Here is a 144179-nt window from a genome sequence, read left to right as displayed (position 1 = left end):
AATAACAACACCAGCCTACAAGCCACGGCAATGGGGGGGGGGGGGGTCTGCTGATGGAGACTCAGTGTTCAGGGTAACAGAGCATGAGGTGAGGCGGACCTTTAAAAAAGTGAATATCAGGAAGGCAGCAGGACCGGACGGCATCCCCGGCCGCGTCCTAAAAGTCTGTGCCGACCAACTGGCCCCGGTATTCACTGACATCTTCAACCTGTCCTTAGAACAGGCTGTCATCCCCACCTGTCTGAAGAAGTCCACCATCATCCCTGTACCCAAAAAATCTACGCCCGCTTGCCTCAACGACTACCGCCCTGTAGCCCTCACCTCCATAGCCATGAAGTGCTTTGAGAAGCTAGTGAAGGGCTACATCTGTTCCTCCCTCCCCATCAACCTGGACCCCCTGCAATTTGCATACCGCCCTAACAGATCCACGGAGGATGCCATAGCCCATGTGCTGCACACAGCAGCATCACACCTGGACAAGAGGCAGGGGAACTATGTGAGAATGCTGTTCATTGACTACAGCTCAGCATTCAATACCATAGTCCCCTCCAAACTCATAGCCAAGCTCAGGGACCTGGGCTTGAACTATGACCTCTGCCAGTGGGTCTTGGACTTCCTGACGGGCAGACCCCAGGTGGTAAGAGCAGGCAACTGCACCTCCTCATCCATCACGCTCAACATAGGGGCCCCCCAGGGCTGTGTTCTGAGCCCCCTCCTCTACTCCCTGTACACACATGACTGCGTGGCACAGCGGAACAACAACACAATCATCAAATTTGCTGATGACACAGTAGTGGTGGGCCTGATCTCTGCCAACGACGAGAGGGCCTACCTGGAAGAGGTAGAGAATCTGTCACAGTGGTGTCAGGAGAACTGCCTCTCCCTGAACGTCAGCAAAACAAAAGAGATGATTGTGGACTTCAGGAGGTCGGGGGTCAAGGACTACAGCCCCCTCAGCATCGACGGGGCACCGGTTGAGAGAGTGAACAGTTTCAAGTACCTCAGAGCCCACATATCCGAGGACTTGACATGGACCACACACATTGACAGTGTTGTGAAGAAGGCACGACAACGCCTCTACTTCCTCAGGCGCCTAAGGAAGTTCCAAGTCAGTCAGAAGATCCTTAGGAACTTCTACTCATGTACAATCGAGAGCATCCTGACTGGCAACATCACCTCCTGGTTTGGGAATAGCACTGCACAAGACCGTAGCAGACTACAAAGAGTGACACGTTCAGCCGAACGCACAATTGGAGGGGGGCTTCCCACCCTCCAGAACATTTACAACAAGCGGTGCAGGGGGAAGGCTAAGAGAATCATCAAGGACTCCAGCCACCCGAACAACTGCCTCTTTGAACTGCTGCGGTCAGGCAAGCGATACCGGAGTCTTAAGGCGAGCACAGAAAGACTCAGAAGGAGCTTCTATCCCCAGGCCATCAGGCTGCTCAACGAACAATAAACACTATGCAGCAACCATCAAATGCACACAGCACACACATCCACACGCACACACTCACTTTAAACGGGCAACTCACTGCAGCACCCACTTTACACACTTTAGAACACCTAAACACACTTTACACTTTATATTTATTGGTAAAGGATTTGCACTACAACTCGCACACCTTACTGTAAATTGTACCTAAATTGTACCTCATCCCATTTCTGCTCTGCACTATATAGTATTGTATATTAGTACATTGCATAGTATATTGTATATTGTATGGTAACTCAGTTACTTCTATTCTGCATCGAACATTGTACATATGTCTATAATGAACACTGTGACCTCTATTTTCACTTCTATTTTACATGCTATACTATTTTTATTTTTATTTCATACTATCTTGTCTAACAGTCTCTGGAGCGAAACAGTAAGAAGCATTTTGTATAAAAGTATTCTGTACTTCTGTATGACAACTATTAAAGAAACTTGAACTATACCTATACCATACTATACATTACCTAACCATACATACCATACTATACCTTGCCATACCTAACCATACCTAATCATACCTAACCATACCTAACCATACTATACCTTACCATACCTATGCATACTATACCTGTACTACCTGTACCTCCCCTCCCCCATGCTGCTATGATCCCTGAATTTCCCCAAGGGGATCAATAAAGGAATAGCTTATCTTATCTTATCTTATACCATACCTAACCATACCTTGATCATACCTTACCATACCCAACCATACTATACCTTACCATATCTAAGCATACTATACCATACCTAACCAGACTATACGGCATATGGCTCGCTGATAACAAACTATCATTACACATGGGCAAAACAGAGTCCATTATCTTCGGTTCAAATAACAAACTCAGCAAGACCGACGGCTTCTCAGTTACAGTGGGTGACAATATTGTCACAAGGAAAGACGAAATTACCTACCTGGGTTCCATCCTAGAGGCAAATCTTTCCTGTGACAAAATGGCATCCAATGTAATAAAAAAAAGTCAACCAACGAACTAGATTCTTGTACCGGATCTCCTCTCTGGTAAACAAGAATACCCTGAAGACTCTGGCAGGAGCACTCATTCAAGGGTACTATGACTATGCGTGCACCTCATGGTACCAAAGCACCTCAAAGGCGCTTAAAACAAAATTACAAACATCACAAAACAAACTGGTCAGACTACTACTTGACCTGAACCCCAGAACCCACCTCACCCCTGCCCACTTTGACAACCTAGGATGGCTTAGAGTAGACGACAGAGTACAGCAACTTGCAATGGGCCTGGTCTTCAAGATACACTATACGACCGGGGTGCCCATGTACATGTCAAAATACTTCCCAAAGGTCAGTGAATACCACAACCACTACACCAGAGGAAGCTCAACAAATCATGTTAAACCCAGATTCGGCTCAAACAAGGGACTAAACACGTTTCGCAATTATGCCACAACAATGTGGAACGCCCTACCCAAAGCTGTAAAGGAATGTGAATCCCTGCCCACATTCAAAACCGCTCTTAAAGAGCACCTAAATGCCCAAAACCCCCACCACCTCCTAATAGACAGTCTCCTCCCCACCGCATGTATATATTCCCTCCCCGCCGTATGTAAATTTCCCTCCCACCCACCCACCCCCTCCTAATGTACAGTCCCCTCCCCATCATATGTATATACTCTGTCAGGATCTAGGGGTAACAGTACTGTATATTTGAATACCGCTTATGTCACAAATGTATCAGTACTAAATACCTATATGTCCCTATGCCATAAATGTCATGTATGTTGTGTATGTCATAAATGTCTATATGAAATGAAAATGGGGGACCCTGATGGAAACAAGACAAACGTCTTTCTCAGGTCTGCATCCCCTTAACAATTGTATGTATTGAGCCGTACTGTATTGTACCCATTCTGCAATCTGTTAAGTTTTCATTCATTCATTCATTCATACCTAACCATACCTAAGCATACTATACCATACCTAACCATACCTAACCATACTATACAATACCTAAGCATACTATGCCATACCTAACCATACCTTACCATACCTTACCATACCTAACCATACCTTACCATACCTTACCATACGTAACCATACCCAACCATACTATACCTTACCATACCCAAGCATACTATACCAACCCTAACCATACTATACTATACCATACCTAACCATTCCTAACCATATCCCCTTCACTGCCTACCTTACCATACCATACCTTACCCACACACACACCCTTGCTGCCAACAGCATACCCCCCACACACAGTGTACCGTCCCCCCTCCTCTATGCAGCACCTGGGGGGCAGCGTGCAGTTTGAGGTCAGGAGTCTGGAGGCTGTTTGCCTTCCTGTGTGACATTCTGCCTCTGCACTGAGGTGGAACATTCTGGATTATAAAAACACCAGCATACAGGTAGAGACAGCTCTCTGACACACACAGACACACACATACACACACACATACACAGACACACACACACACACACACACACACACACACAGACACACACAGACACGCACACACATACACACACGCATACAGACACACACAGACACACACACAGACACACACACACACAGACACACACACACACATACACACACACACACACACACACACACACACACACACACACACACACAAATACAGACACACACACAAATACAGACACACACACACACACACACACACACACACACACACACACACACACACATGCACGCACACACACACACACACACACACACACACACACACACACACACACACACAGACTCAGCCATGCAGGCTCAAGCAGCACCTGAACACACAGACCAGACAACCACCTGCTTCCATGATGTCAGGTCATTACAATCAGGATGAGAGACAGAGCCTGGTGTAACATCTTTATATAATAACATATTTAACAGGAACATTATTATTATTATTATTATTATTATTATTATTATTATTATTATTATTATTATTATTATTATTATTATTATTATTATTATTATTATTATCATATAGGGACAAGGTTTCCTAAACCAAGCCTGAGAGACGTGTAGTCAGGTGTTACATTTCTCCCAACAGCAATTTCATTTCAAACCTTTATTTAAGCATTACATCACACGCAGGAGTGGTTTGTGACCAATAAACCATGCCTAGGGGTGGTTGTTAGGCCCGAGGCGCAGCCGAGGGTCGTTAGACCCCCCTAGGCATGGTTTATTGGTCACAAATCACGACTGCACGTGGTGTAAAGCTTTTATACAACTGCCAGATTCATCCAACCTTATTTCTATACAATAAACACACATTAATCGAAGATTTATTGAAAAAACCATCCGCCAGAAAAAGTAGTTCCCACAACTCCATGTGGAAGCAGCTTGAAGTGCATCCAACCAAACTAACACATCCAACTGTGTATTATTGGAATGATTGAGAGAAGTTGCCTCATGTGGAAGCAGCTTGAAGTGCATCCAACCAACTAACACATCCAACTGTGTATTATTGGAATGATTGATTGAAAATTTTATTACCAGATGCAGAATGGGTACAATACAGTACGGCTCAATACACACAATTGTTAAGGGAATGCATAGGAAAAAAACGTTTTCTTCGCCCTATTTTTTTATTTATTTCTTTTAGCCTAAACTTAACCAGTTGGAAACCAGGGGTACAGTAATAAAATTAGCAATCAACCAATCAATCAATTCAATAGACCATGCTCACTTAAAACAGCGCTGCTTCTCTCTCAGTCTGACTCCCCCGCTGTTGCAGACAGGAGTGTGTGTGTGTGTGTGTGTGCGTGTGTGTGTGTGTGTGTGTGTCACAGTGTGTGTGTGCGTGTGTGTGTGTATGTGTGTGTGTGTGTGTGTGTGTGTGTGTGTGTGTGTATGTGTGTGTGTGTGTTTGTGGGTACGCCAGCGTCGGACAGTGAGAGAGAACGCTGCAGTCAGTAGCAAGAAGGAAGTAGAAATTTAAATCAATCAATTAATCTATCAATCAAACCGCGATTTTTCTTTTGTTCTAGATTGCCTCAAGACCCATCAATTACATCATCCAACATTGTTTAAAGGGCTAACACATTCCCCTTGACAGAATCGCTTCATATTTAGTCGTTTAGTCGCCATTAACATATCCATTTGTAAATATTATTGGCCACCTTCTTGTGATCCGGCGGAGTGATGTGATGTGGGTCGGTTGTGGGCGGGTCCTGGGCCAGCAGCGTGGATTGTTGCCAATAAAGACGTGTAAAATGACTGTTTCAGCCAATCAGAATCGAGAAATTTGCATGCCGTTGTATAATTAAATTTAAAGGGCAACTGAGGTTTCCCTCATTTACAGGCACAGTCACGTTGAGTGTACATACAGAAATGATCATAAACAAAGCATATAATATCACACAGCATATAGAATCATAACAATGAGACAACAAGACGAGACAAAGCGCAAGGATAACAAATCAATTAAAACACGTACAACTTGATTGACAACTTGATTGGCTGAATGTTTTAAACTCTGCAACAGAGGGGTGAATCTCAAGCTTTGAGGACTGTTGGAGTTCATTCCATGAGCTAGAGGGGCATCATAGCAAAATGCAGATTTACCCTGTTCAGAGCAAACTCGGAGGACCTTAAGTTAAAGACCACCAGAACAGGTTTCATAGGTTCCAAAATCCCATTCCAATAATGATGTAGTATAAGGAGGTAGCTTACCAGTAAGGGCCTTAAAATGAATATATACAAGTGTCTGTTGCATCTGTCAGAGAGGGCAAACCAACCTTCTTTTAAAGGACACAGTGATGAGTGTTATTTTTGGTGGTTTATTATTGTGTAAGAAACTCCAGAATTGGAGTTCCATTTTCTTTTATCAGGATCGGAATCAGAAACCTGATAGAAAACAAATCCAATGAATGTACAAGAATGTGGCTTGGTGTCAATGGACATTACAACAGACACACATGGTACAATGACAACAGACACACATGGTACAATGACAACAGACACACAAGAGATTCGATTAAAATGTATTGTCATCATACAGCACAAGTACAGTACAACAAAAATAAGTTTGGCATCCAACCACAGTGCAAATGTGCAAAAGTGATATACAATGTACAGGTGATTAACACTTTAAGGACCAGCCACGAGTTATACGTGTTACGGTGCCATGTGTTGTGGACCAGAGCCACGAATTAACTCATGGCGAGTTGTTATTGTTTTATTCCATATTAATAGCGCTATTAACGTCCCCGATCGACTTGCAGGACCTACCCGCATATTTGATTTTTGAAACATGCAATACCGGCCAGATCTGCTTAGGGGCGCCATCGCTCCACTGCAGTATCATTGAGGGCGATTGAAAAAAAAAATTACTGTCTGTGGGCGTTTCATATGAGCCTCGATCCCAGCCGAACATACTCCATCTTTGATCCCGTTACCGAACGCAGATTTCAGCCTGGAATAATGGGATTTATGATTAGCCAATGGACATATCGATCTACCAGATTCCGATGACTAATGACGAAATGTTGCCGGCGATCACATGGGCTGACGGTAGGATACTATTCCCCCAAATTACAGCTGGATTGGACATTGTATTAGAACGCAACGTGATCGATCAGTGAAAATAGCTACTTGAACGCACACTGTATTGCTAATCAATAATAGTAATCGGCGTCCCCCGCCACCCCCATTTCATCCATAGATGCTCTGTAATAGTCCGGATGCTACGCAGTTTGTTTTATTTCATTCGTATATATACAGCAGAAATGGCGTTTGATATAACGTGACTAGCCTTTAGCCTATTATCTAGCTCCCCAGAAAAAAGACTAGGTGAAAACTGCGATAAACCTTATATTCACGGCGCTATAAAATGACAACCAACCGATGGATTTTTATTTTCTTTAAGCCATTATGAAGGCACGGTTTATGCACTCAAGTGACAATGAGAATGGACAGATAGCAATACTATAAAGTATATATATAGCTGTTAGAAAGTACATCGGTTTGTTGACAAAGCGTTGTCCTCCAGCCATATATTACACTGCAAGCCGTGGTCGTCAATGTGTTAAACAAAAGCACAGGAGAAGCAGCTTCCTGTTGAATAAAAAAAAAACAATAAAAGAAATATCAAATCACAATGTATAGAATATAAATAGTAGTGCACGGTGGTGTAGTGGTTAACACTGTCACCTCACACTTAGAAGATTCCCGCTTGGGGACCAGGTTGCCGTGTTGCCAGTTACCCAGGTGGGGTATCTCCCGGGCCTTTCTGTGTGGAGTTTGCATGTTCTCCCCGTGCTCGCAAGGATTTCCCCTCCCGATAAGATAAACCCAATGGAAAAACATGCACAACAGATCGCTAACGCTGTCTCATCCCTGATGAAGACGGACAGGAGCACTTGGATTGGTCCCTGGGCGTGGCGCACGCTGCAGCCCTTGTCTGCTCCCGGCTGCCCTTGGGGGGGAAGGACGACGGGATGGGAAATGCAGAGAACATTTCGTCAGCGACTCAGTGCATGTGTGTGTGTTCCTGTGGGTTTCCCATCGCATGTGTGTGTGTTAATCTGATGACAAAAAAAGACTTCTACTTCTACTACTTCTACATTGTGTCAGGGAAAATTAACATTTTGCTAAAACATTTGTATCTACTTTCAATATTTTAGCTGAGAGGATTAAGTGGACATTTCAACTACTACACTGTATGTTAGTGGTGTGCCTCCTTCCTAACGGTGTGACATGTCAGAGTTGTAATGACTCCCTTCGTCCAGAAGAGGGAGCCTTTGGGTTAAACCTGCCTCTCAAACCAAGCAGCAGAGCATTGCAACAGTGGAGACTCGATCCAAATCTCTCCTCCAGGCCTGTCTAGACATTACAGGGTGGTTCCTGCTTCAAAGTCTAGTGTAATGCGCTTTTTTCAGGCCTACCTAACTCAAGCGTCAGAAATCTTCAACTCGTGCAAAATGCAACTGCACTAACTAAAATTAGAAAATGTTATCATATCACACCAATTTTGTCCACCCTACATTGGCTTCCCATTCAGGCCAGATCTGACTTTAGTTTAAAGTGCTGCTCCTCACTTACAAAATTTGAAATGGGCTCGCACCGCTCTATCTATCCAATCTCATTTTGCGATACTTGCCCGCTCATGCTCTTCGTTCACAAAATGCGGGGCTTCTATCGATTCCTAGAGTTAAAAAGAAATCCGCCGGCCACAGAGCCTTTGCCTACCGCGCTCCCTACTTGTGGAATGAATTACCTGCCGTCGTCAGGGGCGCCTGCTCTGTCGAAGCTTTTAAATCCCTGCTTAAGACCCATCTTTTCTCTCTCTCCTTCAACCTACCCTGATCTCACCTGGTCAGGGATAGACCCTTTGTTTAATCTGCCTAGTTCAGTTAGGATGTCTGTTATTTGCTCCCATGTCTGCTTTTTTTTCTCTACACATATTTTTCTAACCCCTGTCCCTGTCTCTGGATATGTCGATATAGAGATTCCAGTGACCGTTCTACCTCATACTGGACATGAGCACCACTGGCCCCATGAATCAGCTTCTTACCATCTTCTGTCCGACCTACAACGTCTAAACCATGCCTAGATACTTCATTGCTGAGCTAAGTACTTCTATTCTATTCATATATATGTAACGGTTGTGACATTGTCACCTTAAACTTTGATGCCCCGAGGGAGTTTCGAACATGTGGTCTCCCACACCGCGGGCAACAACACAGACCGCTATACCAAGAAGTGAACTCACTGCTTTGCAATGTGTCTGTGTCTTTTACCACTACCTGATCTAACCCTCTCCTCTCTCAAATACCATGCAGTATCTGTCTCTAGTCCATTCAATCTCACCATTGTTACTCTCTCTATCTCCCTCCAGGTCCTCACCAACACTTTCCAGATGAGCTGGACGTGTCCTTAAGCTCCTTCGCAGAAGATGGCGTCCCCCTGTTGCTGATGGGTGACTTCAACCTGCCTGACTCGTCCCAGTGTGCCACAGTGGTCTCTCTCCTACAATCCAAATTTGTCTGAATATACCTGCATATAATGCTTCTATATATTTATTTACTTGAACTCCTTGGTTAATTGGTGTTGAGGGCCAGGTTGTTGTCGGTGCACCTCCTCCTCCCAGTAGACAGACTCATCGTTGTTTTTTATTAGGCCCACCACCGCTGTGTCGTGACGTCTGCAAACCTGATAATGGTGTTGGTGCCTTGTATAAGAGTGCAGTCGTGGGTGAGGAGGGAGTAGAGGGGGCTCACACGCAGTATATATATATACCATATATTTATCAATCTGTCTGTATATATACCTGCATATAACCATTGTTCTATATTTGTACACGCTGCTGGCCAGTATGACTTACTTACTACCAGTGTCTTTATACCTGTATCACTGTACATATTAATAATACAACTCTGTACACACATCTGATTAGCACTATTACTCATTAGTACTAATTATATATTATATATTTATACCAAGTTTAATCACATGTACATTGTATTGTATTGTATTGTATTACTATTGCACTTTACTGCTACATTTGCACTCTGGTTGGATGCCAAACTTCTTTTCGTTGTACTTGTCAACGAATATCCATATGATGACAATATTTTACATTTAATCTAATCTAATCTAAATTAATTAGTTAAAACGGACTAAAGTGTGTTTAAAACAGTCAGCCTCCTGAAGGAGAATAGGAGGATAAGAGTCTGGATGCTACAGTGAGGCTCAGCATACAACTCCTCTCTTTAAAGAATCAAATTCACAGGAGGGTTCAGAAGTTATCAATCAACCACACTCCCCTCCCCCCCAAACTTTGACATGTTGATAGCTTGCGTTACTTCCTAGTTGTATGAGGAGAGGGCAGGACAGGGGGTGTGTCTCCTATCTTGATCTCCGTCAGGGCAGCAGCACTCGGCAGTGCTTTCACTTCCGGTTTGACGATTTTGCCTTCAAAGTAAAGCGTGAGTTTGTTTCGCCGTTATTTGAGTTGGACACCATATCATAGTATTCAGAGGAACTTCGAGTTTAATCCTTCAGTGAAAAGAGACGCATAAAACAAATGAATTAAAACAATGATACATGTATGTCTTACTCAGCAGTAAGGAGGCCAGTGCATGTAGCCACCTTCAAAGCTCTATACACATCTTCAAAGCTCTATAAATATACACATATCCAAAGCTCTATAAATATACACATCTTCAAAGCTCTATAAATATACACATCTTCAAAGCTCTATAAATATACACATCTCAAAGCTCTATAAATATACACATCTCAAAGCTCTATAAATATACACACATTCAAAGCTCTATAAATATACACACCTTCAAAGCTCTATAAATATACACATCTCAAAAACCTCTATAAATATACACACCTTCAAAGCTCTATAAATATACATATCTTCAAAGCTCTATAAATATACATATCTTCAAAGCTCTATAAATATACACATATCCAAAGCTCTATAAATATACACATCTTCAAAGCTCTATAAATACTGTATACACATCTTCAAAGCTCTATAACACATCTTTAAAGCTCTATAAATATACACATCTTCAAAGCTCTTTAAAATATACACATCTCCAGAGCTCTATAAAATATACACACCTCAAAGCTCTATAAATATACACATCTTCAAAGCTCTATAACACATCTTCAAAGCTCTATAAATATACACATCTTCAGAGCTCTATAAAATATACACATCTCAAAGCTCTATAAATATACACATCTTCAAAGCTCTATAAAATATACACATCTTCAGAGCTCTATAAAATATACACATCTTCAGAGCTCTATAAAATATACACATCTTCAGAGCTCTATAAAATATACACATCGCAAAGCTCTATAAATATACACATCTTCAGAGCTCTATAAAATATACACATCTCAAAGCTCTATAAATATACACATCTTCAGAGCTCTATAAAATATACACATCTTCAGAGCTCTAAAATATACACATCTCAAAGCTCTATAAATATACACATCTCAAAGCTCTATAAATATACACATCTTCAGAGCTCTATAAAATATACACGTCTTCAAAGCTCTATAAATATACACATCTTCAAAGCTCTATAAAATATACACATCTTCAGAGCTCTATAAAATATACACATCTCAAAGCTCTATAAATATACGCATCTTCAGAGCTCTATAAAATATACACATCTTCCAAGCTCTATAAATATACACATCTTCAAAGCTCTATAAAATATACACATCTTCAGAGCTCTATAAAATATACACATCTCAAAGCTCTATAAATATACACATCTTCAGAGCTCTATAAAATATACACATCTTCAAAGCTCTATAAATATACACATCTCAAAGCTCTATAAATATACACATCTTCAGAGCTCTATAAAATATACACATCTCAAAGCTCTATAAATATACACATCTTCATCTGGACAAAGGTCACACCCCACTCCACCCACTACAATTTGGCTTCCGTGCTCATCACTCCATTGAGGCAGCTAACTGTGTTTTTATTGAAAAGGTTAAGTAAATGCTGGACAAAAAGCCAGTCTTAATTTTGTTAAGAATATAGGACAGGCATGTATAAGCATTATGCTTCAGTCTGTACCTTTTCATTCACTGCCAAATCAAAGATTGTTAAATGATTGTGCATATTGTATTGATTGATTGATTGATTGAAAAGTTTATTAACAGATTGCAGAATGGGTACAGTACAGTACAGCTCAATACATACAATTGTTAAGAGGATGCAGACCTGAGAAAGACTTTCGTCTTGTTTCCATCAGGGTCCCCCATTTTCAATTCATCATATGACACACATGACATACAGATAGACAGTACTGCTACATCTATACATTTATGACATACCAGATTTTCAAATACAGTACTGTTTGTGATACTAAAAAAATCCAGAAGAAGAGTATATACATTTGACATAGAAACTGTGCATTGGGGGAGGTTGGGTAGGTGGGGTGGGGCTGTACATTGGAGGTGGGGGGGGGGGGGGGGTTGGGTAGGGGGGGGGACACTGTACATTGGAATACTGACATACATTTGACATGGAAACTGTACATTGGAGGAGGTTGGGTAGGTGGGGTGGGGTTGGGTGGGGCTGTACATTGGAATACTGACAAAGCCATGCTTGGTCTTTATTGTACAACTGGGTTAGGACATTTGTAGGGGCCAGTTTTGAATTGCAGTCTCCCGTAGGTGTTCTTTGAGAGTGTTTTTGAAGGTGGGTAGTGATTTACATTCCTTTACAGCTTTGGGTAGGGCGTTCCACATTGTTGTGGCATAATTGCGAAACGTGTTTAGTCCCTTGTTTGAGCCGAATCTGGGTTTTACATGATTTGTGGAGCTCCCTCTGGTGTTGTGATCGTGGTATTCACTGACCTTTGGGAAGTATTTTGACATGTACATGGGTACCTTGGTCGTGTAGTGTATCTTGTAGACTAGGCCCATTGCAAGTTGCTGTACTCTGTCGTCTACTCTAAGCCATCCTAGGTTGGCAAAGTGTGCAGGGGTGAGGTGGGTTCTAGGAGTCAGGTCAAGCAGTAGTCTGACTAGTTTGTTTTGAGATGTTTGTAATTTGGTTTTTAGTGCCTTTGAGGTGCTTTGGTACCATGAGGTGCAAGCATAGTCGTAGTACCCTTGAATGAGTGCTCCTGCCAGAGTCTTCAGGGTATTCTTGTTTACCAGGGAGGAGATCCGGTACAAGAATCGAGTTCGTTGATTGACTTTTTTTATTACATTGGATGCCATTTTGTCACAGGAAAGATTAGCCTCTAGGATGGAACCCAGGTAGGTAATTTCATCTTTCCTTGTGACAATATTGTCACCCACTGTAACTGAGAAGCCGTCTGTTTTGCTGAGTTTGTTATTTGAACCGAAGAGAATGGACTCTGTTTTGCCCATGTGTAATGATAGTTTGTTGTCGGCGAGCCATATGCAGATTTTGCCTAGTTCCGAGCTGAGGGTTTTTTCAACCTGTAACTTGTTCTTGTCAGAGACCAGCAGGGCTGAGTCGTCCGCAAACAGGAACAAGTTGCAGTCACAAGCTGACGACATGTCATTTGCATAAATTAGGAACAGTAGTGGTCCTAGTATGCTTCCTTGAGGAACACCACAGTTCACTGTGAGGGGGGGGGATAGGGTACCGTTTACCTCCACCATCTGTTCTCTCCCCTCCAGGTAGGATTGTATCCAGCTCACTGATAAACTATCAAAACCAATTGCTTTTAGCTTGTCAATCAGAATGGTGTGATTGACAGTGTCGAAGGCCTTTTGTAGGTCTAGCATGACCATGCCGCAGTATTTGCCCGCGTCCACCTCTTGCTTGATGTGGTCGTTCAAATAGAGAAGGCATGTGTCAGTGGAGTGGGATGTTCTGAAGCCAGATTGGAATTCGTAGATTAGATTTTTATCCGTAAGGTACTTTTCGACCTGTTCGTATACTATTTTTTCCATGACTTTCGAGATGGATGTAAGGATAGAAACAGGGCGGTAGTTGCCTGGGTCTAATTTGCTGCCCTTTTTGTGCAGGGGTGTTACTCTCGCTATTTTGAAGTCCTTGGGGACGTGTCCCTGTTTTATGGAGAGGTTTATTATGTGTGTGATGACTGGGGTGATGGCGGCTGCTGAGTCTCTGAGGAATTTGGAGGGGATGTTGTCATGGCCAGTGGCCTTGTTCGGTTGGAGGGCGCTCAGTTTATTGAGTACCTCATCTGTAGTTACCATTTCCAGTTTGAAATCGTCTTTGTGGACGCCTAGGTTCTTGTAGTATGCTACTATGTGTTCTACCCCATACTGCCCTGAGTGGGAGGGTAGTTTGTTTACCAGTGTTGTGGCTATGTTTGTGAAGAAAGTGTTTAAGTAATTGGCTACATCCAGTTTGTGTGTGATGACTGAATAAAACGACTACTACATATGTAGGTGCTGTGTTCCTGGATCTTAGAAAGGCAACTGACACTGTCAACCATCAACCATCTTGACAATCCAGTCGGTGTGCCACAGGGATAGATACTTGGGCCATTACTGTTTCCCCTGTACATCAATGACCTGCCGGACATATGCCCTGACTTCAATGTACAGATGTACGCTGACGACACAGACATTTTTGTATATGGTAAAAAAACTGACCTGATCTCATGTAACCTCACAAATGCTTTGAACAAGGTCCAATACTGGTTGCAAAACACGTGCCTACTGCTAAATACAAAAATAACTGTATGCATGATGTTCAGCAAACGACCAGTTGGCATCACATTCACAAGGTCCAATGTTTTTCGGGGAGGGGGGATTGGAATTGGTCTCCCAGTTCAAGTATCATGTAATCTTGGACTAGAACCTATCCTTAAGAAACACATCAAAAAGGTGAAATGCATGAATAATTTAAAATTAGTTAATTTTAGACAAATCCGGCCTTTCTTAACAGTTTATGCTGCAAAAACGTATCTTCATTGCATTAAATACTGCAAGGTTCAATGTAGACTGACCACGTTTGGTCAAAACGTCCTGTCTATAAAAGGCAGCCCTCTTAGTCAATTAGTACATTTTATATCTACTGTTTTACCCTTTGAGTCAATTAGTACATTTTATATCTACTGTTTTACCCTCTTGGTCAAATAGTAGATTTATATCTATGGTCCTTCCCTCTTAGTCTATTAATAAATGTTATATCTATGGTCTTTCCCTCTTAGTCAATGTTATATCTATGGTCTTTCCCTCTTAGTCTATGTTATATCTATGGTATTTCCCTCTTAGTCTATTGATTGATTGATTGATTGATTGAAATCTTTATTAACAGATTGCAGAATGGGTACAATACAGTACAGCTCAATACACACAATTGTTAAGGGGATGCAGACCAGAGAAAGACTTTCGTCTTGTTTACATCAGGGTCCCCCATTTTCAATTCATCAGGACATATATGACATACATGACATACAGATAGTCAGTACTGCTACATCTATACATTTATGACATACCAGATTTGCAAATACAGTACTGTTTGTGATACAGAAGGAGTCAGGAAAAGGGAGTATATACATTTGAGGTAGAAACTGTACATTGGAGGAGGTTGGGTGGGGGGGGGGGTTGGGTACACTGGGATATTGACAAGCATACTGGGTAATCTACATTGGAGGTGGTTGGGGGGGGGGGGGCACACTGTATAAACAGGCAAAACTGTACATTGAGGGGGGGGGGGGGGAGACACTGTACAAACAAACAAAATTGTACATTGGACTATTGACAAAACCATACTAGGTAAATGACTGTACATTGGCAAAACTGTACATTGAGGGGGGGGGGGGGAGACACTGTACAAACAAACAAAATTGTACATTGGACTATTGACAAAACCATACTAGGTAAATTACTGTACATTGGAGGGGGTTGGGTTAGGATATTTACAGGGGCCAGTGTTGAATTGCAGTCTCCCGTAGGTGTCCCTTGAGAGAGGTTTTGAAAGTGGGTAGTGATCCACATTCCTTTACAGCTTTGGGTAGGGCGTTCCACATTGATGTGGCATAATTGCGAAACGTGTTTAGTCCCTTATTTGAGCCGAATCTGGGTTTAACATGATTTGTGGAGCTCCCTCTGGTGTTGTGATCGTGGTATTCACTGACCTTTGGGAAGTATTTTGACATGTATGGGTACCTTGGTCGTGTAGTGTATCTTGTAGACCAGGCCCATTGCAAGTTGCTGTACTCTGTCGTCTACTCTAAGCCATCCTAGGTTGTCAAAGTGGGCAGGGGTGAGGTGGGTTCTAGGAGTAAGGTCAAGCAGTAGTCTGACCAGTTTGTTTTGAGATGTTTGTAATTTTGTTTTTAGCGCCTTTGAGGTGCTTTGGTACCATGAGGTGCAAGCATAGTCGTAGTACCCCTGAATGAGTGCTCCTGCCAGAGTCCTCAGGGTATTCTTGTTTAATGCCTATCTCAAACCCTATCCATGAAGCCACATAACATGTAAAGAAATGCTTTTCAGCGTCAATGGCAACCAGATAAACAATGAAACTGTTAGCATAGAAAGGACTACTATGATTTAGACACATTTGCGTTATTGGTCAGATTTGATGTAATGTGAGGTACGGATGCAGAAGTGCCCGTTCACCTCAATGTTAAAACAGAACTATTGTAACTGAGGGGTACAATTCCCTGACTGTATTGATAAGTATGGTATTATTAAACCACTACCGCTTGTACTTTAACTTCTGGCCATCCAGTACATGATATAGATATGATGAACACTTTCCCACCTGATGAAACGAAGTCCACACAAATGTATAAATCGAATATATTTTTTTTTTTTTTTTTTTTTTTTTTTATTATTGCAAAACAAAAAATTATTAAAAGTCAGTACTCAACACACAATGCATAATGAAACTTTCAGTAAAGGTGGTTATAATATATGCAAGTACAGAAACAGGATAAAACAAAAATAGTCTATAATAACATTTTAACCGTATACAGTGTATATCCAGCGAAATTACAATTATATAAATGTTAGTATATAATATACCCCTAATACCTATTTTCTAAAACCCTACACACATATGCTCCAGCTCAAACCCCCCCCTCCCGGACCCCCTCTTGGATAGTACCTCCATTATCCCTCACTCCTAACCAGACACTACCATTATAAGCTAGCTTTTATTCTCTCCACCACTTCTAACCACATTGACATTTTGGATTCATTGAGCCCCAGAATTCTTGCTGTAGATATTTCTTGATATATCACATCGAGATATGTAAGAAACCACACTTTTCGGCACATTTTTTCCGGTTGAAACCAACGTGATGCGATCAGTTTTTTAGCTACTGTGATACCCGATAAAACCAATCTTTTTAGTTGTGGATTCACTGCAAACTCAAAAACATCATTCAATAGTAATACCGCGGGGTGTACAGGTATATTCCAAAATACGAGTATTGATAATTGTTGGGACACATCTTTCCAGAATGCCTTAACTGGTGGGCAGTCCCAATACATGTGCATAAATGTTCCTTCGTCCCCATTTGTACATTGGGAGCATTTGGAGTCTTGTATAATCCCCATTTTGCACAGCCTTATAGGAGTCAAGTATGTCCTGTGAATATAGTTCAGATTGATTTGTTGATGATCCGGGTTCCTTGATGTAAGTCGGACATTTGCCCAGGCTCCTTGCCAATCAAAGTCATATTCCAGGTCTGGTATATCCCTCCTCCAGACAGTGTCTAGTTGAAGGGTTTCATACGAGGACGTTAGTAATTGATAATAAAAACTTGATACAAAACCTCCCAATGTATCTCTTTCATAGAAAAATTTGTGGTATCTGTGGTGTTCAATTGGTACGAGTAATGGAACACCGTGAGATCTCATACAAAGTCGTAACTGTATGTAAAAAAGCCATGTGGACTCGGTGAGGTTAAACTTTATGCATATTTCGACATAACTACAGAGGCCCTTGTTATTAAAAATATCCCCTAATGAGTGTATGCCTTTCTCTTCCCATATAGGGAATCTTATAGGTCGTTTTCCCATTAAGAGTGCATTGTTATTGAATATGGGAGTGTGATTATGCCATTCTTGAGGGTTAGGATATTTCTTTTGTGTTTCCCGCCATGTTCTGATTGCATGGGTAATTATTGGGCCAAATTCTCGCTCACAATGCTTGATTGAAAGTTTAGTGTGTGCTATGTCTTTCAGTCTCTGTGGGGCTACCATGTTTTCTTCTAATTCTCTCCAAGATACCAAAGCCTGGGGGTCAAACCATATCTTCAATGGTCTTAATGTGAAGGCCTTAAAATATTGTAAAAAAATCTGGGACTGCCATGCCACCGTCTGCTTTATTTCTCTGTGCGGTGGATCTTTTTATGCGAGGTGGTTTGTTATTCCAAATAAATTTGTATGTGGAGGTTTGTAATCTTTTCCAGTAGCCCTCTGGAGGAGGTAACGGAAGCATTGAGCTGAAGAAATTGATTCTTGGTAATACATCCATCTTAACTATTGATACCCTTGCCTGTACTGAGTTTTTAAGTTTTGCCCACCTGTCCAGGTCGTCTTTGATTTTGTTCTGTATTTTTGTGTAATTGTGCTTCACCGTTTGTCTTATGGTGGGAAATATTTCCACACCCAAGCATCTGAAATGTTTGACCATGGGTATCGCACCTGGGAGGGTTGTGTCTTTTTTTGCACTGGTGTTAAGAGGAAGAAAAGCCGACTTAGGCCAATTTATTTTAAATCCCGATAAATCACCTTTAGTATATGCGGCAATGTGTTGTTGGGGTTTTGCATGAACAATATTACGTTGTCCGCATATAAACTAATTTTATGATGTGTGCCCTTGATTACTATTGGTTCTATGTGTTGGGATTGTCTTATAAATTGTGCTAAAGGTTCTAATGATAGATCGAATAGTCCGGGACTAAGAGGGCAACCCTGTCTGGCTGAGCGTGATACCGGAAAGATATCGGAGATGAATGTGCCTGTTGTAATCCTGGCCGATGGGTCCTTGTATAGTACTTTAATCATATCAATGAATCCTTTTCCTAACCCCATCCTTTCTAATACTGCCCATAGAAACGACCATTCCAACCTGTCAAATGCTTTCATAGCATCCAGGGATAGTATCGCCTTAGGTGTGGTGTCCTCTTTGTCTGCATCTAGTACGTGCAGTATTCGCCTTATGTTATCATTGATCAGGCGACCTTTTATGAAGCCTGTTTGGTCCGGATGAACTAAAGACGTCATATGCTTTTGCAATCTGATGGCTAATATCTTAGAGTACAGTTTGACATCGGTTCCGAGGAGGCTTAAAGGACGGTAACTACCGCACTCAGTGGGGTCTTTGTCTTTTTTGTGAAGAACTGAAATGAGTGCGGTATTTTGGTGTTTATGGAAGCTTCCCTCTTTGACTGAGTATAAGATCATATTTAGTAATAAGGGTCCAAATATGTCCCAGCAGGAAATGTACATTTCTGATGGGATACCGTCAATTCCCGGAGCCTTGCCGTTTTTCATTCCGGATATGGCCTTCTTGAGTTCTTCTAATGTGATCGGTACTTCTAACTGTTTAGCGTCGTCCTCCGTAAGTTTAGGGAGAGTAATTTGATTAAGATATGTGTCTAATTTGTCTTGATCAAAGGTCGTTTCTGAATTATATAAATCGGAGTAGAATTCTTTGAATGTATCGTTTATTATTTTGGGTTCTGTTACTAGAGCTTGTTGTTTCCTAATGGCAGTTATATCTGCAAATTTTGCATTAAATCTTAGTCGCATGGCTAATAGGTGACTAGGTTTAGAGCCTTGGAAGTACTGCTGTTGTCTTGTGCTGCGTATTTGCAATTCCGATTTTTGTCTGTATATTGCTTTGATCTCTGTCTTTAGAATGTTAACTTGGTTTTCTAGTCTAGTAGAGTTGTTGTATTTTAAAGAATTAAAAAGCGTTGAGTAAAGCGTTTCCATTTCAGATAGTTTTGTGTTTTGATTTTTGCGCAATATGGAGGAAAATCTATCCGAGAAATCCTTGATCATAGTCTTTACCGACATCCATAATATTCTGGGATCTTGCACCGAGTTAGCATTATCCCGTAGGAATATTGTGAGAGCTTCTTTAATTTGTGTAATGAATTCATTGTTGTTAAGCAGCATAGAATTAAAACGCCATCTTGGGGCCCGGGAAGATAGTGTACCAAATGTTGCTTTCAGGATTAAGTAGCAGTGATCTGATAGCGCATTGGGTGTCATTTCCACTTCATATTTATCAAATATTCTCGGGGATGCAAAGACGTAATCAATTCTGGATAGTATGTTGTGTCTCGACGAACGACAGGAGTACTTGCGGGTCATGGGGTTAAGTGAACGCCATAAATCAGTTACCCCTGTTGATTTCGACCAATCTTTTAATGCTTTAGATGAATTTTTTTGTTCGCTGGAAAAGGTAAGGTAAGTTTTGTCCATCCTTGGGTTCCAAATGGCATTAAAATCCGCACCTATTATATATGAGTACTCGGTATGGTTTAACATTTCTCCGGTTAGTGAAGTGAAGAAACCCACTTCGTACAAATTTGGGGCATATACCGCTGCCAATGCAATTTTCCTGTTATTGTGTATAATCCTAGCTATAGTTATGCGCCCCTCAGCATCCGACCATACCCCTTTCAATTCGATATTTAATTTGCGTCTGACGACTATGGCTACCCCTCTAGTTCTCGTAACAAAAGAAGAGTGACTAATATTATGGTATATGTTATCCGCTAACGTATTTATGTCTTCCTCTAAAATGTGCGTTTCGCTTAATAGAGCCACGTCCACATGTTCTTTTTTCATCAGTGTGAGCACGCTTTTGCGTTTGTGTTGTTTGTTTATCCCACCGGTGTTCCATACCATTATATTCAAACTAGCCATAATCTATGCATGTTTTTGTGTAGTTTTTGGTAATGTTTCTGGAGTGTGAAGCTACAATAGATGTACATCCAATTAATGAGGTCCCGTTGAGAGCTGAGCTTAAAAACATATATATATACAAATAAAAATCCCCTAATTTCCCCTCACCCAGAAAGTCGTACAGGCCTGTGTTCCAAGAACACATCCTCCGCGATTGACTTTCTCCCATAGTCCACCGGATTGCCCAAACTGAGCATTGTAATCTTAATCTACCTATGCTAATTGCCATAGGATCTAACATTTCCATTCTATTGCAATAGAATGTCGCTTTTGGTCTTGCACCTTCCCTTACTGTAATGAAGTGTTGTGATAAATGACAGAAAAAATAAAATAAAAAATAAAAAAAGAGAATAAACTTTCATCGACATATTCATTTGAACCCTCTACTAACGTGTGGAAAAAAGGAAAAAAGGAAAAGATTGTAGAGCAATATTGACACCTTAATGTGAAGAACATTGGAAAAGAACAATGTAAGTTAAAATATATTTTAAAAAATATAGAGTAATGAGAAGAAAAAATTAAATAAAATAAAAATCAATGGAAAGATATAGATAAGGAATGAGAGATAGAGTAATTATCAACGTGGAGAAGCCACTAGAATCGAATTAACAGATTAGATAAGATAGAAAAGCAGCGCCTTTTAGAGCTTCAATGTGCCTTCAATGGAGTGATTACTTAAATTGTTAGAATAACCTTGTAGTGTTCATACGTTTAAGTGTGGTTAATTTTTAAAATATTATTAAAGACTGATAGAACTTAATTTAATTTATTATCTGCTATGTGTATACACACCGGATGTTTATTGTTAGAGTTGTAGGCTTCGTTGTCGTGGTGCCTTATATTCTAGAAGGTTGTAGAGTATACTAGTGCCTAGACTATTTTATGTTCCAGAATGATCTAAGAGACCCAGGGCATTTGAGCGATAAACCCAGAATATTCCAGATAGATCTTTTTGCAGAGACCAGAGTCTGAAATTATAATGTATTATGAATCATATTATACACAGTACACATTGTTATAGACGGCTTGCATATTGTCTGCTACCTTGATGAACACAATAAAGTCATTCTAACACTGGTATACATTGAGAAAGAGGCTTATATGTTTCCGGCATTTTCGTCCTGCCTTGGGTTATTTGCTCCATTTCGATTCAGAAAATCCTCAGCTTCAATAGGTGTGTATATACCTGACCTGCGACCGTCACTGCCCAAGAATGATAACAGCGCCGGGTATGATAGCCTTGGCTTGTAACCGGCTTTGAACAGCTTTTGCATCACCTCTTTGTATGGTAGACGTCGGATGATGGCATCTTTGCTCAAATCTTCGTAGATAAATATTGGTTTACCACCATAATTCAGATTCCCACGTTGGTTGCGAGCAAATTTGATGATGTCATCCCTTGTTGTAGTCTTCCGCAGGGTGACAATGATGACTCTTGGCCCGTTGATTCTTTGCCCCCGAGAACCGATTCTGTAAACTTGGTCCACTTCTGGCACTTTGTTTGGATCGATGTTACTCAAAATCGTTGATAACACTGTTGGAAAGTTGGGATATAAATCGAATATTTTATATAGCAAAGGGTATATACAACGTTCACTTAATGACATTTATGATTTGAAATGCACTTGTAAGGCAAATGAGTATTCGTAGGTAAATCAACATTGAATGTCCAATCTCTGGTTACGCAGGGAGCAAGTATACAACCTGGTTCTTTAGGGAACTATAGCGATGGTACTTAAATGATTATAGCTGGATACACTAAAGGGGGGGGGGGGGGGGTCCCGCTGGTTGTAAGACAGTAGGGGGGGGTTAGGAGAGCCGCTGGCGGTATCCCATCTGGCCGACGATTTCTTGGGAGAATTCAGAGTGCTGAACACGGTGCCCACAGAACCTCGGTCCGCAGATGAATACAGCTGGGCCCTCTGGTGGACGGTAGCTGCCGGTCCACAACGAAGAGACGTGAGGCGACCTCACTCGGGGTAGAGCGCCGTCTCACCTGGACTCCTCTCGGGGGGGTAGTTCCAACACTCAGCAGTGTTGGCCGTTATCCATGGAATAATCAAAGCACCCAAAGCATGTAGATAATCCAAGCCGTGGAAGGCTCGCCGTCGTCCGGGTAAAGTAATCCAATGTACAGGTCCACTCGTCCTGGCCCGGAGCTCCTCGGATGCAAGCACCACACGTGGTCTGCCCAGCCTGGTTAAGACTCCAGATAACGTCAGGAACGATGGGGGTACTGCTCACTTTATAACTCTAACCGAACGATGCACCATACATAATAGACTATTATTAACTTAATAGAAATACGTCCCACTCGACGGTATAGTGCCAAACTATGACAATTCAACTATTAATCCACACGATGTCTCAATGCCTATTCTGAGGCCAAGTAGGCCTTACTGCACCACACGTGCGTCGTGGGTGAGGCTTCGCGTCTGTTACTAGGTTGGAGGGTAAAGGACTAATGGACTAAAAGAAAGTTCTACTTTACTTGCGCCATATATATATGCGCTGTGAACAAATAGTACCATTCGTATTTCGCCAGACGTATTCCTACGCGGAACCGGGCTTGTAACGACATGTTTGTCGGCACGATTGAACTTGAACCAAGGGGCATGGCTGCTGGCGCCAGGTTCTCGTCCAATGGTAGAATGAAACTATTATGGGCTGTTAGTAGACTAAAGGGATATTCAGTGCATATTGTACAAGGAATATACAGGGGATATCAAACGATATACAAATACTATTAAACATATATCCATAAATAAATATATATATTCGGTTTAATCTGATCCTTCACAACAGCCGCCCCCTAATTAGTCCCACCTAATTAGCTAAACAGAGACAGATTAACCGCACTGTCTACCACTCAAGGTCCGCTGTAAGGGTCAGTCAACTCACAAAGTCATGGGGTCATGGTCGTCATCGATAGTGTCTGGGAGTCTGGGCAGTTCTATTAGCCTCGCCACGGGTCGTGTGTAAGTTCGCCCTTGGACGAGCACTTCAGCTGCTCGGACCTTGCCATCGGCACCGGTGATCACTTTGCTTACGCGGCCAGCCGGCCACATAGCTCTGGGTAGTGACTGGTCGATAATCATGACGACTGTTCCTTCTGTCAAATTGTCTCTCTCTTTTACCCACTTCTGGCGGGTCTGTAGAGACGGTAGGTAGTGGAGTAGGAAGCTGTTCCAAAACTTGTCAGCTAGCACTTGACTGTACCTCCACATTCTTCGGCCGTTCGCTTCTTCAGGCCTGTACATTGTCTGGGGTAGCGCAGGGTCCAGCCGCCCCATTAAGAGTGTGTTGGGGGTGACTGGGTCGACATCTGCTACATCACTGGAGACGTAGCCGAGGGGCTTGGAGTTCAATACTCCCTCGATCTCCGTGAGGACTGTCATTAGGACTTCTTCCGCCACAGTCTGGGCCCCAAGCATGGCGTACAGGGCTGTCTTTATAGAACGTACTTCTCGTTCCCAGGTTCCACCGAAGTGGGGTGCGTTCGGGGGATTAAACTGGAAGTCAATCTGGGATGGAGCGAGGTGGGTCTTAAGTTCTGGGCCCATAGCTTGGAAGCTCTCTCTCAGCTCTTTTTCTCCGCCTTTGAAGTTTGTCCCGTGATCAGACAACAATGTAGACGGTTTTCCTTTCCGTGATGTGAATCTTCGGAAGGCCATAAGGAATGAGTCTGTGCTCATGGTCGGAAGGAGTTCGATATGCATCGCTCTGGTGGTCATGCATTTGAATACAATACCCCACCGCTTCTCGGTTCCTCTTCCTCTCTTTATATACAACGGGCCAAAACAGTCCATGCCTGTGGAGTGGAATGGCTTGTCGCCGAGTCGGAGGCGACAGGGAGGTATGTCAGCCATCCGGGGTATGCTGGGCTGCGCGCGCCACTTTCGGCAGTCTAGACAGGTTCGCTGGAAGCGTCGCACCGCTTCTCTTCCTTGAAGTATCCAATAGCGACGTCTGATCTCCGCGAAGACTCTCTCTGCTCCTGCGTGGTGTACATCCTCGTCGTATTTCTTTATGATCAGCTCTGTGACCTTGTGTCGGCTGTTCAAGACTATCGGGTACTTAACGTCATCCGGTAGATCGGGGGCTCTCCGCAGACGACCACCCACTCTGATGAGATTATGGGCGTCACTCTCGGGTGCCAGGTGGAGCAGTCTGCTGTCTGATGGGACGGGCTTTCCTCCCTGTAGACAGTCTAGCTCATCAGGGAACGAGTCTCTCTGGGCTCGTTGTAGTAGAAGAAGTTCTGCTTCTTCGTAGTCAGCTGCTGAAATGTCAGTGGTGGACTGAATCTCTGGGTGGTGCCACAGGAATGTCTTTAGCTGTGCACTCTGTAGGGTAATGCAGTCATCTATGTTGGGGTCTGTGGAGGCGACTGTGCTCAGTCCACAGAACATAGGTTTCTTGTTCTCAGCCTCCTCTTTACTTGCTTCCCGTGGGGTGGGCGTAGGCCACTCTTCTTCCGGGAGCTTGAGGAATTCTGGTCCGTCACTGTAGATGTTGCGACGGGTGAGGTCATCCAGGGACATTCCCCGGGTGATGACGTCAGCTGGGTTGTGTTTGGCGAGTGTTCTGTACACACTCCGTCTTGTGGTCGGTATCGCCGTCGACCTTCCCTGCTCCGTGGTCAGGGGTTTGTGTCTATAGTGGAGCGAGTCTGTTTTGAAGCGCCAGACTAGTCCTAGTGTCATTTCTTGGGCTTCTCCTGGGATTGTCGCCATCCAGGTCTCGCTGCTGGCAGCCTTGTCCGCGGGGGAGAGACTGCGCAATACGTGCGGGTCACTGCTGGCCCACTGCCTGAAATCAAAGCCGCCTTTGATCAGGGAGGCGCGTAGCTTGATTAGGAGAGCCTCGGCTTCTTCTTGAGTCGAAACGCTTTGTAAACAGTTGTCCACGTAGAAACTGTTCTTCACACTGTGTCGGACCTCTTCATCTGCTGCTGGGTCCTCTGCGACGTGTTTCTGTAGTGCAAATGTAGCACAGCACGGGCTGCATGTGGTTCCGAAGGGGAGTACTTCCCACTGGTAGATGGCTGGGTTCTCATCTCCGATCCTCTCTCTCCATAGGAACCGCAGCAGGGGCTTGTCCTCCTCCACTAGTCTCACCTGCAGGAACATCCCTTTGATATCCCCGCTGATAGCCACCTTGTCCTGGCGGAAGCGTAGTAGCACGCCTAGTAGAGAGGGGCCGAGTGTGGGGCCGGGCAAGAGCTCTTTATTCAGATTTTGGGATCCGATCTGGTAGCTGCAGTTAAACACAATGCGATCCTTGCCGTTGTGGTGGACCTTGTGGTGCGGCACGTACCATGATTCGGTCGTCTGATCGGCCTCTTTAATGTCAATCTTTGTCACGTGTCCCGCTGTGATTAGCTTCTCAATCTCAGCGCGGTACACACTCTCTTGAGCGGGGTCTTTGGCTAGGCGCCGCTCTGTGTTCAATAGATACCGCTCCGTGGCGTCTTTCTTTGCGTGAAAGGTGGGCATTCCCTCTCGCCTCAGGAGTGGAGTTGCGTATCTCATCACTCCGCCGACTGTGACTCTCTTTGTCCCTTGCTCGAGTAGGTTGATGGCGTAAATGTCTTCTTTAGAACGAATGTCTTTCTTTTCGTTCTTAAAGGGCATTGTCTCTAGTGTCCATAGCCTCTCGACATGCTGCAGGAGAGTGGTGTCTTCTTCTGTCGTTCTGGAGTGGAGGCAGCTAGTGGCTGCTGTTCGGTTGAGAGATTTAGCGAGGGGGCCTTGTAGTGTCCACCCTAGGCGGGTCTCGACTGCTGCCGGACAGCCTCGGGGTCCTGTATGGACCCGGTCAATCGGGACGATGAGGTCTGCATGGTCGGAGCCTATCAGCAGGGTCGGGGTGGCGCCGTCTATGAGCGGGATAGGTAGTTGACGCAGGTGCACATATTTATCCATCAGCTTGGCGATGGGGTAGGTGTACTGCGATAGTCCTATTTCTTGGCTGGTGAAAGCATTTGTAATCCTATACCGTCGCTCTGGCTGCCCGCTTGCTGCGATAGTGAAGGAGACATTCTCGCCCTTTATCGTCTTTAAATCTCTTCTTATTGTCCGAATCGTCATTTGGTTCTCGCTCCCCCGCAGTCCCAGCTGGGCCGCAGCGGACGCGAGCAGAAGGGTCTTCTCTGACCCGTCATCAAGGACGGCGTAAGTGTCCATGACTTTATCTTGGTAGCTCAATGTCACACGGACTACCTTTAAGAGCACTTGGGCGCCGCTGCTGCTGGCGGGGTCAATATACATGACACTTGCCTTGGTGCCGCTCGATGGTGCAGGTGCAGGCCTTCTTCTGTTACTGTCGTGTAATACATCTAGATGGGCTCCGTCGCACCGACTGCACCTTTTCTTTAGGCGGCATTCGGCTGCCATGTGACTGCGCGCACATCGGTAACAGCGCCTGTTGGACTTTATCCATTGACTCACTTCTTCTGCATTCATCTTTGTGAACAGGTCACATTGTGACAGCCAGTGTTCTTTCTCACAGTAGGGGCACACCATCTTCCACTTCTCTTTTCTCGAGGGGGTACTGTGGCTCTTACTGCTCGGTACTGACTCTGATTGGTGCATGACAGTCACCGATCTTCTTCCATCGTTTATTCTCCTGGGTCCCTCTCTGGAGCTTGGCGTGCTCCGCACGAACGTATCCAGTCGTAAGCTGCTGACTTCTCTCGCCAGGAAGTCGGCTAGATCAAGGAGGGATGGTTCGGGACCGTTAGGATCACGGTGGTCTCTCTGCCGCCTAAAACGCTCTTGTCTTGCGGGTGGCAGCTTCTCTAAAATCCTCTCGACGTTAGAGTTGGCGTATAGCTCGTGCATGCCCTTTTCCCGTTGCGCTCCCAGCATCCCTACCAGGGACTGCACTTTGATTGACAGGTCGTCTAATGAGCGATTGTCTGTTGCTGGGGGTAGGCGATCAATATGCCTTATCTCTTGGATTACGTAATCCCATATACGTCCATATCTCTGGTCCAGCGCTGCTAGAGCCGCGGTGTATGGGGTCGTAGAGGTGGCATAGGCTAGCGCTATATTGTGCGCTCGCGGTACTTTCAGGTGCTTCAGTAATATTGCATACTTGTGGCGTTCATCAGCGACATCCACCATCATTGTCTCTAAGCACATCCGGAGCTCCGTGTACTGTGCTCGATTCTCATAGGTGAAGTCTGGAAACGTCGGCGTGGCAATGTATGACGCCGTGGATGGCTGATACATCGGCGAGCGTTGGGGGAGAGACCTCCTAGGCGAGTCTCCTCTTGCGCCTCTCTGTGGGCTGGTACCGACAGGGTACCATGGCCCGCTGGTCCAGGTGCTATTCCTCGGGGCTGGTCGTGCGTCGTGCTCACCCGTGAATAGAGTCGGGGGTCTGTAGCGCAGCGCCGCGGGGGTATAGCCTGGGCTGTACTGGACCTCCTGGTCCGGTGGAGTACTGTGCTGTCGTCGGGCTTGGTTCTCCTCCTCTCCCTCTTCTTCTTCTATCAGGTCCTCTAGATCCTGTAGTCGTTTATTTAGCTTCTCCGCAGTGTATGCCGCTCCTTCCTTGTAGCTGGGTCTCGCTTGGACCGGTCTGGGAAGGGGGTCTGCGGGGGGTATAGGCTTGGTCTGTTGGTCAAGTTCAGGGTCGCTTGCTCGGTTAGGAGACGCTGCCCTTGACTGTTGTCTCGACGAGTTCCTTGAACCCCTGGCGGAGGGAGAGGGTGTTGCCTTGAGGATCAGCTGCTCCATTAGCTGCGCTTGTAACTTGTCGCGCTCGGCTTCGCGCTTGGTGAGATCTGCTTCTCTTTGGGCACCGGCAGCGGCGCGCTGGGCGTCGGCCCGGTCTCTTGCCATATTCTCTTCCGTCTGAAGGCGTCTCATCTCCAGGCGTATGCGCTCTTCTTCGCTCCGTTGCTGCGCTTGGAGTTGTTCGCGCTCGATAAGCATCTGTGCTTGGAGTCGATCGCGTTCGCCCTGAAGTCGATCGCGTTCACCCTGAAGTCGATCGCGTTCGGTAGAGGCTGTCAGGCTGACGAGGAACGCCTGTTGTAGCATCCTCTCCGCTTCGCTGGGGGAAGACGGTTGTAGAGGTGAGCCGCTCCTGGGTGAGCCGCTCGTTGGGGAGTCCTGGAGCTCTATTTCCTCGGCGCTCTCCTCCTCTTCTTCCGTGCAGAGTTCTCTCTCTGTAGGGTTGTCTTCCTCCCGGGGCTGGTCGGGGACTACTTCTTCGGTATTGGCGGGGGGTAAAGGCATGTCAGCTCCCTCCTGGTCCCCACCGTGAGCTTGGTCAGTTACATTAGAACCCACTAGGGCCTCTGTGGTCGGGGAAACCTGGTCGTTAAGGTCAGACATAATTTTACTTTCTACTTTTACCGCGTTTACCGTTTGTTGAAGGCTAGGTAGTTGACTGACAGCGTAATCCTCTAAGTACTGAGGTGGCTGTCGTCTGCGCTGCGGGCGTTCTACGTTAGGAGGACCGTTTCGTGGAGTGTTCATCATAGGCCATTTCAATATTAATAACACTATATTAATATTACACTAGTTACCATCCGGCTCGAAGGACCAATTGTAACTGAGGGGTACAATTCCCTGACTGTATTGATAAGTATGGTATTATTAAACCACTACCGCTTGTACTTTAACTTCTGGCCATCCAGTACATGATATAGATATGATGAACACTTTCCCACCTGATGAAACGAAGTCCACACAAATGTATAAATCGAATATTTTATATAGCAAAGGGTATATACAACGTTCACTTAATGACATTTATGATTTGAAATGCACTTGTAAGGCAAATGAGTATTCGTAGGTAAATCAACATTGAATGTCCAATCTCTGGTTACGCAGGGAGCAAGTATACAACCTGGTTCTTTAGGGAACTATAGCGATGGTACTTAAATGATTATAGCTGGATACACTAAAGGGGGGGGGGGGGGGGGTCCCGCTGGTTGTAAGACAGTAGGGGGGGGTTAGGAGAGCCGCTGGCGGTATCCCATCTGGCCGACGATTTCTTGGGAGAATTCAGAGTGCTGAACACGGTGCCCACAGAACCTCGGTCCGCAGATGAATACAGCTGGGCCCTCTGGTGGACGGTAGCTGCCGGTCCACAACGAAGAGACGTGAGGCGACCTCACTCGGGGTAGAGCGCCGTCTCACCTGGACTCCTCTCGGGGGGGTAGTTCCAACACTCAGCAGTGTTGGCCGTTATCCATGGAATAATCAAAGCACCCAAAGCATGTAGATAATCCAAGCCGTGGAAGGCTCGCCGTCGTCCGGGTAAAGTAATCCAATGTACAGGTCCACTCGTCCTGGCCCGGAGCTCCTCGGATGCAAGCACCACACGTGGTCTGCCCAGCCTGGTTAAGACTCCAGATAACGTCAGGAACGATGGGGGTACTGCTCACTTTATAACTCTAACCGAACGATGCACCATACATAATAGACTATTATTAACTTAATAGAAATACGTCCCACTCGACGGTATAGTGCCAAACTATGACAATTCAACTATTAATCCACACGATGTCTCAATGCCTATTCTGAGGCCAAGTAGGCCTTACTGCACCACACGTGCGTCGTGGGTGAGGCTTCGCGTCTGTTACTAGGTTGGAGGGTAAAGGACTAATGGACTAAAAGAAAGTTCTACTTTACTTGCGCCATATATATATGCGCTGTGAACAAATAGTACCATTCGTATTTCGCCAGACTTATTCCTACGCGGAACCGGGCTTGTAACGACATGTTTGTCGGCACGATTGAACTTGAACCAAGGGGCATGGCTGCTGGCGCCAGGTTCTCGTCCAATGGTAGAATGAAACTATTATGGGCTGTTAGTAGACTAAAGGGATATTCAGTGCATATTGTACAAGGAATATACAGGGGATATCAAACGATATACAAATACTATTAAACATATATCCATAAATAAATATATATATTCGGTTTAATCTGATCCTTCACAACAACTATACTATAAAAAATACACTTCTTCAATCAATATCTGAAAAAAGGCTAACCTTCGTACTGTCTTTTACTAGCATGCACTATGCTACTACTGTAGATTACTAAAGTAATCTTCCTTGCTTATATTACTACCTAGTACCTACTATACTAATCTGTCTATGTACTCAAGACTGCAGCACTCAAGTTCAACACTGTTTGGCGAACAATATTACTTAGCTGCCAGAGTTGTACCATCATTTGTAAGTCGCTTTAGCGCTCAGCTAAATTAATAAATGTAAATGTAACGTAATCTAAAAATAATAAAATAATAATAAAATAATTGTATGAAGGGACCTTTATTTTGAAAGCTGCCGACGGGAAGTCCCAGCGGTTGCTGCTGCTTGCTTGACAACAGGTGGAGTGAGAGTCCGGTGGAGAGATGATGATGTAGCGGAGCTGCACGGGACTCAGTGGCCGCTTGTATGTCACTTTCCTTCGGGGGGAATTATCGATCATTTCCACGGGATGTGTGAGAGAGAGAGAGCAGCGGGTCTGGAGGACTGAACCAGGACTGAAGTGCGCTGATGAAGAGCAGGTCTGGTTGGTGTGGATGTTCTAAGCAGCTGGTAGCTTAGCCTGCAACTCCTGGAGGAGGTCTGATCAGGATGCTCCGCTGGATCAGACAACAGCTGGTAAAAACACACTGTGCTGTTAGTTATACAGTATGTTAACTAGTACCTGCTTTGTGTAGTTTTACATTAAAACACTGTTTCTGTAGCGGCTCCTAAAGTTAGCTTTAGCTCTGCCTAGTTAGTTAGCATGTGTAGCTAACACGAAGCTAACATTAGCTGTTTACTTTACTGTGAATCACCACAACACACCAACTACTGAACCGACCACAACTACACCGATACCAGTGTTTATATGTGTCCTGTGACGTCATGTAACTACACCGATACCAGTGTTTATATGTGTCCTGTGACGTCATGTAACTACACCGATACCAGTGTTTATATGTGTCCTGTGACGTCATGTAACTACACCGATACCAGTGTTTATGTGTCCTGTGACGTCATGTAACTACACAGATACAAGTGTTTATATGTGTCCTGTGACGTCATGTAACTACACCGATACAAGTGTTTATGTGTCCTGTGACGTCATGTAACTACACCGATACCAGTGTTTATATGTGTCTAGTTACATATGTCCTGTGACGTCATGTAACTACACTGATACCAGTGTTTATATATGTCCTGTGACGTCATGTAACTACACCAATACCAGTGTTTATATATGTTATGTGACGTCATGTAACTACACCAATACCAGTGTTTATATATGTCATGTGACGTCATGTAACTACACCAATACCAGTGTTTATATATGTCCTGTGACGTCATGTAACTACACCAATACCAGTGTTTATGCATGTCCTGGGACGTCATGTAACTACACTGATACCAGTGTTTATATATGTCCTGTGACGTCATGTAACTACACCAATACCAGTGTTTATATATGTCCTGTGACGTCATGTAACTACACTGATACCAGTGTTTATATATGTCCTGTGACGTCATGTAACTACACCAATACCAGTGTTTATATATGTCCTGGGACGTCATGTAACTACACTGATACCAGTGTTTATATATGTCCTGTGACGTCATGTAACTACACCAATACCAGTGTTTATATATGTCCTGTGACGTCATGTAACTACACCAATACCAGTGTTTATATATATCATGTGACGTCATGTAACTACACCGATACCAGTGTTTATATGTCCTGTGACGTCATGTAACTACACCAATACCAGTGTTTATATATGTCATGTGACGTCATGTAACTACACCGATACCAGTGTTTATATGTCCTGTGACGTCATGTAACTACACCAATACCAGTGTTTATATGTCATGTGACGTCATGTAACTACACCGATACCAGTGTTTATATGTCATGTGTGACGTCATGTAACTACACCAATACCAGTGTTTATATATGTCATGTGACGTCATGTAACTACACCGATACCAGTGTTTATATATATATATGTCATGTGACGTCATGTAACTACACCAATACCAGTGTTTATATGTCCTGTGTGTGACGTCATGTAACTACACCGATACCAGTGTTTATATATGTCATGTGACGTCATGTAACTACACCAATACCAGTGTTTATATGTCATGTGACGTCATGTAACTACACCAATACCAGTGTTTATATATGTCATGTGACGTCATGTAACTACACCGATACCAGTGTTTATATATATGTCATGTGACGTCATGTAACTACACCAATACCAGTGTTTATATGTCCTGTGACGTCATGTAACTACACCGATACCAGTGTTTATATATGTCATGTGACGTCATGTAACCACTAGTAATGTCGTCATGAAGTTAAACAAGTTCTCAGATTCAGATGGAATTCTTACTCTCTGTTTGCTCCACATCATAAAGGAATAAAAAGCAACAATTATTCAAAATAAGACTATCGATATGATCCGATCTTTTTACGTTGCATCGATCCTATTGGACCATTGATAATTAGATCGATGGTCCCACCCCTAGTTAAAGGGCTACTTCACCAAAAAACAATGCTGATTTATTTTGCACATAATCTCACACACACATTTCTGCTCACATGCATTGAGTTTGAGACGTTATTGAGAGTAAATGAGCTCAATGAAACGATAAGGTAGCCGTCCATATAAGACAAGGTATTGGTATTCTTTCCCCATCTACTGTATATCATTTTGTGGTGCTGTAATCAACGCAACACAAGGACTCATTGTCCCCCGTCACTGGTGACCTCATTTACTCTCAATAACTGTCAAACTAAATGAATGTGTGCAAAACTGCTGAGAGTTTTTGGATGCGTGTGAGATTATGTGCAAAATAAATCAGCATTGTTTTTTTGGTGAAGTGCCCCTTTAATAAAACAACCTGGTCTGCCTCCATTCTGACTGAAACAACCTGGACTGTTCTGCCTCTGAGCTCCATTCTGACTGAAACAGCCTGGACTGTTCTGCCTCTGAGCTCCATTCTGACTGAAACAACCTGGACTGTTCTGCCTCTGAGCTCCATTCTGACTGAAACAACCTGGTCTGTTCTGCCTCTGAGCTCCATTCTGACTGAAACAGCCTGGTCTGTTCTGCCTCTGAGCTCCATTCTGACTGAAACAACCTGGTCTGTTCTGCCTCTGAGCTCCATTCTGACTGAAACAGCCTGGTCTGTTCTGCCTCTGAGCTCCATTCTGACTAAAACAACCTGGACTGTTCTGCCTCTGAGCTCCATTCTGAATGAAACAACCTGGACTGTTCTGCCTCTGAGCTCCATTCTGACTGAAACAGCCTGGACTGTTCTGCCTCTGAGCTCCATTCTGACTGAAACAGCCTGGTCTGTTCTGCCTCTGAGCTCCATTCTGACTGAAACAGAAGCTCCGTTTGGACTCAGTGTTGCAAGGGAAGATCTGTCATCCATCTGTCTCTGTGTCTGGCTACTGTTTGATAGACACCAGCGAGTGTGAGAGGCACTGACCTAGAACACCTGACGACTGACGTGTTATTTCATTGTTATTGTAGAGTTATCTAGCTGTGTGATCCTGCCTCTTCTTTCAAACCTCACCTGACGTGTTATTTCATTGTTATTCAAACCTTTATTTATTCTCCAAAAGGACAATTGAGGTCACCCTCATTTTCAATGTCGTCGAGACTTAGACATTTCAATGCATACATTTTTTATTTGATTTATTACTTGTTTTTTTTACAATATAATAATAATAACTATCTATATAGCACCTTTCACACATGGACCGCAGCCCAAAGTGCCCCACATCAAACAGCATAAAATGAACATACATAGCCTAGGCATAAAATGTGCATACAGTTGACAAAATAAAAACAATGCAAATAACCCAAATAACTGGAGAAACGTGCCGTGGCTTAGGGCCGGGGCGATATGGCCTCTAAATTATATCACAATATGTTTTGGCTCTATCACGATACACGATATGTATCGCAATATTTCCTCTAAAGCACTTATAAATGCTTGATTTAACCCTTTGATGGATACAGTCATGCCAATATGATGATTATAATAGTCCCTGCAACATGTCTGCATTAAACCATGAAGATGCTTTCAAAAATAATTAAATGAAAAGTTTAAAAAAAGAGAGTAGTCTAAGAGTAGTCTACTGACACACTAATACAGAATTTTTTTTATTAACATCTAAGACAATTTATATAAAAACTCTTGGGTGCCTAAGACGTTTGCACAGTACTGTGTTTTCTATGCACTTTAGCCAAAAATACACACACACATATATGACTACTGTGAGAAAAGAATAATAATTTGTATCATCAGCTACTATGTTATTACATCCTACTGGTAAACATAACACTGTAAAGGTGTGTGTGCATCATGTGTACTAAATATATATATATATATTAGTGCTGTCAATCGATTAAAATATTTAATCTGATTAATCGCATGATTGTCCATAGTTAACTCGCGATTAATCAAAAAAAATTTCCTTAACACTTTCCGCGCCAGACCCGATGATAGTCGGGTTAACTCGCTGAACGTTCAGCGCCAGACCCGAGTATAGTCGGGTTTTGGCAGTTTTTTCTTTTATTCGATATTTCCATTCATTATCGATCCAGGGAGCCTGGTGTTATCATAGGGAATGAGTCTGAGATCCCAAAAGTGCAATACCGGCCGTATCCTACCAGGCGGCGGTATCGAGCACCCTTTGAAACTCTGTGTCTTGGGCTGTGCGTCGATTATATTGGTCCGGGCGGACTTTTCCATGTCGGGCAAGGGGAGCGGTTGTCCTGATCGGCTTGAGGAGTGTCAAATGCTCCAGATGGATGATGTATGGCGGATTATGTTGGCGACACAATCGACACCAATACTGGGACTCGCGATCAGATAATTGGAATATTCTTTTTGGGGCACATCCTAGTTAAGGTAAGGGCTATGCCTATATGATATCAATCTTGCATTGATCAAAGCATGCCTTCATTGCGATCCGAGCGTATGTGTGTAACGCTAGTCCATAACGTATTCCGTTGGTGACGATCAAAGCATAATTTTTTTTTTCAAGTTCCAAGTAATACTCTTATCAACATGAGAGTCAACAAATGCTTCCTTTATGCAGCCATTTAACACAAAATGATGACCCTCATGCATTGCAAATTTGCATCAAATTCAAAACAGAATGATGCACAAAATAACTTAAAAGAAGATAATAATTTAAAACAATGAATAAAGTGTGCATGAAATAATAGGGACTATTAGGAACTTGTTACATTCACCCACACAAGGGCTGAGGATCCACACCCTAGCCCCCCCTCTCTCTCTCACACACACACTCTCCCAGCTCTCTTTCTCTCTTGCCCCTTCCTCATCTCTCTCACCCCCCCCCTCTCTCTCTCTATCACACACACACACACACACATACACACACACACACACACACTTTGAGTCAGAAACAAACATAGTATCAATGAGAGTATCAATAATACTCTCAATAATCAATGAGTGTGAAGTCTAGTAAAAAAAGAAAAAGAAAAAAAGAAAGAAAGTTTTTCTTTCTAAAAAGTTAATCGTGAGTTACAAAAAATAATGGCGTTAATAGAATTGTCCATTAACGTGTTAATACCGCGTTAACTTGACAGCCTTAATATATATATTTACTTTTTAATTGCATGAAACATTATGAAGTATTCTCTTATGCCGCTTTTCCACTGCATGGTAGTGGAAAAGAGAGAGAGAGAGCAAGAGATACAGCCACCCCCCCCCCCCCCCCCGCGATGTATTAGGTTTGAGTTTTGAGCGTCTTGTTTGCCGTAGTTGAAGGGACGTGACACTAGGACAGGGGTGGCCAACCCGTGGCTCGCAAGTCCTTCATTCCATAAGAACGTAGAATAAACATTTATAGATTTTTTTTTTTTATGGTCCATTTTCATGTTCTTGGTATCTGATTCTAGGGACATCTATGGATCTCAGGGAATGTATTCCCAGTGTCAGAAATATTGTGTCTGTTACTAGGCTTGAGTAAATTGTAATGAACCAAAGGAGAATATCAATTCTATATATATATTTTTTGTATCTTTGACTGTGAATAACTCCATGCTAAAATTTACCAGACCTGAAAAATCTAAGCAAATTAATAAAGGGAAGATGATTAAACAGAAGGTTTTGTAGATACAGTACTGAATTCTGCCATCCGGACGCATGCAATTTGATATCAGGCCTATAAATGACCTTATTATGGCCAAGTCTCACATCTATGGATCGGGCCAAATCTCCCCTTTCCAATGGCAGAGTTAAATCTGGATTTAGTATCACCAGGTGTGATTCACAAACTGTGAATGAAATCTACTGTACGTACAGTTACTTTTTTATAATGTAAATTTCTCCCCAATTCTTCATCAGATTGCAATGCTGTTTTGTGCTAGACGTTCACAGAAAGGTAGAGAAACTAACTGTGTTCTGTTTTTATGGCAATAACATTCAGGTTTGTGGGAGATAATCCTGAAAAATAAAAGAAATAAAAAAGTAAATCCAGAAGTCAGATGATTGACAGGGGCTGGCGTGAGCTGGGTAGTGTCGTTTTTCGGAATTCGAAAGCCCATCGAAAGCCCTGGGTCTCTTCCTTCAAAAGACTACACTCACTTTTGGCTGCGCCACTTCCTCCCGTCAATACAGTATGTGCCTGTTTCCGACTCAATGCCCTGAGATTTCTATAATCTTATATTTAACTAATAAGAGTTAAAATCATTGGCAAACAAACGTAATGCTGAAAATATACACTTTGACTGCTGTTTTGACACGGTTAGGGTCTTTACTCTTGGCTACATTTGAAAAGAAAACGCAATGCAACATTAATTCATACATTCTGTAGAGATGGACTTATGGTGTGATGTCATTTGCGGTCCAGTACCGGACCGCTCAGGCTTAAAGGTGCTCCCATGGTCGAGCGGACCGTACTCTGAGCGGCCTCCGCGGAGGTCCGCACGGACACTTTGAGCTTTCATAGTCGAGCGGACCTCCGCGGATCAATTTCCTACATGTCTCGCACCAGTTTACACAATGTTTCCCACGCTGTTCAACTTCTGTCATGTCGTCGTCATCCGGTGTCAAAATAAAGAGTATGTTATCTCCGTTTCCAATATTTAGAAATAAAACTGGCAGTTTTACACACTTCATTTAGAAAAGCCATTCAAACATCTCAAGGTCCAAATGTATATGAATTGGAATGGATGACGATTAGCGATAGTAAAACAAAATTTAGCGTCATCTACCTGCCAACGTTTTACCGGACCAATCCTACCCATTTAATCATGATCCTGCCCTACTCTCACTTGGCACGGAGCGAGTGTTCAGAGTAAATGCAGATCGGCGTCAAATTAAATGCAGGTCGATGTCAACCAAAACGCAGAGCAGCGTTTTGTGTGACACCAAGTCAGCGGCGCGGACGCGGAGTCCGCTCCGTGTACGGTCCGCTCGACTATGGGAGCACCTTAAGAGGTTAACCCTGTGAGGCCCAAATAAAAAAGACATAGCGACTTCAGAGGCCAGAGGGTGGGACCTATAAACAAATGAAGGGTGCCGTGACTGAAAAAAAGGTTGAGAAACGCTGGTATATGGTGTGGCTCTTTGTGGTACCACAGTATTTTTTGTGGCTCTTATCTGACTGGTTGGCCACCCCTGCACTAGGAAGTCAGAAGTCAACAGTCAACACGGAATTGGAACCTGGACGAGCCTGATTGCCATGAAGCGATATATAGAAACTAACAGCCAATAAATGTGAAGTTATCTTTGAACCTCGGTTGTCAAGCCTCAACAATATACCCCCCCCCCCTTTCCCCACTTCGCTGTGAGTGTTTCCAGGGTTAGCGGCTAACTTAGTTACCGCCTCTCTGGGTGTGTGTGTAGTGTGTACGTGACGTAAGTTGGGCGAGTGTGTGTGAAAATGTTTTCTGTGAGACGAGAGAGGAAAGCGCTGTGCTAAAGCAAGTCTCATCTCAGCCGCGGTGGCTTAGAAACTGAAATGACAACAACATAACATCACGATATCCACAATACATTTAAAAAGTATCGTTAATGAACTGTACCCGATATTTATTTAATATCATCATATCGCCCACCCCTACCGTGGCTCCTCCTCCCTCTCAACAGGAGCTGAAACTACTGTTTGGGGTTGAGGGAGGCTGAGCACACCGCTGTGAAGGAAGGGTGCGCTGCATTTACAACACAAGACAAAATGAGAGCAACACAGCATGCGGCACAATAATCGGCAGTGTTTCCCACAGGATTTTGTGAGACTGTGGTGGGTGAACCTCGGCTCGGACCCTCTAGGGGGGTCCGGGGGCATGCTCCCCCGTAAAAATAAATGGTACATTTTAAAGTTAAATGCATCAATCTGGTGCACTTTGAGAGCAAAATAAAGAGGCTAGATCTATGATGAACTTTGTGCTCAAAACACAAAATCGACTAGACTCGGGGTTCTCAAAATTTTCAGGCCATGACCCCCAAATAACGGTGTCAGAGAGCCGCGACCCCCACTATTGTAGGAGGTTAAAAAAAATAAAATAAAAAAGATTATAATTTCTTAAAATTATATATAAATGGAAATGTATGGTTGAAACATGCAAACGTTCAAACGCACACACACTAATAAGCATTGGAGGCTTTTTTAACTAGGGCCGGACTGGGGAAATCATTCAGGTCAGGAAATATAGTGCAAAATATAGCCCCAGTCAGGCCACTTTTTAAGCAGGGGGTCTGGGGGTCCCCCACCAGGACATTTTTTGTTACAAAGACTTCATTTCCTGCATTCTGGTGCAGGCATTTTTTTTTATTTGTACCCTTTAAATGCCAGTGTTTGTGATGGCATCACAAATTATTGTTAAAAAACAGGCTAGCATATGTATGATTAGCAACAACACTGATTTTGATGGATTTTCTGTTTTTTTGTAATGTCAGATTGAAAGAAAATTAGAGGTGGGCATAGATTAATTTTTTAATCTAGATTAATCTATCTGCAATCCTGGCATTAATCTAGAAAATGGCAAAAAAAAAAAAGTCTGCTGAAGGTCTGTGTTCTACCCAAATAATGACCAGAAGTAAGTCCTTACTTTTTCTTTCCTCCTTACGTTTCTCAGGCCAGGTGGCCCATTACACCATGAGCCCATCTCCCGTTTCCAAAATGCATTACAGACTGTTTGAAAAAGCTGTTTTGCTATGATAATTGGTAATGAAATATCAAAATAATGTTCAATAAGATGCACTTGTGTTTAATATTAATTTAATGTTTTATTCAGAAATTAACACAAATAAATAATATTACCAGTACAGAACAGTACAGTAAAGTGTGGTACGTGCAAACTGATGTTTAAAATTTTATTTAATATTACATGCCGCGGTGGGTTGGTTTCAGGTTGGAATGAATATTCAGCAAGTTGGATGGTTATATGCTATGGTTGGATGGCTGGGTATCCAGCCTGAAACCAACTTAACCGTGGTAAATTAAATAAATTAAATGACATGTACCCAAGGCGAACGAGTGAAGTTCCCAGCTGGCATCGATGAAGTGTACAGTAGTAGGTAGTTATCGTTGCTGACAGATGTCCAATGGTCCCCAGTCAGTGCTACACACGCCGCCGCGGCCAACTTCTCATCTTTCACAACTTTCTCTGTGGCGTGTTGGTCATGGATTCTCCTCATGATAGTTCGCCTCGCAGGTAGTTTGTAACACGGGTCGCCTGTTGCCGCCCGGAGAAGAAGCTCGAGTCCATCATCTTCAACCACGCTGATAGGCCGGCAATTGATTGCAATCCACTGGGCTAGGAGGTTAGTTAGCTTGGCTGATAAAGCTGTGCTGATGATGGGCTTGCCTCGGTTGCACTCAAACATTGTAGTTTGACGAACACTTTTCCCCGGTGCAGCAGTGCTTGGCCCGGCGGCACCTTCCTTGCTAACATCAATTTGATGCTTTTTGCTTAGGTGATATTTGAGACTCGTGGAACTCCTACAGTAAGTAATTTGAGCTTTGCACAAAGTGCAAATCACCTTGGTCTTGTCGAGGTTTCCATCGGGAAGCTTTTTGTAAATGAAATAGCCCTGAAGCAAACCCGGCTTCACACTGCTCACAGCGTCCTCCATTGTCATGCAGCTGATGGATTGATGTTTTGATATGGTAATTATTTTCACGCATGCCCCGCTCGGACGTGTTCACGCCCCCCCCCCCCCCCCCCCCCCCCCCCCCCCCACACACACACAGAGTAGTTCGACCAGGTATACATCAGCTAATGTCCCAGACCCAACTTTGAGAAATAGATTAACGGTGTCAATTATATTATCGCGCGATAATAGTCTCGCGTTAACGCAGCACGTTAGCGCCGTTAACGGCCCAGCTCTAAAAAAAAAATACAATCTTTTATTCAACTTCAGCCCTGATCATAACACCACATATTCATTTGATAATTCTAACCCTTTAAATGCCAGTGTGTGTGATGGTATATATTTGCAATATATGAAATGCAAAGTAGATTTTTCTGGGGGGGGATTATTACAGGCTAGCATGTGTCAATGATTAGCAACAACAGTTTTTTGTAAGGGTCCCGCCTCCACCAATCACATGCGGCTCCCTTTGTGTGTGTGTGAGAGCAAGAGAGAGAGATAGTTCTCCAACTTGTGTGAGTTGCAGTAATCTCCTGGTTGTTCCCCACCTAGGTTATCTAACTATTGCGCTGCTGCATCTAGAAACACTGGCCTGGCCTGCTTCTAAGTTCAGTGGCCTGACTGCAAGATATATATATATATTTTTTTAAATCATCTGGCGACCCCCCTGCGGCTACTACTACTACTGCCAATACTACTGATACATCCCTATTGGCAAACTTTAATTAAAAAAATATATTTTCGTTCATTATAAAACTGGCGGGACTAATTACAATGTGGTAATTAATGGGAAACACTGATAGCTTTATCTTGATTATCTTGTTTTCATGATCGTGGGATGACAACATCCTTATTGAAATTGAAACTCGATGAATTGCCCAGACCTAGTAAATGATGTCATGAGACAAACTGATCATCGCTAAAGAAACAAAACCAAATCTGTGTTGAGTTAGAAGGCTTTAAATCATTAGTCTCAACTGAATGTGAATAGTTTGCAGGTTGAGTGTGGATTTGATCACTTAGTTCTGTCAGCACATCTTAATTTATATCTAATATCCTACTGGAGTGGTTTGTTGAACCTGTGTGACTTGTGTCTGTAGTTCACTAGAGGTCTGGTCTCCTCTGAGTGATAATAGTGTCTGTAGTTCACTAGAGGTCTGCTCTCCTCTGGGTGATAATAGTGTCTGTAGTTCACTAGAGGTCTGCTCTCCTCTGGGTGATAATAGTGTTTGTAGTTCACTAGAGGTCTGTTCTCCTCTGTATGATAATAGTGTCTGTAGTTCACTAGATGTCTGTAGTTCCAGGGCTCTACGCTAACTTTTCCCCCAAGGAGCACATGTGCTCCTAAATGAAAACATTTAGGAGCACACAAAGAAATGTAGGAGCACACAAAGAAATGTAGGAGCTAGGGCAAATTTTTCAAAATCGTCCTAAATCATTAATTCGAATTAATCGAAATATCGATTAATCGCCCAGCCCTAACAGGAACCAAACAATATTTTCTTTTATGCCTTACAACAAGCGCTGCATGGGTAAGGCTAAGAGAATAATCAAAGACCCCAGCCACCCAAACAACTGCCTCTTTGAACTGTTGCGGTCAGGCAAGCGATACCGGAGTCTCATTGCAAGCACAGAGAGACTCAGAAGGAGCTTTTATCCCCAGGCCATCAGGATGCTCAATGAACAATAACAAACCATCAAATACACCCACAGCACACACATCCACACGCACACACTCACTTTAAATAAACAACACACTGTACACTGTAGCACCCACTTTAGACACTAACACACTTTATATTTATTGGTAAGGAGATTTGCAGATGAATCTCATGCACCTCATTGCACCTCACCACCAGGGTTTGAAATTAACACGGGCTTGGGGCAAAATGCCCGTGAAAATGGACAAAATGCCCTCGAAAATCAGTTAAGGGGGGCACAAAATGCCCCAGACAGTTTACTAATTATATATATATTCTGTTGAAGTTCGACATATTTAAATATCTCCGGTCATAATGTCCTGTGAGAATGATTCCCTCACAACCTGTGTTTTGCTGATGAGAATGGCGGTGCGGCAGCTTGGTGCTGGATTAGCGAGAGGCGTGCAGCTGCGGAGCCGCAGAGCTCACAGTTGTGCCCGCACAGTGCAGTACTCCAATTCAGCCATTGGCAATTCAGCCATTGGGTGGGTGGCGCTGCTGAGCGGTCCCCAGACCGGACCTGATAGCGCCGCTGGCTCTGCGGCTCTGCAGCTCTGCAGTTGCATACTATTGGGACTTTAAAAACATAGCCATTAACATTACATAGGCCTACACACATCTTGCCATAGCATTAGCAGTTTGTACAACACAACGCACGTTTTAACTATAATAGCCCGCTAGCTAATACAGTCAATGAAATGTTGCCGTAGCTACTAGCTAGCAGAGGAGGAAATGGGAGTCTGAGAGGCGGAGTGTTTAAAGACAATGATAGGCGTTTATTCAACATCCAAGAAGGCTAACATACAACTGTGTTTTACTAACTCCAACCGGGACTATTGCCGCTTTCCCACTGCATGCCATCACCTCCTAACGTTGGCGGAGCGCGTTGATAACATTGCCTGAGCTGGCGGTCCGTGACACTAAAATGTCCGTGGGGACCCGGCGCCAACCCATAGATAGTTCCAACTCACCGAATTACGTAATCCACCACAGTTGCACTCAATATTTAAATAATGTTAGTCTAAATAAATGTAGACAGATACATAATAATTTCAAGCAGAAAACAATGAGCTAACGAATTCCGTTATATTGGACATTTGTATTCATTATATCAAGCGAAGAACTGAGAAATTTGGCAGAGAGAGACGGCAACATTATCGTGGGTTTGCGTGATGACTCCACCTCCCAACGACTTGGTGCTGGTCATAATGTCCTGTGAAAATAATTCCCTCTAAGCACAATTCGATTATTTGAATTGTATTAAAATAGGCTAAAATTAAATAGCCTATGCGATGAACGAAACAATCATTACATTTGTTTCATCGTTGCTTCACCAAGCAGCCGGTCTAATAATGACATCGCTGTTGTCAGCGCGAGCTGGCTGCTGCAAGATTTACGTGAAGCATCCATCTGCAGACACACAGAGCAGCGGTGTTTTTAGGTCCGGTCTGGGGACCGCTCAGCAGCGCCCCCCACCCAACAGCTGAATTGCCAATGGCTGAATTGGAGTACTGCACCTTGCCGGCAAAGTTGGTGGGTTCTGTGTGTCTGCAGATGGATGCTTCATGTAAATCTTGCAGCAGCCAGCTCGCGCTGACAACAGCGATGTCATTATTAGACCGGCTGCTTGGTGAAGCAACGATGAAACAAATGTAATGATTGTTTCGTTCATCGCATAGGCTATTTAATTTTAGCCTATTTTAATACAATTCAAATAATCTAATTGTGTTTAGAGGGAATTATTTTCACCGGACATTATGACCGGAGAGATTAAATATGTCGGACTTCAACAGATTTTGACGGTCAAATACCGGTAATTACCGGCTAACGGAACCGCGTGCGTGTGCATACTAAGGGACAAACATCTGTGCAATAGCACATACCACCGAAATCACACATTGGCCCATGCCTACTATACGCAAAGGATATCGGTTGTCCAGCTGCTTTTGTATGTTGTAGTGTTGTCACAATAGCAACAGTTTGACTTCGATACCGATAGGAAAGGTAATGGATTATATTATTAGATGACAGAACATGGAAAATTCTTTATACAATTCTTTAATTAATTAATTAAATTAATATGTTGATGCTGTTGATGCGTAAATAATCAAAAATAATAAAATGATTCGGTTACAGCTGCTGAGCTATATACTATAGCTAATAGGGATGTCCCGATCGCCTTTTTTTGCTTCCGATCCGATCCCGATCATGTGATTTTAAATATCTATTGATCCGATCGTTTCCGATCCGATCTTTCACATTAGTAATCAATTTTGACGCATTTTTGTCAGAAACTGGCAGAGCGAGACAAGCCCATCTGTTGCCTATAGTCCGGGGCGCGAGCGCGGAGGCTTTTGTTATTACATTCACCCTGAGAAATGTGCTTCTGCTTCATATGAGAAATATTAAAAGTTTCAATATATGTTTGCACATTAGTATACATTCAGTGTTCGACTTACGTAATGGTCCATTCTGGTCTGAAACGCCGACGATAATCCTCAGTCACGTTATCCTCCAGGTGAAAAGTTAGTCTGAAAACTTCGCCTCCAGCCTGTCCTCCTTGCAAACATTGCAACTGGCTTGACTTTCTATTTTAAAATGCTTAGTTCCAAATAGGCCTGCCGCGATAAGCAATAAATCGATTAATTGCCGCGATAATTAAAATTAATGCAATGATTTTGACGGGCGCGATTAATTGCTATTTGCGCGTTTGTTTTAATGAGGCGGAACCAGTGCCCCTTGTCAGTCACTGTCCGTGTGGGGGGCCGCTGGCCTTACTACAGAGCACAGCACGGGAGCTCCGTGGGGCAGTAGCAACGCCACATATAGCTTAACTACATTTCTCAATGGTGTTGCTCCTTTTAACCAAGTAGCATTATTTATAGTGTAACGTTAGCTATTTTTAGACCCAAGTAGTTACTCGCTACTGCCCGGAGAAACTGGACTGCTAAATAAAGATGAAAGATCGAGTGTTGATTCTCATTCAATGCTAACAACATTAGCTAAATAGCTAACAAACGAAATACAACGTATAGCATAGCTACAACACAGAATAACGTTAATACAATTACATGCATCATTGTTTACAATGAACGGGTGGGGCTAGTCAAAGGACTGGACACGGGGACAAGTTAAACATGAATTCATTTATTATAGCGTAGTAGGTAGTTTCGAGTCGTGCTGCAGTGCCTACGCACCACAGCTATTCTATTATATACTGCTTTGACGCTTCCTCCTCATCGTTGATTGCCTGTAGTAGCTGCATCTAACGTTAGTAGCTAACGTTAAAACTAACCTAAAGTTAGTTGTTCACCAACAATCTCAATATTTGTTTTATCATTAGCTCAAAAACACAGAACCGGACGAGACAAGTTGGCCGCTCATAGGTGCCGCTAGGATAATAACAACAATACTTCCGGTCCGGTCGGTGGGCTTCAAAATAAAAGTCTAAAACACCGGAAAAGACGGAGCGGTGGGCTTCAAAATAAAAGTTTTGGGAAATAAATGTCTCAAAAAAAAATTCTCTAACCGGTTGCAATAATATCGCTTATCGCGATATTTTCGGGGGCAATTAATCGCCCAGCAAAATGTGTTATCGTGGCAGGCCTAGTTCCAAACCTCTGACATTAAGTCTAGCTGCTCAAGTCAGTGGATATTAACCGTGTTTCGGGAGCGACGTGTTGTACTGTTGTTGTGATGTGGAGCGTGTAGCGTGTAGCCGGTCTAAATTAAAGGCAATGTGTTTGTTGCAACGGTGTAAATTAAAGGGGAATGTGTTTGTTGTGGACAATTATTCTGCTCTGTGTGACAATAAATACATTAATGATGATATATTATATGTAATTTAAAACCAAAACTAAGGCCTCCGTATGAGTTTAAGACGTGGACATGGTCATGTTTGTTGAATAAAATGTTTCTTTTTTTGACTGCCGATTTTTATTATAATTTTTTCCCGATCCCCGATCCTCTGAAAAGCACGTGATCGACGCCGATCCCGATCACGTGATCGGATCGGGACATCCCTAATAGCTAATGTCCATCAATATCTTCCTTTTGAATGAAATATGTTCAGGAATCAGGATTGTTAGCAGAGAGAGAGAGAGACTCAGCCCCCCCTCCCTCACTATTGGATGCCTCTGAGCGTTCGCAGGGATAGCTTAGTTAAACAGCGTGACTCGCAAGAGGAATTGTCACATAGCTGTCGAATGCAGGGCTGAATAGCTAGATGTCATATGGCTAGGGATGGGTACCGAATTCGGTACTTTTTAAAGGTACTTACCGAAACACGTCTGTACTACCGAGTATCGATTCACGTGAGATACCGTTTACATTTTATTTATTTTTTTAATTCTTTACACTTCTTTATTTTTTTTAATGTTTTTAACTTTTTTCTTTTCATGTCAACGTTCACACGCACAATATACGCTTACCTAGGATTTTACTTGATTCAACAACAAAGCAGTCGGGGCAATGGCAAGCCGAAAACTGTCAAAAATGTGGTTATTTGAAGTTTGGATATATATATTTTTTTACAACTGAGGTAGGTAGATTACATTTTTAGAGACTAAAGTACAGAAAAAAGGTACCGTTGGGTACCGGTATCGATTCACAGGTACCGGTACCATATCGGTTCAAATGTGAACGGTACCCATCCCTACATATGGCGCTTTTCCACTGGATGGTACCTACTCGACTCTACTCTACTGTACTCTGCCTTTTCGGTTTTCCATTGGCAAAATGTACAGATGGTACCTGGCTGGTACTTTCTTTTGTACCAGCTCTGTCGAGGTTCCACGAGGGTAGAAGCGATACCAAAAAGTGACGTACAGACCACTGATAGAATCGTCTCTATGTTATCATTGCGCTACACAGGGGACGTCCTGCACAAACACAAACCCGCCATCTTTAAATAGCCTTGTGGCTACTAAACATTAGCAGCATTCATTATTTGTTTGCAGCAAGAACAAAGTGCAATAAACAAAAAAGGATACATTCACTGTGTATTCTGCCTCATTTAATGATGAAACAAAACCAACAGCAACACAATTTACCACCAAGAACAAAGAGTTTAGTCTCACAAAAAGATAGCACATTTTGTTAGCTTATGTGCATTATAACCATTAGCATTGCGGCTAGCGTATTTTAGCTAATAAGGCACTGGTTTCATAGCTTCATAGCTAGCTTCGATATGTGTGTGTGTGTGTCGCATTGAAGATGATGTCATGGCGTTCGTGCTATAATGACCAGCTACACTGCACTGGAAAATGAACAAAGTACCAGGTACCAAAAGCGTGTAGAGTCGAGTAGGTACTGTACTATGCAGTGGAAAAGCTGCAATGGCTTCTGAAATTGAAGGTCCGCACTGCTCTGTGTCTATTATGAAATTACAATTGCACATTGACACACCCACTATGCAAAGCTAGTACCGGTACTCACTGTACTCCTAAATAATTTTTCCGGTTCACACAAATCTGTTTTTAGGGGCAAATGCGAGTGAAATGGTCGCACTGTAGAGCCCTGAATTCACTAGAGGTCTGCTCTCCTCTGGGTGATAATAGTGTCTGTGGTTCACTAGAGGTCTGCTCTCCTCTGGGTGATAATAGTGTCTGTGGTTCACTAGAGGTCTGCTCTCCTCTGGGTGATAATAGTGTCTGTGGTTCACTAGAGGTCTGGTCTCCTCTGGGTGATAATAGTGTCTGTGGTTCACTAGAGGTCTGCTCTCCTCTGGGTGATAATAGTGTCTGTGGTTCACTAGAGGTCTGCTCTCCTCTGGGTGATAATAGTGTCTGTAGTTCACTAGAGGTCTGCTCTCCTCTGAGTGATAATAGTATTTGTAGTTCACTAGATGTCTGCTCTCCTCTGAATGATAATAGTGTCTGTAGTTCACTAGAGGTCTGCTCTCCTCTGGGTGATACTAGTGTCTGTAGTTCACTAGAGGTCTGCTCTTCTCTGGGTAATAATAGTGTATGTAGTTCACTAGAGGTCTGTTCTCCTCTGGATAATGGAATGTACATGGGATGGTAGTACCGACGAAATTCGGTTGGTACCCTTAAAAGTACAGAGTTCAGTACCTAACCCAATGGCAAGTCTAAGTAAGAAAGGGCAAAATGCGACCAGTCATCTGCTGCTCTCAGTCTTTCAGTAAAGTGAAGACAGAGTGTCTCTTTCGACATGATGCTGTCAAGTCTGTTTCAGTAAAGTGAAGACAGAGTGTCTCTTTTGACATAATGCTGGTGTGTGTGTGAGTGTTGGCTCTGTGTGTGAGTGTTGTCTGTGTGTTTTGGTGTGTGTGTGTGTGTGTGTGAGTGTTATCTGTGTTTTGGTATGTGTGAGTTAGGGGTGGACGGTATAAACGGTATAGAAAGTACACCAGTATGAATTTACGCTACGGTAAGGATTTTGACTATACCTTTTAACCAGTAGAGCAGCTCTAACGTAGCAATGACGTAACCACACAGAGGCTCCAGAACGGAGTCCTTCCTCTTCATTCACAAGTAATTAGCTATCTTCTTCAGCTCTCTCGCTGTCCTTCTCCCCATTTATCTAACCTTACAGGGATGCACACTTGTTATGTTGTTTTGTTATGGCAACAGTGAATAATTTGACATCCTGGCTGGGTTGATGCAAGGGGACACCCTTGCCCCCTTCCTCTTCGTCATAGTCCTCGACTATGTGCTCATCAATGGACGGGAGCAGGAACTTGGTCTCACACTAACTCCAAGGAGATCGAGACAACACCCCACCGTAGTCCTAACAGACATGGATTACGCGGACGACATCAGCCTGCTCTCTGACCACGTAGAGCAGGCACAGGAACTCCTGTGCAGAGTGAAGACGGAGTGCACCAAGGTTGGCCTTATAGTTGGGTCATCTGTGGCACTTCCGTGACCGCGGAGAGCGAAGGTCCGTTTCTCAATGGATTTGTCATCTAGGCAGGTTAATAAACAAATTTAGCCGGGGTGTATTTTTTAAAAAGGCGGGGGAAATTTGTGAGAGACCAAAATCCAAAATGGCTGCCGTGGAAATGAACTTTTTAATGGTTTGACCTACAATGATGCACAATACATGGTTTGAGAGCTTATTTTGGTCAAGGAATACATATTTGGTGTTTATATAATGATTTGACCTATTGTTGACCTTCAAATCATGCAAGATGGCTGCCAATGTTGAGCTCCAAAAGGGATTATTTAAAAAAAATCGCCACAGAGCCTTCATATTAGGCTCTAATGAAAGCTCTGCTCATGATGAGTTGAATAATATACAGTATTATTGTGTATTGTTGTTGAGAACAGTTGTTTCTCATTCTGTAAAAGCTGAGTCCATCCTTGCTTTAGCTTTGAGTTCAGATTCATAGTTGTTCTCTCTCTCTCTCTCGCTCTCTCTCGCTCTCGCTCTCGCTCTCTCAGGGCTTAGACCCTCCCCACCAGAGTGACACCAGGACGGTGTATGTGGCCAACAGGTTCCCTCAGCACTACATACCACAACGCTTCACCGACAACAGAATCATCTCATCCAAGGTATACAAACAGACGGATGGACAGACGGACGGACAGACAGACAGACAGACAGACAGACATGAAATGTTTTAGATTGGTCAGAAAGGTTCAATGCTTCTAAACAGCTTGGTTTTCCCCATCAATGATGATGATGATGATTGATTGAAACCTATTTTATTCTCAAAAAGGGACATCGATGCTCTCATTTGCAATACTGTCAAGATCACAAATGCAGTTCAAAACACTTAGAAAAGAGATTAAATACATTTGCGATTTAAGATATGGATTAAAAATGTAAATTAAAAACAGTTACACATTGGTTGCCAACGAGATTTATCGTTATTGGCCGCCATGCGTTGGTTGCCAATAACGAGATTTCTCGTTATTTAATCGTTATTTCACATCATTGGATTGGAATGAGTGAAAAAGTGCATCAGAGAAAAACTCCGGTCCAGGGTTTTCCCATCTCTGGCAAGCAGTGTCTGTTACCAGATTCACTGGCGAGGCTCGGAGCAGCTTTCGATTATGCGTTTCGGACTATAACGTTGGATCAATAAATGCGATCAATATTTGGAATGGCGATCAGGAATTGGATTCATCTTTTTGCAGAATATCTGATCTGAGGTAAGGAATCTATGTTACCAGTTTTGGGTTAATCAGAGTTGTTTTTCACAGCGTTTACAACGTGTGTGTGTGGCGTTAGGCGCTGAGCGCGGCACGAATAAATGATTTTTCAGCCCGCTTTTGTATCGTGCATAAGAACACAAATACTCTCGATAATCTAGCATTTATTTGAAAACTATTCATAAATCAGCCAGAAAATGACAACGTGTTTTGTGTATTCCAGTAAAGGGCGATTATCGCGGATTTCTCTGGAATTACTAGAAATCTCAAACTATACTCGTATTCAAAACTGTATAAAACGGAAATGTACTGATGAAAAAACAATACGTTTCGTACATGTTGACTGCAAGCAAGTCATTGATAAGCGACGGGTGTATTAGACACATAGCCATAATTTAAGATATAGTTTAATTGCTCGCAAATGTGCTTGTCCTCCCATTGATTAACGTGCTGGCATCCAAGCGATACATCGTCATATCCGGCTGGCAACCAATGTGTTAAGGTAGGGAGGTTTGTGATCATGTTTTTAATTAAAAACAGTTACATACTGAGGTATGGAGGTTTGTGATCATGTTTTAAATTAAAAACAGTTACACACGGAGGTAGGGAGGTTTGTGATAATTTTTTTAATTAAAAACAGTTACATACTGAGGTAGGGAGGTTTGTGATCATGTTTTAAATTAAAAACAGTTACATACTGAGGTAGGGAGGTTTGTGATCATGTTTGAAATGAAAAAACAAGACAATTCAGATCCAGTGCAGAGCTAGCTTGGTGCCTTCAGATCCAGTGCAGAGCTAGCTTGGTGCCTTCAGACCCAGTGCAGAGCTAGCTTGGTGCTAGCTTGGACCATCCCTAATATTAATCTCTCTCTCTCTCTCTCTCTCTCTCTCTCTCTCTCTCTCTCTCTCTCTCTCTCTCTCTCTCTCTCTCTCTCTCTCTCTCTCTCTCTCTCTCTCTCTCTCTCTCTCTCTCTCTCTCTCTCTCTCTCTCTCTCTCTCTCTCTCTCTCTCTCTCTCTCTCTGTTGTCTATGTTGCTCTCTCTCTGTTATCTATGTATTTTTCTCTCTCTCCCAGTACACTGTATGGAACTTTGTACCTAAGAATCTGTTTGAACAGTTCAGAAGAATCGCTAACTTCTACTTCCTGATAATCTTTCTTGTCCAGGTAACTAACACACACACACACACACACACACACACACACACACACACACACACACACACACACACACACACACACACACACACACACACACACACACACACACACACACACACACACTTGTCTGTCTGTCTGTCTGTCTGTCTGCTGTCTGCTGTCTGTATATCAAAGATGAAAAACCTCATGAGATTAGTTATGGGAATTCTGGCTCTTTTTAGAGAGCCGGTTCTTTTTTTTTGTTGCTTAAATTAATTTATTACCAAAAGATATGTACAATTATGTGTAAAATGTATGTAAAAAACATAAATTATATCAAATGTTTATAATTTATATAGTTTTATTTACATACTCAACACGAAGCAGAGTGCTTCAGTCATTTATGAGATCAACATTATCTGCAGTTTCAGGGGCGGTGCGCACGGGGGGGGGGACCAGACTGAAACAAGGTGGACTGGCACCTTTACAGTGACAACAGTAGAGAACAAGATGAAGGATGGACTGGCACCTTTGCACTCGTCTACCGGATCGGGCTGCATTTTTCACCAATCGTCCTATACACCGTTCGAAAGTTGAATTTGACGTCTTTCGATCGCCACCAATTGCATGCTTCGGGTATCGAGTTACAAGACGATATATCCGGCGAACGTCATTTGACAGGCCGCTCCGTCAAATAACCACGTCCGGTTCTGAATGGTCTAGAACTGACCAATCACCGCTGATGGCGAAAATGATTGATCACCATTGTAGCCAACGAGCGTCCGCTCCGAAAGATACCATAGACGGGCGGGTGAGAGTGGGGGACGAAGTTGACGAAGAAGTCCGTTGTTGTGACTCAAGGGTCAGAATGAATGGAAGTCGACGGCCATTTTGAATAATCACGATATATTTTTACCGGTACGCACATTACAAAAACCTTTCTCAAGCTCTCCATTTTTTTATGGATTTTTATAAAATTTTGACCTGTACTACATAAGACTTCAGGCTATGGAACTGCAGTGTTATCCACTACCTTTATGCTGGAATTTAAAAACAGGAATCTGGCTACCACTAAACAGAAATGTGAGTACACACAACCTTTACTTCAGCGTGTTCAAATCTCTGTTACTCTATTTTGTTAGCACTCAGTGATTTATCTTTTTTGCTTTAGCAACTTCAGAATGTTACCTTTCAAAAGAGACTAGGCTCATGCATGTGCTATAAGTATAAAGCTAAGCTTTGCCAAAAAAGTATGCAGTCGTCAAAAAGAAAAATGGGCCAGTTTTGGGGGTAATGCTTAAGAGGTTAAAGCCTCTAACTGATCATTAGCTTAAACTATCTGAAATCCTGGTCAGGTTTTCATGAATTGTAATTGTATATGGAAATAACCAGGGATGGCACGGTATCGGTCCGATACTGGCAAAATTCACATGATTGGATATCGTAAAAACAGGAAGTATCACGTGAACAGTATTAGCGCGACAACGACGTTAGCTAAACGTGAGTCAGCTTGTTAGCAGCGCGTCGCAATCTTGTCAGCTGTGTGGAGTTATTTTAAAGGAACACTCCAACATTTTGGGAAATTAGCTTATTTGGCATCTACCCTGGAGTTAGACAAGAAGATGCATACCTTTTTCTTCTCTGTGCATGCAGTAGGAGTAGGAAGACATTGGGAACTAGGCTAATGGAGGAACCTACTTCCAGTGACTGACGCTAAGCTAGGCTAACGGTGCGCGTCTTCCTATTCCTACTGCATGCACAGAGAAGAAAAAGGTATGTATCTTAAGACTCCAACATTTTGGGAACCCTGGAGTTAGACAAGAAGATACATACCTTTTTCTTCTCTGTGCATGCAGTAGGAGTAGGAAGACGTTGGGAACTAGGCTAATGGAGGAACCTACTTCCAATGACTGACGCTAAGCTAGGCTAACGGTGCTCGTCTTCCTACTCCTACTGCATGCACAGAGAAGAAAGGGGTATGTATCTTCTTGTCTAACTCCAGGGTAGATGGCAAATAAGCTAATTTCCCAAAATATTAGATTGTTCCTTTAAGCTCAAAGAAGAAAAAGGCAAAACAGCCGCAACAACGCAAGTATTTCTAGAGGTGGAAGCAACACTGGAAACTTCAACACCACAAACGTAATTACACACTTGGAATGCAAACGGAGTATGCCGAGTTCATACGTGCAACGACTGTCAAGAGGAAACGTTTGCATCGCTGGAAACCATTCAGAAGCACGAGAAACTCCCTGCAGACAGTAACAAAGCAAAGCTGATAACCCAGAATAATAACCACATTTAGTGTGCTGGACGACCAGCCCCTTTCTGTCCCGACAGTCCGTATTAAGTGATGTTGTGTTTCTTTTTCAAATATAGCCAAGAGTAAAGACCCTAACACTATCAAAACAGCAGTCAAAGTGTATATTTTCAGCACTACTAGTAGTGTGTCTGGTTCCAGTTATTGTTGCTTGGTTTCAGGGGCGTCGTTCTGGTATGGCAAGGTATGGCACTCGCCATACTTTGGCAATTTCTTTTCTTCTTTTTAATAATCTTTTTTTTATATATATAATTGCAATTTTTTATGTTGATTTAGAATTCGAATGTCAACATTATGAACGAAGTTTCGAACTATTCGGTACAGCCCTAGCATGTTTTGATATTGTCAATTATCTCACTTTTACTAGGTGACTTTTACTGTGACTAACTGAAATATGCCACAAAAAAAAGGGAAAATGGACATAGGGACGTTTTTTAATCAAAGGGCAGCAGAGACAAGTGATACAGGGACACAGGTAAGGTCTTACAATGGCTTAGTGATTATAACAGTGCAGTTCAGCATTCAGTAACCCATACTTTTTGTGAATGTGTTTTTGATACTACATTCTGTTTAATACACACCTCAAAACCGTACCTAAGGAAAATTGGCTCAATTGCAAGAAAAATAATTAGTGCTGTCAGGCGATTAAACAAATTAATCTAATTAATTACAGGATTTGTAATTAATTAATCTAATTAATCGCATTTTAATCGCATAACCATTTTATGCCTGATATAATCATATTTCAAATTGCATGTATCCGGATGGCAGAATTCAGTACTGTATCTACAAAACTTTCTGTTTAATCATCTTCCATCTATTAATTTGCTTTGATTTTTCAGGTCTGGTCAATTTGAGCATAGTGTTATTCACAGCCAAAGATAAAAAAAAAATTATTTATATTCTTCTTTGGTTCATTACAATTTACTCAAGCCTAGTAACAGATACAGTATTTCTGACACTGGGAATACATTCCCTGAGATCCATAGATGTCCCTAGAATCAGATACAGTACCAAGAACATGCAAATGGACCATATAAAAAAAAATCTGTAAATGTGTATTCTACGTTATTTTTTTTATTTTTTTTTGTAATACATTTTGAGTTAATTTTCATAACGCGATAATTTGCTGTGTAATTAATTAATCTAATTAACGCGATAAACTGACAGCCCTAAAAAGAATAGACAGTTATGATATTACATTCTGCATAATTCGTATGCAAAATATTGTGGTTCCCTGCTTTAGTCTGTTGACACATTTCTATACTAAAAATGCTTGTGTAGTCCTGTGTCATACCTAAATGTTATATAACTGAATTGTATAGAAACAACTCACCAAAAGTGACTATTGCACAACTGATTTGACAAAAAAATCCACGAGGGGGACACACACCCCCCCTCCCTCCTCGCCATACCTTGCCTTTTACTGAAACGACGCCACTGATTGGTTTCATCATAGGGAGGAAACTCTCTCTCTCTCTCTCTCTCTCTCTCTCTCTCTCTCTCTCTCTCTCTCTCTCTCTCTCTCTCTCTCGGTCTATGTCTCTCTGTCTGTCTCTCTCCCCCTCCATCTCTCTGTGTCTCTGTCTCTCTCTGTCTCTTTCTTTCTCTCTCTCTGTCTCTCTCTCACACCTTTCTGACCACTGTGTTTTACATTCATATCACAACAATACAGAAGGATTGTCTGATTACTATATGAATCTTCTCTCTCTCTCTCTCTAGTTGATGATAGATACTCCTACTTCTCCAGTCACCAGTGGTCTTCCTCTGTTCTTCGTCATCACTGTAACCGCCATCAAACAGGTGAGCCACACACACATCTGTCTACTTCCTGTTTGAGCAGGAAGTTACATGGTACACACTAGGGCTGACCCCTATTAATCGATTAGTCGACTAATTGGTCGAAAGGAGCCGTAGTCGACTGGCCAACCTCTTAGTCGAATATAATAATTTAAAAAAAATGTATATATATTAATATTTTTTATTTTTTATTCTTTTTTTATCATTCTTTCCAAAAGAAAAGAGGCCTAGAAGCGTGGCTAACGCTAATGGCATGCATACCAGAGGCTAACTGCCTACGAAAACAGGCACAGAGGCACTGAAAGAGGATTTCACCCATCTAATGAACACACTAGACTAGACAAATATCAAGATGTATCCATCAGTCGACTCCTTCAGACATTAAGCACCCCCCACAGCCCAAATGGAATTATAAAAAAAAAAAAAAAATAATAATAATATTTATATATATATAAATATATTTTTTTTTTAGTCGACCAATAGTCGACTAACGGCACATTTTTGCCAATCCTAGTCGACCATCCAAATCCTTAGTCGGGGACAGCCCTAGTACACACACACTCTCCTGCTATAGAAGTGTATAGACCACCGCAACACTTCCGGGATTCTGAAATCGGGGAGGAGATAGCGGGGGGAGTATATGAATGAATGTGGATGAGAGCCTTGATGTAAGTGGTTGCAGCTACGGCTGTGGGGGTGCTAAAGACATGATCGAATAGACTTTTATGCGCCTGAGTTTCCTCGGCGACCCATTCCTAATCTATCAGAACTAAATCGGCCGAGATCAAGTCCCTTTTCCAGCACCTACTGAATGATGTTTCTGAGAGGTGTGTGTCAGGGTGTGAAGTCAGGAAGTCAGGGTCCGGTCCTCTTCACCATTTATATTAACCCTTTCACTGCCACATGACAGAAGGTTAACCCTTTCAACCCCACAACCCGGTCGCCGTCGGTTGTGTGATAGTAAAGGGTTAACCTTCTGGATGTCGTGTGGCAGTGAAAGGGTTAACCTTCTGTGTATTATCGCAGTGAAAGGGTTAACCGTTTGGTAGTGCGGCAGTGAAAGGGTTAAGCTGATGACACTGTGTGACATTGGTTGTCCTCTCTCCCAGGGCTATGAGGATTGGCTGAGACATAAAGCAGACAACGAGGTGAATGGAGCTCCAGTGTTCGTGGTCCGCAGTGGAAGTCTGGTTCAAACCAGGTCCAAGAACATCAGGGTAACATACTACTATACTACTATAATACTGTTACCATAATAATAATAATAATAATAATAATAATAATAATAATAATAATTATAATAATTATAATAATAATAATAATAATAATAATAATAATAATAATAATAATAATAATAATGACTTGGATTTATATAGCGCTCTTCACTGACCCAGAGGCCTGTACGTTAATGCCAAGCAAGCAGTGCAAAAATGCTTCCGCATTCGTCACCGCACGCTAGTGCGGTAAAGCGCCCTTCTTTTCAGACAAATGCTACCGTGCGTGCACCGGCGGCGGCGTGCTCGCTCAGGTGCGTGCGTGCGCCGGCGTGCTCGCGCGAGGTGCCCGCGCATGCGACACGAGCGGAGCTCAATATATATAAGTCACCGCCCCTTATTCAGTATCTAGCAAATAGCTCAATTGGCAAGGACACATGGCTGTGGATCCTATGGCTTGTTTGCTGGCGAGTTCGAATCCCATGGAAAATATTTTTTAACGTGATTTTTTTTTAACGTGTATTCTTTCGCCGATTAAGGTTAGGCATTGTTTCGGAGTTGGTTAAGGTTAGAACGGTTAAGTTTAGGCGCTGTTAAGGAGCTGGTTAAGGTTAGAGTTTGTCAAAGAGAATGGCAATATAATTTCTAAGGTTAAGGTTAAGGTTAGGCATTGTTTCGGAGTTGGTTAAGGTTAGAACGGTTAAGTTTAGGCGTTGTTAAGGAGCTGGTTAAGGTTAGAGTTTGTCAAAGAGAATGGCAATAGACAGCCTATTTCCGCGCGACCTGGGCGCTGGGCGGCGGAAAATGAAAGGCGCATTACTGCATGCCACTACGGTAAATTTTTGCACTGCTTGCTTGGCATAAAGCTACACGCGACCCAGAGCGCTTCACAGAGTCCATTATTCGTTCATACACAGTCATACCGGTGGTGGTAAGCTACAATTGCAGCCAGAGCTGCCCTGAGGCAGACTCACGGAAGCGTGGCGAATAATCATCGCCTACGGCCCCTCCGACCACCACCAACATTCATTCACATGCATACACAATCATACGAGGCAAGTAGGTTAAGTGTCTTGCCCAAGGACACAACGGCGATGGGATGGACATGGGCTTGAGCGGGATTCGAACCACCAACCCTTCGATCATTGGATGACCCGCTCTACCCCTGAGCCAAAGCCGCCCCACTACTATACTATACCATAGAGCAGGGTAAAATACTACTATACTACTACTATAATACTGTTACCATAATAATATATACTATACCATAGAGCAGGGTAAAATACTACTATACTACTACACTAATATACTACTATAATAAGGTTACCATAATAATATATACTATACCATAGAGCAGGGTAGACTACTACTATACTACTACACTAATATACTACTAATTCCTCTAATAGTAACCGGTATTCAATTAAAAACCGGGTCTCTATTAATGACCGGGTGCGCTGTTGAGTAATTATAAGCCGGCCTCCTAATACAAGCCGGGTATATTTTGTTATTGTTGTTATATGCTGGCCTGGCTGTGCAGTAAATACCATATAATGGTATGGTGTTAATGTTTACCAAGAGAGTAAGCCTACCTCAGAATTGTATAAAACAAAGTTATTATTATTATTATTATACCAGTATTGTGATTGCACTATTTTACTTTATTTTACTTTTTTTGACCACCTGTAATTGCACTGTTTACTACCGTATTTCATACAGTACTTGGTTTCAATAAATGAACCCAGTACATTTTACTGGGTTCAAACTGACACAAAATGTTGATTTATTCATTATGATCCGTTTGAAAATTTGAATTATAGGCCTCTCTCTTATACATGCCTCCTCCTAATACAAGCCTGGTATCCGCTACAGTTGAAACAAATACAAGCCGGGGTTACTATTAGAGGAATTACGGTACTATAATACTGTTACCATAATATATAATATACCATAGAGCAGGGTAAAATACTACTATACTACTATAATACTGTTACCATAATACTATATACTATACCATATAGCATGTTAAAATACTACTATACTATTACACTAATATACTACTATACTACTACACTACTACCGGTATACTACTATAATACTGTCACAATAATAATAATATATGCTATACCATAGAGCAGGGTAAAATACTACTATACTACTACACTAATATACTACTATAATACTGTTACCATAATAATATATACTATACCATATTTAACACATTCTGTGTCACGCCTCTTCCAGGAAACGGCTATGTGATGCCACCCATTAAACCAATGTAGTCCGTCACCTTGTTTGTAGAGCTATAACTATATTCTATATTATAGCTATGGATACAATACTATAGTCATTTGACACTGGGTTTCTTCCGGTCAAGATGCAAAAAAGAAAAAGAATTCCATCCATACGTTCCCGTTTTATACTGTGGTGAATATGTTATTTCGGAATGATCCGGGCCAATTCCTGAGAGGCTGGTTATAAGCCGCAATGTGTATTATACTAAATCCATTGGGGTTTTGTCCCTACACACGTTACAATAAAAAAATCAAATGCATATGATCCGTATTATGTTCCATCATGAATGCTTGAAAGGGTGGGGGGGGGTCGTTTTTCGATGCTTTGATAATCACCAACAGAGTACGTTATGGAGTAGCGTTACACACATATGCTCGGATCGCAATGAAAACATTCTTGGATCAACGCAAGATTGATACCATATAGCCCTTACCTTGACTAGGATGTACCCCGAAAAGAATATTCCAATTATCTGATTATCTGCCATTCCAAGTATTGATGTCCATCGTTTCACCAACATAATCCAACACAGAATCCTGGGGCCCAGAAATGAGAATTCTCGTGAACGGCACTGAATGTGCTTCATTGACTGCCAGCTCTTAGCCTCATTCTATAGTAGCTACTGCCACCGCTGTAAACGATGGGAGTCGCTCACCTTGTTTGCAGGGCTATAACTATATAAATATTATAGTTATGGATGCAATACTATGGCCCATTTGACATCGAGTATCTATTGTTCAAGATGTGAAAAAGGAATATTTTTTTCCATCCATACATTCCCGTTTTATACCATGGTGAATATAAGTATGGTTTTAGAGCGGTTTAGGGTAATTCCTGGGAGGCTAGTAATAGGCCGCGACGCATATTATACTTAATCCATTGGCATTTCATCCCTATACACGCTACAATAAAAAATTCAAATGCATATGATCGGTATATTATGTTCCATCTTGAATGCATGAAAGCGGGGGGGGGTCGTTTCTGATTAATTGATTGTCAATAACGGCATTCGTTAGTACAACAGCATACACTGATGGCTATGAAAACAAAGCACAATCAAGCTGAAATTGACGTTAGATTGCTCTTACCTGTGGCCGATGAGATTCGAAAAAGAATATTCCAATTATTTGATTGCCATCTGCTAGATCGTATGTCCATTTGGGTCACGACATAAACCACCACAGCATAATGAATCGGGTAGACCCCTCAGTCCAGGCTACTCGAAAACTCCGCCCGGATGACATTCATCGACACACAGCCACATACACAGAGTCTCAAAGGGAGTGCAACATCGGCCGCATACCACCAGGCGGCGGTATTGGACTTTTGCGATATCAGACGCATTCCCTATGGTAACACAGCCTTCCTGGATGATTTATGAATGGAAATAGCGAATAAAAGAAATAACGATCAAATAACGAGTATACTCATTGTTGGCGTCCAACGATTGGCGGCCAATAACGAGTATACTCGTCGTTGGCGGGGAATGAGTTAACAACGTGTCACAGGATACAAGCCACAACTCATGTGGTAGGAACACTGGTAACCAACCAGTGCAACAAACAAGGCTATTAACAAATACACAGGAGTACAACCAGACACAATCACACTTACCTGGTGGAACACCAGTAAGGCAAAACAGGCTACTACAAGTAGCAGTGTGAATGGACACAGACAATCAATCCCACATAACAGTGGCAATGGCAAAAGGGTAACACAGTATCCAAACCACACAATAATGGTGGCAATGGCAAGAGATGCAATCCAATAGTCAATCCACTTTACAGTGGCAATGGCAAAAGGCAACCCAGCACTCCACTCAGGTCAGTGGAAATGGCAGAAAAGGCGCCCTGAGTGTGTGTAGCATCCCAGGTTTTATCCACCCGCCCCTTAAGGCATGATTGCCCTCAGCTGCCACCATCCTCGGGCAATCAGCACACTCTACAGGGAGGGACGAGCGGCACCTGAGAAGGGGGGAAACAAAAAGGGGTTTATTACCAAGGTGACACACCTCAATACAAATACAAACACAATCACTTACCTATACTAACCTGATGTTTACATGGTGTTACAAATACAATGATAATGACCAACCCATCTACGTCACAATATATATTTCCAGGTGGGAGACATTGTGTTTGTATATATTTTATATATGTTTCCAGGTGGGAGACATTGTGCGTGTGGCTAAAGATGAGACGTTTCCTGCAGACCTGGTCCTGTTGTCTTCAGACAGACCAGATGGAACCTGTCATATCACTACAGCTAGTCTGGATGGAGAGACCAATCTGAAGGTATATTGCCGTGTGTGTGTGTGCGTGTGCGTGTACGTGTACACTCAATACACACAATTGTTAACACTTTGATTGCCACGCAGTATGCCCATCCTTATACCCAGTCTGCCACCGCTGTAAGCCTATGGAGATGTTTACCTTCTTTGCAGGGCTATAACTTTTTAAATATTATAGCTATATTGACATTACTATGGCCCATTCAACATCGGGTATCTATCGTTCCGGATGTGGGAACGTTATATTTTTTCATTCATACATTGTTGTGTTAATACCGTTGAGAATATAAGTATGTTTTTAAGATTTTCTGCTGTAATTCCAAAAACGTGAGTTATAGGCCCTGAAGCATATGATAGATTATCGATTGGCGTTTCTTTCCTATACACGCTATATTAAAACATTTAAATGTATATGATCGGTATACATTATGCTTCATCATGCGTGAAGGAAAGGGGGGGGGGGGTCGTTTATAATTCCTTGATCGTCAGTAATGGCTTTATTATTATATTTTTTTTAACAATGTTTTTATTGCATTTTTTTCTTTTATACAAACATACATATATACAGACAATAACACATGACAAAAATAAAAAAGACACCCTTCAATCCCCTCCCTTCCCTAATTATAATTCAACTTGACATTCCCGCAGACATAGTACTTACTTACTCTTACTTAGGCCCATCGCTCCCAATGGAGCATAGGCCATCTACGACTTTTCTCCATCCAACACGGCTTTGGGCTGTCCTTTCTGCCTCCCCCAGGTAGTTCCTTGTCTCTTGAGCTCCGCCTCAGTGTCCCGCCTCCAGGTGTTCTTAGGCCGCCCTCTCTTCCGCTTTCCCTGGGGATTCCAAGTCAGGGCCTGTCGTATAGTACTGGTAGCCGGTTTCCTCAAAGTGTGGCCTATCCATCCCCACTTTCGTCTCAGGATCTGCTTCTCCACTGGTTCCTGTCTTCCTTTCAGCCATAGTTCCTCATTCTTGATTTTGTTTGGCCACCGGATCCCAAAGATGCGTTTCAGACAGCTGTTTATAAAGGTCTGTATCTTCTGCAATGTTATTTTCGTCATTCTCCAAGTCTCTGAACCGTAGAGAAGGACGGATTTGACATTTGAATTGAAGAGCCGCACTTTGGTTGTCATGGCGATGTCCTTGGAGGACCAGATGTTCTTCAGAATGATGAATGCTGCTCTGGCTTTGCCTACTCTGGCTGTGACGTCGCCATCTGTGCCGCCCTTCTTATCCAAGATACTGCCTAGGTAAGTGAAGGAGTTGACTTCCTGTATGGATTCATCACCTACTGTGACTGTGTTGTTGGTAGAGGTGTTGATCATCATTAGGTTGGTTTTCTTCCTGTTTATTCTCAACCCAGTCTCAAGGGATGTAGTTGCCAGCTTGGTTGTCTTGTCCTGCATCTGGTTGTAGTTGTGTGACAGGAGAGCCAGGTCATCAGCAAAGTCGAGGTCATCCAGTTGTGTCCATAGGGTCCACTGTATGCCGTTTTTATTTCCTTTTCTGGTGGTCTTCATAATCCAGTCTATGACTAGGAGGAAGAGAAAGGGCGATAGGAGGCATCCCTGACGCACACCGGTCTTGACCTCAAAACTCTCTGACAGTTGGCCTGCATGTAAAACTTTGCATGATGTTCCTTGATAGGTGTTTTGAATCAGAGTGATGATTTTCTTTGGGATACGATAATGCCTCAGCAGTTTCCACAGAGTCTCTCTATCCACACTGTCAAAGGCTTTTTCATAGTCTATGAAGTTTATGTATAATGGAGAGTTCCATTCGATGGATTGCTCTATAATGATGCGCAGGGTGGCGATCTGGTCCGTGCAAGATCTGTTGCTCCGGAAGCCTGCCTGCTGGTCTCGAAGCATGGGATCCACAGCAACACTCATTCTGTCCAGTATAATTCTGTTGAGTACTTTTCCCGGTACTGATAGAAGCATTATTCCTCTGTAGTTGTTGCAGTTGGTGAGATCTCCCTTTTTTGGTAGTTTGATGATGATTCCATCTTTCCATTCTTCTGGAATCTTTTGTTCCTCCCAGATCTTGGTGAAGAGGCTATGAAGCATATCTACTGCAGTCTTCAAGTCGGCCTTGATGGCTTCTGCTGGTATTTCATCTGGTCCTGCAGATTTTCCGTCCTTCGTTGAGATAATAGATTTTTTGATCTCTGCTTTGCTGGTTTATCACAGTTTATTGGAAGTGTTCTCTCCGCTGGTGTAATGTCCGCTGGCTCTGTCGGGGCTGGTTGGTTCAGTAGTTCTTTGAAATGTTCAGCCCATCTTCTCCGTTGCTCCTCTGTTGTTGTAAGTGGGTTTCCCTGTTTGTCTTTTACCGGTTTGTCAGTCTGTTGGAACTTGCCTGCTAACTTCCTAGTGATCATATAGAGGTCTTTCATGTTGCCTTGCCCTGCTGCTGTTTCTGCTTGTTTGGCTAAGTTGTCTATGTGATCTCTTTTATCCTTCTTAATGCTACTCTTCACCTCCTTATTGGCTTGGGTGTATTCTTCCTGTGCCTTTGCTTTTGCTGATCTTGTTTTGCTTGTGTTCAGTTTCTCTTTCATCTCCTTTCTTTCTTTCAGTTTCTGGAGTGTTTCCATTGAGACCCATTCCTTGTGCTTTGTCTTCTTCTTTCCCAATATTTCTTTGCAGGTGTCCAGCCACAACGTCTTTGTGTGCTGCCATTGAGTTTCTATGTCCACATCTGTGTCTTCATCCTGTTCCTGTAGTTGCTGGTACCTGTTGGTAAGGCTGATCTGGAATCTACTCTGTATTTCTTTGTTCCTAACAAGTCCAACGTCATATCTGGTTCTTGCACCGGTGGTTGTGGCGTACTTCTTCAGACGTAGTTTTATGATCGTCAGCACGAGATGATGGTCTGATGCCACGTCTGCCCCTCTCTTGACTCGTACATCTTGCCATGACCTCCTGAACTTTCTGTTGATGCATATGTGGTCTATTTGATTCTCCGTAACTTGATCTGGAGATCTCCATGTGGCCTTGTGGATACGTTTGTGGGGGAAGATGCTGCCTCCTATTACCAGTTGGTTAAGGGAGCACAGGTCTGCAAACCTCTCTCCATTTTCATTCATCTGCCCCAATCCATGTACGCCCATGATGTCTTCGTAGCCTGTGTTGTTGGCTCCTATCTTGGCGTTGAAATCACCCATGAGGATGGTGATATCTTTTTCTCTCCGTCCGTCCAGTACAGCCTGCAGTTGTTCATAGAAATTGTCTTTCTTCTCGTCTTCGGTGTCGTTTGTCGGCGCGTAGCACTGAATGATGGATAGTCTGATGTTGTCCTTTTTAGTGATGAACTTGGCGGTGATGATTCGTGGGTTCACCGGTTCCCAACCAATGAGAGAGCGCTCTGCCTCCGGAGCCAGCATCAGGGCCACCCCTTCCGTGTGTGGGGCGCCTTCTTCTGTATGACCGGAGTAGAGCACCATCTCCCCAGATGCCAATCTCAGTTGTCCTGCTTGTAGCCACCTTGTCTCACACAAGCCAAGGAGAGAGATGTTGTAGTTCCTCATCTCCTGTGCTACCTGGACTGTCTTCCCTGGTTCGTACATCGTCCTGATGTTCCATGTGGCAATTCTGGTGGTTTTCCTGGGGGTTAAGAGGGGAGTCGGCCTTACAGCTTCCTTTCGGCTTTCACTGCACGGCGTCATGCGCCTCCTGTGTGGGAGCCCTTCTTTTCCCAGGTCGAGTTGGTTTTGAATTATCGTAGATGCTTTAGTAACGTGCTTTTTTTCCAGGTAGGGTTGTTGGCCCTACGCAAACCCATTTAACCTCTGGGGGCGGATTTTGGAGTTGGCTTGTTAGTCCTCTTCCCACGCCTATTGTCTTCCAGGTGATGGATTGCAGCCTCATACCACGTGAGGCCAGACAGGCTGAGGGTTGTGTACAAGCTGTCTCGGCACGTCAAGCCCAACCAACTCCTGCTACTGTGTATTGAAAGCTGCACTAGGCAAGCTAACCCTACCAGCAACGCAAGACAGGCAGACATAGTACAATAGAAACAATTATTTGTTAAATAAATTATAAGAAATCACGGAAATACCAACAAAAAATAAACCAATATAAAAATTAAATAAAAAATAAATAACTAAAATAAAGAAAATAAAAAAAATTATCTTCCCTCAATAAATGTTTTTATCTACCCTCATCCGTTTAAAAAAAATATTTTAATTTTTTTGTAACTTTTCTCCCTTTTTCCCTTTCCTATCCCTTACCTTTCTTGTTTCCTATCTCTCTCCTTTAGATTCTCACATTTTTCAGGAAGTGTATAAATGATGTCCATGTCCTTTCAAACTGTTCTGTCTTTCCCTTCTGTATGTATGTTAGTTTCTCCATTGCTACGTTTTCTGACACTTCCTTTAGCCACTGTTTAGCTCCTGGCCTCTGTATCTCCTTCCAGTTCAGAGCTATCACTCTCTTGGCTTGTAACAGACAAACATTTATCAATTTCCTCTTTCTAATATAAGCTGGAAATTTATCTGGATATAAGTGTAGTATACATAACTTAGGATCGGTCGGGATTTCTATCTCTGTCATCTCCGATATGAGCTCCAAGATCTCTTTCCAATATTCCTGTATCTTCTCACATTCCCATATACAGTGGTACAGGGTCCCCACCTCTACCCCACACCTAGTACATTCATCCGGGATCATGGGATAAAACTTGTGTAATTTCTCTGGTGTCATATATACTCTATGTATCCACTTATATTGTAGGAGTTTACATCTGGTATTAATTGAAAGTGTCTGTGACATTTCACATGCTTGTTCCCAGTCCCCTTCTGCTATTTCCACCTCCATGTCCCTCTCCCATGCCCGCAAACTGCTCAAAGAGCTCTCTTTCGATCCTGAACGGCTTTATATGGGTTGATACATTGATCAGATGGATTGCAAACAAAGAAATGGACAATCAAGCTGAAAATAACGTTATATTCCTCTTACCGTTCGCCGATGATGTAGATCTGCTAGATCCATTTCCCGTTTGTATGACGCAATAAACGCCGAAATCATATAGATTATTGCGTTTCGAAAGCGATCCCAATGCACTCGATTGTGTCTCTTGATCCACGTAACAAGATAATACTGCCGGTGGGATTTCCTCGATGCACCAGTGCCACTTCCGGTTTGGTGTGGAGTGTAACTCGCCCGATCATCCACCAGGCGGCGGTATTGAGGCGTTGCAATATCAGACAGGGTGCAGCTGCAGTCCCGCAGGGAGGCTGGATGAATTATGAATGCCATGGCGAAAAAATGAAATATTGATCCCAACAACGAATTATCACATTGTTGGCGTTCAACGCATGGCGGGCAATAACGAATTATGACGTTGTTGGCGACCAATGTGTTAAGGGGATGCAGACCAGAGAAAGACTTTCGTCTTGTTTACATCAGGGTCCCCCATTTTCAATTCATAATGAATTGTAAGTAAGGATGCAACTAGCATTTCATTGTATACTTGTATGCTGTGACAAATAAAACTCTTGACTTGAGCACCGTGCAATCCATTCTTTGTGGATCTAGCCCTAAGTGTGTCTGACTCATAAACACCAACACCTGCACAGACGTATGCCAGTTAGGCTACCTTGTGTATACTGCACCTTGTGTATACTGTTTACTTTTATAATGGGATCAATAAGATACTATCTTATCTTATGTGCACAACATTTGTCGAAGAGGGGTAATCTTAGCAAATGTGAGAAGTCATAATTAGACGTGTATGGTCCTTTAACCCCTTATGCTGAGGGCACATTTAGCATAAAAAGCCTGACGATTGCATACCCAAAGTAATTTGCGATTTATTCCTTGAACCACTTATAGCACATGCATGAGTCTGGTCTCTTTTGAAAGGACATTCTGAACTTTCTTCCACAACAGGAGAAGCTAATAGAGGTTTGAAATAAAAGTTTTGGTTACTCAAGTTTTGTTTACTTGTTGCCAGATGCCTGTTTTTGAGTTCCAGCTGAGAGGTAGCAGCTGGAAAACATAACGGTTCCATAGCCTGAAGTATTATCTACAGTACAGGTCTAAAGTGTATAACAATCCCACGAAAAAATTGTGTTTTACAGATGTTTTTGTAATCCTTGTATCTGTAATAATTTGTCCAAAATGGCGGACCACTCATTCATTTGGGCGGTGAATGAGAAATTCTCCAAACAAACAACTTCTTCGTCTTCTTCTCTCCCTTTTCCGTAGGAATCAGCCCTCATGTAAGATATTGTTGGCTCCAGAATTTCATTGGCTACAAAGGTGGTCAATCATTTTCGCCATCATCAGTGACTGGTCCGTTCAGGGCCCAGCCAAACTGGACGGGGTCACGTGTCTGAGCGGCTTGTCAAAGGACGCTCGTTGGCTGTTTAGTCTTGTAACTCGAGAATGGTAGCACGCAATAGGTTGAGTAGGGTGATGATCGAAAAGGTGGCAAATGGTGCTCGCATGCGGGCCGCCGGACATTAACAGGTTAATATCATGCTTTGTGAGGTCATACCAAAGTCGCAAGCAATCGAGTAGCGTTAATTAACCAATTAGCTGTCCTGGAATACTGCTCACCTTCTGTATCTACTAAAGCAGTTTGTAAAGGTGTTTTACTCATGGGTGTGGGGCAGCCAAGCAGGGAAATAAATCCTTGACTTAAAATCTGGTGTGTGTGTCTTTCTATCTCTCTTTCTCTTTCTATCTCTCTCTCTCTCTCTCTCTCTCTCTCTCTCTCTCTCTCTCTCTCTCTCTCTCCTCTCTCTATAGACCAACTACTCAGTTGCGGAGACGTCAGTGTGTCAGTCTGTCTCCCGGCTGGAGGCTCTGCAGGCTGTGGTAGAATGTCACCAACCTGAAGCTGACCTGTACAGGTAGGTTATGGTAGAATGTCACCAACCTGAATATCTCTGTATATCTCTTTATCTCTGTCTCCCTCCGTCTCTGTCTCTTCAATTAAATTCAATGGGGCTTTATTCACATGGGAAACATATGTTTATGATTTGTATGATTGACAGGTTGGTTTATGTTGGTTGTATTCCATTGGATGTCCTTGTCTTGTCTCTCTCTCTACTCTACTCTCTTTCTCCCCCCTCTCTCTCTATCTCATTCTCTCTCTCTATCTCATTCTCTCTCTCTATCTCTACTATCTCTCTGTCTCTCTTTCTCTCTCTCTCTGTCTCTCTCTGTCTCTCTCTCTGTCTCTCTCTCTCTCTATCTCTCTCTCTCTCTCTCTCTCTCTCTCTCTCTCTCTCTCTCTCTCTCTCTCTCTCTCTCTCTCTGTTTATTCAATATGTTGTTGTGTTTCAGGTTTGTTGGCAGGATTACAGTCACCCACCAGGGAGAGGAGGTTGTCAGGTGAGTGTGTGTGTGTGTGTGTGTGTGTGTGTGTGTGTGTGTGTGTGTGTGTGTGTGTGTGTGTGTGTGTGTGTGTGTGTGTGTGTGTGTGTGTGTGTGTGTGTGTGTGTGTGTGTGTGTGTGTGTGTGTGTGTGTGTGTGTGTGTGTGTGTGTGTGTGTGTGTGTGTGTGTGTGTGTGTGTGTGTGTGTGTGTGTGTGTGTGTGTGTGTGAAACAGAAATCAAGACAGATTGTTTTACATTTGACATGTTTAGAATAAAACTGGATGACTGTAGGAATGTATTTGCTCAGTAAGTTATAGTGTGTTGAATATATTTGATCAGTTATAGTGTATTGCATATTTTTGATCAGTTATAGTGTGTTGAATATATTTGATCAGTTATAGTGTGTTGAATATATTTGACCAGTTATAGTGTGTTGAATATATTTGACCAGTTATAGTGTATTGAATATATTTGATCAGTTATAGTGTGTTGAATATATTTGATCAGTTATAGTGTGTTGATTATTTGATCAGTTAGTGTGTTGAATGTATTTGATCAGTTAGTAGTGTGTTGAATGTATTTGATCAGTTAGTGTGTTGAATGTATTTGATCAGTTAGTGTGTTGAATGTATATGATCAGTCATAGTGTGTTGAATATATTTGATCAGTTATAGTGTTTTGAATATATTTGATCGTTTAGGGTTGCAAATTGTAAGCACGTTCCTTACTCGATTATTGATAACGTTAACGATCAGTCAAACGATTAATTGTAACAAAAAATACCCAATTTACCAAACAATAACAAATGTATTTGTTCCTCAATCAAAAGGTTTATTTCCGCAGCAGCGACATATTGCATTCTCGCAACATTGCATGGCATATGAAACATAGAAATGTAGAGGCCTAGACATATTAAAACACATTTGTTTCGACTTTAAGCGGGTGAGCTGCATATGTGGCAAAAAAATAAGAAAGTCACTCACCACTTAAAAAAATCCAAAGCATGTATTTAACTAATTCAAACATTTTCTAAATATGGTTTTATATTAACTTAATAAATAAACAAAAACAAAAAACCTACTTATGTCCAATAGGCCTAACTAAATAACAGATTACGCTCATAAAACGCTGAAAACAACCAACTGTACTAAGGAAGCCGACAGCGGGACGCCGTCAAACAAGGGCGGGCCGTTGGAACGTTAAGTGGTTAAAGAAATCAAAAGCATGTATTTAACAAACTCAACAATGTTCTAAACACGTTTTTATATTACCTTAAAGGGGAACTATTTTACTATTTCTTTCACTATTTGGGCACTTTTACACAATTCCTGTGAGTCTATGGAACACCTCTATAATATATATATTTTTTTTATTCATTGTTTTGTATTTCTAATCAAGTCCTCAAAAACAGCATTTTTCTACCTCAAGATCTCGAGCCGTTTTGAGCCTGGGCTCCAACCACTGTGTGCAGCTCATCATGTACCTCGCCATTATCATGCAGCGGTGTCTCTCTGACATCACAGATCATCACATTTTCAAATGACTCAGTTCAGTGAGGGTGAATATTGTGAGAGGAGAATTGGAAGAATGCGCCAATATGAGAATTAGAGAAATAGATCATATTAATATAAGTTCACATAGCTAGGAAACAATGCTAAACATTCAAAAAGGCCATTTATAAGATAGTTCCCCTTTAATAAATAAACAAAAATTTAAAATCTACTTATGTCGACGAATATTTCCAATAGGCCTAACTAAATAACAGATTACACGCATAAAACACTGAAAACAACAAAGCAACAATAGTATTTTTTTTAATGAGGCTATTATTATTATTATTATTATTATTATTATTATTATTATTATTATTATTATTATTATTATTATTATTATTATTATTATTATTATTATTATTATTATTATTATTATTATTATTATTATTATTATATTATTATTATTATTATTTTGCAACAAGATAGTCTACATAGAACATAAATAGCCTGTCTCAGACTGACTCGCATGCATGGTCCCGATTCCAGCCTGGGGAATCTCCCCGCATTGACTTTCCACCAGTCAGTCGGATTTATATCCAGGGATGGGGAATGGCTTCTTGTTGAATGTATTTGATCAGTTATAGTTTGTTGAAGTGTTCCTATTCGTACATCCATGTTGTTTATATTGTTCACGTGTGTGTGTGTGTGTGTGCGTGTGCATGTGCGTGTGCGTCTCTCAGACCGCTGGGCCCAGAGAACCTGCTGCTAAGAGGAGCCAGGCTGAAGAATACCAGAGAGATATTCGGTAGGTTGTTACATATCAATAACTGGCTCCCAGGCTGATTCTGCTAAACATGACTTGCTGTTTATCATGATGCTACATCCTGTTTCCTCACTCATCATTGGACAGACTGTGTTTCTCTATTCTTGTCCGTTCTTGTGCCCTGAACTCGTTGATGTAATATTTGTGGGGTGACAGTGTCTCAGGAGGTAGAGCGGTCGTCTGGCAATTTGAAGGTTAGAGTGAGACAGTGTCTTAGGAGGTAGAGTGGTCGTCTGGTAATCAGAAGGTTAGGGTTAGACGGTGTCTCAGGAGGTAGAGCAGTCATCTGGTAATCTGAAGGTCAGGGTTAGACAGTGGATCAGGAGGTAGAGCAGTCATCTGGTAATCTGAAGGTCAGGGTTAGACAGTGTCTCAGGAGGTAGAGCAGTCATCTGGTAATCAGAAGGTCAGGGTTAGACAGTGTCTCAGGAGGTAGAGCAGTCATCTGGTAATCTGAAGGTCAGGGTTAGACAGTGTCTCAGGAGGTAGAGCAGTCATCTGGTAATCTGAAGGTTCCCGGTTAGATTCTGGCTCCTCCCGGGCAGCATGTCGAAGTGTCTTTAACCCCTAACTGCTCACGATGAGCAGGTTGGCACCGTGCACTTGGAGAAAAGCTGTTCTATAATAGCAGTCCATTCACCATTTTACCATTAATATTTAAGTACCATTCCAATACCAGAGAACTCCAATACCAGAGAACTCCAATACCAGAGAACTCCAATACCAGAGAACTCCAATACCAGATAACCTTAATACCAGAGAACTCCAATACCAGAGAACTTCAATAACAGATAACCTTAATACCAGAGAACTTCAATACCAGAGAACTTCAATACCAGAGAACTCCAATACCAGATAACTTCAATACCAGATAACCTTAATACCAGAGAACTTCAATACCAGAGAACTCCAATACCAGAGAACCTCAGTACCAGAGAACCTCAGTACCAGAGAACTTCAATACCAGAGAAGCTCAATACCAGAGAACCTCAGTACAAGAGAACTTCAATACCAGAGAACCTCAGTACCAGAGAAGCTCAATACCAGATAACTCTAATACCAGATAACTCTAACACCAGATAACCTTAATACCAGAGAACTCCAATATCAGATAATTTCAATACCAGATAACTCTAATACCAGATAACTTCAATACCAGAGAACTCCAATACCAGATAACTCCAATACCAGATAACTTCAATACCAGAGAACTCCAATATCAGAGAACTTCAATATCAGAGAACTTCAATACCAGATAACTTCAATACCAGATAACTCCAATACCAACAAACTCCAATACCAGATAACTTCAATACCAGATAACTCTAATACCAGATAACTCTAATACCAGATAACCTTAATACCAGAGAACTCCAATATCAGAGAATTTCAATACCAGATAACTCCAATACCAGATAACTTCAATACCAGAGAACTCCAATACCAGATAACTCCAATACCAGATAACTTCAATACCAGAGAACTCCAATACCAGATAACTTCAATACCAGAGAACTCCAATATCAGATAACTCTTAATACCAGATAACTTCAATACCAGATAACTTCAATACCAGAGAACTCCAATATCAGATAACTCTTAATACCAGATAACTTCAATACCAGATAACTCCAATACCAGAGAACTCCAATATCAGATAACTCAATACCAGAGAACTCCAATATGAGATAATGGTTAAAGTCCCGTGACCCAAATATAAAGGATGCATCTGTTTGTGAATTGGTCGATAAGAACGGATGAGAAATGTTCTGATTCATTGTGAGAATGACCAGACACATCAAACCACGACTGCATAAAAGGTTTTACAATGTCCTCCGATGCAACAGCCTGACCACAAGCAAGTGGTCCATCTCAGACATGAAGGAGGTTTGTCTCGGTTCTGTCTCTAGCAGACTCACAAATCAAATCAAATCAAATCAAATCAAATTTATTTATAGGGCCCGACAACACACGTTAATGTCCCCATGGGCCGTACAGGTCTTCTTTAAACAAGTCAAGAAGACAACATAACAATAAGTCAAGAACAGAACAAGAACACCATAGGGTCCAAACATTTTTTAGATGAATGCAAATAAATGAAAGAATGCAAGCACTCCCAGACATACCCCACGCGAAGGTAAGGAAAAACTCACTAAAACCTAACAATAGGGAAAAAAAGCTCCACAGGCAATGTGGAGGAGAGAAACCTTAGAAGGGCCGTTCAAGGGGGGATCTCCCTTCTTAGATGTCGGTGATAGTAGTGTTGCAGACGGACAGTTGGTAAGCATGCACTCATGTGTGTGGTGAAACACAGATGAGTGCATGCAATAGCAACTGTACATTTTGAAAAATTAAAGATAGAGCTAATAGCGATAGCAATTGAACATTTTGAAAGATTAAAGATAGAGTTGATAGCGGATCTATTTGAAGCACAGGGGCGGCGCAAGAGGGTCACGTCCTCCCCGTCTTAGTCACGGGACATTCAACACTCCGGTCGTTGCTCAGGGACAGCCGGAGACAGGGGGAAGGGGGGTGGCGCAGAGAGGGTCGCGAACTCCCCGACATCATCGCGGGACATCCGGCACTCCGGTCACCACTACGAGACCTCCGAAGACAGGGGGGCACGCAGAGGGGGTCGCAATCTCCCGGCCTTCGTCACGGGACGTCCAACACTCCGGTCAACACTCCAGGACAGCAAGTCATAGGAAGACAGGGAGACGGGACAGGCGTTAAACAGCTCATGAGATTGTAGTAGGCGGACATAGCAATAGATACAAGTGGTAGGCATATATGTGAATGGAGTAGATATATGAAGTAAGCGTATTATGTGAATAGAATAGAAGTACTTAACCCAGCAATGAAACCGCGTTGACTGTTAATCTGTTAACAGTCTGTTAATCAGTTGACAGGACCACGGACAGACGGCGGTGAATAACTGATCCAATGCCTCGGAGGTGCATGTAGAGCAGTCACTACAAGCTTGGCCAAGACCCCGAGGCATCCATCACCTTGGTCAGCGCCAGGAGACGGGTACTCAGAGAGAAGGGGGAGGGAGGGGGGGGGGGGGGGGGAGAGGCGGGGGGGGAAGAGTTAGAGAGTTCCCATGTTTGTGGTGCTGCAAAGGAGCAGACATGTAGTACCCTGTAGTGCCATGTAGTACCCCGTAGTGCCATGTAGTACCCTATAGTACCCCATAGTGCCATGTAGTACCCCGTAGTATCCTGTAGTACCCTGTAGTGCCATGTAGTACCCTGTGGTGCCTTGTAGTTCCATGTAGTGCCATGTAGAGCTGTGTAAGCCATGTAGTACCCTGTAATGCCATGCAGTACTAAGTAGTACTCTGTGGTACCATGTAGTACCCTGTACCCTAACTAAACTACCCTATAGTAAACTACCCAGTGGTACCATGTAGTACCCTGTACCATAACTAAACTACACAGATTAATCTAAAGGTCAGTCCCCGACCAGGTGAGATCAAGGTAGGTTGAAGGAGAGAGAGAAAAGATGAGTCTTAAGCAGGGATTTAAAAGCTTCGACAGAGCAGGCGCCCCTGATGACGGCAGGTAATTTGTTCCACAGGTAGGGAGCGCGGTAGACAAAGGCTCTGTGGCCGGCGGATTTCTTTTTAACCCTAGGGGTCGATAGAAGCCCCGCATTTTGTGAGCGCAGAGCACGAGCGGGCGAGTATCGGGAGATGAGATCAGATAGATAGAGCGGTGCAAGCCCATTTAAAATTTTGTAGGTGAGGAGTAGCACTTTAAAGTCAAGAACACAAGCAAGCGGTCCATCTCTGACATGAAGGAGGTTTGTCTCGGTTCTGTCTCTAGCAGACTCACAAGAACACAAGCAAGCTGTCCATCTCAGACATGAAGGAGGTTTGTCTCGGTTCTGTCTCTAGCAGACTCACAAGAACACAAGGAACAGCCTGTATCGCTGCTACCCCTTGACTCTTTCTAAAATAGACTGGTAAAATGCACTGCATTTATATAGAGCTTTTATCCAAAGTGCTTGAGTGGTTCCCAACCTTTTTTAAGTAATGTACCCACAAAGTATTTCAAGCCAACCTAAAGTACCCCCTACTACGCAATCAATCGTGGATATATAATTAATAGTCTATATATTGTGGCAGACTGGCTGGCGTAGTTCCAGAAGGCCACTATATCTCGGCCAAGGTACTGGGGCATATGCCCATTAATGCAATTAAGCGGGATAGAAAATGGAGACAGAGAGAAGGAAGCATTGGAATAGCTAAGGTACTGTGTTTTCTATCCACTTTGGCCAAAACTTTTTATTGAGTTGAGCTGGGGCTTCTCCCTGGGCTGGGTCTGGGGCTGGAAAGTTGATTTATTAAAAAAAAAAATATATTTTTTTAATTACAAACGAAGGTTCGAACGTTCGTTCGAAAAACCCTGACGAAGTTCGAATCCCAAAAACAGGGTTTGGGGACAGCCTTATACGTGTATGCGTGTACGTGACGTAAGTGGAGACTAGGGCTGTCTTAAATACTTCGAAGCTTCGAAGCTTCGTTCGATGGCATGAGCTTCGAACATTAAAAAAGTGTAAAAACATTTAAAAAAAAAAATGTCCCCTCTCCAAAATGCATCTCCAAGGGAATACCACACAAAACATTAATAAGGCTATGCCTATGCTGCTATGACTAATGTGTTACCAAGTTGGCTAATTTAATTGTAATCATCTGCTTTTGTAGGTGCATTGTCTGATATAATTATAAATTATAAATTAAATATAATATAATTGTTTGCTTGATAGACGAAAGTTGCAACATAATTATGTAATGTCATGTCGTTGGCTGTAAGAGCAGCCCCACTGCACCCAGGCAGCACAGCCGAGTGAAACCTTGTTGGCTGCGTCACAGTCACGAAAGGGGCTACTTAATTAATTAATCCAATCCACTTTATTTATAGAGCACATTTAAAAACAACAAAGTTTACCAACGTGCTGTACAAGTCCCACAACATAAGATACAAAAAATAATAATAATAAAATGTCGAAGCTTCGAATTAAAAGCCAAAAAAAGCTTCGAAGGTCAGCCCTAGTGGATACATTGCTTTTAGTTTATACACAAAGCCATTGTTGGTAGCTATCACCTTACATCACAACATGGCTCAGGGAATCAGAGGAGACGCTCCAAGCTGCCCTTGAATGTACAGACTGGAGTGTGTTCCGTGATAACACAGACAATATTAATGACTACACTGAAACGGTGCTTGACTTGTCTGTACTCTGGTAGAAGAAACAATCCCCACTACCACAATTAGAGTTTACCCAAACCAAAAGCCCTGGGTAGACAAATCCCAGGCTCTGAAAGCGCGCACCTCAGCCTATAACGCCGGGCTTGTGACAGGCAACATGCATGAACACAAGGCGGCGAGATACAACGTAAGGAGGACAGTAATAGAGGCAAAACGGCGTTACAGGGATAAGGTTGAACTTCAGGCTGACTCCAGAGGTATGTGGCAGGGCCTCAGAACGATGACAGATTACAAAGGCACCTCCCTCAAGCTGAACAGTGACATCTCCTTAGCAAATGATCTCAATACCTTCTATGCGAGGTTTGAGGCTGTGAATAACAACACCAGCCTACAAACCACTGCAATGGAGGGGGGGGGGGGCACTGCCGATGGAGACTCAGTGTACAGGTTAACAGAACATGAGGTGAGGAGGACCTTTTAAGAAAGTGAATATCAGGAAGGCAGCAGGACCGGACGGCATCCCCGGCCGCGTCCTAAAAGTCTGTGCCGACCAACTGGCCCCGGTATTCACTGACATATTTAACCTGTCCTTAGAACAGGCTGTCATCCCCACATGTCTGAAGAAGTCCACCATTATCCCTGTACCCAAAAAATCTACGCCCGCTTGCCTCACCGACTACCGCCCTGTAGCTCTCACCTCCATAGCCATGAAGTTCTTTGAGAAGCTAGTGAAGGGCTACATCTGTTCCTCCCTCCCCATCAACCTGGACCCCCTGCAATTTGCATATCGCCCCAACAGGTCCACGGAGGACGCCATAGCCCATGTGCTGCACACAGCAGGGGAACTATGTTAGGGTGACCATATTTTGATTTCCAAAAAAGAGGACATGCCCCCCCAGCCTCGAGATAGTTTCAAGTTTCAAGTTTCTTTAATAGTTGTCATACAGAAGTACAGAATACTTTTGTACAAAATGCTTCTTACTGTTGCGCTCCAGAGACTGTGCATGACAAGATAAGTATGAAATAAAAACATAGTAAAAATTAGAAGAAAAAAAAAAAAAAGAGGTCACAGTGTTCAGTTTAGACATATGTACAATGTTCGTAGACGTAGTTACCATACAATATACAATACTGTGCAGTGTACTAATATACAATACTATATAGTGCAAGGCATAAATGGACGAGGTGCAGTTTAGGTACAATTCACAGTAGGTGTACGAGTTGTAGTGCAAATCCTTTATCAATAAATATAAAGTGTAAGTGTGTTTGTGTGATCTAAAGTGTGGAGAGTGGGTGCTGCAGTGTGTTGTTTGTTTGAGTGAGTGTGTGTGTGCGTGTGGGTGTGTGTGCTGTGTGCATTTGATGGTTGTTGCATAGTGATTATTGTTCGTTTAGCGATTATTGTTCGTTTAGCAGCCTGATGGCCTGGGGATAGAAGCTCCTTCTGAGTCTTTCTGTGCTCGCCATAAGACTCCGGTATCGCTTGCCTGACGGCAGCAGTTCAAAGAGGCAGTTGTTCGGGTGGCTCGAGTCCTTAATAATTCTCTTAGCCTTCCCCTTGCACCGCTTGTTGTAAATGTTCTTATACTTAATGATACTCAGGCATGCGTTGCTAATGGGACGACTGGTTGCACTATGTTTTAATGACGCCGCGCGCGCGCTCCCGCGCATGCACATAGATGTTCCCTCGCATAGCACAGACTAAAGACAGTGCCTAATTGCCTCTACGAATGGAATGTAACACATTTCATTCACAAGTTTTGTGCGAATGTATCTGAGAACGTATTTGAACACACCTGACAACCGGCCATATTGTTATGCAAAGTAGTACTTAGCGAGTTGGCGCATCAGTCGGGTGCAGCGCATTCCTGTGTGCACGCGTGTGCACAGCCGTGCATGTGCGTGCTTCTGCTCACAGACTGTTTGCACGGCGTGCAACCCCGTCCCATGAGCAACGCATGCCGATACTCAACGTTTACTCAAAGATGCATTATTGTTTTAATATATTTAAAGTATGCCTCCTCTCTATGGATATACAATTATTATTTATATTATTTTACTGTATATAACACAACACTATCTCTCTATAACCAAAGACACACCAAACCAAAGTTAACAATCAGCATGCTCAAGGTTCCTGCAGCTTGTTCTCAAGGCTCCTCCAGCTTGTTCTCCAGGTTCCTCCAGCTTGTTCTCCAGGTTCCTTCAGCTTGTTCTCAAGGTTCTTCCAGCTTGTTCTCAAGGCTCCTCCAGCTTGTTCTCCAGGTTCCTCCAGCTTGTTCTCAAGGTTCCTCCAGCTTGTTCTCCAGGTTCCTCCAGCTTGTTCTCCAGGTTCTTCCAGCTTGTTCTCAAGGCTCCTCCAGCTTGTTCTCCAGGTTCCTCCAGCTTGTTCTCAAGGCTCCTCCAGCTTGTTCTCAAGGCTCCTCCAGCTTGTTCTCCAGGTTCCTGCAGCTTGTTCTCCAGGTTCCTGCAGCTTGTTCTCAAGGCTCCTCCTGCTTGTTCTCAAGGTTCTTCCAGCTTGTTCTCAAGGTTCATCCAGCTTGTTCTCAAGGTTCCTCCAGCTTGTTCTCAAGGTTCCTCCAGCTTGTTCTCAAGGCTCCTCCTGCTTGTTCTCAAGGTTCTTCCAGCTTGTTCTCAAGGTTCCTCCAGCTTGTTCTCAAGGCTCCTCCAGCTTGTTCTCCAGGTTCCTCCAGCTTGTTCTCAAGGTTCCTCCAGCTTGTTCTCAAGGTTCCTCCAGCTTGTTCTCAAGGTTCCTGCAGCTTGTTCTCCAGGTTCCTGCAGCTTGTTCTCAAGGCTCCTCCAGCTTGTTCTCCAGGTTCCTCCAGCTTGTTCTCCAGGTTCCTCCAGCTTGTTCTCAAGGTTCCTGCAGCTTGTTCTCAAGGCTCCTCCAGCTTGTTCTCCAGGTTCCTTCAGCTTGTTCTCAAGGTTCCTCCAGCTTGTTCTCAAGGTTCCTTCAGCTTGTTCTCCAGGTTCCTCCTGCTTGTTCTCAAGGTTCCTCCAGCTTGTTCTCAAGGTTCCTGCAGCTTGTTCTCAAGGTTCCTGCAGCTTGTTCTCCAGGTTCTTCCAGCTTGTTCTCAAGGTTCCTGCAGCTTGTTCTCCAGGTTCCTGCAGCTTGTTCTCAAGGTTCCTCCAGCTTGTTCTCAAGGTTCCTGCAGCTTGTTCTCCAGGTTCCTGCAGCTTGTTCTCAAGGTTCCTCCAGCTTGTTCTCCAGGTTCCTCCAGCTTGTTCTCAAGGTTCCTGCAGCTTGTTCTCAAGGTTCCTCCAGCTTGTTCTCCAGGTTCCTTCAGCTTGTTCTCCAGGTTCTTCCAGCTTGTTCTCCAGGTTCCTGCAGCTTGTTCTCCAGGTTCCTCCAGCTTGTTCTCCAGGTTCCTGCAGCTTGTTCTCCAGGTTCCTCCAGCTTGTTCTCCAGGTTCCTCCAGCTTGTTCTCCAGGTTCCTCCAGCTTGTTCTCCAGGTTCTTCCAGTTTGTTCTCCAGGTTCCTCCAGCTTGTTCTCAAGGTTCTTCCAGCTTGTTCTCAAGGTTCCTCCAGCTTGTTCTCAAGGTTCCTCCAGCTTGTTCTCCAGGTTCCTCCAGTTTGTTCTCCAGGTTCCTGCAGCTTGTTCTCCAGGTTCCTTCAGTTTGTTCTCAAGGTTCCTCCAGTTTGTTCTCAAGGTTCCTGCAGTTTGTTCTCAAGGTTCCTCCAGTTTGTTCTCCAGGTTCCTGCAGCTTGTTCTCAAGGTTCCTCCAGCTTGTTCTCAAGGTTCCTTCAGCTTGTTCTCCAGGTTCCTCCAGCTTGTTCTCCAGGTTCCTCCAGCTTGTTCTCAAGGTTCCTTCAGCTTGTTCTCCAGGTTCCTCCAGCTTGTTCTCCAGGTTCCTCCAGCTTGTTCGCAAGGTTCCTCCAGCTTGTTCTCAAGGTTCTTCCAGCTTGTTCTCCAGGTTCCTCCAGCTTGTTCTCCAGGTTCCTCCAGCTTGTTCTCCAGGTTCCTCCAGCTTGTTCTCAAGGTTCCTGCAGCTTGTTCTCAAGGTTCTTCCAGCTTGTTCTCCAGGTTCCTCCAGCTTGTTCTCAAGGTTCCTGCAGCATGTTCTCCAGGTTCTTCCAGCTTGTTCTTCAGGCTCCTCCAGCTTGTTCTCCAGGTTCCTCCAGCTTGTTCTCAAGGTTCCTCCAGCTTGTTCTCAAGGTTCCTCCAGCTTGTTCTCCAGGTTCCTGCAGCTTGTTCTCCAGGTTCTTCCAGCTTGTTCTCAAGGTTCTTCCAGCTTGTTCTCCAGGTTCCTCCAGCTTGTTCTCAAGGTTCCTTCAGCTTGTTCTCAAGGTTCCTGCAGCTTGTTCTCAATGTTCTTCCAGCTTGTTCTCAAGGTTCCTCCAGCTTGTTCTCCAGGTTCCTCCAGCTTGTTCTCAAGGTTCTTCCAGCTTGTTCTCCAGGTTCCTCCAGCTTGTTCTCCAGGTTCCTCCAGCTTGTTCTCCAGGTTCCTCCAGCTTGTTCTCAAGGTTCCTCCAGCTTGTTCTCAAGGTTCCTCCAGCTTGTTCTCCAGGTTCCTCCAGCTTGTTCTCAAGGTTTCTGCAGCTTGTTCTCCAGGTTCCTCCAGCTTGTTCTCCAGGTTCTTCCAGCTTGTTCTCCAGGTTCCTGCAGCTTGTTCTCCAGGTTCCTGCAGTTTGTTCTCCAGGTTCCTCCAGCTTGTTCTCCAGGTTCCTGCAGCTTGTTCTCCAGGTTCCTCCAGCTTGTTCTCCAGGTTCCTCCAGCTTGTTCTCCAGGTTCTTCCAGCTTGTTCTCAAGGTTCCTCCAGCTTGTTCTCCAGGTTCCTGCAGCTTGTTCTCCAGGTTCCTGCAGCTTGTTCTCCAGGTTCCTCCAGCTTGTTCTCCAGGTTCTTCCAGCTTGTTCTCAAGGTTCCTCCAGCTTGTTCTCCAGGTTCCTCCAGCTTGTTCTCCAGGTTCCTCCAGCTTGTTCTCCAGGTTCCTGCAGCTTGTTCTCCAGGTTCCTCCAGCTTGTTCTCCAGGTTCTTCCAGCTTGTTCTCAAGGTTCCTCCAGCTTGTTCTCCAGGTTCCTCCAGCTTGTTCTCCAGGTTCCTCCAGCTTGTTCTCAAGGTTCTTCCAGCTTGTTCTCCAGGTTCCTGCAGCTTGTTCTCCAGGTTCCTCCAGCTTGTTCTCCAGGTTCCTCCAGCTTGTTCTCCAGGTTCCTGCAGCTTGTTCTCAAGGTTCCTCCAGCTTGTTCTCCAGGTTCCTCCAGCTTGTTCTCCAGGCTCCTCCAGCTTGTTCTCCAGGTTCCTCCAGCTTGTTCTCCAGGTTCCTCCAGCTTGTTCTCCAGGTTCCTCCAGCTTGTTCTCAAGGTTCCTCCAGCTTGTTCTCCAGGTTCCTCCTGCTTGTTCTCCAGGTTCCTGCAGCTTGTTCTCCAGGTTCCTTCAGCTTGTTCTCAAGGTTCCTGCAGCTTGTTCTCCAGGTTCCTGCAGCTTGTTCTCCAGGTTCCTCCAGCTTGTTCTCCAGGTTCTTCCAGCTTGTTCTCCAGGTTCCTCCAGCTTGTTCTCCAGGTTCCTCCAGCTTGTTCTCCAGGTTCCTCCAGCTTGTTCTCCAGGTTCCTTCAGCTTGTTCTCCAGGTTCCTGCAGCTTGTTCTCCAGGTTCTTCCAGCTTGTTCTCCAGGTTCCTGCAGCTTGTTCTCAAGGTTCTTCCAGCTTGTTCTCAAGGTTCTTCCAGCTTGTTCTCAAGGTTCCTGCAGCTTGTTCTCCAGGTTCTTCCAGCTTGTTCTCCAGGTTCTTCCAGCTTGTTCTCCAGGTTCCTCCAGCTTGTTCTCAAGGTTCTTCCAGCTTGTTCTCCAGGTTCCTCCAGCTTGTTCTCCAGGTTCTTCCAGCTTGTTCTCCAGGTTCTTCCAGCTTGTTCTCCAGGTTCCTGCAGCTTGTTCTCCAGGCTCCTGCAGCTTGTTCTCAAGGTTCCTCCAGCTTGTTCTCAATGTTCCTCCAGCTTGTTCTCCAGGTTCTTCCAGCTTGTTCTCCAGGTTCTTCCAGCTTGTTCTCAAGGTTCCTCCAGCTTGTTCTCAAGGTTCCTCCAGCTTGTTCTCCAGGTTCTTCCAGCTTGTTCTCCAGGTTCCTGCAGCTTGTTCTCAAGGTTCCTCCAGCTTGTTCTCCAGGCTCCTCCAGCTTGTTCTCCAGGTTCCTCCAGCTTGTTCTCCAGGTTCCTGCAGCTTGTTCTCAAGGTTCTTCCAGCTTGTTCTCCAGGCTCCTCCAGCTTGTTCTCCAGGTTCCTCCAGCTTGTTCTCCAGGTTCCTCCAGCTTGTTCTCCAGGTTCCTCCAGCTTGTTCTCCAGGTTCTTCCAGCTTGTTCTCCAGGTTCCTCCAGCTTGTTCTCCAGGTTCCTCCAGCTTGTTCTCCAGGTTCCTCCAGCTTGTTCTCCAGGTTCCTCCAGCTTGTTCTCCAGGTTCCTGCAGCTTGTTCTCCAGGTTCCTCCAGCTTGTTCTCAAGGTTCCTCCAGCTTGTTCTCCAGGTTCATCCAGCTTGTTCTCCAGGTTCCTGCAGCTTGTTCTCCAGGTTCCTCCAGCTTGTTCTCCAGGTTCCTGCAGCTTGTTCTCAAGGTTCCTCCAGCTTGTTCTCCAGGTTCCTGCAGCTTGTTCTCAATGTTCCTCCAGCTTGTTCTCAAGGTTCTTCCAGCTTGTTCTCCAGGTTCCTCCAGCTTGTTCTCCAGGTTCCTGCAGCTTGTTCTCCAGGTTCCTCCAGCTTGTTCTCCAGGTTCCTGCAGCTTGTTCTCAAGGTTCCTCCAGCTTGTTCTCAAGGTTCTTCCAGCTTGTTCTCCAGGTTCCTCCAGCTTGTTCTCCAGGTTCCTCCAGCTTGTTCTCAAGGTTCCTCCAGCTTGTTCTCCAGGTTCCTGCAGCTTGTTCTCCAGGTTCCTGCAGCTTGTTCTCCAGGTTCCTCCAGCTTGTTCTCAAGGCTCCTCCAGCTTGTTCTCCAGGTTCCTGCAGCTTGTTCTCCAGGTTCCTGCAGCTTGTTCTCCAGGTTCCTCCAGCTTGTTCTCCAGGTTCCTCCAGCTTGTTCTCCAGGTTCCTCCAGCTTGTTCTCCAGGTTCCTCCAGCTTGTTCTCCAGGCTCCTCCAGCTTGTTCTCCAGGTTCCTCCAGCTTGTTCTCAAGGCTCCTCCAGCTTGTTCTCAAGGTTCCTCCAGCTTGTTCTCCAGGTTCCTGCAGCTTGTTCTCCAGGTTCCTGCAGCTTGTTCTCCAGGTTCCTCCAGCTTGTTCTCCAGGTTCCTCCAGCTTGTTCTCCAGGTTCCTCCAGCTTGTTCTCCAGGTTCCTCCAGCTTGTTCTCAAGGCTCCTCCAGCTTGTTCTCCAGGTTCCTGCAGCTTGTTCTCAAGGTTCCTCCAGCTTGTTCTCCAGGTTCCTGCAGCTTGTTCTCAAGGTTCCTCCAGCTTGTTCTCCAGGCTCCTCCAGCTTGTTCTCCAGGTTCCTCCAGCTTGTTCTCAAGGTTCTTCCAGCTTGTTCTCAAGGTTCCTGCAGCTTGTTCTCAATGTTCCTGCAGCTTGTTCTCCAGGTTCCTCCAGCTTGTTCTCCAGGTTCCTGCAGCTTGTTCTCCAGGTTCCTCCAGCTTGTTCTCAAGGTTCTTCCAGCTTGTTCTCCAGGTTCCTCCAGCTTGTTCTCCAGGTTCCTCCAGCTTGTTCTCCAGGTTCTTCCAGCTTGTTCTCCAGGTTCCTCCTGCTTGTTCTCAAGGTTCCTGCAGCTTGTTCTCAAGGTTCTTCCAGCTTGTTCTCCAGGTTCTTCCAGCTTGTTCTCAAGGTTCTTCCAGCTTGTTCTCAAGGTTCCTGCAGCTTGTTCTCAAGGTTCCTGCAGCTTGTTCTCAAGGTTCCTCCAGCTTGTTCTCAAGGTTCCTCCAGCTTGTTCTCAAGGTTCCTTCAGCTTGTTCTCCAGGTTCCTGCAGCTTGTTCTCCAGGTTCTTCCAGCTTGTTCTCCAGGTTCCTGCAGCTTGTTCTCCAGGTTCTTCCAGCTTGTTCTCCAGGTTCTTCCAGCTTGTTCTCCAGGTTCCTGCAGCTTGTTCTCCAGGTTCCTTCAGCTTGTTCTCCAGGTTCCTGCAGCTTGTTCTCCAGGTTCTTCCAGCTTGTTCTCCAGGTTCCTGCAGCTTGTTCTCAAGGTTCTTCCAGCTTGTTCTCCAGGTTCTTCCAGCTTGTTCTCAAGGTTCTTCCAGCTTGTTCTCCAGGTTCCTCCAGCTTGTTCTCAAGGTTCCTGCAGCTTGTTCTCAAGGTTCCTGCAGCTTGTTCTCAAGGTTCCTCCAGCTTGTTCTCAAGGTTCCTCCAGCTTGTTCTCAAGGTTCCTTCAGCTTGTTCTCCAGGTTCCTGCAGCTTGTTCTCCAGGTTCTTCCAGCTTGTTCTCCAGGTTCCTCCAGCTTGTTCTCCAGGTTCCTGCAGCTTGTTCTCAAGGTTCCTTCAGCTTGTTCTCCAGGTTCTTCCAGCTTGTTCTCCAGGTTCCTCCAGCTTGTTCTCCAGGTTCCTCCAGCTTGTTCTCAAGGTTCCTGCAGCTTGTTCTCCAGGTTCCTCCAGCTTGTTCTCCAGGTTCCTCCAGCTTGTTCTCCAGGTTCCTCCAGCTTGTTCTCCAGGTTCCTTCAGCTTGTTCTCAAGGTTCTTCCAGCTTGTTCTCCAGGTTCCTGCAGCTTGTTCTCAAGGTTCCTCCAGCTTGTTCTCAAGGTTCCTCCAGCTTGTTCTCCAGGTTCCTGCAGCTTGTTCTCCAGGTTCTTCCAGCTTGTTCTCCAGGTTCTTCCAGCTTGTTCTCCAGGTTCCTGCAGCTTGTTCTCAAGGTTCCTGCAGCCTGTTCTCCAGGTTCCTGCAGCTTGTTCTCCAGGTTCTTCCAGCTTGTTCTCAAGGTTCTTCCAGCTTGTTCTCCAGGTTCCTCCAGCTTGTTCTCCAGGTTCCTCCAGCTTGTTCTCAAGGTTCCTGCAGCTTGTTCTCCAGGTTCCTCCAGCTTGTTCTCCAGGTTCCTCCAGCTTGTTCTCCAGGTTCTTCCAGCTTGTTCTCAAGGTTCCTGCAGCTTGTTCTCCAGGTTCCTCCTGCTTGTTCTCAAGGTTCCTCCAGCTTGTTCTCCAGGTTCCTGCAGCTTGTTCTCAAGGTTCCTCCAGCTTCTTCTCAAGGTTCCTGCAGCTTGTTCTCAAGGTTCCTCCAGCTTGTTCTCAAGGCTCCTCCAGCTTGTTCTCCAGGTTCCTCCAGCTTGTTCTCAATGTTCTTCCAGCTTGTTCTCAAGGTTCCTCCAGCTTGTTCTCAAGGTTCCTCCAGCTTGTTCTCAAGGTTCCTCCAGCTTGTTCTCAAGGTTCCTCCAGCTTGTTCTCAAGGTTCCTCCAGCTTGTTCTCCAGGTTCCTGCAGCTTGTTCTCAATGTTCTTCCAGCTTGTTCTCCAGGTTCCTTCAGCTTGTTCTCAAGGTTCCTCCAGCTTCTTCTCAAGGTTCCTGCAGCTTGTTCTCCAGGTTCCTTCAGCTTGTTCTCCAGGTTCCTTCAGCTTGTTCTCCAGGCTCCTCCAGCTTGTTCTCAAGGTTCCTGCAGCTTGTTCTCCAGGTTCCTTCAGCTTGTTCTCAAGGTTCCTGCAGCTTGTTCTTCAGGTTCCTGCAGCTTGTTCTCAAGGTTCCTGCAGCTTGTTCTCCAGGTTCTTCCAGCTTGTTCTCCAGGTTCCTCCAGCTTGTTCTCCAGGTTCCTCCAGCTTCTTCTCAAGGTTCCTGCAGCTTGTTCTCCAGGTTCCTCCAGCTTGTTCTCAAGGTTCCTGCAGCTTGTTCTCAAGGTTCCTTCAGCTTGTTCTCCAGGTTCTTCCAGCTTGTTCTCCAGGCTCATCCAGCTTGTTCTCAAGGTTCCTGCAGCTTGTTCTCAAGGTTCTTCCAGCTTGTTCTCAAGGTTCCTTCAGCTTGTTCTCAAGGTTCTTCCAGTTTGTTCTCCAGGTTCCTGCAGCTTGTTCTCAAGGTTCTTCCAGCTTGTTCTCAAGGTTCCTCCAGCTTGTTCTCAAGGTTCCTCCAGCTTGTTCTCAATGTTCTTCCAGCTTGTTCTCAAGGTTCCTGCAGCTTGTTCTCCAGGTTCCTCCAGCTTGTTCTCAATGTTCTTCCAGCTTGTTCTCCAGGTTCCTTCAGCTTGTTCTCAAGGTTCCTCCAGCTTGTTCTCAAGGTTCCTCCAGCTTGTTCTCAATGTTCTTCCAGCTTGTTCTCCAGGTTCCTTCAGCTTGTTCTCAAGGTTCCTCCAGCTTGTTCTCAATGTTCTTCCAGCTTGTTCTCCAGGTTCCTTCAGCTTGTTCTCAAGGTTCCTCCAGCTTGTTCTCAAGGTTCCTCCAGCTTGTTCTCAATGTTCTTCCAGCTTGTTCTCCAGGTTCCTTCAGCTTGTTCTCAAGGTTCCTCCAGCTTGTTCTGAGGAAGACCTTCTTCTGCTCCTGACTCATCCTTCAAGACACTTTAACCTCTTAACAGACAAGCAGAAAAGTGGCAATTTTTTTACGTGAACTTGAGGACTGCATACTTTTCTTTGCAAAGCTTAGCTTTATACTTTATACTTATAGCACATCCATGAGCCTGGTCTCTTTTGAAAGATAACATTCTGGAGTTACTAATGCAAAAAGGGATAATCACTTTTAGTGCTAATGAAATAGAGTAACAGAGGTTTGAACTTGAGTTGAACTTGAACTTGTGTACTCACATTTTTCTTTAGTGGTTGCCAGATTCCAGATTACATTATTCCAGCATAGAGGTATGAGCTGGAAAATGCAGCGGTTCCATAGCCTGGAGTCTTATGTAGTACAGGTCCACATTTTATAAATATCCATTCAGAAATGAGTGCTTGAGAGAGGTTTTAGCGCCAAAGAAAAAGAAAATTCAAAATCCATTTCTGCCATCCACCTCCGTGTCTGAGTCACATCTCATTTTCGCTCATCAACTTTCACCTACTTCCTATATTTGCGCACCCCCCCGTTGGAGCGGACACTCGTTGGCTACAACGCTGACCAATAATTTTCACCATCGAGCGTATACACTCCGACTTTTGACGTGCGGCCTGTAAAAATTCGCTTGCCTGACATATCGTCATCTAACTCGAGAACCGAGGCACGTAATTGGTGGAGTGAGGTGGCGTTCGAACGGCAACAAATGGATTTTTCGAACGGTATATTATATGTTCTGTGAAAAATGCGGCCCGAGCCGGTAGACGCTCGCAAAGTGCCGTGACGTGCGCGCAAGTGCAAAACAGGACATATACGTGCCAGTGCACATTATGAGGTTAAAGATCAATACTCTTCCAACCTATTCAAACAGTTCAAAGACATGAGCACTAACCACTGTATCAATCTGTAACTGTTTTAGCTGATTTTCTTTGTTTTATATACATCGTTATCTTGTATTTGATGTGATTTCCCCTATTTCTTATCTTAGTTTTTATCTTGTTGTGTTACTACTTTTAATGTTGTCTTGTTTAGTTGAACTGTAACTCGTCATCATTGAAGATTAGTGCAAAACCTCAATGATTTTAAAGGTATTGTAAGTGGTATTTATTTGGTTAAAATAAGTGTTAACTAGCTCTACAGTACATTCTGACAGCCGTTACTGATAGTGTCTGGTCAGTAGCATGGGACTTCCAGTCCCTCTGCTCTGCAGTAAACGCAGAAAACACATAGAAATCTTGCCATGCCAAATTAGTTTACTGCACTGGTCAATTATTTTACTTGTTTCAAGCACACATTTACTTAAACATTTTTTTTCTTATTTTGTCAGACCATTTTGCAGTGTGGAGTTCTCAATCCTGGTTGGATAAAGTGGGAAGGGATACCAGGAAATGTATTTTTGTCTTTACTGCAGAGCAGGAGGGACTGAGAGACCCATGTTACTGACCAGACACTCTATATCAGTGATGGCTGTCGAAATGTAGACCTTATTTATAATTTTTTTTTTTAAAAGCACATTTAAGTATAAAGGTTTGATGACGATGATAAAGAAGTAAATTTACTTGAGATATTAATTTCTTGTTCTTGGTGCTCGGTGTCTCAGTCTCTGCGGTAATGCAGGAAGGCTTTCTATCATTTGTTTTGTTTTTTTATCAGCTTTACTGCTGCTGTTCGTCTTTTGTTCCAAGTCTTTCCTCAATGACCCCATTTACGAAGCAGTAAAACAGGATCAACAGCAGCACCACCTGTGTCTCCTCCCTGCTGCTCTGTGTCTCCTCCCTGCTGTCGCTGATGAGCTGAGGACAGGACAGTGATGTCATGCGCTGAGGACAGGACAGTGATGTCATGCGCTGAGGACAGGATAGTGATGTCATGACTGTGTTTCAGGAGTGGCGGTCTATACAGGCATGGAGGCCAAGATGGCGCTCAACTATAAGTGCAAGTCCCAGAAACGCTCTGCAGTGGAGAAGTAAGACCTGCTCTCTTTCTCTCTCTCTCTCTCTCTCTCTCTCTCTCTCTCTCGCTCTCGCTCTCGCTCTCGCTCTCTTTCTATGTCTCTCTCTCTCTCTCTCTCTCTCTCTCTCTCTCTCTCTCTCTCTCTCTCTCTCTCCCTGTCTCTTTATCTCTCTCTCTCATTGAGTGAATACAATTTTATGTTGTTCCAGGTCCATGAATACGTTCCTGCTCATCTATCTGGTCATCCTGCTGTTTGAAGCTGTTCTCAGCGCCATCCTGAAGTACGCCTGGCAGGCAGAGGACCGATGGAACGAGCCCTTTTACAACAGCAAGACTGAGCAGGAGAGAAACAGTAGTCAGGTTAGTCTATACTATACACCCTGCACCCCTTTATAACAGCAAGACTGAGCAGGAGAGAAACAGGTTAGTCTATACTATACACCCTGCACCCCTTTATAACCACAAGACTGAGCAGGAGAGAAACAGGTTAGTCTATATACTATACACCCTGCACCTCTTTATAACCACAATACTGAGCAGGAGAGAAACAGTAGTCAGGTTAGTCTATACTATACACCCTGCACCTCTTTATAACCACAATACTGAGCAGGAGAGAAGCAGTAGTCAGGTTAGTCTATACTATACACCCTGCACCCCTTTATAACCACAAGACTGAGCAGGAGAGAAACAGGTTAGTCTATATACTATACACCCTGCATCCCTTTATAACCACAATACTGAGCAGGAGAGAAACAGTAGTCAGATTAGTCTATACTATACACCCTAAACCCTACACTTCCTGCTCATAAAAGAGAAGCCGGCTATTCTCAGTCCTTGCTCCATAATGGTGGAATGAACTTCAGGACAGTTTCCCACCACAGACAGCTTCCCACCACAGACAGCTTCCCACCACAGACAGCTTCCCACCACAGTCAGCTTCCCACCACAGACAGCTTCCCACCACAGACAGCTTCCCACCACAGTCGGAACAGCTTCCCACCACAGACAGGACAGCTTCCCACCACAGACAGGACAGCTTCCCACCACAGTCAGGACAGCTTCCCACCACAGTCAGGACAGCTTCCCACCACAGACAGCTTCCCACCACAGTCGGAACAGCTTCCCACCACAGTCAGGACAGCTTCCCACCACAGACAGCTTCCCACCACAGTCAGGACAGATTCCCACCACAGACAGCTTCCCACCACAGACAGGACAGCTTCCCACCACAGTCGGAACAGCTTCCCACCACAGTCAGGACAGATTCCCACCACAGTCAGGAGCCGAACCCCAACCAATCTTTCGCCACTGACTAAAAAACTCTTCAATCAATATCTGAAATGAAAAGGAAATTATAATAATAACCTTTGTAATGTCTTATACTATCATGCACTCTATTTAATCTTCCTTGTCTATATTACTACCTACTATACTAATATGTCTCTACTACTATGCACTCAACACTGCAGCACCCACAGTTCAACACTGTGTGATGAACATTGTTACTCAGCTGTAAGAGTTGTACCCTTCCTGCTGACCTGTGGTACAGAACCTGTAAGTCGCTTGGGATAGAGTATACCCTGCACCCTACACCCTTTTATAATCACAAGACTGAGCAAGAGAGAAACAGTAGTCAGATTAGTCTATACTAGGGCTGTTACTTTAACAAAAAAATCATATTCGATATTCGTTGCAGAATTGTAGATGAGTTCGAATTCCAGTGTCAAAAAAGTTCCTTAAAATTGCAAGACTAAAAATAACCATGAACATTAATATCTCTCTCTGAGACACACATACATGTAGACATTAATGTCGCTGAGACACACATACATGTAGACATTAATATCTCTGAGACACACATACATGTAGACATAAATATATCTCTCTGAGTACATGTATACATTAATATCTCTCTCTGAATACATGTAGACATTAATATCTCTCTCTGAATACATGTAGCCATTAATATCTCTCTGAGACACACATACATGTAGACATTAATATATCTCTGAATACATGTAGACATTAATATCTCTCTGAGACATGTATTAATAATAATAATAATAAATTGTATTTGTAGTGCACTTTTCGTTCACTAGGATCCCAAAGTGCTACAGGGTTAAAACATAGTTAATTAATAAATTATATAATTATTATAATTATAAATATTATATAATATTATATTAATTAATAATTGTATAATGAATCATTATTAATAATAATAAAATAAAATACAGAATAAATACAGATTTATTTTTAAATAAAAATAATAATATGAACAGAAAATTTAAAACAGCACAAGAAAAAGATTTTATCACAAGAAAAAGCTAGCAATCAAAGGCCTTTTGAAATAAGTAGGTTTTCAGGCCTGCTTTAACTCATTCAGCGCCAGGGGGCGCTGTCTACCTTCTGGCTAGAACGTCATTGCTTTAATCAATGGGGAGACTGCGAAATTTGTGAGAGTGCTTATAATATATCTTATATTATAGCTATGGGTCCAATAACACCGTCGATTGTCAGTGAGTTGTTTCTGGTCAACATGCAAAAAACAGATTGTTTTTTCATCCGTACATTTCCGTTTGATACCGTTTTGAATATGAGTATAGTTTTGGTGATTCTTAGTAATCCCAGGAAAAGACGCCATAATAGCGTTTTAGTGGAATCCACTTATCACGTTGTCATTTTTCGCCTAATTATCGAATCTTCCTAAAATCAATGCTAGATTATCATTATTATGTCTCCTCGTGCATACATGAAATGGGGCTTGTAGCGGGTTGCTCGCCCCCCCCCCCCCCCCACCGCAGCCAACGGTAAACAGCCACACACAGTCCACACAGACAGCTTCGATCGCGAGAGAAAGAAATATCAGATCAACGCAAGATTTGATATATAGTGTTCTTACCTCGTCTCTGATAAAAAAATTATAATAATAATCCAATTATCTGATCGCCATTCCAAATACTGCTCGTGGAGGTCCTTCCCACGTTGTCCGGCATTGCATATGAAGGGGGGGGGGGGGGGTTGCATCGCAGATGTATCGTTGTAAACGCTCGTCCTGCCGGAGTATTTAAACCCCGCCCGCACGGCTCAAATCGAGAAACTACATTATTTCTAATGGAGTGCAATACCGGCTGGAAGGCGTAGGCGGCGGTATTTGCCCTTTTGCGAGCTCAGACCCATTCCCAATGATAACATCAGGCTGGATGGATGAAAAATGAATGGATATAGCTAATAAAAGAAATAGCGATTAAAACCCGACTTTTCTCGTGATTGGCGCTGAGCGGTTGGCGAGTTAACCCGACTTTTCTCGTGACTGGCGCAGAATGAGTTAAAGGTCCCATGTCTTATAAATGGCCTTTTCCAGTGTTTAGCATTGTTTTCTAGCAATGTGGGGTTGTATCAATAGGTCTGTGTCTCTAATTCTCATTTTGGCTCCCCCAAGTTTCAAGTTCTCAAGTTTCTCAAGTTTCTTTATTAGTTGTCATACAGAAATACAGGATACTTTTGTATGAAATGCTTCTTTCTGTTTTGCTCCTGAGAGTGTGCTAGGTAAAAAAATAGATAATTATAAAAAGTATAATAAAAGTATATAACTGGGCGTCTAGGTGGTGCAGTGGGCAAGGCGCTCACCACCAATGCAGGAGACACTGGGTTCGAGCCCAGCTCTCCGCATTGCATTCAGCTTTGCTGGTCGTTCATACTAATACATTTGGCAGTATTAGGGGGTGGGAGGCTGATGGGTTGGGATCGGACGTTGTGGACAGCGACTCCTACAGGTCGGTTGGTGCGCCTGCGCAGTAGAATCAGGAAGCGACGGGGGCGGCGTCCCTCCAAAGCGCAGACCCCCGACGCTGAAAGATCGCGCTGTGCAGGTGAAAAGATGCGACGGCTGCTACCTCGAGTACCGGAGGGGACTCGTGCAATGTATGGCTTCGTCCACATTACAGCCGGCTTGTGGGAGGCATGGCCAAACAGCATTCGAGACAGGGGAGGGTAGAATTGGACGATACGAAATTTGGATGGGAGAAAATAGAAAATGGGAGAAACAGTAGATACAAAAAAAAATTTAAGTATATAACTGAACTAAGCCATTCTGAATTTCGCATACCTGTGACGTATAAGAATTCTCATCTGCATAACTAATGCCCCCTCTATGGTTGTAGCGCACACTCAACCATTCACATTCGAGAGCAGAGAACGAGCGAGCCAGAGAGAGGGAGAGAGAGAGAGATAGAGAGGGAGGGAGAGAGAGGGATACGGAGCATTTACACACACTCCCGACTGTGTGTGTGGGGGGAAACACACGCAGTCGGGACGCAGTCGGGAGTGTGTGTAAATGCTCCGTATCCCTCTCTCTATCTCTCTCTCTCCCTCTCTCTCGCTCGCTCGTTCTCTGCTCTCTCTCTGTCGGCACTTGCGTATATATCATAGCGCACACGCACACTCCCACGCGTATTCCGATCTGTGCAATAATATTCACGGGGGTATATATTGTCATTTGAAACAAGTTACCAATGCATTGACCCATGGGATTACCGGTATGCCCCCCGCGGCGAAATGTATTAGTCTCCCTCTCTATCTCTCTATGTCTCTCTCTGTCTGCCAGTGCAGACTGTGGGTGACTGTCACTCAAAGCGCTTTGCGAGTATGGGCGGAGCCCAGCCGAAAACAGCTTGAAATCTTGAAGTGGAAAAATGCTGCTATAGAGTACTTGATTAGAAATACAAAACAATGATTAAAAAAAATTTAAAATTACTTACAGATGTGTTCCATACTCACAGGAATTGTGTAAAATTGCCCAAATTGTGAAAGGAATAGCAAAACATGGGACCTTTAAAAGAGTCCAGCTGGATGGGGAGGCTGTTCCACAGGCGTGGTGCAGCCGAGCAGAGTGCTCGGTCCCCCATGGTGCAGAGGGGTGCGTGTCCGTTTATGCAGTTATGGGTGAGCAGCAGGATTTTGTAGTTGATCCGGGATGAGACGGGGAGCCAATGTAGTGAGTGGAGGATGGGGGTTATGTGCTTGTGTTTACGGACTCTCATCAGGATCCTGGCAGCGCTGTTTTGGATGTATTGCAGCTTTTGGATGCTCTTTCCAGGAATCCCGATGAAGAGTCCGTCACAGTAGTCCAGTCTTGAGGAGACAAAGTCATGGACAAGCTTCTCTGCGTCTGACGGGGTTAAAGTGGGACGGAGTTTGGTTATATTTCTTAGGTGATAGAATGAGGTCTTGCAGAGGTGTTTTATGTGGATGTTGAAGGTCAGGTGGGGGTCAAATCGAACCCCCAGATTAGTGACTGAGGGGGAGAGGGGGATTACCTGGCCGTCAAAGGTGAAATGGGATATGGGTGAAGACTGAACCTGGTGAGGGGTGCCAATGATAAGTGCTTTGGTTTTTTTCTGTTTAGTTGGAGGAAGTTGCTGTTCATCCATGCCTTTATCTCCTCAAGACAGGTGGTGATATTAATATCTCTCTGAGACACATACTGTACATGTAGACATTAGTATCTCTCTCTGAATACATGTAGACATTAATATCGCTCTGAATAAATGTAGACATGAATATCTCTCTCTGAATACATGTAGACATTTCACCAGAGGGTTCAGAGGTCAGATGTGATGCTCCAGGAGCGTCTTGCTGAAGGACACTTGGACAGGGATGGACATAATAGGCTCTTGCACGTAATTTAACTTGTGACCTTCAGGTTATGGGACACCATGTCCCCATCTGTCTCCTCTCCTTCAGGTTATTATGGGATACCATGTCCCCATCTCTCCTCTCCTTCCTCTTGATTAATTACTACTGTTGTTTTCTTTCTCGTTGCAGATCTTGAAGTTTATCTCGGACTTCCTGGCGTTCCTGGTGCTGTATAACTTCATCATTCCCATCTCGCTCTACGTCACTGTGGAGATGCAGAAGTTTCTGGGCTCCTTCTTCATCGGGTGGGACATGGACCTCTATCACCTGGAGACCGACCAGAAGGCCCAGGTCAACACCTCAGACCTGAATGAGGAGCTGGGACAGGTAGAGACGCACACAGCTCATTTTACATTGTTTACATTTAGTCATTTAGCTGATGGACCTGAACGAGGAACTGGGACAGGTAGAGATGTACACAGCTCATTTGACATTGTTTACATTTAGTAATTTAGCTGATGCTTGTATCCAAAGCCACATGTAAACTGTAAACAACAAGTCAGCAGGAAGGGTACAACTCTGGCAGCTAAGGGTCAGTGATATTGTTTGTCAAATGTCTAGCTTCACCCTGAGTGCATAGTAGATAGTAGTGTAGATATATTAACATGGTAGGTAGTAATATGAGGATAGTAACATAGTGTGGTAAGGTACATGATGGTAAAAGATTAGGTTGTGTTTTTAGTCAACAGGGTTTCAGCTGTCCTGTCTGTCCTGACTTTACAGTATGGCTGTCCTGACTTTACAGTATATCTGTCCTGACTTTACAGTATGTCTGTCCTGACTTTACAGTATGGCTGAGATGTGATTCTAGTCCTTCTTCCAACTCCTCACATGATCTATAAACATGTTAACCTCTTAACACGCAACAGCCTGTATTAATTAGGCTTGGGCGGTATGACGGTATTACAGTATACCGGCGTATTTAGAAATACCGACTGTATTGAAAATCAATACCGTCAAAATCACAGTTGGGTTTCAGTTTCCATTTACACTGAAACGGAGTTTCGACGGGGACTGTATTGGTTGTAGTGCACACACACAGCACGGCCAGCAGAGGGCAGGGGAGGCGCTCCCTTGATGATTGATTGGCTATTGTGAGTCACGTGAGGAGAACACAGAGGTGCGTCACACTAACCTGTATGCATTTCCTCTATCTCTGAGCAGACTGCTAAAGCTTAAGCAATAATAATAATACGTTACCATTGAACGATGAAGCGTCGAAGTTAACCACCGTCACTCCAGCCCACGATGAGCTCCCTGACCACAGATCGCTAACGTTTTGTCAAACAAGAGCTAAACTTGCACACACTGTCGCATTTGGACAATTAAAGGACTGGAGTCTGTTCGGATTTAAGCAAAACCATCGCCGCCACGAGTCGACTCGCCAGTGACTTCATCCAGCACAACGAGACTACGAGAGACGGAGGCACTTCTTTGGGAATGTAATATAAAACGGGGTGAGTGAGTGTTGACATTTTTTAATCCTAATGCAACTGGCTCACGTTGATACGATGGTGCCGGGCTGCCGGCTAACTAGCTACCGTTAGCAGTGGCTACCTTCTGTGATTTGTTTACCTCGAGGTTGAAGAAAGTGCACTTTCAGGTTGAAAGAACGGCCCTAATCTCAACGTGTTTCAATATAAGCAAGCGTTATGTATGGTGATAATAACGGGTATATTGTTAGCTCCGCCACCCCCCCCCCCCCCCCGCTGATGAAAATGAAAGTCATACCGTCATATACCGTATACCGGGGTATTAGGTCATCAAGGTATGACGGTATGAAAAAAATTATACCGCCCAAGCCTAGCCTGTATACAGGTCCTCTTGAGGACGATTTGCCCGCCGGTCCCACTTTGGCGACCTCTAGCGGCTCGGGTGTGCATATTTTTTAATACAATATATATATCGAATTAAAGCCCTATTTGTTGCCTGTCCATTGCCATTTTAGGCCGTAAAGGCACAAGCCCACCTTAGCAGACTTTTAAATTTTTTCGAATACCACTGCCGACTCCCAATGCTCTAGCTCCGTCAATCATTTGGCGATCTCGAAAGTTATTGCACAGGGTTGTAACCAATGAGTGTGGCTTTCCAATGATACCCCACATGGGGATGAGCGAATCGGGGATCTAGATGAAAAGTCACGAGCGAAAACAGGAAAAGAAATGTGCAGAATGCATTGGAGTCTATGAGAAAATAGACACAGGGTTCGCACAAGGAGACCCGCCCTACTCTGCCTCTGATTCGCAGACTGTGGGGGAGAAATGCTGACTGGACGCTGAGCGTGATTGGACCAAAGCAGAGTAGACAGACACACACAGAGAGTGGAGCAGTCGGACATGCAGAGCGCTGCTTGCAGTGGAGATAGCAGATGACTTTGACTTTCGGCGATGTGTCGCAGATAATACAGATAATACAATTTACTCAGAGTACAGAGACTGTTGCGGTTCGATCCGGACCGGAGTCCGGACATTGAGGATGCCTGCTTTAACCCATACACTCTGTTGGTGATCCTGTTTGGTCTGGTCTGATCTGTACTTGTGTGTGTGTTTGTGTTTGTGTGTCCAGGTGGAGTATGTGTTTGCAGATAAGACAGGCACTCTGACGGAGAACGAGATGCTCTTCAGGGAATGTTCTATCAACGGAACCAAGTACCAGGAGGTCAACGGACGACTGATACCTGAAGGACTGACTGATGACTCACCTGATGAAGCTAATACACACCTGGTACACACACACTAATGCACACCTGGTACATACACACTAATACACACCTGGTACATACACACACTACCAGTGTTGGGCAAGTTACTTTTAAAAAGTAACTAGTTACAGTTACTAGTTACTTCTTCCAAAAAGTAACTAAATTACTTACTCGGTTACAAATTATAAAAGTAACTAGTTACCGGTACTTCAGAAAGTAACTATTGCGTTACTTTCAAGTACATTTTTTACATAAACAACATACACAAATCTAAACTATTTTAATGTTGCTGTGTGGGACAAAGTGAGACTAGCCTCCAATCAAATGCCATGTATATGTGAATGAATGAATGAATGAAAAAGTTTTTTGGACATGTTATTCTCCATATTTCTCCAAACAACTCACGATATCTTGTTCCGTCGAACCAAACAATCATAGCAACAAATAAAAAAAACATTAAAAGAAAAACATTAAAAAAAGAAAAAAATAAGGAATTATAAACAAAAGGTCAAGAGCAATGTGTTTGGTTAGCAGACATGTCCAAAAAAGGAGTAGAGGGAAGCTAAGCTTATTGATCCCTACCCCCTTACATTTATATTTGTTCTTCCATACATTTTACTAGATATAACATTATTTAGTGTATTACAATATAGAATATACTTTTACTTATATTAAAAGATTACAAGAAAAGAAAAAAAACTTGATTCACTTGACAGCAGTGAATATAGTACAGCACTACATACACAATATAACATAACTTTGTTTATCCTCAATACTCATTTCTGCATTTTTCCAATGTGTATTTTTTTAGCTGCTTTATAAATTGTGCCACATGTTTACTCTGTTTGGTGTATTCGGGTAAATTATAACGTCGTTATTCCCATCACTGCACACTACACACCTGGTGCATACACACACTACACACACACTAATGCACACCTGGTACATACACACTAATACACACCTGGTACATACACACTAATACACACCTGGTACATACACACACTACACACACACTAATACACACCTGGTACACACCTGGTACATACACACTAATACACACCTGGTACATACACACTAATACACACTAATACACACCTGGTACATACACACCTGGTACACACACACTAATACACACCTGGTACACACACACTAATACACACCTGATACACACACACTAATACACACCTGGTACACACACACTAATACACACCTGGTACATACACACTAATACACACCTGGTACACAGACACTAATACACACCTGGTACACACACACTAATACACACCTGGTACACACACACTAATACACACCTGGTACACACACACACTAATACACACACACTAATACACACCTGGTACACACACACTAATACACACCTGGTACATACACACTAATACACACATGGTACATACACACTCTACACACCTGGTACATACACACTAATACACACCTGGTACACATACACTAATACACACCTGGTACATACACACTAATACACACCTGGTACATACACACACTACACACCTGGTCCATACACACTAATACACACCTGGTACACACACACACTAATACACACCTGGTACACACACACACTAATACATACCTGGTACATACACACTAATACACACACTACACACCTGGTCCATACATACTAATACACACCTGGTACACACACACTAATACATACCTGGTACATACACACACTAATACACACTAATCAGGGCTCTACAGTGCAACCATTTTACTCGCATTTGCCCCTAAGAATATGTGTGTGTGAACCGGAAAAATCAAGTGAAGATTACAACCTCAGTCGTGCTTTTTTCTCTCCGCTGCTAATCGTTCAAAAACTACAAGTCCCACATTGCACTCAAGCCAACGGTCCAATCACAGTAGAGTGACGTGACTGGTTTCAAGGGAAAGAAAGGAAATGACCAATCGGAAGCTTTCATTTGCTTTTTTACTTCCGGAAAGTCCGCCATTGCGCGAGTTTTCCAAGACAGTAACATTAAATTAATGTAACTTATTCTAGTCTTACCAATAGCAATAGATTTTAGAACACCTAGATTTATCGATAGCAATAGTAATATAACGTTAATGCAACAAAACGAATGCCTTGCTTTGTTAATCATAACGTTGATGCAGTAGCGTATGTCGTTGTGTTGGCTGTAACGGACATGAGAATAACATAACACTGTACACATTAAAATTGCGATAATCGATTCTAACATTTTCAAATCGATGCAGTTGAATTGTCCCCTTAGGATCGATGCATTGCGATGCATTTTTACACCCCTACATCAAAGTCACTGGCCCACTGTGTGTATGTGTGTGTGCTAACTTGGCTAGCGTTATCAACAGCAGAGATGGGTGCAAGCGGTGTCACGTAATTGGCAGAATCGACTGTCAATCAATGACAATTGCATGTAATTGAAGGTCCGTGCTGGTCTGTGTCTATAATGGCGTCATTGGAATTATTTTCTAACTGGGCGGGTCTTAGGCAGGGGCGTCGTTTTGGTATGGAAAGGTATGGCACTCGCCAATTAATATTAATAAAAAATAAAAATAAATATATTTTTTTCTTTTTTGATCCACTTTTTCTCAGATTTTTCTCCCATCCCAATTTTAGTCGTTATGCCCCCTCCCCTTCCTGGTCGTTGCTCGCTTGTGCCCCCCACTGGTCGGTCTAGGGAGTCCTGAAGTCTATCAGATGCTTCCTCCGTCACATAGGAGACAGCAAGCAACCTCTTTTCACCTGCCAGCGCGGACTCCCATTGGTGAAGTGTAACGCGTGGGAGGTCACACTACCTTCACCATATCCCTTCTTTGCTGTGCAGGCGCCCTGACCGACCTGTAGGAGTCGCTGTTTACAACAACCAGAATACCACCCACCAGCTTCCCTCCCGCTGACTCTGCCAATTGAGCCAGTATGACGGCCGGCCAAGCCGGAAGCAACGCTGACAGCCGGATTCGATACCAGTGTCTCTTGCGTTGGTGACGAGCGCTTAGACCGCTGCGCCACCCAGCCGCCCAAAATCTATTTTTTTTTAATTAAAAATACAAATATTTAATGTTGATTTAGAATTCGAATGTCAACATTATGAACGAAGCTTCGAACTATTCGGTACAGCTTTAGCATGTTTTGATATAGTCAATTATCTCACTTTCACTAGATGACTTTTACTGTAGGTGACTAACTCAAATATGCTGCCAGAAGAAAAAAAGGAAAATGGACATACGAAAGTTTTTTATTCAAACGGCAGCAGAGACGAGTGATACAGGGACACAGGTAAGGTCTTACAATGGCTTAGTGATTATAACAGTGCAGTTCAGCATTCAGTAACCCATACTTTTTGTGAACCCATACATCTGTTGAACACACACCTCAAAACCGTACCTAAGGAAAATTGGCTCAATTGCAAGAAAAGTAATAGACAAGTTTCAAGTTTCTTTAATAGTTGTCATACAGAAGTACAGAATGCTTTTTTACAAAATGCTTCTTACTGTTACGCTCCAGAGACTGTGCTAGACAAGATAGTATGAAATAAAATAGTATAGCATGTAAAATAGAAGTAATACAAAAATAAAAAATCACAGTGTTCAGTATAGACATATGTACAATGTTCGATGCAGAATAGAAGTAACTGAGTTACCATACAATATTCTATGCAATGTACTAATATACAATACTATATAGTGCAGAGCAGAAATGGGATGAGGTACAATTTAGGTACAATTTACAGTAAGGTGTACGAGTTGTAGTGCAAATCCTTTACCAATAAATATAAAGTGTAAAGTGTGTTTAGGTGATCTAAAGTGTGGAGAGTGGGTGCTGCAGTGTGTTGTTTGTTTAAGTGGGTGTGTGTGCTGTGTGCATTTTATGGTTGTTGCATAGTGTTTATTGTTCGTTGAGCAGCCTGATGGCCTGGGGATAGAAGCTTCTTCTGAGTCTTTCTGTGCTCGCCTTAAGACTCCGGTATCGCTTGCCTGACCGCAGCAGTTCAAAGAGGCAGTTGTTCGGTGGCTGGAGTCCTTGATGATTCTCTTAGCCTTACCCCTGCACCGCTTGTTGTAAATGTTCTGGAGGGTGGGAAGCCCCCCTCCAATTGTGCGTTCGGCTGAACGTGTCACTCTTTGTAGTCTGCTACGGTCTTGTGCAGTGCTATTCCCAAACCAGGAGGTGATGTTGCCAGTCAGGATGCTCTCTATTGTACATGAGTAGAAGTTCTTAAGGATCTTCTGACTGACTTGGAACTTCCTTAGGCACCTGAGGAAGTAGAGGCGTTGTCGTGCCTTCTTCACAACACTGTCAATGTGTGTGGTCCATGTCAAGTCCTCGGATATGTGGGCTCCGAGGTACTTGAAACTGTTCACTCTCTCAACCGGTGCCCCGTCGATGCTGAGGGGGCTGTAGTCCTTGACCCCCGACCTCCTGAAGTCCACAATCATCTCTTTTGTTTTGCTGACGTTCAGGGAGAGGCAGTTCTCCTGACACCACTGTGACAGATTCTCTACCTCTTCCAGGTAGGCCCTCTCGTCGTTGGCAGAGATCAGGCCCACCACTACTGTGTCATCAGCAAATTTGATGATTGTGTTGTTGTTCCGCTGTGCCACGCAGTCATGTGTGTACAGGGAGTAGAGGAGGGGGCTCAGAACACAGCCCTGGGGGGCCCCTATGTTGAGCGTGATATTATGATATTAAATTCTGCTCAGCATAATTTGTATGCAAAATATTGTGGTTCTCTGCTTTAGTCTGTTGACACATTTCTATACTAAATGCTTGTGTAGTCCTGTGTCATACCTAAATGTCATATAAGTGAATTGTATAGAAACAACTCACCAAAAGTGACTATTGCACAACTGATTTGACAAAAGAAATCCAAAGCCCCCCCCCCCCCCCCACCCTCCCTCCTTGCCATACCTTGGCTTTTACTGAAATGACGCCATTGGTCTTAGGTACCGAAATGTGGCACCGATTGATCTAACGTGAATCGCTACTCTGTAGTACGAACACAGATTCTAATGTGTTCGATTCGATGCATCGATTTGAATATGTTAGAATCGATTATAATCTGGGACAAAATCAATTAAAATTTTAATTCATTTTTTTTATGTTTTTTTTTGTGTGTATTGTTTTTATTGACCTATAGTCTATTCATGCTGAGTGAATCAGTTCCCCCACCCACATTTGTGTATAAATTCTTTTTTGGGGAATTAACTGATAGAAAATGTATAGAAAATTCATCGAAAATTAATCGAATCGTGGTCAAATGAAGATATTTCATGATGCATTGAATCGTTGCCTGAAGAATCGTAATCGAATCGAACCGTTGTGAGGTCGAATCGTTACACCCCTAGTCGGTACCCTTAAGTACCGAGTTCAGTACCCAACCCTATTCTAGGTGGACATCACACTAATGTACACACACACACACAATAATCCACACATGGTATAAACACACACACTAATACACGCATGGTACATACACACACACACACACACACACACACACACACACACACACACACACACACGCACACACATGGTACACACACACACACACACTAATACACACATACACATCCTAAGACATTCATGATACATACACACAAACTAATACACACATAGTACGTACACACATACAGATATACACACTAATACACGCATACACACACACATGAATACACACACTAATACACACGTTAATACACACACACACTAATATACACAAACACACAATAATACACACATGGTACATACATCATATATTTAATGGTATACCCCTAATATATATCTGTCTGTCTATCCTAAACTAATGTCCTTATCTCTCTATCTCTCTGTATCCTAAACGAATGTCCTTATCTCTCTAATGTTCCTATCTCTCTAATGTCCTTATCTCTCTATCTGTCTGTCTATCCTAAACTAATGTCCTTATCTCTCTATCTGTCTGTCTATCCTAACTAATGTCCTTATCTCTCTGTATCCTAAACTAATGTCCGTATCTCTCTAATGTCCTTATCTCTCTATCTGTCTGTCTATCCTAAACTAATGTCCTTATCTCTCTAATGTCCCTATCTCTCTATTGTCCTTATCTCTCTCTCTGTCTAGAGTCCAGAAGACGTGTTGTTCCTGAAGGCGGTGTCTTTGTGTCATACGGTTCAGATCAGCTACGACCAGCCTGACAGTCTGTTAGGGGGCGGAGACCCCTTCTCTCTCTCCAACGGCTTCTCAGCCAATCACATGGAGTATTACGCCTCCTCGCCAGATGAGAAGGCTCTGGTGGAGGCTATGAAAAGGTCTGGTCATCTCCTAAACCACGCATAACAATCATTTATGGCCAGCCGGTCATTGTTGAGATTTAAAAACCTGACAGGGTAACTATCATACTAATCACCCTGAAGGGTTTTTAAATCTCAACAATCACCGGCTGGCCATAAATGATCCCGCTTATTACACAGCTACTTAATAAAGAAATTAAATAGAATAAATAGACAGTTGACACAAAGGCTATAACAAGGATGGTTTTATTTAGTTAGAATGTGTTTACATTAAGTCTGCAGATGCTCCGCTCAAGAAAGTAGTGCCTTCTGGGCATTCTGTCGTAGGCTGACTGCTGCCTGCGAGCATAGCATGCCTAGTACACATATTAGCAGCTAATGATTAGCCTATTTAGTGTGAGTATTCACGTTAAACTGAACATTTCCATTGAAGGTACAGTGAGACAAAGTGAATGGGACTTCTTTGGGAATATTGAAGTTGACGCTTCTGTCATTCATCTCTCTACGTGTGGGTCTTGCCGCGGCTTTGCAGTGGACACACCTAGGAAACACAATAACTAAAATCAGATAATTGTAATATTAGGAGGATACACTACTGCTTAAAGCGTCATTTAGTTACTAGATGACAGGCTACTATGAGAGACACTCAACCAGATGTGCTGCTGTTGCCTGGATTGGAGGACAGAATCTTGCTCCACGTTTCCCTGTCTGTAGTGGTTGGAGCCCAGTAACTCCGCAGACTTCGCATCACGAATCAAAAGTAAAATTGTCTCCAAATATGTTAAAATGAACCTTAAATAAATCCTCCATTGTTAGTTATACGGAGAAGCGTAACGTTTTTTGCCACAGTGTCGGTGAGTAATTTGAGGGGGAGGAGTTCCCCCTCAAATGTATATACTCTCTTTTTTAGACTATTTTTGTATCAAACAGTACTGTATATTTGTAGATCTGGTATGTCATAAATGTCTAGAATCTGTGTCATGTATGTCATATATGTTATGATGAATTGAAAATGGGGGACCCTGATGTAAACAAGACGAAAGTCTTTCTCTGGTCTGCATCCCCTTAACAATTGTGTGTATTGAGCCGTACTGTATTGTACCCATTCTGCAATCTGTTAATAAAATTTTCAATCAGTCAATCAATCAATCAATATCAGATGTAAACAAAGTTGTACCCGGCCGGGACCTCTTAATGCGGAAATGCGGATTGATATGAACCAAGTGCTCTGAGGCTTTGATCAAAGCTGGTTTTAATTAGACACCGGTCAGTTATAGAGGGCAGCGGTCATTATCAAGAAATAACACACTGCTGAATTCAGTGATTGACCAATCAGAATCAAGCATTCAACCAATCCGTGTAATAAAGTCATATATCAGGTTCTCCTAAACCACAGTCATATAACAGGTTCTCCTAAACCACAGTCATATATCAGGTTCTCCTAAACCACAGTCATATATCAGGTTCTCCTAAACCACAGTCATATATCAGGTTCTCCTAAACCACAGTCATATATCAGGTTCTCCTAAACCACAATCATATAACAGGTTCTTCTAAACCACAGTAATATAACAGGTTCTCCTAAACCACAGTCATATATCAGGTTCTCCTAAACCACAGTCATATATCAGGTTCTCCTAAACCACAGTAATATAACAGGTTCTCCTAAACCACGGCCATAAACCCAACATGATTAAGGGTAGCTTCTGGGTGTTTTTTAAGGTAAGATAATCTAGTGGTGCTTTTCTCAGCCAGTCAAATGTTCTAGTCACCAGGTGAGAAGCTGGTAGAAGGTATTGTGGTCAGAAAGCTGTAGCCAAGAATGAGGCCTTGATAGAGGACATGCTGTCGTTAATTATATCATATTTAATAATATGTCACATGAACTCATCTAAAGTAGACAGGAAACGATAGTCAATTTACATTGACTTCCTGTCTGGACAGAGATGTTTGACTCTCTGCGTAGGAGTGTGGGTTTAAAGAGGGGAGGGGATTGTGCCAGAGGGCCTGGATGGAGGCGGTGCTATGGTTACAGCCTGGTTTCGGTACCATCACTACCAACTCCCCTGAGAAAAGCTTCATAATGTACAATCACTGGAGATTCAAAACGGCTGCAGACCTGTCTGACTGACTGTCCGCCTGTCTGTCTGTCCGTCTGTCTGTCTGCCTGTCTGTTTTTCTGGCTGCCTGTCTGTGTTTCTCTGTCTGCCTGTCTGTGTGTTTCTCTGTCTGCCTGCCTGTCTCTCTGCCTGCCTGCCTGTCTGTTTATTTGTCTGTCTGTCTGTCTGTCTGTCTGTCTGTCTGTCTGTCTGTCTGTCTGTCTGTCTGTCTGTCTGTCTGTCTGTCTGTCTGTCTGTCTGTCTGTCTGCATGCCTGTCTGCCTGTCTGTCTGTCTGTCTCTTTCAGGATGGGCGTGGCCTTCACTGGTAGTAACGGTGAAACCATGGAAATCAAAACCTTTGGCAAGTCAGAGAAGTAAGTGACACCTCTAATATCACCTCTTTCACTTTTAATATCACCTATATCACCACTAATATCACCACTAATATAACCTTTATCACTTCTATCAACACTATCGCCACTAATAGCACCTCTAATATCAACACTATCACCACTAATATCACCTCGATCACCTCTAATATCACCTATATCACCACTAATATCACCTTTATCACTATATCAACACTATCACCACTAATATCACCTCTATCACATCTAATATCACCTATATCACCACTAATATCACCTTTATCACTCTATCAACACTATCACCACTAATATCACCTCTATCACCTCTATCACCTCTTTCACCACTATCGTCTATCACCACAAATATCACCACTATCACCTCTAATATCACCTCTTCCACCACTAATATCACCTCTAATATCACCACTATCACCTCTAATATATCCTCTAATATCACCTCTATCACTACTATTACCTATATCACCTCTAATATATCCTCCAATATCACTATATCACCACTATCGCCTCTAATAGCACCATTATTACCACTATCACCTCTATCCCCAAACCCACTATCCCCACTATCACCTATATCACCACTATCAACACTATAACCACTATCACCACATCATGTTTTATAATAACCATGTAGACAAGACATGTATATATACTTAACTACTGTATATAAGGTCTGATTTTATGGTGTTTATAAGGTCTGATGGATGGTGTTTATATATATAGTATGATGGATTGTGTTCATATATAAAGAAAGAAACATGTCTTCCTATGCAGAGTGGATTAGGAAATATAATGTAGTATTAATTAATCATATTTAAATTATACTCTATATCCTGCTTTTCTCTTCTCTTCTTTTCTTCTATCCTTTCCTTATCTCATTATCTCTTTTATTTTCCTCCTCATTATCTCTCCTCTCTTCTCTCTTCTCTCTTCTCCCCTCTCCTCTCTTCTCTTCTCTCCCCTCCTCTCTCCTCTTCTCTCTTCTCTCTCTTCTCTCCTCCCCTCCCCTCTTCTCTTCTCTTCTCTTCTCTTCTCTTCTCTTCTCTTCTCTTCTCTTCTCTTCTCTTCTCTTCTCTTCTCTTCTCTTCTCTTCTCTTCTCTTCTCTTCTCTTCTCTTCTCTTCTTCTCTTTTCTCCTCTCCTCTCCTCTCATCTCTGCATACACGCAGCAAGAACAGAGAGACTCAGCTTCTTCCCCCAGGCCATCAGAACATTGAACACTGATCTCTCCACACACAAGCACACATGAACACACATGAACACACACACACACACACACACACACACACACACACACACACACACACACACACACACACACACACACACACACACACACACACACACACACACACACACACACACACACACACACACACACACACACACACACACACACACACACACACACACACACATTCTGCACTCTCTCACACACAAACACACCACAGGTCACTTTAAACACACAAGAAAAGGTCACTTTAAAGGAAAGAAAAAAGGTCACTTTAAAGAAAGAAAACAAAGCATAACTGGATGTTTTTGTATAGTATAGTTAGGATAGCATAGTGACAGAGTATAGCTGTATATTGTATAATAGTGTATGTATGTGATGAATAAACCTCTTGAATCTTCTCTCTTCTCCTCTCCTCCTATCTTCTCTTCTCTCCTCCCCTCTTCTCTCTCATCTCTCCTCTTCTCTCTCCTCTCCTCCTCTCCTTCCCCTTTTCTCTTCTCTCCTCTCCTCTCCTCTCTCCTCTCCCATCTCTTCTATTCTCTCCTTTCCTTTCCTTTCCTTTCCTTTCCTTTCCTCTCCTCTCCTCCCTCCCCTCTCCTCTCCTCTCCCCTCCTCTCTTCTCTATCCTCTCTTCTCTCCTCTTATCCCCCCCTCCTCTCTTCTCTTCTTTCCTCTCTTCTCTCCTCTTCTCTCCACTCCTCTCTTCTCTCCTCTCCTCTCCCCTCCTCTCTTCTCTCCTCTCCTCTCCCCTCTCTTCTCTCCTCCCCCCTCTCTTCTCTTCTATCCTCTATTCTCTCCTCCCACCTCCTCCCTTCTCTCTCCTCCTCTCTTCTCTAGGTATAAGTTGCTTCATGTATTAGAGTTTGATGCAGATCGTAGGAGGATGAGTGTCATTCTACAGACTCCATCAGGTACAATCGTAGTTTTTAATTTCACCAGATGAATGTTTGTTTTATACTTTCATCAAATATCACTCTAAGTACATCGGCTGATGCTGCAGAACGATGACTACATACAACCATAGACTCTACAAAGTACAAACATTATTTAATCAAACCCGAACCCGAACTGTGTGTAGTGTACTAACTGTGTAGTGTACATAGTACGTAATAATAATAAAGAAAAAATAAAACACACCAAAAAATTATATAACCGTGACTCTCCTTCTCCAAAACCAAAATAAAACACCTTTCTGGTGATTCAAAACGCAATGTAAATAATCTTCTTTTCCCCCAAAAGGTATTTTTTTCCAAAAAATAAACACCACGCATTGCATGGGGCGATCGCCGCAACCACCAAAACAAAACTTGCCTAAACTAGAGCGCAAAACTGGTTCGCTTCCGTGGCAGAATCCAGTCAATCGGGAGACAACGAGACAAAGTACAAATAAAATAAAACAAATTCAAGAGCTCTGTGATCACAAATCGGGCTGTCTAGGTTCAAACCCCCCCAGTGTTTCCCACATCCCTTTAACTCATTCACTGCCAGCTATTATCCTCATCGTAACAGTGGCATTGCTACTGACAAGTCCAGAGGACAGAGTGCCCCCTGCTCAAAACAAAGAACTTGTTGGTCTTCTTCTGCCCCCTTCCCGTTGCAACGTTGACGGTCGAAAGGCGGAAAATTCAAGTTTCCAACAATGTATTGAATGATCGGGAGAAACGCAGCCCAGAGCCGACAGACGAGAGCAAAGTGGCGCACCGTGCGGGCGTGACGGCCCGTATGAGGGCCATTGAACGGTAACACTTTCAGCGCCAATCACGTAAAAAGTCAGGTTATCGGTTGAGCGCCAAAACCCGAGAAAAGTCGGGTTTTCGATCGTTTTCATAGTTTTTTCTTTTTTTCTATTTTAAGTATTCTATACACTCTCACGGACCTCAGTGTTATCATTGGAACTCATTCTGAGACCTCGAGAGTGCAATGCCGGCTGAATCCCGCTAGGTGGCAGTATTGCCTACCCTTTGAAACCTTATTTCACACTGTGTGTTACATTTTATATGGTCCGGGCGGAGAATTTGGACCCGGGCAAGTGAAACGCTTAATTCGAGCAACTTGGAACGTGTCCAGCACACTTGATGCATATTTTGTCCCATTTCATGTCCAGTCATGATGACATCAATACTGGAAATCGCGATCAGACAATTGGAATATTCATTTTGGAATACCTCCTAGCAAAGGTAAGGATGACGTCAATCCTACTTTGATCCTACAATGATTTCACATCGATCGCAATGATCAACATATGTAGTATTCAAAATGTATGCCGTTGCTGACGATCAGAGCATCGCAAAACGACCCCCCCCCCCCCCCCTTTGATGCCTTCATGATGAAACATAATACCTTTGATTTGGAAATAGTATCGTGTCCAGGCAACGCCAACGACTTTCGCAAAATGCACATAGCGCGCCATAACTCAGCTTCCAGGAATTAGTCCGGATCACTCTCAAACTATACAATATTCAACACGGGGCGGCGTGCCCTCCAAACGCAGACCCCCGACGCTGAAAGATTGCGCTGTGCAGGTGAAAAGATGCGACGGCTGCTACCTCGAGTACCGGAGGGGACACGTGCAATGTATGGCTTCGTCCACATTACAGCCGGCTTGTGGGAGGCATGGCCTAACAGCGTTCGAGACAGGGGAGGGTAGAATTGGACGATACGAAATTGGGATGGGAGAAAAATTGAAAATGGGAGAAAAAGTAGACCAAAAAAAATTAAACGATAAAGTGGACAGAAATGCAGGAGCGTTTTGATTATATTTAAAAGGCTTTGACATTGTAAAAACAAAATAAGTGGAGTTTCGAAGCTGTGAGCTGAATACAAGTCATAGGAACACCCACGTTCTTCCCCCTTCCTACTGTATAAGAAAGAGTAAAATAGCAAAATGCAGAAACACTACAGTAAAACAGTAACGTTAACACATTGACCGCCGGGGGTTGTGCCCATCTTATACCCCTCTCTGCCACCGTTAAAAGCCTATGGAGATGTTTACCTTCTTTGCAGGGCTATAACTTTTTAAATTGTATTGCTATATTGACATTACTATGGCCCATTCAACATCGATTATCTATCGTTCAGGATGTGGGAACGTTATACTTTTTCATTCATACATTGTTGTGTTAATACCTTCGAGAATATAAGTATGTTTTTAATCTTTTCTGCTGTAATTCCAAAAACGCTAGTTATAGGCCCAAACGCATATGATAGATTATCGATTGCCGTTTCTTTCCCATACACGCTATATTAAAAAATTCAAATGTATATGATCGGTATACATTATGCTTCATCATGCGTGGAGGAAAGGGGGGGGGGGGGGTCGTTTATAATTCGTTGATCATCAGTAACGTCTTTATGTACTATGGGTGGATATATTGATCAGACTGATTACAAACAAGGAAACGCACAATCGAGCTGAAAATAACGTTACTGTTCTCTTACCGTGGGCCGATGAGACTGGCGGTGAAAGATCCCAATTATTCGACGCCGATCGCCTAGGTCCATTTCCGGTTTGTATGGCGCAATGAAATTATATAGATTATTAAGTTTAGAAAGCAATCCATATGTACTATAGTGTCTGTTAGGAGTCCCGTAGCGAGATGTGACTGCCGGAGGAATTTCCTCGATGCACCGATGACACTTCCGGTTTTTGCGAGAGTGTAACTCGCCCGACCATCCACCAGGCGGCGGTATTGAGCCGTTGCAGTCCCATCTAGGGTCCCGCTAGGGCATCGGGGGTTGGGTGGATGAATTATGAATGCCATGGCGAAAAAATGAAATATTGATCTAAAAAACGCTGTACAGCGATGTTGGCGGCCAACGCATGGCGGGCAATAACGCTGAAAAGCGATTTTGGCGACCAATGTGTTAATACACTATTGACACATGTGCAGACAGTTGACAGTTGCTGGGTAATTATTTGACAACTTCTGTCCATAATAAATATAACCCCGACAGTGAATCAATGACTAATTGCGACATTTGTACTTACTGATTCGATATTTTCTTTTCGGGTCCCGAATACTCGATTACTCAGTACAGCTCCCTTCTTTAGTAACATCCTGGAAATCATCCTGGAAATCACCCCAGCATTATAAAGTCCTTGATTCTCAATGTCCTCCTTGCAAAAATGTGCGGTACACATTTGGCGGGTCTCCAAAAACAAAACAAACTTGGCCCATTGCTGGCGGATCACGACATCATCAGGAAATTAACACTTTGGGTGCCATGGGTTAAATTCATGATATACCATAGATTGCCAGCTCTATTTGTCTATGGAGAAGTACCCCTTCTTTGCATGGCTATAACTTTTTAAATTCTATTGCTACATTGCCATTATTAGGGCCCATTCAAAGTCCTATATGTATTGTTCATTGTGTAGCAACGTTAAACTTTTTCATTCACATATTCATAGTAAAGTATGGTCTAATGTATAAGTATGTTTTCATCTCTTTCTGCAGCTTTCTCCAGAACGTGATCTATAGCCCCAAATGCATTATATTGATGATGAAATACAGTTTGATGGCAATCGGGGCGATATAAAAAATGTCAATTGGACGTACTTCTAGAATGATCTACGTATGATCTGATGATGACCGGATGGGCGGGGGATCGTTTATAATTCCGTGGGCAGCGTTATATCATTCATCTAGTGTGGGTCATATGTTCATCATAACAGTTTATATGGAACACGATCAAAAATAACGCTGAATCTTACCGGATCTTCCTCGCGCCGTTGGACGATCAGCGTGGTGTAGACCGTTTTCGATTATGGGATGTTTATCCTGATGAACCATTTCCAGCTTGTATAATACTATAATATAGTATATAATAATATATTATACGTCCAAATCATGTTGTTTATCGAGTTATTGGCAATGGATCGCTATATATTGTGACGAGCCAGAGTGCCGGCAGCCAAACAGAGTGCCCGGAAGTAATATGGCCGACCAGCACAACCTCCACAGCACTTCCTGTTTGGCGATTGCGCCGATCGGCCACCAGATGGCGCTCCTGAACCGCCAGAGAGCTCAGTGGGTCCTCCTGGTGGATCTCAGGCCAGCGGAGGGGAAATATGAATCCGATCACAGATTTTTGAAATATTGATATTAAAGACGCTGTAAAGCGTCCTTCGGCAACTTGAGCATGGCCGGGAATGACGCTGTAAAGCGTTTCCCGGCAGTTAAAGTGTTAATGCAAGGACGTATTCGCTGCTTGGCAGTCAGGAACAGCACAACATATCTTGCCCGTTTTGCTCATAACGTTTTTAAATGCTAACCCAATGCTAACTAACTGTTAAACTTCAATTCCACGCATTTGCTTGCGTACTGCAATAAATAATGGTTGAGTGTGCGCGGTGGTTACAAACATACTCATTACTATGCAGATGAGAATTCTTTCTATGTCAGCAAAACAGTCAAATTCGAATGGCTTAGTTCAGTGTGGGAGCATCTCCTGAGATCTGAACTGGAGGAGTGCGTAAAAATGAGAATTAGAGAAATAGACATTGTTGATACAACCCCAGATTGCTAGAAAACAATGCTAAACACTGGAAATGGCTATTTATAAGACATGGGACATTTAAAGCGTGGCCCATTGACAACAGGGATGGGGATACACACTGGCGCTGAATGAGTTAAGAGGTTAACTGTTGTGATATTGGTAGCAAAACCATGACCTTCTTGTTGGCTGTGTCTGTGGTTTGTAAATTAATTATTGTGTTTTATTGTGTGTGCGTGTGTGTGTGTGTGCGTGTGTGTGTGTGTGTGTGTGTGTGTGTGTGTAGGAGGAACAGTGTTATTCACTAAGGGAGCTGAGTCGGCCATCTTGCCTTTTGCCACCAGTGGAGAGATAGAGAAGACCAGACTACATGTAGACGAGTTCGCTCTGGTGAATATGCACTTATACACACATATATATTATATACATATACACACATATATATAAGACCAGACTACATGTAGACAAGTCCACTCTGGTGAATACACACATATATACATATATAAATTATATATATACATATACACACTAGGGCTGCAACGATTCGCTGACAGCGTCGACGTGATTGACCATGAAATTTCGTCGATTTGCATATTCAACGCATCGTATTGTTACTTGTATGTGCATTTTGCGGTGGAAATGGCAGACGTTCAATGTCATAAAATGCACAATGTGTAATCGAACTAGTGTGCAATGAATCACGTTCAAAATATAAATAACTTCTCTTAAACCACTATTCGTTGGTTTTGACAGTGTGCATTTCACTCGCATTTGATAACTTCCGTGTTTCACATCAACTCCCGCTGGAAGGGAGGGGCTGAGCCCGATACCCCCCACCTTCAATTTTAGAAGCTATGACATCTAGCTCTTCAGCCGTGCGTTCTACAGCCCTGAGGAGCAGCCTGTCCATGCTTTACATCCTCGCCATTCCTGTATGCCCACGTTGCGGTAAAAACCTTAACTAATGTTAGCTGCTAATGCTAACTAAGCTAAGCTAACCCTGGAAAGAGTTCCAATAGTGAGGAAAGTGATTTGAAGTAGCGTTACACTATAAAAACGATGATAATAAATATTTAACTTCATTACCAAAAATATTGTAAAATCATTAAGTCTGCTATAAGCTATTCTCCCTCTCTCTTGTGTGTGTGTATAAATGTACTATAGGCTACTCTTTTTGACATGGCTAATTAGCTAATTAGCTTTAATAATCCAGATTCCTGAGCCTATTTTATTCAAAAGGAAGATATTGATTTAAATATGTTTAATAAATAATATATATTTTTTTTTAAGATTTAATAAATTGTAACTATATCTCCTGTGCTGGCACAAGCACTACCATAGCATGGAGTGGGGAGATAACACACAATACATTAAATAATCATGGAGATATACTAAAAAGCTATTTATCATTTTTGGCCGGTAAAAAGTCTCTCTGGCTGGTAGTTTTTTTTAATCTAAAGCTAAAAAGTTCATTTTAAATACTGTTTTTCAGCATTTAGCTACAGGCATGTATACATTGTATGTAATGATAAACAATGTCATAGTAACGAGTGGGTGTTATATTATTTCAAGATAATAAAGTAGCTATAATGAGTCAATAGATAAAAAGCAGTACCTACTCAGGCATCCACACTACACAGCATTTATAGACATAAATAAACTTCATGGCTCATCTCCTACTCTGGGTATTCAGTAGGTGGTGTCAAAGAGGCAACTACCCATGTGACCTGAGGATACTAGTAAAACATTTTGAAATATTAAATTGCAAATAGAATTGATTGTAAATGTTTCTGGTAAAATAATCATTTAGATTTATAGACTAATCGATCAAATAATCAACAGATTAATCGATAACAATATAATCGTTAGTTACAGCCCTAATACACACACACACACATATATATATATATACACACACACATATAAGACCAGACTACATGTAGACGAGTTCGCTCTGGTGGGACAATACACACTTATACATATACATTTACACACATACATATACAGTAATCCTATATGTTGTGAAGGATCAGATTAAACCGAATATATATATTTATTTATGGATATATATTTAATAGTATTTGTATATCGTTTGATATCCCTTGTATATTCCTTGTACATATACACTGAATATCCCTTTAGTCTACTAACAGCCCATAATAGTTTCATTCTACCATTGGACAAGAACCTGGCGCCAGCAGCCAAGCCCCTTGGTTCAAGTTCAATCGTGCCGACGAACATGTCGTTACAAGCCCGGTTCCGCGTAGGAATACGTCTGGCGAAATACGAATGGTACTATTTGTTCACAGCGCATATATATATGGCGCAAGTAAAGTAGAACTTTCTTTTAGTCCATTAGTCCTTTACCCTCCAACCTAGTAACAGACGTGAAGCCTCACCCACGACCCACGTGTGGTGCAGTATGGCCTACTTGGCCTCAGAATAGGCATTGAGACATCATGTGGATTAATAGTTGAATTGTCATAGTTTGGCACTATACCGTCGAGTGGGACGTATTTCTATTAAGTTAATAATAGTCTATTATGTATGGTGCATCGTTCGGTTAGAGTTATAAAGTGAGCAGTACCCCCCATCGTTCCTGGCGTTATCTAGAGTCTTAACCAGGCTGGGCAGACCACGTGTGGTGCTTTCATCCGAGGAGTTCTGGGCCAGGACGAGTGGACCTGTACATTGGATTACTTTACCCGGACGACGGCGAGCCCTACACGGCTTGGATTATCTACATGCTTTGGGTGCTTTGATTATGCCATGGATAACAGCCAACACTGCTGAGTGTTGGAACTACCCCCCGAGAGGAGTCCAGGTGAGACGGCGCTCTACCCCGAGTGAGGTCGCCTCACGTCTCTTCGTTGTGGACCGGCAGCTACCGTCTACAAGAGGGCCCAGCTGTATTAATCTGTGGACCGAGGTTCTGTGGGCACCGTGTTCAGCACTCTGAATTCTCCCAAGAAATCGTCGGCCAGATGGGATATCGCCAGCGGCTCTCCTAACCCCCCCCCCCCCCCCTACTGACTTACAACCAGCGGGACCCCCCTTTAGTGTATCCAGCTATAATCATTTAAGTACCATCGCTATAGTTCCCTAAAGAACCAGGTTGTATACTTGCTCCCTGCGTAACCAGAGATTGGACATTCAATGTTGATTTGCCTACGAATACTCATTTGCCTTACAAGTGCATTCAAATCATAAATGTCATTAAGTGAACGTTGTATATACCCTTTGCTATATAAAATATTCGATTTATACATTTGTGTGGACTTCGTTTCATCAGGTGGGAAAGTGTTCATCATATCTACATCATGTACTGTGTGGCCAGTAGTTAAAGTACATAATCGGTAGTGGTTTAATGATACCATACTTATCAATACAGTCAGGGAATTGTACCCCTCAGTTACAATTGGTCCTTCGAGCCGGAGGGTAACTAGTGTAATATTAATATAGTGTTATTAATATTGAAATGGCCTATGATGAACACTCCACGAAACGGTCCTCCTAACGTAGAACGCCCGCGGCGCAGACGACAGACACCTCAGTACTTAGAGGACTACGCTGTCAGTCAACTACCTAGCCTTCGACAAACGGTAAACGCGGTAAAAGTAGAAAGTAAAATTATGTCTGACCTTAACGACCAGGTTACCCCGACCACGGAGGCCCTAGTGGGTTCTAATGTAACTGACCAAGCTCACGGTGGGGACCAGGAGGGAGCTGACATGCCTTTACCCCCCGCCAATACCGAAGAAGTAGTCCCCGACCAGCCCCGGGAGGAAGACAACCCTACAGAGAGAGAACTCTGCACGGAAGAAGAGGAGGAGAGCGCCGAGGAAATAGAGCTCCAGGACTCCCCAACGAGTACAGCCAGGAGCGGCTCACCCCTACAACCGTCTTCCCCCAGCGAAGCGGAGAGGATGCTATCACAGGCGTTCCTCGCCAGCCTGACAGCCTCTACCGAACGCGATCGACTTCAGGGTGAACGCGATCGACTTCAGGGTGAACGCGATCGACTCCAGACACAGCAACGGAGCGAAGAAGAGCGCATACGCCTGGAGATGAGACGCCTTCAGACGGAAGAGAATATGGCAAGAGACCGGGCCGACGCCCAGCGCGCCGCTGCCGGTGCCCAAAGAGAAGCAGATCTCACCAAGCGCGAAGCCGAGCGCGACAGACTACAAGCGCAGCTAATGGAGCAGCTGATCCTCAAGGCAACACCCTCTCCCTCCGCCAGGGGTTCAAGGAACTCGTCGAGACAACAGTCAAGGGCAGCAGCTCCTAACCGAGCAAGCGACCCTGAACTTGACCAACAGACCAAGCCTATACCCCCCGCAGACCCCCTTCCCAGACCGGTCCAAGCGAGACCCAGCTACAAGGAAGGAGCGGCATACACTGCGGAGAAGCTAAATAAACGACTACAGGATCTAGAGGACCTGATAGAAGAAGAAGAGGGAGAGGAGGAGAACCAAGCCCGACGACAGCACAGTACTCCACCGGACCAGGAGGTCCAGTACAGCCCAGGCTATACCCCCGCGGCGCTGCGCTACAGACCCCCGACTCTATTCACGGGTGAGCATGACACACGACCAGCCCCGAGGAATAGCACCTGGACCAGCGGGCCATGGTACCCTGCCGGTACCAGCCCACAGAGAGGCGCAAGAGGAGACTCGCCTAGGAGGTCTCTCCCCCAACGCTCGCCGATGTATCAGCCATCCACGGCGTCATACATTGCCACACCGACGTTTCCAGACTTCACCTATGAGAATCGAGCACAGTACACGGAGCTCCGGATGTGCTTAGAGACAATGATGGTGGATGTCGCTGATGAACGCCACAAGTATGCAATATTACTGAAGCACCTGAAAGTACCGCGAGCACACAATATAGCGCTAGCCTATGCCACCTCTACGACCCCATACACCGCGGCTCTAGCAGCGCTGGACCAGAGATGGACGTATATGGGATTACGTAATCCAAGAGATAAGGCATATTGATCGCCTACCCCCAGCAACAGACAATCGCTCATTAGACGACCTGTCTATAAAAGTGCAGTCCCTGGTAGGGATGCTGGGAGCGCAACGGGAAAAGGGTATGCACGAGCTATACGCCAACTCTAACGTCGAGAGGATTTTAGAGAAGCTGCCACCCGCCAGACAAGAGCGCTTTAGGCGGCAGAGAGACCACCGTGATCCTAACGGTCCCGAACCATCCCTCCTCGATCTAGCCGACTTCCTGGCGAGAGAAGTCAGCAGCCTACGACTGGATACGTTCGGGCGGAGCACACCAAGCTCCAGAGAGGGACCCAGGAGAATAAACGATGGAAGAAGATCGGTGACTGTCATGCACCAATCAGAATCAGTACCGAGCAGTAAGAACCACAGTACCCCCTCGAGAAAAGAGAAGTGGAAGATGGTGTGCCCGTACTGCGGGAAGGAACACTGGCTGTCACAATGTGACCTGTTCACAAAGATGAATGCAGAAGAAGTGAGTCAATGGATAAAGTCCAACAGGCGCTGTTACCGATGTGCGCGCAGTCACATGGCAGCCGAATGCCGCCTAAAGAAGAGGTGCAGTCGGTGTGACGGAGCCCATCTAGATGTACTACACGACAGTAACAGAAGAAAGCCTGCACCTGCACCATCGAGCAGCACCAAGGCAAGTGTCATGTACATTGACCCCGCCAGCAGCAGCGGCGCCCAAGTGCTCTTAAAGGTAGTCCGTGTAACATTGAGCTACCAAGATAAAGTCATGGACACTTACGCCGTCCTTGATGACGGGTCAGAGAAGACCCTTCTGCTCGCGTCCGCTGCGGCCCAGCTGGGACTGCGGGGGAGCGAGAACCAAATGACGATTCGGACAATAAGAAGAGATTTAAAGACGATAAAGGGCGAGAATGTCTCCTTCACTATCGCAGCAAGCGGGCAGCCAGAGCGACGGTATAGGATTACAAATGCTTTCACCAGCCAAGAAATAGGACTATCACAGTACACCTACCCCATCGCCAAGCTGATGGATAAATATGTGCACCTGCGTCAACTACCTATCCCGCTCATAGACGGCGCCACCCCGACCCTGCTGATAGGCTCCGACCATGCAGAACTCATAGTCCCGATAGACCGGGTCCATACAGGACCCCGAGGCTGTCCTGCAGCAGTCGAGACCCGCCTAGGATGGACACTACAAGGCCCCCTCGCTAAATCTCTCAACCGAACAACAGCCACTAGCTGCCTCCACTCCAGAGTGACAGAAGGAGACACCACACTCCTGCAGCATGTCGAGAAGAAAATTGACTGGCGACGTCGTGCGCTGCTCCGCGCCTCCCTGATCAAAGACGGCTTTGATCTCCGGCAGCGGGCCAGCAGCGACCCCCCAGTATTGCGCAACCTCAACCCAGAGGTCGCAGAGGACCCAGCAGCAGATGAAGAGGTCCGACACAGTGTGAAGAACAGTTTCTACGTGGACAACTGTTTACAAAGCGTTTCGACTCAAGAAGAAGCCGAGGTTCTCCTACTCAAGCTACGCGCCTCCCTGATCAAAGGCGGCTTTGATCTCAGGCAGTGGGCCAGCAGCGACCCGCACGTATTGCGCAGCCTCTCCCCCGCCGACAAGGCTGCCAGCAGCGAGACCTGGATGGCGACCATCCCAGGAGAAGCCCAAGAAATGACACTAGGACTAGTCTGGCGCTTCAAAACAGACTCGCTCCACTATAGACACAAACCCCTGACCACGGAGCAGGGAAGGTCGACGGCGATACCGACCATCAGACGGAGTGTGTACAGAACACTCGCCAGACAATATGACCCGTTGGGATGTATTCTACCTTACACCACCAGGGCAAAGATGATTGTACGAGCACTATGGGACAAGGACCAGGGCTGGGACGACCCAATACCCGCACCCCTTGCCTCCACATGGAGAGAGTGGGAGACGGAACTCCGCTCACTCCCAGGCGTCAATATACGCCGCAGCTACTTCCCACCCACAGTGAGGCCAGAGACATGCAAGATGGATCTACACGTCTTCAGTGACGCCTCCGAAGTAGCCTATGGATCGGTGGCCTACTTGCGTGCCCAAGAGAAGGGAGGAGAGATACACACTGCTTTCATCCTGGCTCGCTCAAGAATAGCCCCACGAAAGCAACAATCTATCCCGCGTCTAGAGCTCTGCGCAGCCCTAGCAGGAGCGCATCTAGCCACGTTAATCCAACGTGAACCCACCATTCCGGTGCACAGAACAATCTTGTGGTCAGATTCCACGACAGTACTCACATGGATCAAGTCTGATTCATGCAGATACAAGGTCTTCGTGGGAGTCAGAGTCACCGAGATTCAAGAGTTAACAGAAGCAGCGAGCTGGCGGTATGTGGACACCAAACACAACCCAGCTGACGTCATCACCCGGGGAATGTCCCTAGATGACCTCACCCGTCGCAACATCTACAGTGACGGACCCGAGTTCCTCAAGCTCCCGGAAGAAGAGTGGCCTACGCCCACCCCACGGGAAGCGAGTAAAGAGGAGGCTGAGAACAAGAAACCTATGTTCTGTGGACTGAGCACAGTCGCCTCCACAGACCCCAACATAGATGATTGCATTACCCTACAGAGTGCGCAGCTAAAGACATTCCTGTGGCACCACCCAGAGATTCAGTCCACTGCCGACATTTCAGCAGCTGACTACGAAGAAGCAGAACTTCTTCTACTACAGCGAGCCCAGAGAGACTTGTTCCCCGATGAGCTAGACTGTCTACAGGGAGGAAAGCCCGTCCCATCAGACAGCAGACTGCTCCACCTGGCACCCGAGAGCGACGCCCATAATCTCATCAGAGTGGGTGGTCGTCTGCGGAGAGCCCCCAATCTACCGGATGACGTTAAGTACCCGATAGTCTTGAACAGCCGACACAAGGTCACAGAGCTGATCATAAAGAAATACGACGAGGATGTACACCACGCAGGAGCAGAGAGAGTCTTCGCGGAGATCAGACGTCGCTATTGGATACTTCAAGGAAGAGAAGCAGTGCAACGCTTCCAGCGAACCTGTCTAGACTGCCGAAAGTGGCGCGCGCAGCCCAGCATACCCCGGATGGCTGACCTACCTCCCTGTCGCCTCCGACTCGGCGACAAGCCATTCCACTCCACAGGCATGGACTGTTTTGGCCCGTTGTACATAAAGAAAGGAAGAGGAACCGAGAAGCGGTGGGGTATTGTATTCAAATGCATGACCACCAGAGCGATACATATCGAACTCCTTTCAACCATGAGCACAGACTCATTCCTTATGGCCTTCCGAAGATTCACATCACGGAAAGGAAAACCGTCTACATTGTTGTCTGATCACGGGACAAACTTCAAAGGCGGAGAAAGAGAGCTGAGAGAGAGCTTCCAAGCTATGGGCCCAGAACTTAAGACCCACCTCGCTCCATCCCAGATTGACTTCCAGTTTAATCCCCCGAATGCACCCCACTTCGGTGGAACCTGGGAACGAGAAGTACGTTCAATAAAGACAGCCCTGTACGCCGTGCTTGGGGCCCAGACTGTAGCGGAAGAAGTCCTAATGACAGTCCTCACGGAGATCGAGGGAGTATTGAACTCAAAGCCCCTCGGTTACGTCTCAAGTGATGTAGCAGATGTCGACCCAGTCACCCCCAACACACTCTTGATGGCGCGGCTGGACCCCGCGCTACCCCAGACAATGTACAGGCCTGAAGAAGCGAACGGCCGAAGAATGTGGAGGTACAGTCAAGTACTAGCTGACAAGTTTTGGAACAGCTTTCTACTCCACTACCTACCGTCTCTACAGACCCGCCAGAAGTGGGTAAAAGAGAGAGACAATTTGACAGAAGGAACAGTCGTCATGATTATCGACCAGTCACTACCCAGAGCTATGTGGCCGGCTGGCCGCGTAAGCAAAGTGATCACCGGTGCCGATGGCAAGGTCCGAGCAGCCGAGGTGCTCGTCCAAGGGCGAACTTACACACGACCCGTGGCGAGGCTAATAGAACTGCCCAGACTCCCAGACACTATCGATGACGACCATGACCCCACGACTTTGTGAGTTGACTGACCCTTACAGCGGACCTTGAGTGGTAGACAGTGCGGTTAATCTGTCTCTGCTTAGCTAATTAGGTGGGACTAATTAGGGGGCGGCTGTTGTGAAGGATCAGATTAAACCGAATATATATATTTATTTATGGATATATATTTAATAGTATTTGTATATCGTTTGATATCCCTTGTATATTCCTTGTACATATACACTGAATATCCCTTTAGTCTACTAACAGCCCATAATAGTTTCATTCTACCATTGGACAAGAACCTGGCGCCAGCAGCCAAGCCCCTTGGTTCAAGTTCAATCGTGCCGACGAACATGTCGTTACAAGCCCGGTTCCGCGTAGGAATACGTCTGGCGAAATACGAATGGTACTATTTGTTCACAGCGCATATATATATGGCGCAAGTAAAGTAGAACTTTCTTTTAGTCCATTAGTCCTTTACCCTCCAACCTAGTAACAGACGTGAAGCCTCACCCACGACCCACGTGTGGTGCAGTATGGCCTACTTGGCCTCAGAATAGGCATTGAGACATTGTGTGGATTAATAGTTGAATTGTCATAGTTTGGCACTATACCGTCGAGTGGGACGTATTTCTATTAAGTTAATAATAGTCTATTATGTATGGTGCATCGTTCGGTTAGAGTTATAAAGTGAGCAGTACCCCCCATCGTTCCTGGCGTGTGTTCAGCACTCTGAATTCTCCCAAGAAATCGTCGGCCAGATGGGATATCGCCAGCGGCTCTCCTAACCCCCCCCCCCCCCCCCCTACTGACTTACAACCAGCGGGACCCCCTTTAGTGTATCCAGCTATAATCATTTAAGTACCATCGCTATAGTTCCCTAAAGAACCAGGTTGTATACTTGCTCCCTGCGTAACCAGAGATTGGACATTCAATGTTGATTTGCCTACGAATACTCATTTGCCTTACAAGTGCATTCAAATCATAAATGTCATTAAGTGAACGTTGTATATACCCTTTGCTATATAAAATATTCGATTTATACATTTGTGTGGACTTCGTTTCATCAGGTGGGAAAGTGTTCATCATATCTACATCATGTACTGTGTGGCCAGTAGTTAAAGTACATAATCGGTAGTGGTTTAATGATACCATACTTATCAATACAGTCAGGGAATTGTACCCCTCAGTTACACTATATATACATATATACATATACATATACATATAAACACATACACATACACACACACATACATATACTACTTTTACTTTGGTTTCAACGCATTTTCAGTGTAAATTAAATATCCAAATGTCGTTCTGAATTGCCTCTGTCCCATATCTGTGTGTGTGTTTGTGTGTCTCTTGTTATAGCTGGGGCTGATTTGTGGCTCATCCTCTCTTTTTCTCTCTGTCTCTCTCTCTCTTTTTCTCTCATGTGTGTGTGTCTGTGTGTGTGTGTGTTTCCCTGATGATTTGTGTCTCTGATCAGTATTATTATTTTATTATATTATATTATATTATTATTTCACACATGTTGACTTATTCTACTGCATATTATAATATACAAATATAATATAATATAACATACATTCTTCTGGATGACTAATGATTGACATGTTTTCTTGCTCTCTCAGAAGGGACTGCGCACCCTGGTGGTGGCGTGTCGGTACTTCAGTCCAGAGGAGTACCTGGAGGCCGACAGACGACTGAACGCTGCCAGGACCGCTCTGCAGCAGAGAGAGGAGAGACTGCAGGACGCCTTCAGCTTCATAGAGAGAGACCTGCAGCTACTGGGAGCCACTGGAGTAGAAGACAAGTAATACTACTACTACTAGTAATAATTAGTGCTGTCAATCGATTAAAATATTTAATCTGATTAATCGCATGATTGTCCATAGTTAACTCGCGATTAATCGCAAATGAATCGCATTTTCTTTTATTTTTATTTTTTTTCATCTACCTTAACACTTTCTCCGCCGGAAACGGCTTACGACGTGTTTCAAGTTCATGCGAATTCTGCCAGATCACGGCGTATGATGTTATTCTGATCATATTTCATATTTTCGCCATGATATTCATATTTCACTCACGGAGCCTTGTCAGATGCTCTCTGAGCCAGCACAACTCTGCAACGCTTCAATACTGCCACCTGGTGGCTGATCGGCGAGTTGCCAAACCAGATATGCTCGTTGGAGCTCGGTCCGTCCCCTAAATCTGTCCGGCCACTCGTTCATCGTCTCGGGACTCAAGACACACACCGTGGATATGGATCGTTGCCATAACTCAATAATCCACATGATTTGGGCGTATATTAGTATTATACAAACCGGAAATGGATCGCCTCGATCCCCATCACATAACTGGGATCTGTTTGCTCCAGTATCATCCCCCATCGCTAAGAGGAAGCTGCCGTGAGTTTCAGCGTTTTTGAATATTATTATCCATACAAACTGCTCTGATCTATATATCACCCATACTACATGAAGCATTTAACGACGATCACGGAATTATAAACGACCCCCCCCCCCCCCGTTCACCCGCGCATGATCAGTCATAACGTTTAGGACCATGTACAGTTGAAGTTTTTTATATAGCGTCGATCGGTATCAAACGGCATATGATAATCTAATATATGCATTTATGCCTATATCTCACGTTCTGGGAAATACTGCAGAAAACGATAAAAACATATTTATACTCTAGACGGTATTTTCGTATGAATGTGTGAATGAAAAAGTAAAACGTTCCTACATCCTGAACGATAGATAATCGATGTTGAATGGGCCATAGTAATGTCAATTTAGCAATGCAATTTAAAAAGTTATAGCCCTGCAAAGAAGGTAAACATCTCCATAGACTTACAGTGCTGGCAGTGATCAAACATTGATGGATATAAGCGTGGCAGAGAAAGTGTTAAACTGATCTTTTTCAAGTTCCAAGTTTTAATACTCTTATCAACATGAGAGTCAACAAATGCGTGCTTTATGCAGCCATTTAACACAAAAGGATGACCCTCATGCATTGCAAATTTGCATCAAATTCAAAACAGAGTGATGCACAAAATAACTTAAAAGAAAATAATAATTTAAAACAATGAATAAAGTGTGCATGAAATAATAGGGGAAAGAAAACGTTAGGGCCTTGTTACATTCACCCACACAAGGGCTGAGTAATCACACACCCCCCCTCTCTCTCTCACACACACACTCTCCCAGCTCTCTTTCTCTCTTTCCCCTTCCTCTCTCTCTCTCTATCTCTCACACACACACACACACACACACACACACACACACACACACACACACACACACACACACACACACACACACACACACACACACACACACACACACACACTTCAGAAACAAACATAGTATCAATTAGGGATGCTCGATATTGGCTTTTTTACTGATACCGATATACCGATATTGTCCAACTCTTAATTTCCGATACCGATATCAACCGATACCGATATATGCAGGGTTTCCCCCCCCAAAAAATGGAATCATTTCAGGTAATTAACATTACATATCTCTTGTTGTGGAATTAACACAACATTATGCATACTTTTGACAATAAATAAAATCAGAATTTGTTCTTACTTGCTTGTCTGGGTAAATAAAATAAAAATAAAAAATTGAAAAAAAAATTGAAAACCAATACCGATATTTTCCGATATCACATTTTAATGCCGATATCGGCCGATAATATCTGTAGGCCGATAATATCGGACATCCCTAGTATCAATGAGAGCATCAATAATACACCTGAGTGAAGTCTAGTAAAAAAATTAAAAAAATTAAAAGATTTTATTTCTTAAAAGTTAATCGTGAGTTAAAAAAAAATATTGCCGTTAATAGAATCGGGCGTTGACAGCCTTAGTAATAATAATACTGTTGTAAATTCCCCATTATTTATTTATTTATGCTGGGTTTTATTATTTCCAGTCAGGCACTTCTTTGGACAGCTGAGGGGTCCTAGTGTGGTGTTAGATGCATGTGGTGTCTTGCCAGGACATGTTACAATGCTGTCACATTAGAGAGTGTGTTCGTGAAGAATGTTAACAAATTACACTCGCCAGATGTTTCGCGTTGTAACTCGAGACCTGAGGCACGCAATAGGTTGAGTGAGGTGACGATCGAAAGGCGGCAAATTCAACTTTCCAACAATATATTGGTTGATCGGCGAAAACGCAGCCCAAAGCCGACAGACTAGGCAAAGTGCCTCGATGTGCCCGCCGTCGGGCCGTCCAATGCTTAAGCCGGCTTTTCTTTATCATAAATCGATCAATAGAGACCGTATTAGATCCCCAATTATCATATCATGGGGTATCATTGGAAAGCCACACTCCTTGGCTACAACCCTGTGCAAAGATTATCGAGATCGCCAAATGATTGACGGAGCTAGAGCCCCGGGAGTCGGGGGTGGTAATGTGTACTTTTGCGTACTTTGGGGCACATCTCACATATCGGCATGTAACTCGAGAACCGCTGAACGGATTTTGTCACCTGAAAGGGCAATCGACGGGAAACAAATAGGGCTTTAATTCCATCTATATATTGTATTAAAAGAAATGCACACCGAGCCACTAGAGGTCGGCAAAGAATCGTCCACATGTGGGCCCTTGGATGTTAAGAGGTTAATGTTTTTAAATATTTTTTTTGTAGCCAAGAGTAAAGACCATAACCCTATCAAAAACAGTAGTCAAAGTGTATATTTTCATTTTAACCGATGTTTTATACGATTTATCGGAAATACGAATTTATCTGAAAATGCTAGTTATCGTAAAACCGCAAGGAAATGACTAAATCCAGATTCAACCCTGCCATTGGAAAGAGGAGCATTTTCCCTATCCATAGATGTATGATTTGGCCATAATAAGGTCAAGTTCAAGGTCAAATATGAATTTATAATTAAAATTAGGGATGTCCGATATTATCGGCCTACCGATATTATCGGCCGATATTGGCATTAAAATGTGATATCGGAAAATATCGGTATCGGTTTTCAAATAAATCTTTTTTTTTTTTTTTTTTTTTTTTTTACATTTCTATAACCTTTATTTAACCAGGCAAGCAAGTAAGAACAAATTCAGATTTGATTTATTGTTAAAAGTATGCATAATGTTTTATTAATTATTAGTATTAATTCCACAACAAGCGATATGTAATGTTAATTACCTGAAATTATTCCGTTTTTTGGGGGGGGGGAAACCCTGCATATATCGGTATCGGTTGATATCGGTATCGGAAATTAAGAGTTGGACAATATCGGTATATCGGTATCGGTAAAAAAGCCAATATCGAGCATCCCTAATTAAAATCGATTATCATTAATTACTATCTACAAATCCTTCTGTTTAATCATCTTCCCTTTATTCATTTGCTTAGATTTTTTGTACACATGATCTCAATAAGGTGGTGAATGAGCTCAGTGAGCATTTTCTCGTACCCCGCAGATTTAACATGGTATTATTCACCATCAAAGATGCAAAAATAAATCATAATTTATATTCTCCTTTTCTTCATTACAATTTACTCAGCCTAGTAACAGACACAATATTTCTGACACTGGAAATACATACCCCCAGGTCCCTAGATGTTCCTAGATACCAAGAACATGCAAATTGACCTTGCAGAAGTGGAGCAATCTTCCATTTACTTAGGCATGTACCTTTAGGCGAAATATTCCTACAGCTTAACAGGTTAGGTTAAGGGACCAAAAGTATTTGGACAAGCTAGCAATCATAAATCAAATGGTCTCTTTCGTCCCTGGTGATGCTCTGCCAGGCCTCTACTGCTACTGTCTTCAGTTCCTCCTTGTTCTGCCTCTACTGCTACTGTCTTCAGTTCCTCCTTGTTCTGCCTCTACTGCTACTGTCTTCAGTTCCTGCTTGTTCTGCCTCTACTGCTACTGTCTTCAGTTCCTCCTTGTTCTGCCTCTACTGCTACTGTCTTCAGTTCCTCCTTGTTCTGCCTCTACTGCTACTGTCTTCAGCTCCTGCTTGTTCTGTCAGGCCTCTACTGCTACTGTCTTCAGTTCCTGCTTGTTCTGCCTCTACTGCTACTGTCTTCAGTTCCTGCTTGTTCTGCCTCTACTACTACTGTCTTCAGCTCCTGCTTGTTCTGCCTCTACTGCTACTGTCTTCAGTTCCTGCTTGTTCTGCCTCTACTGCTACTGTCTTCAGTTCCTGCTTGTTCTGCCTCTACTGCTACTGTCTTCAGTTCCTGCTTGTTCTGCCTCTACTGCTACTGTCTTCAGCTCCTGCTTGTTCTGCCTCTACTGCTACTGTCTTCAGTTCCTGCTTGTTCTGCCTCTACTGTTACTGTCTTCAGCTCCTGCTTGTTCTGCCTCTACTGCTACTGTCTTCAGTTCCTGCTTGTTCTGCCTCTACTGCTACTGTCTTCAGCTCCTGTTTGTTCTGCCTCTACTGTTACTGTCTTCAGTTCCTGCTTGTTCTGCCTCTACTGCTACTGTCTTCAGCTCCTGCTTGTTCTGCCTCTACTGTTACTGTTTTCAGTTCCTGCTTGTTCTGCCTCTACTGCTACTGTCTTCAGTTCCTGCTTGTTCTGCCTCTACTGCTACTGTCTTCAGTTCCTGCTTGTTCTGCCTCTACTGCTACTGTCTTCAGCTCCTGCTTGTTCTGCCTCTACTGTTACTGTTTTCAGTTCCTGCTTGTTCTGCCTCTACTGCTACTGTCTTCAGTTCCTGCTTGTTCTGCCTCTACTGCTACTGTCTTCAGTTCCTGCTTGTTCTGCCTCTACTGCTACTGTCTTCAGTTCCTGCTTGTTCTGCCTCTACTGCTACTGTCTTCAGCTCCTGCTTGTTCTGCCTCTACTGCTACTGTCTTCGGTTCCTGCTTGTTCTGCCTCTACTGTTACTGTCTTCAGCTCCTGCTTGTTCTGCCTCTACTGCTACTGTCTTCAGTTCCTGCTTGTTCTGCCTCTACTGCTACTGTCTTCAGTTCCTGCTTGTTCTGCCTCTACTGTTACTGTCTTCAGCTCCTGCTTGTTCTGCCTCTACTGCTACTGTCTTCAGTTCCTGCTTGTTCTGCCTCTACTGCTACTGTCTTCAGCTCCTGTTTGTTCTGCCTCTACTGTTACTGTCTTCAGTTCCTGCTTGTTCTGCCTCTACTGCTACTGTCTTCAGCTCCTGCTTGTTCTGCCTCTACTGTTACTGTTTTCAGTTCCTGCTTGTTCTGCCTCTACTGCTACTGTCTTCAGTTCCTGCTTGTTCTGCCTCTACTGCTACTGTCTTCAGCTCCTGCTTGTTCTGCCTCTACTGCTACTGTCTTCAGTTCCTGCTTGTTCTGCCTCTACTACTACTGTCTTCAGCTCCTGCTTGTTCTGCCTCTACTGCTACTGTCTTCAGCTCCTGCTTGTTCTGCCTCTACTGCTACTGTCTTCAGTTCCTGCTTGTTCTGCCTCTACTGCTACTGTCTTCAGCTCCTGCTTGTTCTGCCTCTACTGCTACTGTCTTCAGTTCCTGCTTGTTCTGCCTCTACTACTACTGTCTTCAGCTCCTGCTTGTTCTGCCTCTACTGCTACTGTCTTCAGTTCCTGCTTGTTCTGCCTCTACTGCTACTGTCTTCAGTTCCTGCTTGTTCTGCCTCTACTGTTACTGTCTTCAGTTCCTGCTTGTTCTGCCTCTACTGCTACTGTCTTCAGCTCCTGCTTGTTCTGCCTCTACTGCTACTGTCTTCAGCTCCTGCTTGTTCTGCCTCTACTGCTACTGTCTTCAGTTCCTGCTTGTTCTGCCTCTACTGCTACTGTCTTCAGCTCCTGCTTGTTCTGCCTCTACTGCTACTGTCTTCAGCTCCTGTTTGTTCTGCCTCTACTGCTACTGTCTTCAGTTCCTGCTTGTTCTGCCTTTACTGCTACTGTCTTCAGTTCCTGCTTGTTCTGCCTCTACTGCTACTGTCTTCAGTTCCTGCTTGTTCTGCCTCTACTGCTACTGTCTTCAGTTCCTGCTTGTTCTGCCTCTACTGCTACTGTCTTCAGCTCCTGCTTGTTCTGCCTCTACTGCTACTGTCTTCAGTTCCTGCTTGTTCTGCCTCTACTGCTACTGTCTTCAGCTCCTGTTTGTTCTGCCTCTACTGTTACTGTCTTCAGTTCCTGCTTGTTCTGCCTCTACTGCTACTGTCTTCAGTTCCTGCTTGTTCTGCCTCTACTGCTACTGTCTTCAGCTCCTGCTTGTTCTGCCTCTACTGCTACTGTTTTCAGTTCCTGCTTGTTCTGCCTCTACTGTTACTGTTTTCAGTTCCTGCTTGTTCTGCCTCTACTGCTACTGTCTTCAGCTCCTGCTTGTTCTGCCTCTACTGCTACTGTCTTCAGCTCCTGCTTGTTCTGCCTCTACTGCTACTGTCTTCAGCTCCTGCTTGTTCTGCCTCTACTGCTACTGTCTTCAGCTCCTGCTTGTTCTGCCTCTACTGCTACTGTCTTCAGTTCCTGCTTGTTCTGCCTCTACTGCTACTGTCTTCAGTTCCTGCTTGTTCTGCCTCTACTGTTACTGTCTTCAGTTCCTGCTTGTTCTGCCTCTACTGCTACTGTCTTCAGTTCCTGCTTGTTCTGCCTCTACTGCTACTGTCTTCAGCTCCTCCTTGTTCTGCCTCTACTGTTATTGTCTTCAGTTCCTGCTTGTTCTGCCTCTACTGCTACTGTCTTCAGCTCCTGCTTGTTCTGCCTCTACTGCTACTGTCTTCAGTTCCTGCTTGTTCTGCCTCTACTGCTACTGTCTTCAGCTCCTGCTTGTTCTGCCTCTACTGCTACTGTCTTCAGTTCCTGCTTGTTCTGCCTCTACTACTACTGTCTTCAGCTCCTGCTTGTTCTGCCTCTACTGCTACTGTCTTCAGTTCCTGCTTGTTCTGCCTCTACTGCTACTGTCTTCAGTTCCTGCTTGTTCTGCCTCTACTGTTACTGTCTTCAGTTCCTGCTTGTTCTGCCTCTACTGCTACTGTCTTCAGCTCCTGCTTGTTCTGCCTCTACTGCTACTGTCTTCAGCTCCTGCTTGTTCTGCCTCTACTGCTACTGTCTTCAGTTCCTGCTTGTTCTGCCTCTACTGCTACTGTCTTCAGCTCCTGCTTGTTCTGCCTCTACTGCTACTGTCTTCAGCTCCTGTTTGTTCTGCCTCTACTGCTACTGTCTTCAGTTCCTGCTTGTTCTGCCTCTACTGCTACTGTCTTCAGTTCCTGCTTGTTCTGCCTCTACTGCTACTGTCTTCAGTTCCTGCTTGTTCTGCCTCTACTGCTACTGTCTTCAGTTCCTGCTTGTTCTGCCTCTACTGCTACTATCTTCAGCTCCTGCTTGTTCTGCCTCTACTGCTACTGTCTTCAGTTCCTGCTTGTTCTGCCTCTACTGCTACTGTCTTCAGCTCCTGTTTGTTCTGCCTCTACTGTTACTGTCTTCAGTTCCTGCTTGTTCTGCCTCTACTGCTACTGTCTTCAGTTCCTGCTTGTTCTGCCTCTACTGCTACTGTCTTCAGCTCCTGCTTGTTCTGCCTCTACTGCTACTGTTTTCAGTTCCTGCTTGTTCTGCCTCTACTGTTACTGTTTTCAGTTCCTGCTTGTTCTGCCTCTACTGCTACTGTCTTCAGCTCCTGCTTGTTCTGCCTCTACTGCTACTGTCTTCAGCTCCTGCTTGTTCTGCCTCTACTGCTACTGTCTTCAGCTCCTGCTTGTTCTGCCTCTACTGCTACTGTCTTCAGCTCCTGCTTGTTCTGCCTCTACTGCTACTGTCTTCAGTTCCTGCTTGTTCTGCCTCTACTGCTACTGTATTCAGTTCCTGCTTGTTCTGCCTCTACTGTTACTGTCTTCAGTTCCTGCTTGTTCTGCCTCTACTGCTACTGTCTTCAGTTCCTGCTTGTTCTGCCTCTACTGCTACTGTCTTCAGCTCCTCCTTGTTCTGCCTCTACTGTTATTGTCTTCAGTTCCTGCTTGTTCTGCCTCTACTGCTACTGTCTTCAGTTCCTGCCTAGTAACAGACACAATATTTCTGACACTGGAAATACATACCCCCAGGTCCCTAGATGTTCCTAGATACCAAGAACATGCAAATTGACCTTGCAGAAGTGGAGCAATCTTCCATTTACTTAGGCATGTACCTTTAGGCGAAATATTCCTACAGCTTAACAGGTTAGGTTAAGGGACCAAAAGTATTTGGACAAGCTAGCAATCATAAATCAAATGGTCTCTTTCGTCCCTGGTGATGCTCTGCCAGGCCTCTACTGCTACTGTCTTCAGCTCCTGCTTGTTCTGCCTCTACTGCTACTGTCTTCAGTTCCTCCTTGTTCTGCCTCTACTGCTACTGTCTTCAGTTCCTGCTTGTTCTGCCTCTACTGCTACTGTCTTCAGTTCCTCCTTGTTCTGCCTCTACTGCTACTGTCTTCAGTTCCTCCTTGTTCTGCCTCTACTGCTACTGTCTTCAGCTCCTGCTTGTTCTGTCAGGCCTCTACTGCTACTGTCTTCAGTTCCTGCTTGTTCTGCCTCTACTGCTACTGTCTTCAGTTCCTGCTTGTTCTGCCTCTACTACTACTGTCTTCAGCTCCTGCTTGTTCTGCCTCTACTGCTACTGTCTTCAGTTCCTGCTTGTTCTGCCTCTACTGCTACTGTCTTCAGTTCCTGCTTGTTCTGCCTCTACTGTTACTGTCTTCAGTTCCTGCTTGTTCTGCCTCTACTGCTACTGTCTTCAGTTCCTGCTTGTTCTGCCTCTACTGCTACTGTCTTCAGTTCCTGCTTGTTCTGCCTCTACTGCTACTGTCTTCAGCTCCTGCTTGTTCTGCCTCTACTGCTACTGTTTTCAGTTCCTGCTTGTTCTGCCTCTACTGTTACTGTTTTCAGTTCCTGCTTGTTCTGCCTCTACTGCTACTGTCTTCAGCTCCTGCTTGTTCTGCCTCTACTGCTACTGTCTTCAGCTCCTGCTTGTTCTGCCTCTACTGCTACTGTCTTCAGCTCCTGCTTGTTCTGCCTCTACTGCTACTGTCTTCAGCTCCTGCTTGTTCTGCCTCTACTGCTACTGTCTTCAGCTCCTGCTTGTTCTGCCTCTACTGCTACTGTCTTCAGTTCCTGCTTGTTCTGCCTCTACTGTTACTGTCTTCAGCTCCTGCTTGTTCTGCCTCTACTGCTACTGTCTTCAGTTCCTGCTTGTTCTGCCTCTACTGCTACTGTCTTCAGTTCCTGCTTGTTCTGCCTCTACTGCTACTGTCTTCAGTTCCTGCTTGTTCTGCCTCTACTGTTACTGTCTTCAGTTCCTGCTTGTTCTGCCTCTACTGCTACTGTCTTCAGTTCCTGCTTGTTCTGCCTCTACTGCTACTGTCTTCAGCTCCTCCTTGTTCTGCCTCTACTGTTATTGTCTTTAGTTCCTGCTTGTTCTGCCTCTACTGCTACTGTCTTCAGTTCCTCCTTGTTCTGCCTCTACTGCTACTGTCTTCAGTTCCTGCTTGTTCTGCCTCTACTGCTACTGTCTTCAGCTCCTGCTTGTTCTGCCTCTACTGCTACTGTCTTCAGTTCCTGCTTGTTCTGCCTCTACTGCTACTGTTTTCAGTTCCTGCTTGTTCTGCCTCTACTGTTACTGTCTTCAGCTCCTGCTTGTTCTGCCTCTACTGCTACTGTCTTCAGTTCCTGCTTGTTCTGCCTCTACTGCTACTGTCTTCAGCTCCTGCTTGTTCTGCCTCTACTGCTACTGTCTTCAGCTCCTGCTTGTTCTGCCTCTACTGCTACTGTCTTCAGCTCCTCCTTGTTCTGCCTCTACTGCTACTGTCTTCAGTTCCTGCTTGTTCTGCCTCTACTGTTACTGTTTTCAGTTCCTGCTTGTTCTGTCAGGCCTCTACTGCTACTGTCTTCAGTTCCTGCTTGTTCTGCCTCTACTGCTACTGTCTTCAGTTCCTGCTTGTTCTGCCTCTACTGCTACTGTCTTCAGTTCCTGCTTGTTCTGCCTCTACTGCTACTGTCTTCAGCTCCTGCTTGTTCTGCCTCTACTGCTACTGTCTTCAGCTCCTGCTTGTTCTGCCTCTACTGCTACTGTCTTCAGTTCCTGCTTGTTCTGCCTCTACTGCTACTGTCTTCAGTTCCTGCTTGTTCTTGTGGGATTTTCTCTTCAGTTGTGTCTTCAGCAAGTGAAATGCATGGTCAATTGGATTCAGGTTAGTTGTTAAGTTGTGTCTCTCTGTTCTTTCTGACTCCAGGACAAAGTTAAGGTTAAGGGGTTAGTTGTTAAGTGGTGTCTCTTTGTCCTTTCAGACTGCAGGACAAAGTTAAGGTTAAGGGGTTAGTTGCTAAGTGTTGTCTCTTTGTCCTTTCAGACTCCAGGAAAAGGTCCAGGAGACCATTGAGGCGTTGCGTCTGGCAGGGATCAAGGTATGGGTGCTGACTGGGGACAAACATGAGACAGCGGTCAGCGTCAGTCTGTCCTGCGGTCACTTCCACCGAAACATGAACATCCTGGAGCTGCTGCAGCAGAGGACTGACAACGACTGTTCAGAACAGCTCCGCGGGCTGGCTCGCAGGTAGGACTAACTAACTGGCTCGCAGGTAGGACTAACTAACTGGCTCGCAGGTAGGACTAACTAACTGGTAGGACTAACTAACTGGTCAACAGGTAGGACTAACTAACTGGTCTGCACGTAGGACTAACTAACTGGTCTGCAGGTAGGACTAACTAACTGGCTCGCAGGTAGGACTAACTAACTGGCTCGCAGGTAGGACTAACTAACTGGTCAACAGGTAGGACTAACTAACTGGTCAACAGGTAGGACTAACTAACTGGTCCGCAGGTAGGACTAACTAACTGGTAGGACTAACTAACTGGTCAACAGGTAGGACTAACTAACTGGTCCGCAGGTATGACTAACTAACTGGTAGGACTAACTAACTGGTCAACAGGTAGGACTAACTAACTGGTCTGCAGGTAGGACTAACTAACTGGCTCGCAGGTAGGACTAACTAACTGGTCCACAGACATGACTAACTAACTGGTCCACAGGTAGGACTAACTAACTGGTCCACAGGTAGGACTAACTAACTGGCTCGCAGGTAGGACTAACTAACTGGTCCACAGACATGACTAACTAACTGGTCCACAGGTAGGACTAACTAACTGGTCCACAGGTAGGACTAACTAACTGGTCAACAGGTAGGACTAACTAACTGGTCTGCAGGTAGGACTAATGAGTCAAGTCTAAGGAGGAGGGATGGAAGGGGTTGTCATGGTGATGGCCTCCCACACACAACAGGGCTGGGATGTTAACTCATTCCCCGCCAACAAGTATATTGGGCGCCATGCATTGAACGCCAACAACGAGTAAACTCGTTATTTGGTCTGTTTTTCTTTTTTTCGATTTGAATATTCTATTCAGTGTCACGGACCTGTATGTTGCCGTTAAAAGGCATACTGGGACCCCGAGGGTGCAGTACCGGCCAGATCCTGCTAGGTGGAAGTATCGAGAGTGCAGTAAACCCTGTTCCAGACCGGGTGTTACACTTAAATCCCTCCGGGCGCCATATTTTGGGTCAGGCGAGTCTAGCGGTTCACCCGATCACATTGAAACACGTCCAATAACCATCCATGCATGTGTGTGCCGGATTATGTCGAGGACACGATGGACACCAATACTGGAAATTGTGATCAGACAATTGGAATATTCTTTTTGGAATACCCCCGATCAAAGGTAAGGATTATCTGACGTCAACTCCAGCTTGATCGTACAATGTTTTCATATCGATCCAACTGATCAGCGTGTGTGGTGTTCAAAACGAATGTTGTTACTGGCCATCAAAGCATAAAAAAATTACCCCCCCCCCCCCCTTTCATGCATTCATGATGAAACATAATACCTATTATATACATTTGATTTGGAAATAGTAGCGTGTCCAGGCAAGAAACGCCAACGCTTATAGTAGAATTCACGTAGCGCCCTATAACTCAGCTTTTCAGGAATTATCCCGGATCACTCCTAAACTATACAATATTCACCACGGGATAACGCACCCCGTATACATGATAAAATTATCTCTTTTTTGCATGTTTGACGGAAGAAAGTCACTGTCAAATGACCATAGTATTGTCTCCATAGCTATAATATAGAATATAGATATAGCTCTCCAAACATAGTGACGCACAGTGAAAATATGCTATGGAAACCTGGCACGTTAGCTACAAGGATAAGGCTAATGGTTTGATTTCTCTCTCTCTCTCTCTCTCTCTCTCTCTCTCTCTCTCTCTCTCTCTCTCTCTCTCTCTCTCTCTCTCTCTCTCTCTCTCTCTCTCTCTATCCCTCTCTCTCTCTCTCTATCCCTCTCTCTCTCTCTCTCTCTCTCTCTCTAGGATTAAGGATGACCATGTGATACAACATGGTCTGGTGGTTGATGGTTCCAGTCTCTGTCTGGCTCTGAGGGAACATGAGAAGTTGTTTATGGACATCTGTAAAACCTGTTCTGCTGTGTTGTGCTGCCGCATGGCCCCCCTGCAGAAGGCCAAGGTACCCTTACCTTAACATTTACCTTAACATTAACCCTTACCTTAACCCTAAACCTTACCTTAACTCTAACCCTTAACCCTAACCATTACCTTAACCTTTACCTTAAGCCTAACCCTTACCTTACCTTAACATTTACCTTAACCCTAACCCTTAACACATTGTCTGCCACGCAGTTTGCCCATCTTATACCACTCTGCCAGTGCTGTAACCCTATGGAGTCGCTCACCTTCTTTGCAGGGCTATAACTTTTTAAATATTATAGCTATATCGACATTACTATGGCCCATTCAACATCGGGTATCTATTGTTCCGGATGTGGGAACGTTATATTTTTCCATTCATACATTGTCGTGTTAGTACCGTTGTGATTATAAGTATATTTTTAGAGTGTAGAGCAGTAATTCCTAGAACGCGAGTTATAGGCCCCGACGCATATTATACATAATCGATTGGCATTTAGTTCCTATACACGCCATATAAAAAATTTCAAATGCATGTGCTCGGTATACATTATGCTCCATCATGCGTGAAGGAAAGGGGGGGGGGGTCGTTTATGATTCCTTGATTGTCAGTAACGGCTTTCTTTAGTACGACATCATACGTTGATCAGATGGATTGCAATGAAATAAATGCACAATCGAGCTGGAATTAACGTTAGATTACTCTTACCTGTGGCCGATGAGTCTGGAGAAAAAAAATTCCAATTATTTGATTTCGATCGGCTAGATCCATTTTCCATTTGTACGACGCAATAAACGCCAAAAGCATATTGATTCTTGCCTCTTGAAAGCGATCCAATGCACTCGAGGTGTTTGTCTGGATCCACGTAACAAGATAGCTCTGCCGGAACTTTTTCCCTGATGCACAGAGCGCTACATCCGGTTTAGAGTGGAGTGCAACTCGCCCGAAATCCACCAGGTGGCGGTATTGAGGCGTTGCAATATCAGACAGAGTCCAGCTGGCTCCCGGAGCCTTCCTGGATGAATTATGAATGCCAATAGCGAATAAAGGAAATGACGATCATAAAAACGAGTCACCCACACCTTAAACTCTATTTTTGAAGCTAACTTCCCCCCATTAATCACTAACATGAAAGCTGACTTTCAACGTTGGAGCAGCCTGCCCCTCTCACTCTCCGGTAAAGTACAATGTGTTAAAATGAATATCCTGCCCAAATTCCTGTATGTCTTTCAATGTCTCCCTCTATTTCTACCCAAATCCTTTTTTCTCACAATAGACCAAGCAATATCTGCCTTTATCTGGGGGGGAAAGATCCCTAGAATAGGCAAAGCCATCCTACAAGGACCTAGGGGGTCAGGTGGACTTGCGCTCCCTAATTTCATGCACTATTACTGGTCTGTCAACATCCATAAAATTATTCTTTGGTTGAAAGCCCCAGAAACTGACTGGTGTAACTTAGAAGCGCAATCGTGCCGTTCATCCTCCCTGGCAGCTCTGGTCTACTCTTCTTTCCCTCTCTCTCCTTCCCGGCACTCCTCAAACCCTGTTGTTCTGTCCACTCTAAAGATTTGGATACAGTTTCGTCGCCACTTTAAACTCTGTGCAGCATCAGTCTTGGGGCCTATTAGTAATAACCACCTGTTTGTTCCCTCCACTCTGGACTCGTCTTTTACACGCTGGAACAGACTCGGAATAAATAGTTTCAAGGATCTATATGATGGTGACACTTTCTCCAGTTTTAGCTCCTTGTGTCTCCAATTTGGTCTTCCACGCTCCGATTTATTTCGCTATCTTCAGATACGTCATTTTGTACGTTCACAATTTGACTCATTTCCTAGCCCCCCTCAACGATCAAATTGGGAGAGACTCTTGGGTCTATCACCAAACCAAAAAGGGCTTATATCTGAAATTTATCAAAATACTATGTGCTTGACCAAAGACAAAAGCGCTAAGACGAGATCCAGGTTGGAGGAAGAGCTGGGGGTGGAACTGACAGAGGGGTGGTGGGGGGAGCACTGGATAGGGTGAATTCCTCCTCCACTTGTGCCAGACTCAGCCTAATACAGCTAAAGGTGGTACACAGAGTACACTACAGCAAAGCAAGACTAGCTGAAATCTACCCAGACTCCAATCCCAATTGTGACCGCTGTAATAGCCCACAAGCTGATCTCTCTCACATGTTTTGGTCCTGCCCGGGGCTTAGACCATTATGGTCCTCGATATTCAATGTGCTCTCGATAGTACTAGATACCACAATACAGCCCTGTCCACTGTTGGCCATTTTCGGCGTACCGGCTGAGCCTCTCCCTATTAAGCCAAACGATACCGACATGTTGGCTTTTGCCACGCTCTTGGCCAGACGGAGAATACTCCTAGCCTGGAAACTGTCTACACCTCCCCCTTCTCCGCCTGGCTAAAAGATATGGTCTCGTTTCTAAAACTAGAGAAGATTAAGTATGCACTTAGAGGAGTTAACGAAAAATTCTTTAAGAAGTGGCAGCCGTTCATTTCTTACTTTAACAGCCTATCTGTTCTCCCTCCTGACTGAGTGTCTTCCTTCTTTGAATGATCCTCCCATCTAACCAGGCCCAACAGTACTATGTAATACCACCAGATAACTATGTAGATACTCTATAATTGATTAATGTACCATATCTGACTCAGACTATTTTCCTTTTGTTTATTATTATTATTATTATTATTATTATTATTATTATTATTATTATTATTATTATTATTATTTATTATTTATTATTTATTATTTATTATTATTATTATTATTATTTTTATTATATTATTTAATTTGTCTTTGTTATTTTTGTATTTTGTATTATTTAATTTAATTGTATCATTGTAAGTAGCAATTGTTATTATTGTCTGTAATTTAACCTTTTCTCTGGTTGCATGTTATGTATGTAACCCTACCTGTTGATTCGTGGGGTGGGTTTGGGGGTGGGTTTGGGGGTGGGATGGGTGGGTGGGGTAGATTATACAAAAAAAAGGGAAAAAAGGGTGAATGAATAATTCTGACTTTGTAATTGTACAAACTTGCTTCACCAATAAAAACTTTTGCTTTAAAAAAATAAAATAAAAACGAGTAAACCCGTTGTTGGCGTTATTAGATTGGCGGGCAATAACGAGTAAACTAGTATGTATGAATGTATGTATGATAATATGAAAGAATGTAGCATTCCCAGGTGTGCACCCTTGGTTGTGCTACTGACGGTAAAGGAAATGAATGATGGTGGTTGGTGGTGGTTTTGACGTTCTCCATACAATAACAGAAGGGAATTGTGAGTGTTTGGTGTGTGTATGTGTGTGCGTGTGTGTGTGTATGCACGCTGCTCGCAGTCCGTCACACTTACCTTAACTCTAAACCTTACCTTAACCCTTTACCTTAACCCTAACCATTACCTTAAAATATTGATGTGATTATATCTCGCGGGTTGAACAAACCTGAACGTTATTGCCATAAAATGCTATGTATATTGTTTCTTTACCTTTCTGTGAATGTCTAGAAAAAAACTGTGTGGCAATCTTGTGAAAAATGGCGGAGCTATGGACATTATACAAAAGTAACTGTACTTATGTAGCCGGTCTGATCTTGTCTGCGTTGTGTTAAGTCGATTCGACCCCTGTTAAGGGATCGCCCTGAGTGGGAGTCGAACCCCGGACGCCGGCGTCGCGGGCGGCATCACAGACCACTAAGCAAGAAGTGAATTCACTTCTTGCTTCCGGGTCTGGATGCCTCTGGGGAGTGAGTTTACTTGCAGTACCGCTTACCATCCACAGCCACGTCACTACTTGTACCCGTGACTGTGGATATACTGCGGTACCTCCGTTACACTTACATAGAATAAATTCACGGTCCTGTAGTGCCTGGTGGTACTAAATCCAGACACCGATGTTGAGGATCTAGACCATGTGTCAAACTTTTTAATTGAGAGCTTGTCAAAGCGGTCAAATCACACCAGAAGTAATTTTTTTGTGTTTTTTGTTTGTTTTCATATTATCACAGTTTGAACGTTTAAGAACATATTTACTATCAAAGCTAACAGTTATAGTGTAATGACTTTAAAAAAGGCTGTTTGTGTGTGACTTTGGTCATTGCGTGGGGGCGGAGTTAAATGTGCAAATCAAGACGAGTGCTTCTGTTTGCCACCGGCATTTGAGTTTTGAGAGGCGTCATTGTTGAGACGCTCGCCACAGCTCTGATCAAACTGTCGGCTTCAGGAACAGCAATCGATTTAACGGACGAATACACCTCTCCTCTCCTCTCCTCTCCTCTCCTCTCTTCTCCTCTCCTCTCCTCTCTTCTGCTCTCCCCTCCTCTCCTCTCCTCTCCTCTCCTCTCCTCTCCTCTCCTCTCTTCTCCTCTTCTCTCCTCTCTCCTCTCCTCTCTTCTCCTCTTCTCTCTTCTCTCTTCTCTCCTCTCTCCTCTCCTCTCTTATCTCTTCCCCTCTCTTCTCCTCTCTTCTCTCTTCTCTCTTCCCGTCTCTTCTCTCTTCCCCTCTTCTCTTCTCTTCTCTTCTCTTCTCTTCTCTTCTCTTCTCTTCTCTTCTCTTCTCTTCTCTTCTCTCTCTCCTCTCCTCTCCTCTCCTCTCCTCTCCTCTCCTCTCCTCTCCTCTCCTCTCCTCTCCTCTCCTCTCCTCTCCTCTCCTCTCCTCTCCTCTCCTCTCCTCTCCTCTCCTCTCCTCTCCTTTCCTCTCCTCTCCTCTCCTCTCCTCTCCTCTTCTCTCTCAGGTGGTCCGTCTCATTAAAACGTCTCCAGAGAAGCCGATCACCTTAGCTATAGGAGACGGAGCCAACGATGTCAGTATGATACAAGAGGCCCACGTTGGCATAGGTAACATATACACACACACACACACACACACACACACAGACACACACACACACACACACACACACACACACACACACACATATATATATACACACATACCCATTCAGATTCAGATATTTATTTGCCACATGGAAGCAATACAATCATACGGTTTTCATACAAAATCATAAATACATTCTACCATGGGCAAAAGGAGCAGGAAGAATAATACTATTAAAGGAGCTCCCGTCTATACGGAGCTACTGAGCAGTTTTGATCCCGTAGCTAGACTGGCTGACACGCCGTTCTACTTCCTGGTCTGATACCAAAACAGTCCTTTGTCCCAATGATACGTGCAGGCAGCTTTACTGGGAAAATGGTATTTATTTCCCCTCACCGTCAAACAAAATGTCTTCATAAACTGATAAAATAATAATGAATACAATAACTAATTACATACAAACATTTCGACCTGTGACCTGCGTTGTGCGTGCGGTCAAAAACCATTGCCCTTTCCGGGTCAAAACTCCTCCTCATACAGGTGTACCTGACGCTTAAATAAAAGAAGCGCCACCCCCTGGTCACATAAATCCACTGCACATTAAATCCATTTTGGCCGTTACACACCGGCCCCTAATTGTTAAGGCAGGCAGACATAACAATTCAAAAATAAATAAACAAAACAAATAAGAGCCAAAACATGTTATGGATTATTAAGTGCATCTACATTCCATGAACCAAACACAGTTTTGTCACCGGCCTTACAATGGTGCTACTTTTAGTCTGCAATTTCACAGAACGCACCAGACCTTGTTTGTCTGGAAAGACCTCCAGAACCCTGCCAAGTGGCCAGGACCCACGAGGAGCTGAAGAGTCCATGATGACTACAATATCTCCAGCTGCCAAACTCCTTTTCCTCTTGTCCCAGAGAAAGCACAGACAATCACTGTCTTCCTCAGCGACCTTCACCTGGTGGAACATGGCTTGAATGTCACCCATGAATGCCACCGGTTCCTCTCTGAAGCGAGTTAGCACTCCTGGCTCCTCCTCCTTTCCTGGTTATTCGGCTTCCTGTTCCTCCTCCTTTCCTGTTTCCTCTCTTCCTTCATCCACCCCTGTGTTGGTAAAAGGTGGTAGGTCAGGAAGGATTCTGTCTGCTGGAAGATCCGCCATCTTTTGCTCCACTGCACTGTCACTGTAGTGTTTGCAAAAGCTGCATTCAGCGATGATCTTCTTAACAGCTGCATGGGCGTTGGTGATCCAACATTTCTTCCTCACTTTGGACATTGTGTGAGTCCTTCCACCATGTCTCCTATTCTGGTGTACATGCTTGAGAATGAGCATTGAAACATGCTGGTCCTTGGAGAGAATGAGTGGAGGTTTAGCTTCCTCTGGTGTTGATCCTCTGCTCAATCTTCCTACAACTCTCAAGAGTCCATCTTCAAACGCTGTATCCAGCCTAGTCACTCCCACATTGTTGGGCAGACTGACCTCCTTGTTGTTAAAAGGTCATTTCAAGCAGTACCTCTCCTCCTGAAGCACTGCTGAACTTTCAAATTGTTCCAGATGGCTTAGGTCTTCTCTGGACACTTCCTTCTCCTTCACAGCTACTTCTTTGAAGTCGTGTTTGTCCTGATTGGCCAGCATTTCTTCCCGTCTGCACACCGAGATCCTGTTCACTGTAGCAGAGGGAAACTCTGACTCCACAACACCACTGTTTCCATTCAGTGGACCATTAACGACCCATCCCAGCACTGTCCTTATAGCATACGGGCCATTCCCGTGACTGTTGATGACCTCCCAAGGTTCCAATATCTTGGGAGTGTTGGTTCCAATCAACAGGTCGACATTTTCTTTTAGGCGTGGGATGTGTACGTTGGACAAATATGACCATTTCGACAGTTCTTCAGGTGTCACCATGTTCTCAGCCGTGACTGGCATTTTCTTCTGTGTGAGAACTTCCGGAAGAACATGAAAGCCATTGCCGTCCAAATCAGCTACCTCCAACCCAGTCAAGGAGTAAGCTGGAACACCCGTCTCTTGCCCCATGGTGCTCAGTAGGAAGGTGGTTCTTCTGCCTGTGATATTCAGCCTCTGCATTAGATGTTCGGAGCAGAATGTGGCTGAGCCACCAGGGTCTAAGAAGGCGTAGGTTTGTACAATGTTTCCGTTTGCTGCTTTCACATTTACAGGGAGAATGACTGACTAATACACACCGGTCCTTACCGGCCCCTGTATGTCCACATGTTTGCAGTGAAGTTGGTTGATTATTGGATGGTTCCTTTAACTGTTCTGGAGAAGATGGTTGCCTTTTGATGTGAAGCAGGGTGGGGTGAGTTTGACCACAAACTTTGCATATCAAGCGCCTTTCGCAATCTCTGCTCATGTGACCAACACATAAGCATGCAAAGCAAACTCCCTTTTCCCTCAGAAAGTACATTTTCTCCTTGTGCCTCTTCTCCTGCAGTTGTTTGCACTCCTCCAATGAGTGACTGCGAGCACAGCAAAGGCATCCAGCTCTCCTAGCATTCACTGCACCTGGTGTTGGTGATGTCAGCTCCTTGGCTCTCTCAGATATGTCCATAGATGTTACTGTGGTGGCGACAATGTTTCTTTTCACTCTGTTGGGATATGATTCAAACCTGGTGAGAGATGTTGTGCCAACCACACCAGAATTTGGATCCTGTACGTCACCAAACAGAGGGTCAGAAAGGATACTGACGCGTCGCTCCACAAACTTGATCATATCCTCGAAGTGAGCTCTTTCCTGGGTATTTTCCATGATGCCATGAGCCGTACTCCTCCATTGCTCCCTCATCTTGAATGGCAATTTTGATATTATGGCCATCATGTTGACAGGCATGTCCAACTCCTGCATGTACTGAAGCTCCTCCATTGCATTGCAGCAGCCACACAAGAA

At 43.8% G+C, this 144179-nt stretch overlaps 1 protein-coding gene across 1 annotated transcript; it reads left to right on the top strand.

Annotated features, from left to right (window-relative positions):
- Positions 1-31312: 31312 nt before the first annotated feature.
- Positions 31313-141285, top strand: atp11b (ATPase phospholipid transporting 11B; the record flags this gene model as incomplete). The annotated part of the gene is made up of 21 exons (XM_084311257.1): positions 31313-31537; positions 50163-50273; positions 51952-52041; positions 56054-56134; positions 57241-57348; positions 61806-61934; positions 68696-68799; positions 69236-69283; positions 71501-71565; positions 89018-89099; positions 89296-89446; positions 94913-95110; positions 97349-97507; positions 103594-103781; positions 106170-106238; positions 108321-108394; positions 113266-113369; positions 123639-123820; positions 134299-134502; positions 136320-136473; positions 141178-141285. Coding segments are annotated over exons 1-21 (2436 nt in total), but the record flags the coding sequence as incomplete, so codon positions are not given.
- Between the last annotated feature and the right edge of the window lie 2894 nt (positions 141286-144179).

The sequence above is a fragment of the Notolepis coatsorum genome, assembly GCF_963971535.1.
Source record: "Notolepis coatsorum genome assembly, chromosome: 3".
Lineage (NCBI taxonomy): Eukaryota > Metazoa > Chordata > Actinopteri > Aulopiformes > Paralepididae > Notolepis > Notolepis coatsorum.
Note: the sequence above shows the minus strand (reverse complement) of the source record. Positions and strands in the feature narration are given on the sequence as shown.